Below are 144,179 nucleotides of genomic sequence, written 5' to 3'. Positions count from 1 at the left end.
ACTACTCTGTTATCTACCTATCTATCATCTATCTATCTAGCTATCCTATCTTTCTATCTATTTATTTATGACTATCCCAAGATAATTTATTGACTTGCAAGTAGGATAATATCTCAGCTCTTCATGTTTTTAACATAACATTCATATCATTTTGTCATCAAGCGTTCCAGTGAAATTTTCAGAGAAGGAAATACATTTTATTTAAATTAGTTATATTCCTTGTTGATTACTTAGCATTCCAAATACCTAAAGCCCCCTTTATCCTTCTGTTTTTAACAATCTTAACCAGTATCATGTTTTTATTGTTTTATTAAGGTTAAAATGGTTTATTAAAATGGCACACACCTAAGGTTTGTATTAATTTAATGAGTTTGGACATATGCATATCCCCATGAAACTATCATCACCACCAAGGTAATAAACACATCTATTGCCTCCAAAAGCTTCCTTATGCTTTCCTTTGTGGTAAGAACACTTAACATGCGATCTGCTTCCTTGGCAAATGTTTAAGTGCACAATTCAGTGTTTTTAACTATAGGTACAGACACAGTCTTGTACAGCCAAGCTCTGGAACTTATTCATTTGGTGTATCAATAACTGAAACTTTATACCCGTTGAAAAACAACTCCCCAGTTTTCCCTCCCCCGAGTCCCTGACGACCACCCTTCTACTCTGTTTCTATCTGTTTTATTTATTTCATATAAGTAGAATCATGCAGTATTTGTCCTTTGGCAAGATTAATGAATGCACATTAATGAATGTTTGAAAATGGCAAATTGACTTATACATCCTCTATGATGGCTTTATTTGGTGTCAAAAATGATAGATTTACGAAACTATACCTCTAATAAATTTGGGCAGATGTAATGAGTGTGTGTATACTTGTATACATACAGGTATAATTGGGAAAATCTGAATAACATTGGTTCACTAAGTAAATGTCAATATCCGGATTGCGAAATTCTATATAGTTTTGTAAAATTACATTTGGGAAGTCAGGCAACTTGTTCAAGAGATTGTATCATTTCTTCTGATTTCATGTACTCTACAATGATCTTAATAAAAGTTTTAATTAAAAATGAATGAAACTACTTTAGGTGAGGCCAATGAATTTAAAGAAAGAACAAGCTTCATTACCCTAAGATTACCACCTTCCTCAGTCTTTACATAATTTCTACTTTAAAAATCCAGAAAATAGGATCTGTTAGCATAGTCCCAGAGATGTCGCTCTAAAAGGCATTTGTTCTGGTTCTAAAGGTTTAAGTTCAGTATATACACGAACAAGGTTTGTCAGCATGAGTTAATGACAGCAAACAATGGGGGTGACGTCTGAATACTATGGCCCGAATGTTTGTTTCCCTACCCACATTCACCCCCAACGTGATAGTATTTGGAGGTAGAATCTTTGGGAGGTAATTATGGTTAGATCAAGTCACGAGGGTGAGGCCGTCATGATGGGATTAATGTCCTTATAAGGAAGGAAGAGATACAAGGTATTTTCTCACCACCGTATGAGGACGCAGCAAGAAAGCTCTCTGCCTGAAAACCAGGAAGGGCATCCGTCCTCACCAGGGACTGAATCAGCTGGAACCTTGATCTTCAACTTCCCGGTCTCCAAAATTGTGATCAAGCCCCCCAGTCTATGGTATTCTGTTACACTGTCCAAAGCTAACTAAATTGCAGCCAGAACTTGCTGAAATGCGGGGTCCTCAAGATTAATAGTGTCCTCAGCAAATATCCAGGTTAAGCTAAATGAGGAATTATTCCAAATTTCTTTATACGGAGTAGGACTTGCTGTGTCATTGGTGCAGCTGCGCTCCAGTAAGTTTTATGTGACTTTCAGTCACTTAGAATTATTCATCCCCAGCTACTCTAGTGAATGCGGGAGCAGGACCAAAACTCACATCTTCTTCTGCTAGGGACCGTTCAGTCGTTAGTTGTGTATCCTTGTTGGATTTAGGTAAGTGGTTTCTGTATTCTGCTTTTTTTTTTTTTTTTTGCGGTACGCGGGCCTCTCACTGTTGTGGCCTCTTCCTTTGCGGAGCACAGGCTCCGGACGCGCAGGCTCAGCGGCCATGGCTCACGGGCCCAGCCCCTCCGCGGCATGTGGGATCTTCCCGGACCGGGGCACGAACCCTCATCCCCTGCATCGGCAGGCGGATTCCCAACCACTGCGCCACCAGGGAAGCCCTGCATTCTGCTTTGGAATCAAACTTAGCCTTCTTCTGACAACTGACCATGTGGTGTCCACACATTTTTATAAATGAATCTTTATAACTATGGTAACATGTTGATCTCTAAAGTATATGGTATAAAATCTTAGGGCAATGGAAATTGTGTTATTTCTCTGAAACAGAGAACTCATCTGATAACAAGGTATGTCCTATTCTCTCCAGTAGAGGTCTCTCTTATACTTTCTCAAGAATCTAGAAAATAAAACAGGCAATGGTCTTTTAAAGATTTTCCTGTAGATGTTCAGTGATACTTTCCACTCTCTCAGCTTTGAGTGTTTTTGGAAAATCAATTTCAAGTCATTTCATCATTAGAGAAATATTTTCCTGCCGCTTATACATAATTTTAAGTAAAACTGGAGAGTGATTCTAACAATTAAAAAGGCTGGAGGAGCTTCCAGTTATTATTGATGCTGACCAAAAGTTTAGGAAAGAGATGCTCTACATGCCTGGATATTTATAATCTCTATACTTCACTGAAGATACAAGAGTAGATCCATCACTGTTCTGGAAATGCAGAATACACTGTTTACACCTGCAGCAAGACTCAGCCTGTCAGATCTTAGTTTAACTTCCGGAGGCTGCTTTACTTAGTGGAGGGCATGGGGCAGCAGCTGGATAACAGCAGGATAACAGCTATGATATTCTTTTAATTGAGTAAAATGGGTCTTGTACAGGGTAGGAAGTTGTTCACTTGAAATACTGTTTCCTTTACATTTGTTTCCATTCAATGTTGAACAAGACTATGTGGGAGGCAGGGGAGCGGAGGGGGGGAGTAGGGTTTTGAAATACTCTTCCCCAAAGGAAGGTTATTTCTCATCACTCAAATATGTAAAATTAATAATTCCCCCCCCCCCCATTTTGCAGGAGAAGCAACAAACTTGATGAAAGTTTAGTAAGAGAACTGAAATTAAACGTCTGTGACTAGAAATTCAGAATCAAGTCTGTATGACTCCCAAGTCAAACTCTTTCCGTTATGGAAAGAAACTCTGCTCTCAAACCTAAATGTAGCTCGTTGCCATATCTGAGTGTTTTACAGCTTTCGTATCAGTATTCATCATGTCTAAATGGGCTCAGAGATCAAATAATAAACTATATGACAATCACTTAAATACCTTGAATTTAATAAACTTTTTTTTTTACTGCTAACTTTTTGAACTACTCTCAGGAAGTGAATATAAAAATAGGAATTGACAATCTACTTTATCTTAGAGAAAGAGCTTGGATCCCATAAGAGCCCCTCAGCTCTGAAAGATAAAAGGTTTTATGATTTTACTTACCAAATGTCTTTCAAGTCAGGTAAATAGGGTAACATTTCTTTGAAAGCCTTCTTCAGTTGTCAATCTGCCCACTGAAGTGCCTTTATAAACAGTGATAAAAAGGAACAACAGGCACCAAAGCGAACCACATGTCTCTAGATAATAGTTATTGAATGATAAGGCACAAAAACTAAATATTCACTTACTTTGTATGGAGCCAACTTTCCTCTAGTATAAAATAACATTGATGCTAGCTGGCTACTTCAATGTTGAAGATTCCAAATTATATTATACTTTCTTCAGGAAAGGAAGCGAGCTCAAATTTTTGTGGTAAACAAATTGTACATTTCTGCTTTAAAGTATGAAACAACATGCATTAAATCATTATCTCCACGAGAAAAGCACAACGGAGTGTGATTCAGAGCGACTGTGAAATTTGGATGGGTCATATGTAGAGATACAATTTTTGTTTGGTGCTGATAATTGAAGTTACTCGAAGCATTTTCAGAGACAAGCGGGAAATGGTCACAATGTAATAATCACGATCATGTCTTGGTCAAAAAAGAATCACCTTCTATGCACACTTTTAAATTTTACATCGGTCGTGTATGAAAGGTTAGAGTGAGTATTTGCAGGGGTGATATGAGCTTATTATTCTACACGTAACAGGTCCCCAGCTCATTCCCTCTGTGACTTAATTCCTCTAAACCCTTGCTATCTCTTAGCAGCAATGAGACCCAGGCTCTGAAGGGCCTCATCACCCTTCTCCACTGCTGGCTATGGGAGGGTGGCTCCATGATGTTTTTTGAATTGTCAATGGATAGGACACTTTATCTTTCTAATAAGTTAATGGGATGCCATACCTTGTAGACATACTTTTTAATGAATCATATAGAGCACTCCTGTTTTGGTAAAGATGGAGGAGAGGTACTTTTCCCTGCTTTTCTTCCTGCTAAGCACTGATGAAACTCTGAACATTACATGTAAAGCAAACATAAGAGGATTCTTAAAGGTGGAAAGAAGAAGGCAACTAAATGAAACTCAAGAAGGGAATTGATGGCATTCCTGGGTTTTATTTTGTCTCATTCAGCCCAGACTTAGAGTTGAATAATTCTACTAGGAACCCAGAAACATGAATGAGCACAGACAAAAAAAAAACCCTGACAAAGGACTGCTCTCTCTGGCTAAAAGACCTAGAAAGGGGTATCCTGGGAAAACAGAATATTTTAGACAATAATCTCTCTACTCCAGCAAATACCACACGAAAACACTCAGCTCCATCCCACCACTGCCATCAAAGGGAGGAGGGAGCTTAGATTCCTGATCTTACCGGGCTCCAGGCTCCCCACTGGACAGTGTCATCCTGGTGGGGCAAGGTCGCCTGGAGAACCTGCACTTCCAACCCCACCACCAGTAATGAGATGTTCCCCTTTCTGCCTGTTGGGTTCTATCATCACTGGACAACTGCCTGGCAGTAATGAGGCCAACTCTTCTACCCCATCAATGTCAGCAGAGACCAACTGGGGAGCAGTAACAAGGCACTCCTGCCCCTCCAAGCCACTGAGGGGCAAATAGGGAACCAGAGCAAGGAGCAGCCCTATGCCCCTTCCCGGTGTCAAGAGAGATTGATTAGGGAACCTGGACCTCCAACCCCACCTGGCGGCAAGGAGGTGATGCTCCCTGCTCCTGTCTGAGGAGTGTAAGGGGAGGTCAGCCCAAAGAGAAGATTAAAATAAGCCCCAGCGTGTTTATAATACCCAGCACACCCTGGTCTACTTAAAAGTCATCGATCATGCCAAGAACTAAGAAAAACCCAATTTAAATGAGAAAATTCAACCAACAGACTTCACACACCAAAATGATACAGACGCTAGAATTATCCAATAAGGGATTTAAAGAAGCCACAATAAAAATGCTTCAACATTACAAGCACAAATGAAAAAAAAAAGAAAGAAAGTTTCAGGAAAGAAAAAGAAGATACAAAGAACCAAATGGAAATTTTAGAACTATGAAATATCATAATTGAAATGAAAAACTCATTGGATGGGGTCAATAATAGAATGGAAAAAGAAAAAGAGAAGAAAATCAGTGACCTTGAAGATAGAATATGTATCACCTAATGTGTAAAAAAGAGAGAAATGGACTGGAAAAGATGCATAGATTAACAGGGGCGTATGTGATTATAAGACAAGATCTAAAATATGTGCCATCAGAGTCCTGGGTGGAGCTGAGAAAGAAAGCAAGACTGAAAAAGTAGTTAAAAAATAATGGTTAAGTAGTTCCCAAATTTGGCAAAAGACATGAATTCTTTTCAAGTGCTGGTGGCACGTTTACCAAGATAGACCATACGCTGGCTCAGTAAACAAACCTCCGTAAATTTAAAACAATTGAAGTCATATAGAATGTGTTCCTTGGCCACAGTGGAAGTGAACTAGAAATCAATAACAGAAAGATAGGAAAATTTCCAAGCACTTGGAGACGAAAAAATATACATCCAAATAATCCTTAGGTGAAAGAGGAAGTCTCAAGGGAAATAAAAGAAACGTTTTGAACTGAATGAAAATACACTGAACTGAATATATTCGTAGAATTTAGAGGATAATTCCTAGAGGATTAAACAAAAGCCAGTAAACTAAGATTTATAACAACAAGCTAAGGTTGAATTAGCATCTCAGTCACAGAATATCGGTTTCTTAAAATTCTGATGTGATCGCACAATGTTTTAAATAATATTTTTTTAGTAATTAGTCATAATAATTGCCATTAAGTCCTAGTTTTTGTGGTGACATAAATTATTATCTGCATAAAGAAGAATGTAAATGGAAAGTCAGTAAATATCTACTGTATTTAGAGAAGTAATTCAAACTATAAAGTGCTTGTTAGACATTCTTGGTACCTAAGCTATTAAATGTGCTTACTCTCCTGTGATTTCAGAAATGGCTTGCTTTTGTGAGGGGCTTTATTGTTTAGAGAAACAACAGCGATTTAATTCCACAGCCCTGATTTCAGTAAGGACAATTTAGCTGCAAAGAGGAAAGCAAGACAGTTGATACACTTTCTCAACATCTGGCAAACCATTTTAAAGCACTGAGTTAACAGGTTGGGAGGGATTTATAGAAGGTGTCTTTTTTGCATTTTATATCAGAGGGAATTATGAGGTTGGCATTTTTTTTTTTTTTTTTTGCCGTACGCGGGCCTCTCACTGTTGCGGCCTCTCCCGTTGCGGAGCACAGGCTCCGGATGCGCAGGCCCAGCGGCCATGGCTCACGGGCCCAGCCGCTCCGCGGCATGTGGGATCCTCCCGGACCGGGGCACGAACCCGTGTCTCCTGCAGCGGCAGGCGGACTGTCAACCGCTGCGCCACCAGGGAAGCCCGAGGTTGTCATTTTAAAGACAAAGTTCTGGCAAATTGCTGTGATGGTATATGCTCCAAATAACTGCCAATGACCCACTGTAATGTATTAGCTGGTACTTGTGATGGGTACTAAAACCCTGCTAATAATTGTTAGTAAAGAAAATAGAAGTAAAATGCCATCTGCTATTTCAGATGGCAGATGTACACCATGAGCTCTACTTAATGCTATTGATGTAAAATGCAAGGGAGATGTTATAAAACTCGCTGACAGGTATAAACGCACTTCAAAATATGTCCAAGATCAATCAACGCAACGCACAGCTTTCACCAGCCAGGGCTCCATGCAGAGGATCCCTCTGCAGGGGGGTGACAGCTGCTTCTCTTGCCTATATCCACAGTCCACCGGTGAAAGTGCACCTTAATTCAGGTGAGAAAATGGGGTATGCAGAGAATGATTTTGAGTTATGTGACCAATGAAGTCAGAAGTCAGTGCAAACAGATAGGCTGATAAGTGTATACTTCATATATCATTCATCCAAAAGGAGGAAATGGGAGAGAGAAGGAAAGGGACAGACGGGGAGAGAAAGGGACTATTATTCAAATTGCCTTAGACAGTTTATTTATTGAAAAGCTGTTTATTGGAAAACTGTAAACAATGTGTTAATGCCTTCAGGCAGATATTTTCAATTTGAAATATAAACTGAATTTTAGAGCTAGAAGGGGCCTTGGATATCATTTCGTTCTGTGTTTTACACATGGGGAAATCACAGAATTCAGTGATTGACTCAAAGTCACAGGAAGTCAGTAGCAGAGCTGATAATAGAACATGCTGTTACTAACTCTTGATTTATTTCTGATCAGATTGTTTATCATTCTCCCAAATTGCAAGTGTCAATCAGAGCTTCAATTTTTTTTTTCTCAATTTTTACGCACAAGGCTACACTTCCTGAGGCTGACACGCAAGCCAGTTCAGGATGTGCTGAGAAGTGGATGCCATAGGCCAGCCTGTGAGAAGGCAGGTGGTGGTTGCCTGACCATAGACCCAGGAGTCCCCACGTCCACAGAGAAAACACACTATTGTTTTGGAGACAGAAGGTGCACCGGGCCTTTACTTTTCCATCAGCAGGTGTGGCGAGAGACAAAAACCGCATAATGACGTAGGCAGATACTAAAATATAAACATAAAAATTCTGGCATCCCTTTTTTTTTTTTCCTCTTTTTTGCATGTCCTTAATCTTCTGAAAACTAAGTTTTAGGCTTAGTATGGTCACGAATTAGGCAAGTCATAGTAACAGGTAGATTCTTAGTTTCTTAGTCTTTAAAATGAGTTTGATAGATTTATTTATGCTTATGTATTTGATTTCTAAATTTGCAAAATCGGGATTCATTTACCTTTCTACAACTCTGGACAGGAAATGATACAGTACACAGAAAGTGTCCGACCCGATAGAACCATGGCAGAGAGCAGCAGAAAAAAACACAGCCTCCGTGGGCGGATGAGGGCCATGCGTTATTCATCCTGGTTATTCAGAGACACATAGTAGGGCTTCATGATTGTACGTCTAATGCCCTCGATCCATATCCAGATTAAAGTTAAAAACTTTAAAGTTGTATGTGATTATTCTACAGTTATTATTTGAGAGTCCAGTCTGTGCCAGGCACTGTCCTCTCCCCTGGGAACAGAGTAGTGAGTGAGACAGAAAGCAGCCCTGCTGGGAAGGGGCGTCCTTCCTACTGGGGAGAGACAGACAGATCACAGGAACAAACCAGCCCATTCCAGGCAGGTAAAGAGCTACAAAAAGCAAAGATCTTAGATGGAGACGGGGATGTGAAAAGTTTACTCTGAGAAGAAACTGTGATTGAGATCTGAATGTTAGGACGGAGACCAGGGGTAAGAAATTTCCAGGCAGCATGTATGTGTCAAACAAAGTTCCATTTATGGAGTTAAAATTATCTCCACAATCCATTATAAATAATTACTATACTAACATATTCGTCTGTAGTGTAGGTATTTTGGGTTGAATTGTGTTCCCCAGCTTTGCGTTGAAGTCCTTCCTAACCCCCTTCCTCGGAGTGTGACCTGACCTGGAGACAGGGGTCTTTAAGAACTAATCCAATTAAAATGAGCTCACTAGGGTGGGCTCTGATGCAGTGTGCCTGGTGTGCTTATAAAAATGTGCGATTTGGTCACAGAGACAGACACACACAGAGGGGAGACAATGAGAATGGACTTGGAAGACAGCCACCTGCAAACCCAAGAGAGGCGTGGAACAGATTCTCCCTCACAGCCCTCGGAAGGAACAACCCAGCCAAACCTTGATCTTGGACTTCTAGCCTCCAGAACTGTGAGAAAATCAATTTCTGTTGTTAAACCACCCAGTGAGTGGTACTTTGTTACAGCAACACTTAGCAAACTGATATAATAGGTATGACATCTAGGAAAATTGAACGTCCCCCCCCCAATATTTTTAAAACCAATAATAGTAAATTACACAAGTGTCAAAATGTTTTGAACTAGAAACTGAAACGATGGAAAATGAACTTGAAGACGATTTTAGAAAAGTATGGCTCCCCATTACCTTACATACACAGTGATTTCATTATTAAAAATTGGCCCATTAGGATTATGGGCTTGAGGAAAGCCAAGTCAGAATACACTACTTTATGAAACTAAAAAATTTGTAGGTTCTATCTACAGACAGACGTGTGTGTACGTTGTATATATGCACACACACCTTAAGCTCTAACCAGCTAAACTTAAAAGAAAGTTAGATTGCTACTTATCAGTTAAGTTCTTGTAAATGGGGTCATTCAGAACTGTCTTTCGCTATAAGCTCTCTCCAACTTCGCTTCCACATTCTGCCATCAAATCAAGTGGACGTGCTCTGTAGGGTTTAGAGCTCTGTCACCGACTGTAACAACAATTATCTAGCAGGAAAAACAAACTACCGAGTAGCATTATGTGCTCTGATTCACAGGCCGGTATTCTAATACCAGAGCAGCCACTTACTAACTCTGCTGCCTCTTGTGTTTTAAACTTCTCTGGTCCTTTGTTTTCTCAGTGGTAAGATACTATAAGGATTTAACTTTATATGATGTGAAAACGTATTCTAAATAACTAAGCATGAAAACTCAGAGCGGGTGTTATTCTCATAGCACTTTCCGCTTGGTTCCCACACGCCCAGACTTTTCCAGTTCTGGACAATACAACAAATAGTTTGCAGAAACACCCTCATAGGTCCACAGCCCTGCTGCTCTGATGTCCTGTCCGCATTACTTCTCTTGCACAATCTTCCTTTATCCTCTCTTTGTCCACAAATAAAGTCTAAATCCCTTAGCAGGGCTGCCAAGACCCTCTCCCGTCTGGCATATGACAGGTGTGGTGGCCGAAACACCCTTCCCACCTAATCAATTTCCTACACGTTCTTTCACTGATCAGATCCACTTCTCCGTTCAGCTGCGAAAACCTCCACTTTTTAGAGTGTCAACCCAAAGGTTTGTTCCCTGAAGCCTTGCTGGGCCTTATTGCAGAAGAAACATTGAACATGGACATAGAAGCATCACGACAACATCACACCCAGGGATCACGTTTATGGAACTACCTTGTAATTAAAATACATTTAACACAGCGATTTTTCACCATTTAAAAAATAGTCTAATATAGTTTGCAATATGGTTTCATTGAAGAAAATGAAACCAGTCTCCAGAATAATATCGTTAAGTGTTTTCAGTAACTGTGATAGGAAACTCAAGACTTAACAAAATCTAACTTTCACTGAAGACATAACTCAGAGAACAGTTAGTCATATGAAAATTCATCCTTCGGTTCTTACACAAACTATTTCCCTGAATACCTTTAAAATACTGTTTGATGTATATTGAATATTTCAGGAGAACGGCATTGCATAAAGCCGGGTACAGAGGGTTGATTTAACTTTTCGTCAGGAGAGGTTCAGTTTTTGAAGCTGTCATGACATAACTAAATTTCTTAGAAACTACAGTGATCATATTGAATGGATATTTCAGGGCAAAACTACACTTTTCCAAAACTTTGGTACAGCTTTTATCTTTGAAAGAGAAGGTCTTACTTTTGCCTTGTGGGTAGCTCAACTACGTTAACATAACCCCAAGAATTCTCTTAAATGTTATAGTAGTATTTGTACTTAACAAAATGTTAAATTTAAAAGAATTAGTAAATATATCTGGAATAATGAGAATTATGGCTCTAGCTCTCATGGATTATAAAGAATATATAGATATAGATAGATATATCCCAATGTCTTAAGTGTACAATATCATTCTAGTGAAAATATAAAGGACTGGATAGCACCAGACATCATATATTATTGGTTATCGGCTGGAATTTCTTGGAGTCAAGGCACAGTATCCTCATGCCCATTGGAGGCCAGTAATCAATTAATAAATCAATTGACTTGACTGTAGTAATAGTAACACACTGCATTTATAGCATGAGTTACAGTAAATGTAGCAGTGCAGCTTTCTTAAATATTATTCAGCAGAATCTCCCAAATATTCTGTGCAATAGGTAAGAAGGACTCATATAAACAAAAGCAGGCTGAGACATGAGTAAACTAGAAAAGCATGTTAAGAATATGCCAGTGGCTAGATGGCCATACTTATATTTGAACTTGAGGGGCCACTATTATTATTATTGTCGTTGTTGTTGTTGTTGTTTGCGGTACGCGGGCCTCTCACTGTTGTGGCCTCTCCCGTTGCGGAGCACAGGCTCCGGACGCGCAGGCTCAGTGGCCATAGCTCACGGGCCCAGCCGCTCCGCGGCATGTGGGATCTTCCCGGACCGGGGCACGAACCCGTGTCCCCTGCATCGGCAGGCGGACTCTCAACCACTGCGCCACCAGGCTAGCCCACCGCCAGCATTATTTTGAGAGACCAGTTGATACCGGGGCCATCAAGCCACTGAGAGCAGAACACAGACCATAAATGGAAGGAAGTGTGCCCACTGAGTGTGTGTTCCTTGAAAATTAATGAGTCCTGAGAGTCAGCCCCACCGGGTGAGACCATGGAAAGGAGGTCTACAACTTGCATTGCACATTTTCCACACAAAATTGTAAGATATATTTTCTTCAACCACAGAAACATCTGCTATGAAATAAATTTTGTGATTCTGATTTCATATTTACTATAGTAATAGGAATTTTAATACAAAGTAGTAATAGAAATCTAATAAAACAATAAATGATATAATGAGATTGCTTGAGAGTTAAAAGATTCATGGAAAAAAGAATGTATCTAAACACACTATCATTATTTTGAGCTTATTTATGGCCATCAGCTGATGTTGCAAGTTATTAAGACCAAAAAATTCATAAAATATAGATAATGTTTAAAAGAGAAATGGGGTATTAGTGATAGGTAGACATAAAATACAACTTTTATAATTTTATTTGTTAATGTTTATTTCACATTATTATCCTTATTTTTATTCTTCTCTTCCCAAAGGTAGGACAGGTAAATATAAGTTAATAAACACATATTCTAAAATAAAAATATTTGATTACTATAAATGTCTCCATCCAGAGATGATCAGTTTTAACATTTTGGTGTATATGTTTCTCCTTTCTTTCTATGCAAATTATACACACACATGCATACACATATATATATAATGTAAATTATATACCTCCTTAGTCATTTGTCATTTCATTTGGGTAAGTTTCTAAAAGTAGAATTTTTTTTGTTCAGAGTATGAATTATTGGAGCCATATTGCATGCATATTTTCTCTCCATTAAGACCTTTCCAACCAACCTGCCTAACATCAGTCTAAAAAGAACCCATTTCTTTACCCCAAACATCAATAATAGATAACAAAATTGAAAGGAAAATAATTGACTTATCTGATATGTGAAAATACTTCAATGTTTTATTTATTTTTTGAATATTAATGAAGTTGATATTGGCCATTGGAATTCTTCTTTGGTGAAGTGCCCATTCATAACAAAATAAGAATTCTTAATTTTTCTCCCAAAATTGTGTATCCATCTTCTCCATAGAAATAAATGATACCACTAAGCCCTTGCTGAAGTTAAAGGTTAAAACCTTATTAAGTCATTCTTGATTTCTCTCTTTTCCTCACTCTCTGTATCAAATCTTTCAGCCTGTTCTATCCAGTTAACCTCTAAAATATATCTGGAGGTCATCTGCTCCTAAAGCCATTTATCCCCTGTTTTGTGGAGAGCTGCTATAGTTTCCCATCTGGTTCCTGGGTTTCCCAGAGATTCTCCATATAGTCACGCACTTTGAGAGGTTGGCCTGGAACAATGTCAGCTTGGAAAATGGGCTGCCTGCCATTTTTCAATTCATCCCCCAGGAGGGGAACCTTACTGTATTTCCCCCCAAGGGATAGTACATGCCCAAAGTCTAACAATCCCTTCATTTTCCCACTTCCCAAATCTGCTTCCCAGGGAGCAGCAGAGTGACCTTTCAAAGACATCCATCTGATTATGTCGCCATACAGCTTATGTCTTTCAATAGTTGTATAGCAATGAGCAAATTTCTAACCATTTTTTTAGTAATTATTTTTATTTTGAGACAATCTCCAACTTGCAGGGAAAAACCTGCAAGTACACTACAAAGGACTTTCTTTCCCACAAGCCATTTCAGAAAAAATTGTCAATGTGTTGCCCACCATCCCAAATATTAGTGTATATTTCCTATAAACAAGCACCTTCTCCTATGCAATCACAATAAGACCAACAAACGTAAAAAATAAAAATGGATACGTTTCCACAACATCATCCTCGGACCCCATTCAAGTTGTGCCAGTTTTCTAATAGCATGTTTTATAGCACAATTACCCAGATCAAAATCATGCCTTAAAATTAGTTATGTCTTTTCTCATTCCTTCCTCGACTTCATGACCTTGACGCTTTTGATTACAAGATTACAAGCCAGTTGTTTTCAAGAATATCCTTTCATTTTGGTTTACCCAAAGTTATTTTTATTTATTTATTTATTTTTTGCGGTACGCGGGCCTCTCACTGCCGTGGCCTCTCCCGTTGCGGAGCACAGGCTCCGGACGCGTAGGCTCAGTGGCCATGGCTCACGGGCCCAGCCGCTCGGCGGCATGTGGGATCTTCCCGGACCGGGGCACGAAGCCGTGTCCCCTGCATCGGCAGGCAGACTCTCAACCACTGCGCCACCAGGGTAGCCCCTTACCTAAAGTTTTTATAGAATGTGGTTCAGGTTACACATCTTTGAAGCAAATATCACAAAAGTGATAGGCTGTTCTTTTCATTGCATCCTATTTGTCTCATCTTTGTGGATGTTAACTTTGATTCCTTGATTAAAGTAGCATCTGCCAGGCTTCTCCAGAAAGTTACACATCTGTGTAACCAATACCACACTTGAGGGTGAGGACTTTTCTGTCACCCTATTCTTTCCCTCAGTTGTTGCTACCATGTTATCTAGAAACCAGACATCTTGCCATCCAGTCATCAAAAAATACAGCAAGAAGAACAATTTCATTTGAGGGAAATGATAGTTTCCTCTTCAATATTATTAGAAGCACTGAATTGGAGCCAGCAGGGCATTGATTGAGTATAAGATCCTGAATCTTAGAGGACAGGGCTGGCTAGAGGGCCATTAGCATATAGGTCATAATAAAAAGACTAGAATGAATAAAACCACTTGGGAGAAAGCTTATGGGATAAAGAGAGTGATGGGACAGGAACAGAATCCTTAGAAACACTAATACAGATGAGACTGTAGGAGGACAGGAAACTCAAGAGCAAATAAAGAAATTGTAAGTGAAGAGGTACAGAGGGAGATGCAAGAGTGAGAAGGTAAGTAGAAGAAACATCCTTTCAGAGCCTGACCGACAGCAGATGTACCCGTGAAGCATCTAGAGGTGACTTAGCCAGTCTCTGAAAGGAGAAAAATTAGACACATATTCCTGGTTTATTAGGTAAATAAAAATTTATGTGTTTTGCTTTGATAAAAAGGAAAACTAACACATACTGGATGCCCAACATACATCAGTCATTTTGCTAGATGTCTTAAAAGGATCTTATTTAATAAACTCGTGAGGAAAAATATAAATAGGTATTATTATCCCCCAATCTACAGTTCAAGCAACACTCAGTTGGCAAATGGCTTATTCAGATTGAAATCCAGTCTACCTGAACCTCAAATCTACACGAGACCATGTATGCCAAAGGGAGTTTAAAATAAGTTCAGATGTATATGTATGTGATAAAACTCATACTAGATCAGAGACACATATTTCTATTACCCTCTCTTCAGAGGTTTACACAGCAAATTAAAATTTGATTTTTGTGAGTTATAATTGTTTTGTAAGACTTTCTGAAGGGCAAGATTTTTCTGTACCTTATTAATGCCAAAAATCGAATGTAGACCACATCCATGATAATTGGAAACAGACACTAAAGAAGGAAGGATGTATAATGCAGAAGTATTACATTTAGTCAGCATACATTCAGTGAATGCCTAAATTGTTCTAAGCCCCCTTTGGGTCCTGAGAATACAACAACGAGTAAGATGTACAAACTCCCTGATCTCACAAAGCTTCCCCTTATAGAGTGGGATGATCGATAACAGACAACCAAACACCATGATCACTCTGGAAAAATACAGCAGGATAAAGGGATAAAGGGTGACAGTGTGGGCAGAAGAGGACAGACTGCTGCTCCTTTACATAGAGAGGTGGTGGAAGTCGTCGTCTCTGTTAGGATGACAACTGAGCAGAAACCTGAAATCTCTGAGCCAACCATGTGGATATAACAGGGAAGAGGAGACCAGGAAAAATAAAAGTGCTTTGCTCTTTGAGCAACAGCCAGAAGCCCATTCAGAGATGGATTGCTAGGAAGCTGGGGAAAGATTGAGTAGGAACTACTACAGTGATGACAACATATACGTAAATGATATTCAAGAGTGAATGGCCTCTTTTGAACCAATCAGCCCATTTTCTTTTGGTAATGTGTTTCACTCCACTTGATGTCCACTAGCAAGTTCACCTAAGTGCAGACGTTCAAACTCTGTAAAGATCATGTGCTTACAGTGGAAGAGAAGAGACTCATTAGCTCATGTCCTCTATCTCTCTGGCAGAGCAGAAGAGAGGTTAAAAGGATCCTTAGTAATTTTCTACAACTTCAATAAGCTAAATCCATATAATTAATCATTCACAACCTCCCACTGCAGTACATCTAAGCATTATAATTTCCATTTTCTAGATGGAGAACTGGAATAATAAAGGAATAGTCAGTAATAAAGTGGAGGACTCCTGAGGAAGTTATTTTCAAGCCTAGTTTAAATTTTAGGCTCACTAACTTCACCATATGTTATTAGACTGGAAAACCCCAAATCATACCTTGGAAGAGACGCGAAACCCACATGGCTTTTTATGCACCAAGGCACTTAACAGCTTTTAAGTCAGTGGAGGAGAGGCGCTACTGAGCCCCTCTCCTGAGATCTTCTAGTCAACCAGATATGCATGGATTTAAGGCAGAAAGGTCAGCCTCACCATGTCAAGAATTCTGCAGTGGCATTTCTACAAAGCATGTCATTTTGAGCACAAAGTCAACAAGGTGTCTCTGTTAGGATTACATTATCCGACTCAAGAAGAAGTATTTTAAAATGTCATGCTCTTATCATATACATTTCAGAAACCATTTGAAATATCATAAAGAAGAGTATTAGCCAGAGGCACTAAGATAAAAGTCTTGTATTACAAAAGAAATAAGGAAATAAAACATTGCAGGAGAGCACCCATACTGTTAAGAATACGAGCTTTTCGGGGTTAAACAGATGTGAGTCTAATCCCAGCTGAGTAATCTTTGGCAAGATTCTCCATCTTTCTAGGTCTCAGAACTCTTATGTTTAAAATGGGCAAAATAAGTATTACTATTGGGTTGCTGTGGGTGTTAGAGAGGATAACACCTATAACTTGTTGAGCACAATTCCTGGCGTATTAGTAGGCAGTTAATAAACAGTAGCTATTGGAAAAATATTTAAATGATTATATTATTTTGTACATATAAGGAATAAATTGTATTAGACTCAGTTTCAACCCTATTTAAAATTCTAAGATCTATGAAAGTCTCACATCTAATTCTTTAACGAGATCAATAAAATCATTCAACCTATTTTTTATGGTAACATACAATGTCAGTTTTATATACAATAAAAGTATTTTTAGTACAACTTCTTTTGTGAGGAATTCCTGGTTCCAAAGGTGGTCTATTATATCTGCACAATTCTGAATTATTTGCTTCCACCTAACATTTGACCATAAGATATGCTTTTAAGAAATGTCATGAAATAAATGGTTTTCATATTTTAAGCAATTTTTTTCTGTGTGTCGTTTCACCATTTTTCACTGGGATGAGAAAAAGATATTCTGCACAGTGAGAGGACATTGATTTAACCACAGAGACACGTGTTACACATAAAGGAATTTTAAATTCAAAATGGTTCCTAAGACATATATACCCTTCAAATAAAGGTAATTCTGTATTTCATGCCAAAATAATTGGGTAGTAAAGGAAAAAAATGAACTTACCTAATCAGAGGAATATATAAGAATTTCAGGATGAATTGGAGTTTTCTTTCTTGCAAAAATTAAAAGGCATGAGAAACACCTATTTTTTTCTATTTATGTGACTTTATTATTTCTGGAAATTAAACAGAATAATGCAAATGCATTTCTCCCTTCTGGATTATAAACATAATCTTGATACTGATTCTAAAATATAAAAGCTCAGCTTTCCAGAGGGATCAAGTGACTGGTACTCACATCCCATGGTTGTATATGCTTTGAAATCTAAGTAGGAAACCTTCCTGGTTTTATTCTGCTGGGGTGTTTGTGGGCTGGTTGGTGCTAATTTGGGTTAATTGTTGTCAGCTCCATTCCAAACTCTATCCCTTACGACCTCTTTTCACTTGTTTTCTCTCACTTTACCTACAAATGATTTCACTTGCCAAAAAAAAAAAAAAGGAGTCTTTTAAAATGAGTCACCCTGAATCCTCACTCTAGCAGGGGTGCTGGTGGCAGTGTATTAGATAAGGAGTTTCCCACATAAGAAAACACTGTGGAGTCTGTTTGGGAGTCCTCCTTGCCTTTTGTTTTATAGTTTAGCAGTAACCATCATATAGGAACGTGCTACTTCAGGGTGTAATTACCACTGCCTAGGGAAACAAGCTCATTTCCTGAATTAATTCTCAATAGAGTACATACTGAGAGTTGAATTTAAGGCAAACCACAATTATCAAAAGTCAGATCTAGTTTGGGCTTGAAAAAAGGATGGACTTGACGAACCTAAAAACTGAGATTTATCATCATTCTCGAAAGAAAATCAACTCTAGCATTTTACGGCATTTCCTTGTTGTCTCGGGCAGCCTACAATTGAAGCCATATAATGACTGGAGTGTTATTTCTGTTTAATAGATTACGAAGTCAGAGAGAGGCAGAGATGTCAAATGGTTACATAACAACGAAGAGCCTACGAGGGTGGTCCGATATCCCACTTGCTGCCTTTTCAAAATCTTCTGAGATTCTATTGATATTTTAGGAGCCATCTATAAAGACTGTATCTGCCCTTTGAAGTAGAAATTTAACTACTAAGGTCCACAAAAATTGACATTTTTAGAAATGTAAAACTAGACATAAATCCATACTAATATGTGTACATAAATTGCTCCTTTACTTATAAAAAAGTGAAACAATCCTCAAGTTTCAGTAACAAAATCCTTATGTTTTGATACCAGTAGTCTTCTGAGCAAAACAATAAAAAGTTTTCTAAAAAATATAAACAAAGAAACACATGATACTTTAAGACACAGTTGAGGTAGAAAGCCAGGTTTTGTGTTGGTAGGATGGCTTCAACAAAGAAAGTCAAACTACTGATCATGAGATAAAGAGTAGGAATTGCTTTTCAAAGAGACACAAAAGTGAAAGCTGAGGGATGCAGAAAAGATCCAGAGTAGGATAGGACCCTGGTCATTATTCGGAAAAATTCTCAAGAAAATCTTCATTTTGTGGGATCCAAAAAGACAGACACTAAAATCTCTGCTATGTGATTTTGAAGGCATATTGGAGTTCGACAGTATGAAACACGTGATCCTTAACTGACACGTCTTCGTTCAGTACATTCTTTCTTACTCACAAATGCTTTGTGTGAGTTGATCTTGGATGTGCTGATAGAAAAGTGAGAGGCTGATTTCTTCACCTGCGTTTTCACAACAATGGGCAAACTCATTATCACAGGCGAGAAAAAGTGACCAATAAAATGTAAGACTTCTTTTTACTTAATTCACAAGAATATTCCAGGGAGAGCTTAGACGCCCATGGGGTTTGGGGTAAAAATGAGGAGTTAATTTGCCAAAAGGGGAATTTGGTCTATAGACACAGTGCCAGCCCGGTGAGGGGCATGGACGCAGGAGGCCATCCTGTCTTGGACTCTGTCCATTTTTCTCCCCTGCCACTCTCTTCGTAGGGATTTTTGTCCTTATGAAATCAAGATAACTACTTCAATTCATGTACCATGTCTACAATCCAAGTGGGAAGAGGATAAGGTAAAATTTATGGGTCACCTGAGTTCTATTCTTTTGTGTCAAAAAACAATCCATTTGCAGAATCCCCACTCAGAAGACTTTTACTTACATGTCACTGACTAGAACTGGTTCACATGGCCATGCCTGGCTGGGGAGGCGACCACTTAAATGGGCACATCACTGCTCCAAACACTAAGGAACAGGGCAAGAAAGGGGTAACACTCCAGAGGCTGAGGAACTCTAGATGGTATTGGGATATCAGCCCTCTCTTGAAGAACAATTCTTATAGAGCCAAAAGGTTCAGAGAACTGAGAATGTGACATTCTCGTCGCCGTTTTAACAACCCTCTAAATGCTCCCCCTATTTCTATCATAGAGTTAATTAATGCACATGGTAGTTTCCTGGAATAGACTCACTCGTTTAGGTAAACCCCAAATGGATCTCAGGCAGCCAGTTAGGAATAAAAAGAAGTGGGTTGTGTACAGCTCCTGCATTAATTAGAACCCATCTGGTTTCATGAACGGACTCCAAAATCTCCACAAGCCAAAAGGATGCATTTTATCTGTGGTGACAATAGCAACACCTAAGGCTCTGTGTCATCCAACCTGATAATTAGGAGGCCAGCCTGGCTGCAGGATCCATTTCCTGCGGGCCTCCCCAGGTTCCCCAATTCCTCCGTGTCTCAAGAAATCACTGAATTCCCTAACATGACTACAGAGACCTAGTACATGTTTTTCCTTGTTTAAAGAGACAATGTTGGGGCTTCCCTGGTGGCGCAGTGGTTGAGAATCTGCCTGCTAATGCAGGGGACACGGGTTCGAGCCCTGGTCTGGGAGGATCCCACATGCCGCGGAGCAGCTGGGCCTGTGAGCCACGACTACTGAGCCTGCGCGTCTGCAGCCTGTGCTCCACAACGAGAGGCTGCGATAGTGAGAGGCCCACGCACCGCGATGAAGAGTGGCCCCCGCTTGCCACAACTAGAGAAAGCCCTCGCACAGAAACGAAGACCCCAACACAGCCAAAATAAATAAATAAAAATTAATAAACTCCTACCCCCAACATCTTCTTGAAAAAAAAAAAAAAATCTCCTCTGTGAAGCCCTTCCTGACTCCTGACACTTACTACACCTTGTCTCGTCCTGTTAAAAAAAAAAAAAAAAAAAAAAAGAGACAATGTTTTCGCTTTTGAGATTTTGTTAGCGTCGAATAAAAGATGGTCTTGGAAAATGGAGTCGGCTTTGCAGACGCCTCGGGATCTATCTTGTTTCTTCCTGACATAGTTTAACTCTTAGAAGGTGTGGGCATCGCGCTGGCAGCACCCACGGGCAGTGAGGACAGCGGGACTGTATTCTCTGAACTGTCGGGAGACCTCGGGGAAGTCACTCGACCTCTCTGGTCCTCAGTTTATCGTCTGTGGAGCCAGCGGTTCACCCTGGATTACTCTGAGGCCTCTCTGCTCGCACCCTCTCCCCTCCCCCCCTCCCCAAGGCCAGACCTCGACTATCTATTCTTCAGTGTATCTTCTAAAAACCTCACGTGTATGCTGTGTAGATCAGTTGATATAGTTTCCTTTTCTTAAGAAGGCAAAGTACCGCTTGCCCATCACTTTCTATCATTGTCATTCGCAAAGAAGACTGAGAAGGTAGAGAGACGGTCTCAGCAAAGCCTGATAACAATTCCCAGCAGATGAAAACAGAACCTGGGTAAACAAAGTCTCAACTTTTTCTATTCCTTTGTGCTGAGTCTAGCTTCACGGCCTCACGGTGGGCCACGGGCAGAGGCCTCACGCAGGGCCCTTGTACCCAGAGCTCCAGGCGTGAAATTGCTGCCGACACCCCAGCTCGCCACCCATACACCTGTGCACGGACGCTGCGCCCTCCCCGCCCCCCCCCCCCCGAACTCCGTCCCCTCCCCAATGACAGGATCCCTGCAAAGCAGCCCCGCCCACCGCCTGTGGGGAGGGCGTGTGCTCTAGAGCTCGAGCTCACCCCTGTCCATTCTCTGATCAGAGCGTAAAGCTTTCCTCGGCTTTTGAAGCAAACTCGCTCTCCTTCTATTGGCTGGAGCAGCACCAGGCAGGAGGACCCTTGTTGGGAACAAACTGGGGAGGGTCGGCAACAAGATTTTGGCAAAGGCTAAAAGGCGAGAGTCATGTAAAAATGTTAGTTTACGTGTAGGCTTGATACTGAGTACAATCTTGATGATAATTAATTATAGTCACTCATCTGCAGTTTTATCTTTTCAGTTTTACCAATTAGTTCGTGACAATTATTTATAAATGCATATGAATAGTTAAATATTCCTCATAAGGGATGGAAATGCACTATATACAAAAGTGCATTCTATGCAAAATTTCTATATACAAAATACGTGTAATAGTAGATGTGGAAACCCTGACGGTGGTTCCTAGAGCACAGGAATCTTTCTTGGTGGGGGGCATAGAAATGAAAAGTATAAAAAGCAAATGATAAGCAATGATCAATGTTAGTAATATAAATTAACAGACTGATCACTATCTTTCTTTTTTCTGAAAAGAAATACCCTTTATATCTATTACTGTTCCATTTGTTCCATGAACAAGTTGCTAAAAAAAATCAATGTTAATAATTTGAGTTGAAGAAAATAGAAATTAATATGAAAATGTGACTTAAATATGCTAACTTCTATATTAAAATTTTACACTCTGCCCTATTTTGTCCCCTTAAATCTGAATTCTCTAAAACCACATATTTTTATTATTACCTCCAAGACGCTACTCATCTTTATATAAGGAAATTTATAATTAAATTTATAATTACGATAATTAATATTACTTAACAATTTAGTTATTTAGGGAAGCATTTTTCATTTAAATTCACTCTGCTACTCCTCCTGAAGTGTCTGCTTCAGTCCCCAAATTCCAAAAGGGATAAAAGCCTCAGGGCATCCACCTGAACCTTGGGGAACGCTGATGACAGAAAAACCAACAGTCCCCACTGCTTCCTCCCTCACAGTAATGCAGTTCAGGTGGGTTAATTGACTTTTTAAAAGTCTACTCATACAAAATCCACACTAATTATTAATAAATGAAGAGTAATGTTTGAAGAAAAATATAGGAAATCATGACTAGAATACTTAGTAAAAATTTTTTTAAGACTGGAGTGAAGAAAGTTTTCTCCCCCATAATATATATTCATTCACTCGTGAATTCTATAAACACTTGTAGGATATACTCTACATCAGAAGTTTTGCTGGGGTCTCGTGATAAAATATAAATAGGACCATCCCTTGTCTCAAATATTCAAATACAATGGCGAGAAATGATCAAGAAAATCCATCATTGCGAGGACAGGCTATTGTAGATTAATTCAAGCCTATTGGAGAAGAATAGAGAGGCCACAGCACCAGACTGGGAAAGTCAGGTGATTTCTGGAATGCAGGAAAGACACGGAATCTCTTTATGGTTGCCAAAGAGTCAATCTGGAAGGAGAAGAAGGTAAGAGGACACGGAAGCCCTCAGGTTAAAATAGAAGTTATTATAATGCAGACGGGTTCGCCAAAATGCCAGTTTGGCACCAGAAGATACTTAGGCCAGAAAGTTCTTCATCAAAAGGAAGGTGAATTAATCTAGCATGTCCGATTGGAAAACTTAGATGTCTTAAGGTCAGTAATGGTGATAGATGGGAAATAATATATGTGGTGACTGAGACAGGAAAGACCAAACTTCAAAGATACTTAAAGAGGAACTTATTTGGTTGAAAGTTGATCAACTGTAGTCTGAACTGATTGAAGCTGAAAGAAACATTAGGAAACCCTTGAAGCTTGTTGCAGAACAAGAGATGGGAGGGTGATGGTTAGCGTTAAGAGCAACGGGCAACTTTAAAGTGGATGCAGAAAACTCTGCCTAGCGAAAGTGACAGACATTTAGGTAATTTCCTGATTCACAGGCCAAGAGCATCGCTGATATTCGATAGGTTCAGATTAACTAGACCTCTGCTTCCTGCTCTTACTGGATAGTTTCTGCCAAGCATCTGATCCTGTCCTTCCCGCGCTCTTGCGGTGGCTTGTGTGAATATACTCGATGACTTGCTTCTCCTCAGCAAGTGACTATAAGCCTCTCAGAGTCAGAGAACCATAGTCTTTTTGTTCATCACTGTCTCTCTCGAGATCTGGCATGGTGTTCAGCAAAGGTTGGATTGCAAGAGTGAATGGTGAACTTCCCTGGCGGTCCAGTGGATAAGACTCCGCGCTTCCAAGGTAGGGGGCGTGGGATCGATCCCTGGTCAGGGAACGAGGATCCCACATGCCATGCAGCATGGCCAAAAAAAAAAAAAAAAAAGAGTGAATGGTGAGTGGTTATATTCATTTACAAGAAGGTAAGCTGAGCAAGTCCACCACCGTGGAAATTAGACAACCTGGCTTCTGCTCACGGGCTGGTCTCACCTCTCAGGCACAGTATCTGGAACTCTGTTCTCTTTTTCAACCAGCAGCAGCAGGCCCTCCTTCTTGGAAAACCCTTGACAAGCCTGCTTACCTGGAAAACTAATTTTCCTTTGGCTGCCAATTTAAGAGTCATTTAAGTGGCACAGGCCTCATGGCCAGGAAAACTGCATTGGATCCCTGCCTCTGCTGGAGAACAGGGTTGCCACTGCGAGTTCATAAGAAGGCGATGTATATAAAGCAAACAGGCCAATATCAGGCATGTAGGAAATATCTTTAAAATTTTCTTACGGAATTAGCTGCTTTCACAATACTCAATTATATTGTACAAGTATAAATACACTTTATATCTCTACATAGCTTGAATCTATGGTGCTGTAATTATCTATTTACTTGTCTTCCTCATGAGAACACGAATGTCCATATTTAAATTTCTAGGTCACAAGATAGGTGTCTGGCACAGAGTCTGCACTTTATAAATATTAATTTAATGTATGAAGCCATGATTGAAAGATTAAGTAGACATGTAAATGTTTTTTTAAATATAAAACTGAGAAAATTTTTACATAAACACAATCAAATGACTTTACTGCAAAGCTTTATTATATATGTATAACATGTACATATATAATTCCACATACATTATAATACTTCAGATATTTACCGTATTTATGTTTTTGTTGCTAGTCAAAAGTCAAACTAATAAACACTTAATTTTTACCAAGAGTCTGAGAAGCAGTACAGCAAAGTGTCGAACTGTCACGAAGCTGTGAAATCTATGGGTACAGCATTACTTCTATGTGTTAAAGGTTTAGACTTTAAGTTTAGATTCATTTCAGAAGCAATATGTCAAATTATTTCAGGTTGGAAGACAGTACAAACAGTCACCTTATTCTGCAATGCTTTGGAAGAATGTGGGCAGGAGAGAAGGGATTTTTCTTCAGGAACGAAATTGAAAAGTTGAGTTTCTTGCTGCCAGTGACTGTATTCTCATATGTTTCTGAATACCTTCCTTATGAGGGAGGATCCAGGAAAAGACGGAAGGAATGACAGTGACCTAGCAGATCTCTAGAGTTAGAGGGAAAAAGCAAAACCACTGCTTGGTTTTCATCTAATAGTGTAGCTTGAGAGAATATATTGCCTGCAGGAAGATATGAAAATCAGCTGAAGCCTCAGGACCACGAGGTGGAGAACAAATCCCAGCTTTCAATGTCAAAGGTAGTTGGTGACAAGTAGCTGAGGAATTAAAAAATGTTAAGGGAAGACAGATTTCAGGAAGCCAAAAGTTACTGAACAAAGCAATAAAATTAAAACTAAATGTTTCTCCCAGCCTAAAGATAATTTAGAGAAAGCAGGAAGGAGGAGGGAGCAAAAAAGATATTTTAGAGAAAGGAGAAGGGGCTGGAAAGAGGGAGAGAGACAGAGGAGGGTAGTATGTGCTACTCTAAGTCTGGAGCTGTCACTGGTACTTTTAAACATGTTATTATATAATTTGCACAAAAACTCTATAAGGTGGGTATTTTTGTTCATTTTTCTTTTTTTTTTCCCCATATACTGACATTAAGATTCAGAGAAGGCAAGTAACCAGGAGACCTATAAAGTTCACAGATATTTTGATCGTAAAGCTCGAATTCAATGTGTTGGATGACAAAAACCTTTCCGATTTCTATGATTTTTTTTTTTTTTTTTTTTTTTTTTGCCGTACGTGGGCCTCTCACTGCTGCGGCCTCTCCGGTTGCGGAGCACAGGCTCCGGAAGCGCAGGCTCAGCGGCCATGGCTCACGGGCCCAGCCGCTCCACGGTATGTGGAATCTTCCCGGACCGGGGCACGAACCTGTGTCCCCTGCATCGGCAGGCGGACTCCCAACCACTGCGCCACCAGGGAAGCCCCTATGATTTTAATTAAACATTTTGAATAACACATTCCGGTCCTTGAATGTCATTCTTAAAATGGGGATAACTTTCTGAAACATTCCTCCTTTACAGGATCAATTTTATAGAGAGGAGAGGAGGATTATGTCATTATCTCCAGCTGTTTGCTCCCTCTTTCTTTGTGAGATGATTTTACATCCCTCCCCACTGATTCTGGGTCTGGCCATGTGACAGGCTTGGCTGATGGAATGCAAGTGCCTGTGGCCTAAGCCAAGACCAAGCAGAAGCATCAGAAACAGCCTCCAGCTCTCTTGTTTTTTCCTCTCCCATGAGAATAGTATATCTTCAAAAAGGATTCCTCCTCCAGACTAGCTTCCGGAATGAGAACGATGCGGAACGAAAGTGTAGGAGCCGACCCACCGCCTCTGACATGAAAGGAGAGCGAAAAATAAGTTTGTTTGCGTGAGCCATTGAGTTCATGGGTCATAACTTAGTGCTGCTAAGCTATTGCAGAAGAAAAATGCCCTGGTGCTGGAAATCACATGGATAAAGTTAACCATCTTGATGTCAGTCTAGAATATTTTAAATGCTCATTGGCCCCTTGATATGAAAAGAGAGAAGAAATTAAAACTAAGCATAGGGCTTCCCTGGTGGCGCAGTGATTGAGAGCCCCCCTGCCGATTCAGGGGACACGGGTTCGTGCCCCGGTCCGGGAAGATCCCACGTGCCGCTGAGCGGCTGGGCCCGTGAGCCATGGCCGCTGAGCCTGCGCGTCCGGAGCCTGTGCTCCACAACGGGAGAGGCCACAGCAGTGAGAGGCCCGCGTACCGCAAAAAAAAAAAAAAACAACAAACAAAAAAAAAACTAAGCATAACTTCTTATTTAAAATATGTATCTACATCATTTGATGAATAATATCATGAATATATATTTATTCACCAAATATACGTTGTTAGCCTGCTATGTCCCTGGAGCTATGTTAGAGACTGTATGTATACAGAGAGGTAATCAAAACATACCATAAACAGTGCCTGCCTTCTATGTTGTTTTCAATCTATAGGAATGACTGTTTTCTATACTAATTTTTGGCATATTGGAGCAATGTTTATCTCAGTAGGGAGGCGAGTCAAGGGATGTGGGCGTGAACACCACCCGATAGAAACACAAGGAACTGAGCACTGAAGACCAGTAACAGTGTTTTAGCCAAAATCAAGGTTAAACAACAGGGGTAAAGAGGAAAAGTGGATCTTATAGAAGTTACAGCGTTAAGTAAACAGGAAAAGTGGATCTTATAGAAGCTATAGCGTTAAGTAATCGAGATATAATTCTCCCAAGAACACAATAACAACTTCCTTTTTTTTTCTGAGATAATTGTTTTATTCTTTAGCTTTATACATTAACACTTGGCATGACCTTGTTGAACATATGTGAAGGCAAACACCACCAGGTAGGTTTTCTCTTGGGCATTCGTGCAATTCATCACAGTCATTGTGATGACTGCAAAGGATTCAGCATTTCAAGTAAAAGTGGCAGAAACTAGGTGTTTTTGGCGTCATTTTAAGTGATATTCTTAAAAGCAAGCGTGCCGCTGATACGTTCTCCATGACACCGTGTGGGAAACGTTCACTACACATTTGCCGTATTATAGACCTAGTTCTTTTTCATGCCATCTTTGGAAATACTGTACTCAATATGTTGTATTTTGAATTCACGAGTCAGTATTCACTTACATGTAACAAAACATTGTCTATAATCTGTTTTAGTCACAAAGAGGCAGCATGGTATATAACTATTTGATTAGATTATTAAGAGTCAAATTATATATTTCTGTATACATTGATAGTAACTCCATTCAATAATAACTTTGCAGCAGTATTATGGATAAAGATTCTTTTATTCCTCAGAGACATAGATAGAATGGGAATAAGTAACACCGGCAATAGAGAGAAGGCTGTTAATCTTTATTTAGTGGATACTGAGAGATGGACCTGAATCTCATCATGGTAACTGCATTGAGCATTTAATAGCAGGTTTTGATTTCAAAAAACTTCCTCTGCATTAATCTTCATGACAGCATCAGTGACAGTGCTATCATTTTATATGTTTAGGTTTGTATACTCTGCACACAAGAAGGTGTGTTTTTTTCCATCATATATAGTTCAATATGCTTCTACTTGGTACATAGTAAGACCTTAGCTTTACAACCTATAGATTTTAAAAATCCAGGCTTTTTAAATATGTGCTAACCTGAAAGTGTTATTTTCATGTTCTCGTACTACATTATCTATCACAAAAATTATATGTAATTTCTTATAAACTCAGTGGGCTCAAATGTTGTATGTTCTCAATAAATGGTAGCTGTGTTAATAATAAAAAGTGAAATACATTCTCTAGAGTGCAAACTTTAAAAATATAGTCATATGTAATATACCAGCGTTACTGTCAGCATATTTAAATCCTTAGTCTCATTCCTAGATATTGATAAGAATATTGTTACTATTTCGGTTTTTATGACGTCAAAATCCTTTTGCATATGTGTGCACAATTCATCTCATGTCAAAGCCAAAGGCACTACTTGATCAGAAAAAGCAATTAGGGAAACTTGTTCATTTTAGATAACACAGGCTTCCTTGAACACGTTGAATATTTCTCTGATGCTTTCTATTTTTTTTTCCCTACAGTTAACTGGGTTGCATTAAGCAAACCTATTGGAATATATATAATTTAAAAAATTTCAAGTGTATTCCACCCAATGAACATTCTTTTTCTTTCAGAAAAGAATCACTGCCCCTCTACTGGCAATACCAGTACACAGTACAAATCTTCCACTTGTATTTAGTCTGGGTTGAGTCGGGAAAGTAGAATTTCTATAGCATTATGAGAATAAGGCATTTACTATAGGAATTGGGGATTCCACAGATGTGAGAGGAGATGAGGAGTACAGATCAGGAAGGCAGCAGCTGAAGGACTGAGGACATGTTCTGTAAGGACTTAGGACTGAAGCACAGGGGTCAGAGAGAAGGCAGAGCTCAGGAGATTTTGGAGCCTCCATGTCTGGTCACCACCGCGGAGAACTGGGAGCTTGTAGACATGGCCCAGAAGCCGCTGCATCTGCCCACCGGGACCTCCTGAGACGAATGACGCCCACTCCATTCCTCCTTCCAAATCCTATGTGAGTTCCTCTCATTGACAAACCCTAACCCTGAGCCAAAGAGGGAAAGAGTACTGTGAAACCTAGCTTCCAGTCCTAGTAGAGAGTGTTGGTGGTGCTTCATTAAAAACAGACAATCCAACTTAATTCCTATAAAGAGAAACCAAATAACTAACTCACTGTTGATGGGACAGTTAGTTTTCATAGAGATGAAGATGCATGCATATTATTTTGTTTTGCTTTGTTATTCTTTTTAACCCTCCCAATGGTTTTAAATCCTTTCCTTGACATTAGTCATATAGTGTCAATGAGCATCAATTCCCCAAGGAAAAGCATGGGGGTTACTTATATCCACCTTATAGTGAGGTTCTGAGAATTGAACTAGATAATGTATATCAAACAGTAGCACATCTCCGGGCCCGATACATGAAGTCATCATTTTGGTAGAAATGAGTTTGTCAGTGAGAAACGTCTGGGAGTCCCTGTATTTCTTGGCTCTGTGAACTGGATAAATCAGTTGACTTCTTTAAGACTCGGTTTGCTTACCTGTAAAATGGAGAATATAATAATATCTTCCTTCAGAATTACAGTCAGGATACCATTAAAGAAAACAATGTGTGTCCAAGAATCACTTTATAGTTAACCGTATCTTATTTCATAGTAACTTGTCATTTTCAGGAATAATACTCACTCTGACATGAGAAAACTAGGTGTCTATTGTTGAGAAATCAGATCCTCCTAACAGATGCACATGTTGTTTTGCCTTTGCTGTGACCAAGCCCCAGCTCCTGCCATAATCTAATCTGAGCACGGCCATCAGGTAAATTGAGAATACTCTATGGAAAGCAATGAATCCAGTCTGGTTCTAAAAGGGTTTTGTTGTCATTGCATTGTTGTTTTTTAAAAAGCACAATTTCTAAAATAACTTCTTAGATAATCTTTAGATACATCCTTTCAGAGCTTGACAAGATTGAGCCGTCTCTTTGCAAAGAATTGCACCAAGAAATGTAATGGTATCTGAAAAAAAATACAAGCATATGAATTCAATCATTCTTGGTAAACTTTGAGAAGAATGTAAATCTCTAATCTTTTTTTTTCCAAGCCCATCATGAATAGTTGAAAGATTTCCCTGATTAAAAAAAAAAACTAATAAAAAAAATGAAATAGTATACTCAAAATGTTTTGCAGCTCCTTTAAGCCTGGCTGTGCCCTGCATGCACTTTTAAAATTCTGCTTCTTATATATTTTTCTTTTCTTCACACTACACCCTTTTGGTCCAACACTTCCTTCACAAACTCACTCAAATTTGAATCATAATTGCATATGGATACTTTCTCTCAGTGTATGTTGCTTTTTTCAAAATTTTTTAAATTAAGTTTTTCTCAGTGTACATCACCCTAATATACACTCTCTACTTGTTCATCTTGATTCTCTTAGCCTACTAGCATTAGCTTGCCCTACGATTATTCCTCTTATTATGGAAAAGTTTTTCATTCCACCAAAAAGTGTTAATTATGCATCCAGCATATTCCAGGAATGATGCTATCTTCTGGGGTTACAAAAAGTGAAAAAAGTTTCTTCTTTCCCTCAAAAAGCTGGTACACCAGTAGGAAGAGAAAATATAAAAATAAACAATTTAATTATTTGTTTAATTAAATATGTTAAGGTAGACTTCTACTTCCAGAGAGAGAGTAAGACCAAATATTTATCTTCCCTCTCTACCCATCCACTGAATAATGAATGGCATAGGAAAAGAAGTTTACACTGAAAGCAAGACTATAAACAGGTAATAATTCCTATTTAAGGAATATTAGAAAGTGTAAGTTAATGATAGGATTTGTCAGCGATGGGCACTCATGTGAGATTTGCCAAATGGGAGAGACTCCTCCAAAGACATATACAGCCGGAGGCGTGGGTGTGTAATGATAGTCCATATGTGCAGGCATGTTTTTCAGAACTCCCCTCCTCAGTCTGCTTCTGTAGACGCCAATGGTTTTGTAGGGTTTTCCAGAGAGTCTTGAGAGTTGCAGAATCTTTTAGACATCAGAGCTCCTTTGGTGCTTCAGGCTGAGACCTTTGGTGAAACTTCTCTGAACTCTGCTCCTTCGAGTTTTTCCACAGCTTATTTAAGACCTTAATTCCTAGCTATGTCTCTCATGGCTTGGATATTTCAAGTGGCTTTGATTCTCCTGACTGCTCCCTGACAGGTCACCACACTCCGTCCTCTCTCACCTGCACTGTCGATGCACTAATGCCTTCTAGCTCTTCTCACGGACCTCAACACTGACGCTTGTATAAACTATTCTCAGCACGGCAACAGAGGAGACCAGGTAGAGCTTAGCCATATTCGGCTCTCTTAAAACCCTTCAGCCCCTTCCCATTTCTGTCCGAATAAACTTTAATTTCTTAAGGTTTGTTTGATCATCCCTATCTGATCTCATGCCCACCTGCTTCTCCCTTTATCTCCTACTGCTGCCACTCTCTCACTCCATTCCTCCCACACCGTCCTCTCAAACATTATCAGGCAAACTTTTTCTGAACTCCAGGAAACATCCTCCCTCAGATATTCACAGCTCACTATTTTGTTTCTTTAAGACTTTGGTCAAACATTACACTACCAGAGACGCTCATGTCTTTCCCTCATAAAATACCAATTCTGTATCTCAACACTCTCTGTCCCCCCAGTATGCCTAACTCTTTGGGCAAGACACATTCATAACATGACAAATGGTTTTTTATCATTATTGTTTGTTCTTTACTGTATGTTTCCTTTAACTAGATTGCATGACACAAAAGAGTGAATATTTTTATCTGTTTTGCGACTAAAACAGTTTCATGCACCTAGTTGCTTGCAATTCATATTTAGTAAATGAGTTGCTATTGTTTATGTTATGTTTGTTGAATAAATTAACAATCCCCCCGATAACTGCCAAGACGAGCCAAAGGAGCATACAGCTTAGGCACTGAGCTTCTTGGAACTCCAAAAAGTTCCAAGAAGGAACTGCAGGAAACGCCTTGATACAGCAAAAAGGGTCAGACTCTCAAATCAGACATACAAGAATCACGTGTTACACAGGATCAAAATTCACTAATACTTCAAAGGATACAGGTAAAATTATGAGTTCAAGGTAAAGCGTGCGGAAGTACCGTGATGCAAACCCAAGACTCTCGGTCCTTTATAGCTGCTGTGGGACGACCCAACACAGTTTAAGCATAGGACCGCTCTAAGGGGGCCATGTAGGGCATCGCTTACTGAGAGAGAGATTTCAGTTAGGAAACACTGCCATTTATTACTTAGATAAGCACATGCTGACTCTGTCAGTGTTTAGCAGGTTTTGTACCATAAATCCATAAACTGTAAATACATTTATCACAAGCAACCTAGACAGTGCAATGCATCATGCTACAGTCATTCCACAGATGAAGATTATTCCCCATTACTTTTCTGCAGTGATTCTCATCAGGAATTCCTAAAGCATGTTTTCAAGGAGAATTGGCTGTTATTTCTATCTTTTATTCCTTGTCTCTCCTCTGTCTGTGCTCACTAGGTTAGGAAGAGCGGTTTTAAGTTAGTGGCTAACATTTCATTTCCCATTTCTTAAAATTAAGAAGTGGGTAATCAATGAGAAGCAAAGTGATGCGTGGTTAAGCCTATAGTTTCTGTATCTAGACCCCCAAAGTTTAAATCCAGGCCTTACAATTTATTAGTTACATGAGATTGGGTATTTTATGTAACTTCTTGGGATTGCATGTTCACATCTATAAAATAAAGCTACTTTATAAGGTTGTTATGAGGATTGACTGGATAAATACCTGTAAAATATTTAGAACAGTGTTTCACACAAGTTGAACACTCAACCATGGTTTCTTATTTTTAGTACTTTAACACAGAGCTACACTTTCGCTGGTCATTGCTCTTTTGAGACAAAGCTCTTTCTCTTTGCACCTTCAGAAATGGCTAAGTTGGCTAGACTCACTAAGAAAACCGGAATATGTACAGGTGGGTGTTCTGGGAAAAATCCAAATTTAAGTAGTATTGAGAATATTCTTTTGTATGAAAGGAGTTTATCATAGCAAGCTCTAGTTTCATCCAATTAAGCCAGAAAAATGGATCTTTCCTTCTGTATAGTCACAAACTGCAGGGACTCAAAATTTAACAGACCCCAGACTGAGTCAAATTACTCAATGCACCTGTCAGCCACATTTATTTGTCTCTCTGTTCCCTTGAGATAAAAGTTTGATGGTGGTTGACTTTACAAAGATTAAAATTCTTATCACTAGGTGATTAGATTTGAAGTCATTCCCTGTGAAAAACTGAAGTTAGAAAATTTTAACTTTCTAAGTTCTGCGGCTGATTAGTTAGAATTTAAGTTATTAACCCTCCTAGAAAATGTTCTGAAACGTCTAATAGACCAGGGTAGGGTCTCCAGGCTCTCCTGAAGGCACTGGCCAACCACTTTAAAAAGGGCTTTACTCCCAGAGAATAAAGAAAAAATTTAAAGATCCATAGGAATTGATTTTGGTCCACATAAATAAATTAAGAGGAGTTGACTAGAGCTGTTTAGGTCAGGAATATAAATTAGAAAGAGGACCCATGATGCTTTTTCATTTCATTTCATTTTAATATAGCTGTTATTCTCCCTTTTAAATCCCCATGAGAACTGAGGAATACCCACCCCATGAAAGGGAACACTTGCTCGTCATAAACATGTGTATCTGTTCTCATATAGAATTGAATGTCTCATGCGATAGAACTAATATTCCAGAAATAATTTAGCCAAACACTTCATTCTTGTGTGAAATTTAATTAGGCAAAGTTGTCATAAGTTAAGTAAAAGAATCTCAGGGAAGAATTTTAAAAAGGCCTCAGCAAGGAAAAACATTCCAGTTAAAATCAATCATAATCCTTGGGTCAGGAAAACAGAAGACATGGTAGATATATCAACAGAGAGACTGTGATCCTGGGAATCTGTTACACAGGTTTGGAAGACTGGAAAAATGAAGAGGGAATAAGGACGTAGCCGATATTAAGCCATACAGAGCCTGGCTTGCTCTAGGACTGAGGAAACAACGGAAATGAATGGAAGTTTTCAGAATCTAGAGTCCAGAAGGAGTCCTTCCATGGCAGGGCTCAGAGCTCTGAGGAGGACACGCCAAGCTGGTGCAGATGCTTCTGAGGGGGAGCTTGGAGGCTTGGTCTCCGAGAGCTGAAGGAGGCTGGAGGCTGCCGGTGAATCCAAGTTCTGTTTCTTAGAGGATGCTGACAGGAACAGGAGGCAAACATAAAAGTGTTTCAGGTCCTCATCTGCCTTCGCATCTTCCTCTACTGCCCTCTGTTAGGAGACCTGAACAGGGATCAGCTGGCAGAGGGAATGATTCCTTTGCAGAGTCCCAGCCCTACCAATTCAGAGCAGAGTCGATTTGAAGATGAGATGTAACTTCTTACCAACCAGCACAGTCCTTCAAAAAATGATGCCTGTTTACAAGCGACTAAAGGATGAGCACAGGCTCAGGAAATATCTATATGTATCGTATAAAAGTCTCAACATAGCTGGGAGAAAAACCTTAGCTATAAAAAAGGAGTACTTGTAGAGAGAGAAGGCGTTTTCTCACAAGTGCATTAATATTTTATAAAATACTTCAATATTCTCAATTAACAAGAGTTCATTACTCTTTTTTTTTAACACAGAAAGACTGTCCTTTCAGAAAGTTGGGCAAGTATATTGTATGAAACTATGTTCATAGTATCCATCTTAACAAGAATGATCTACTTGGAAAAGCTGCCACTTAAAGAGTGATTTTTTAAAAAGACGGTTTTATTCATAAAGTTAGCATATGTAAGAATATAAAAATCTAGAGAGACCCATGGTTTGTAAGTACACTGAATTGATATGTATGTCAAGCAATTCTGCTTAAATGTTATTCTAAATTTGTGTGTTCTAAAACTTACCATTCTTGTATTTTGTGTATGTTTATTTTGAAAACGCAACCTGCAAATTAAACTTTTTTTAAAAAAGGAGAAAGATAATGTGTCCATAACAATGGTTATTAAACCACACTTCTTTAAGTTTACTTTTGAATCTGGCCTAATTCTGTAGTTTCCAGAAGGAAAGGCTAACGAACATAAGCCACGAGTCAGGTCAGGACAGCGCTTCTCTGCGACAAGTAGAATGTATTTATTTATTTAAATGTAACTTTTGTACTCATTTGCTCACCTGAGCAGAGCCGTATTGACTATGCCCTTAACAGTTATTTTGAAGGATCCCCAAATTGCTCGTTCCTGATGCCTACTTTCAAATCCTTAAATTCTAGAAATGAGCAGTTCTCAATTACACATCATTAATAGCATATCTGTGTTGATGTCTTTTCCAGTGTCAACCTCATTTATGCCAGATGGTGGCACACTAAGAGCTAAGAGGCAAAGGCTAACCTCATTCTCTCCCACCTACTAACCCCTACGCTCCTTCCATCTGGTCCTGTCCCAAGAATCCATCCTAAACTGATGTCACCTTTGAAAGGTGAGGGCTTTTCCCGAGTTGTCTAAACCCAGGGTTGATCACGGAGGTAGAGAAGTCCATGTTTGTCAGCAATGACTGGTTCACAGATGGACAAGAGTCAGGCACAAAGGAGACATTCTGCCCACTCTGGAGTACAAACTAGTAAGACGCAAATGTGAAAACTAGAGCCCCTATACTGGTACCACCAATTTCATGTTGTTTGTTTATGGATGGTGTCATCTCTGATTTTCAGAGCAACTTTCATTATTGGGTATAGACTCTCTATTTTAAGGATAAAGGAAGCGAAGCTCAAAGGATTCCAACAACGTCCTTAAGAGCAAGTGAGAAGTATGAAGTGAAACGAAAATTTGAAATTGTCCTGTTGAAAAGCTATTTTCACTGCATTACACCGCATTTTTATACCATAATTATGGTTATGAGACCGCAGTTATCTACCTACCTATCTATTTGCTTGCCTATCCCACTATTAGGCTATCATGAGAATGTATACCAAACAATCGTCTGGGATTGAAAAACAGAATTTTCTGTCAAGTGTTAGTATTTCTGTTTGACTAGGGCTTTTGGGATCACTTAGGAGCTCTGGAGTTCAATATTGTTCAGTAAGATGATGCAAGAAAATAAGCACTGGGGAAGAATGTCATTCAAGTGAAATAAGAATCAGTGGACCCTGGAAGTCATCCATTTCACTGTGGACAAGAGGAGGCTGGAAGTTATTTTTCGTTACTGCTCTGTATAGGTGATACATTTGTCCCATGTCCATTATAAAATGAAGTTTACACATGACTTAGGAAAAATGATTTATTTATAATGTATCATAGGGTATAAAAAGTATCTTCCAATGCATTGTCATTTGGTCCTCAAAAGCTATAGGGTGGAGAGAAGTTGCTGTAATACATATTTTTACAGATGAGAAAACACAGAAGTATGGAGTTTCTATGAATACGTATCAACTTATTTCAGTGAAGCATACTATATTGAATATTAAAGGGCTGTATTCATATCAGTAGGATTGCTGGCTGATTCTGGGGTTAATCAGCCTGAGTTCAGACCTGGATGTATCATTTTTTATTGTGCAATCTTAGAAAAGCTACCAAAACTCTCTTCAGTTTCCTTACAGGTACAATGGAAAAACAATAAAACAACCATAACAACAAGTATTATTATTATTCATAATAATAATAATTGCTAAGCTGACTAAAGGAATACTTACATGAAAAACTCTCAGAATGGTGTTTACCATACAACACTCAGTATTTTGGCTAGTTACCCAACCATGATCTTGAAATAATAAAAAAATGGTAGAAAATAAATAGAAAGTAAGATATTTCTGGATATCTAACAATCCATCGGTTATTCTTTTCTAATATCTTGTGTCTGTATTGTTTTGATTTCCTTTATTTATTCCAGTTTCACTCAGTTTAGCAAATACATTGCTGTCAGAGGATTCTACTTAGAGTATAGTTTTTCAGCCCAACTTTGCTAAGAGACATTAAAATTCTTTTTTGACTAAAACGTGAAGTCTTTTGGATGGCATTACCTGCACTCAGAGATCATGATGTAAATGCCAACCTGCTCTTCCAACTATATTGACTATTATTCCTTTTGTCTAATCCTATGCTCCAGCCATCTCAAATATTTACATGGCCTTGGGAGACTACTCTCTGCTCTAACTTCTCTAGGTGGAAATCTGTCCCTGCTCCACCATTGACAATGTTTCTCAATCTTCAAGACCTGCTTAGAAGAACAACTATTCATCAAGCATCTCTTGATCTCTCTGAGAATATATTTTACCCCCTTATCTATGCTACTGACTTCTTTATTATAAAACATTCTCGGTATTGTATTCTCTTGACAGTTGAATATATTTCATCTTCCATGCCAGATTAGCAGGAAGCAACTAATTAGCTTTTCAAGATGGGAAGCTTAGCAAATAATTTTGAGCTTCATTTTCCTTATTGAGCTCCGCTAAGAACACTTCCTTCTATAAGGCTCCATAATTATGCTTCCCACTAGCTCGTCACCTTTTATTTTCATCCCCAAAGCACTTAGGAAGAATCCTGGTGTATAGATTGTACAGGCTCAAGAAAAACGCTGGCTCTATTGATATTAAACTTAACTCAGGAGAAAGCGAATAAAGAGCACAAATTTTACAATGTGATGTAATAAGGAAAATTTTATTTTAAATACTTTATATGCTATGTTTTCTGACCACTTTTACATTTTGTGTCTAGATATGTGTCTATTAAGAAGAGGGCCAAAAAAAATTTTTTTTCCAAAGAATGAACCAATGTAAAACGACATGCTTCAGAGTTTGGGGAGGTGATAGAAGTTGGGGATAAACAGGAACACGTTGGCTGCACAATTATGGACGCAAAGAAGTGGTTTAACCTTATGATCATACTAGTGCAGGAATAAGAACCTTCTGGAAACCAGCCCTAGTAAGTTTGAAGTCTGAGGAATTAAAGGCATACTAAGAAGGCATTTACTTCTTTAATAACACATAAGAAAGTACAGACCCAGAGGCCATAATAAAAAAAAAAAAGCTGAGATGTTACAAGTGCCTGACGTCAGTCACCTAGATTTGTTATTTCTATCACACTGTTGGGTTTACCTGAATAATAAAATTCAGTTAGGAAATCCGTAGTACAATTTAAACAAACTCATTAATAAAATTAATCAGGATAATTCTATATTAGCAAAGGGCTCTGATTTGTTGAACAAGATTATTTATAAAAACACATCTCTGGCTATTTTAATAATATATTTTATTCTGCTACTTAATTCCACCTTTAAGAGAGAAACGGGAATTATTAATTAAATGGATAAGAAACTGATAATTAATTCAAGTCTGATTTTAAAAATTATTTTATCTATTTGACAATTTTTTGGATGGACCCTCTGGGCCATTAGTATGATCCCAAAAATGAGCCAAAGGAAGAAGAATGCACAGGTAGGCATGATACAGAAACTAACTCGCTTCAGCGAAGTTGGACAAAACTGAGACTCACTTTTCAAATCATATGCATTTCGCATTCAGAATATTTTCATGATTTTATTTATTTAACCTCCCTCCAGAGTTGGAATCTGACAGGATTCATTTTCATCACTGAAATATACAAATTTCAAAAGAAGATAAAATGCTATTATTTATTTTACCACCAAAAGATAAATAATTTGTCATTACTTTAATTAAGGAATAGGAATCAGTATCATATTTTGTTATTTATTAAGATATTCTTAGGTTGAGGAAAATCCATTTGTGGAATTTTTAAAATGCTATCAAATTTGAGGAAAAGCCAAATTCCTAAAGGAAAAATACAGAAAAAGTTGATTCAATATTAAGTGAATATTTAAGAAATGTCAAAGACCTAACTTTATTAAATGCTAAGAATAATGGTTTATGGAGTCATTGAAATAATTTTGGTGAAAAAATAATGCAAAACAGAAAAGCCAGCATCTTCACAATGTGGACTGTTCTCCTTTAAAAGCCCAAAGACATTGATCTCCAATTAAGTTTACAGCCACATTTTAATTATCTAATCAAATGGAATTGAATTATGGTAAATCAAATATTACATATGTCTATCTTCCAATATGATGCATAAAAATGGCTTGTGTATATAATCAGGTACACAAAAATCATAATTCCAAATCAACACGCCAACCTTGAATTAGGCGACTAAAATGCACTTGGACAGAAGTAAAAAGCTTAATTCAGGGTTTCATAGGTGTTGCATATAATCATGATATGCCTCCCAGATTTTGAAAGTGAATTCAAACATAGGGAAATGAAACAAAAACAGCTATTTTCAAATTAACTAACATGGTGTGTAATTGCGCTATCAGGAAGCATCTTATGAGATTAATAAAGCACTCGTGCAAGTAATATTTGAATTCACTTTATCAAAAAATATAACTATTTATTAAAATAACTTGATTTGAAACATCTTGAAAGTCTTGAAATGTCCCATGCCATATCTACACGTGTCTCTCCACTTGAATAGAAACCAAAGGTTGATATGCAGGTGACAGGGTCTGATGTAGCCAGTAAACAGGAATTTTTAATGTGTTGGTAGATTTCAATACTGGCTTTTAAAGACCTTCCTTCAGGAAACCCCCAGGCATCATGGAGCCCCTACACACTCAAGATCCAGCATCTAGGGTTGAGGCAGGGACAAGAGGACGCTTCCAGGCCCCTGCCTCAGAGCCATCACTATCTTGTTTTCTGATTACGCAATGCCCAATTATACGTTGAGTTATACATTCTCAGTATTACCACTGAAGAGGCCTATTCTTCATTTCAATATTTTTGTTTTCCTATGGAGCTGTTGTGTATTAAATATGTGTAAGCAATCTGTCTTTATCATTATACTTAATGTAGTTGGATTTATTTTTTTAAGTCCTTGATTTCTGGTGCAAATAGCCTTTCAGCAGTGAACCAGCAGGGCAGAAGCATCCTGCTTATTTAAGAAGAACTGCAAAGATGAAAGTCCTGTGGACAGTTGAAAGGACAGTGGATAGTAAGTGGTTCACATGTATATCATCCTTTTTGAGATTATTCATTCAAAGTGTACAGGGTCTTATGAAGATTTCTAAATAGAGACAGTAATATAAAACATGGCTAATCACTTAAAAAAGTCTCTGGATGCATCAACTTTGAAGTAAAAGGAATGAAAGTAGGCATGATAATAAAAGAATTAGTCAAGTCAAACTAAAAAGGTTAAATTCAACATAATGTATATAAAATATATAGCAAAACAACAGAAAATAATCTTTCTTTATAATGTTCGATATACTTTTTCTATTTACCAGTTTATCAAATTCTGTGGATTGACATTTTTTCAATACAGACTATTCAGAATTGCTATGATAATTAATTTTTCTATCAGAAAATTTTTTCTTTCCCATTTATTTGTTTCTGTAACGCATGTGAAGTTGAATTCCTATCAGGGATGTATGTGAATAACTCATCTATTGGCTTTGTGGAGCTTGCTTGAGTTACCAGGTTGGCATTGTGATAGACCAGATGGCTTTGTGTTTGTAGGACAAAATTCTGTAGAATTCAGCCGTTTGGGAAATGCTGGTAAGCCGATTTACAGTAATCTGAGTTTAGAAATTATTTTCTGAGAATACACATTCAATATTTTAAAAGTACCCACTCACTAAATCAAACTTTATAGAGTATGTAATTCAACAGCAATTAATTATAATATTATTTTCCTTTATTTATATTAAACACACCATGATTAGTAAGCTTTCAGGAATCATATATGTGCCTGAGTATAAGGACAACTCAGAACTGTGTTATTTGGGTCATAAAAGGGCTTGTGATTTTAAAGCATTTAAAAAAGACTTTCCTATTCTAAAAGGAGAATATATTCCATAAAGTTTTTTTTTTTCTGTTATACTCACAGTTATGGTTTATTACAGTCTGTACCACATTAACTGATTGCCTTCGGGAATGGAAGTAGGACAGAGAAGAGCTCCCCTGGCACTCTTAAAGGAATTTAGTTACTGGCTTCACAAGCCCACATTTTAAAGATGATCTTAGCTTTCTGGATCTGCTACTGTTTGCTTCCAATTGTGGATTTTTAGTTCTGAAGGGGAAAAATTAAAAACTCAATTTGTATGTTAGCTGGTTAATGGTCTCCTAAAGCATCCTTATAAAAAAAAATAGAACATTGATTGATGATAAAATCATCTTGATTCCCTGCCCCCACGCATCTGACATCTTGTGACTGTCTGTTTTACAGGAATGGCAGGTTTTGCAGCAATCGTTACATATGGTTTATATAAATTGAAGAGCAGGGGCAATACTAAAGTGTCTATTCACCTGATCCACATGCGCGTGGCAGCCCAAGGCTTTGCTGTGGGAGCAATGACTCTGGGTGTGTTCCTACAGGATATCTCAGATCTGTGGTTCCCCATTAATGGATTTCTTTGTAAATAAAACAAGATAGATACTTTTAGCTGACTCTGAAGCAGTTTGCAAATATCACTTATATTCATTTTCACATAAAAAATGAATTAACAAAAATAGTTCAAGTAGTGACATAGTTTTACTGTCTATGGTAAAATCTTACTAAGGTTTTAAAGAAAGAAAGAAAAGATACTACTGCCCTTCACTGAGTTTATAATTTTGTTGAAGAGTCTAGATATGTAAATAGGATTGGTAATAAGATCCATCATCTGGGAGAGACATGATGCCTGTTTTATTGAGTTTTTGAAGGTGGAAAAGATATTACATGCTTTTATAGGTTTTATAATTAATTGACTTTATCTGGTATTATACAGCAAGAGTAACTCCTTTTAAAGTTGCCAGATAAATATTGATATTTTAACAGTCTGAGCTAGTCATTCTGGCCTTGAGATACTTGGGAAATTGTGTAAAAAGAATTTTAGAAATTTGAATTGTTTAAGAAAGCAAGAGTGAGGGCCTTGGTCCCCTTGTAAGTATTGTACGCTAGCAAGGGTGCTACTTTTAGCTACTTTATGAACTGCTGTTAATTTTCTAATTAACTGAAAAAAATATTTAAATGCTTAACTAGCATTCTTTTTCTTTAGGTATGGGCTATTCCATGTATCGAGAATTCTGGGCCAAACCTAAACCTTAGAAGAGGAGATGCTGTCTTGGTCTTGGTGGTGCTTGCTTTAGTTAGACATCTCATATTGAGGTTATATGTTTATGTTGAAAATAAATTCTGTGGGTCAGACAATAACATGGTAATTTGAATATTGGCTCCCTTTCTTGCAGGCTTGATTTGCCTGGTGACCAAGTTACTGGTGACTAACTAGTTCACTAGCTACGTCAGTCAGATTAGCACAAAAACATGGCACTTTTAAATGCGCTTGATAGTGGTACAATGTCCACTTTCTTAAACTCTTCTGATAAAATTAGTTGTAAAGAGGACAACATGCCAATCCTGAAAATGCTCCCAGTTGCTGCAGTATATCATATGCTTTTGATGCAACGTAGAAATCCTATTTACCCCAGGTAATTTAACTCTTTCTGACTGCCTTGTGGACTGAGTACTCCATAGTTTTAGAAATCAAATTTTGAAGAAGTATGTCTTAATACTAAAGGACATCCTGTAGCCTAAAGTGTGGAAAGAGTAGATATAAAGTGTGTACTTATGTAAGTCAGTTTTTATCACTCTAATAGAAGAAAGCATTTCTCTTAACTCAAGTTAGGAAATTATTATACATTTTTATATATCTTTATATCAAAAGTTACAAGTAGCAAGCATATGACACAAGGCAATGGAAGAGTAACAGCAGTATTGGAGAATGCATGCTTTTTACAATGTGTCTAATAAAAAGGATATCTTTCCAATTCAAATATCCAGAGCTGACATGCAGGGTATTTTCTCAAACTGTCAATCAATCATATTGCTAAGTGCTTAATCAAAAATCATTTCTACTGAAGGGTATGAACGGTAAAATACCTGATTTCAAAACTATCTCTGAAACTCGGTATCTTCCTTTGATTTTCTTTTAAAAAGAAAGGAAATGGGGGTATATAGGAAAGACGAAAAATGAGATTTTTCTTATTGCAATCCAGTAATTTTACTCGGTACTTTGGGCTGCATTTAATCTTAATACAACAGATGTTTATAGTCCATAAAACCTCTAGCTGGTGTTTCCATGGTCCATATTCTCACTTTTCACTGTAGCATGTTCAAAATCACTCAGGAACGCACTATTCTCAAGCAGTCTACATAATGAAAACAATGTACATGTAACACAAAGTTCATCCAAAATCGTGTTTTTGCACATATCACACAATGTACAGTTATCTAACAAAGACATAAAACAACATAGAAACAAAGTGAAACTGACAGTAAAAATAAAGTTGGGATAGTCTTAATCAGGAATTAATTTCTTCAAGTTTCCAGTAAATCTCAAAATGTAATTAAAAACTAAGGAGCACTTGGTGGCCAGCAACCAAATTACGAAATGAACATATCATTGGGCAGCGGGTATGTCTTGCTGAAGGGATAACAAATGTCTGTAATTCTTAAGTTTGGATAAAGGCAGTGGAATGAGTTTAGAAATATGTCCACTTTTCACAATTCACTATAGAATTTTCTTTTCACAGTCCCCATGTTTGTATAAATAGTTCTTGTCTGAAAATAAAACACAGTTAAAACATTTTCTCCCGATGAAGTATGCACACAACTACACCAACTTATCAAAGTAGTATAGAGCATGGAAATGCATTCACCTAATTCAAGAATAATTGATAGGTCTGAAGAGTTTTGAAGAGATTAACCGTCAAGCAAATTTAATTGGAGACAAATTAGTCTAATAGAGATATAGACTCTAAGTGCTAAATATAAAGCCATTATGGTACCCGATGACAAAATAGATGCACACAAAGACAACTGATATTTATGGAACATTTTACATTATCAAGCATTCAAATTTTATATTATAAAATTTGACATAACATGCTGCATTTAATTTTGATGAAATAAGCTGCATATTCATGCAAAAATAAGGGGCACAAACTATATAAGTACCACAGAATACTTAGTGTATGAGTTTTGAGTAGAATGTTGCCAAATTCAATCAATACCATTATTACCAGTCTTTACTGAATACTGACTTCAGTTATATTGAGACAGTATTCAATTTTTTTAAATTATGAAAACCTTGGGTTTCTTCTGGTATTTCTTTTAAGACTTCACCAATTTTTGTATCTTTACCTTAAAATAGATAAAATTTAACTTATTAACTTAACATCCTTTTCAATAACATTGTAGTACAATGCTTGATGGTAAGAATATTAACATTTATTTTAAAGATACGTATACTAAGAATCATCCTTCCATCAGCATTGAATCCCGTATATTTCTAATTGTGAAATGCTATGAAACACATATCTCAAGAAAGAATGAATAAATAGCACAGTCCCTAAAAAACTACAAGACAAGTTCAACAGAACAAAACAAAACAGAGTACAACAAAGTCGGAGAAGGAACCAAGGGCATTTGCTTACCTTGAATTTTCTTTTTAGACCCTAGTTGTGTTGTATTCAGATTCATGTTTGCTTAGAGACCCAATGAGGCAGAACCTGGAATGTTATGGCTATTTCATTCAACAAAGTAATATTTTCACAAAAAATAAATAAGCACACAAATATTTACTTAAAAGCATTCCTAAAAATTCATAAATCTGTGGAAATAAAATTTTTTCCATCAGCATGCAAAAATATTAAATCAACTAAAAGTAGTTTAGGTTTTGAGAATATATATTGAATTGAGGAATTACGTACATTTACAAAATAAACTGAATGCTAGTGAGCATGCAAAACAAAACACAGGAAGATTGGATTTGGGAATTTGAAATAATATTTTTCTCAATTTAAATCCTCTTTCCTTTACTAATTTTAGGCCTAATAATACAATATAGATAATATTGTCTCCATATTAAAAGAAAACCGTTTCTACTAATCCTCGCTACATTTAAATATCAATGTTTACTTGTTTTAGCGTACCATGCTATCATATGCAATTTGTAATGTAAGTATTATGTGATATGTGGAAAAAAGTGTTTTAACTTTCATACCAAAAATATAATACACTATATTGCAAAATATGTTATTTTTACATTAAAATTATTCAACAAGATGGGTTAACCATCTCGGTAAGGCAATTATTTCCAAATATCATCTCGTATCTTAAAATCTATAAATATTGATTGGAGCAACATTTATGACCACATGGAAGCAAATTAGCCATATAAATTAGAGCCATAATTTTTATAGAAATAAATATTATCTCTGTATAGAAATAAATGAAATCTCTTTGGTCTGTGTGTGCTCACACACATACACGTATGTACACAGACGGGATTTAGGAAAAGTATGGAGAGCACGGAAAAAGGAAAAGAAGAGGCAAAAGTTGAAATACTATGCTTTAAGTCATTAATAAAAAGAGAAACTGAAAAATGAAGACAAAATAGAACACAACATTCTGGAAGCATTTCAGTCTTCAGGTTATAGTTTTCATCAAAAAATCTATAGATACTGACCGCTGGACGGCTTTATCGTGTCGGGACAGCCTGTGACTCGTGGTCGGCACCTCGTCAAGCTCGTCGATGTCACAGGGATCTGCGGCATCTTGGGAGTAGTTGTGTTTCATGACGAGGATACTTCTTCTGTTCACAGGTGGGATGAGGGGTTTGACGGGCTGCGGGGACATCTCTGTCAAGACAGAAGCATCTCTTGTGCTGAGGTTGCTGCGGCTGCCTTTCGTACTGGACAGTTGTGATCCACAGTGATGGTCATGAATGCATTTGGAAGAGGACCTCCTCAGTTTATGGTAGTTTTCAAAGTCATCGGCCACATCTGCAAAGTCAGCTGTAGCTCCTGTCCCTCTGAGGGTGCATACCTCGTAATGAGGAGGTTCCAACACCTCCTGGAAAACTGTCTGGTCAAAGTCCGATTTCCTTTGGACATATTTTTTACGAGGCTGTTTGATCTGCACAATGACAGAAATGATAATAAGGATGATCACAATGCAGGAAGTCACGCCAATGACAGTCCCACTGGTGTTGGTCAGCTGGTCCAGCAGACTGGCTTTCCTCTTTTCTACACGTTGAGGAGAGTGAAAACAACAAACAAAACAAGAAACAACCCACCACGCGTTAATATGGTAGTCAGACGTACGTGGAGAACTTTAAATGAAACAGGCTGAGCATAAAACTTTCACTGTCTTAAACATAAACAAGTCTTTAAAAAGAAACAGAATGTTTCACTTTTCACAAGAACCCTATCTTCTAGCCTTAGAAACGGCTCTCCCGTTGCACAGCATCCCTACTTTAAATGTAAATATATGTTTTGAAGAAGGTCTTATAAAACCTTTAGGATGTCATTTGCGAATCAGTTGGTAATGGTAAAAACATTTCTCTTGGTATAAGAAACCCCACAAACTCCGCTAATGGGAACATGGATATACCTAAATTGTTTTGAACTTATTCCTGATGTGGATAACTGAAGTCTAAGTAACAGTATTCTGATACCAGAAGGTGATTACACTTTAAGACAGACACTTCCGGGATGTTGGCATGAGGGCTTCTGTGGGTCTTTCCCCATCATCGTAAAAGTTAAAAAAGTAACATTTAAGGTTTCTGGAAATTGTCTTAAGGGAGGTACATTTATTCAAGAAAATCTACTGAATTTCTTTATGAACAGGGATGGTCTGTGGCCTTTGAGCTCCTCCACCCAATAGAAGCTATCCCAATAGAAGCTTCTATCCCATTAGAAGCTCTACTCAGGGTGGTTTCAGGCAACACAAGGCTCCTCTCCCTACAGGCCCCCAGTCTGGAGCTACGGTACCTCCCCAGGAAGGGCGAGCCACCTGCATTTCTCAATGCCCCTTCCACCCCCAGATCCATACTGCAGATGTTCGATTCCAGGCAGGAGTGGCTGGAATGTGGGGTCTCCCCTCCTCCTCCCAGGCCCCACTGGTAGGAAAGAAGGTCTACACCAGGCACAGCAGGTTGAGAATACAGGGCCCCGGTCACACTGGCTGCAGCTCACTCACAACGTCGAGCTCCCTGAAGAGACAAGCAGAAGACCAGATGGCCCCTTTCTCCATCCTCACCGAGTGCCTTCTTCATAAAGCAGGGGTGTTCCTCTCAGAGAAGTGAGCCACTGTCCCTGCCCCACCCTACCATCCAGAGCAGTGGCGCAGAGGTTTTGTCCATGGAGAAAGGTGGGCCACCAAGAACCATGGAAACAGACCCACTTTAGGCAAGTAAAACGAATCCCTAACAGTGCTGTATAAGGTTCTTCACAAAATGCTTCATTTCCCATCCATTCCAAAGTGGTTCCTTGGACACAACATGCATCATTGCCCATCTCCTCAAAATAGGTGATACTGGATTGGCTTCTCTTATTGACCCTGCGAACCACGGGTACTGTGGCAACGTCTCTCTGCTTCTATCCACAGAGGGCATTTTAATAGAAGATATTGGACATCAAGCATGGAGCGTTATTTGCCCGTTTCTTTTCCTTTGCAAACTGGTTAATATTGGATCTGAACAAAAGAGGATATGTGGCACTTTGAACTTAACCAAAACTTGCAACCTTCATAACCAAGCCGAGGGATGCTCTCTATGTAAACAAACCTTTGCGTACAGGCTAGAGAAGGAAGCCGGAACATTGGAAGCGATTCTCATTGGAAAGGAAGAAGAGCGTTTTGGTAGGAAAATTGAAGTCGAGGTAAGTGGCTTTAGGTACCTGAAAGCCCTAATGTTCCTTCGATACACTTTTATCTCTAGAGTATGTGCACTATGTCTGGTAAAGACGGACTGGATAAGTGAGAGGTGCAGCCACAGATGAAGGAGCTTCTGATAGGAAACGCTGCTTTGCATGAAAAGCTCCAATGCCCTGCTACAGGCTCCAAAAAGGAGATTTGCCAATGAACATCAAGTGCTAAGGACAGTCCACTGTGCATTAGGGAATGTGAAAACTTCTGGTTACAGCGCGAGTAAAAGCAAAGGAAAAGGCTAACAAATCAATTATAAAACCTACAGGAGTTCATAAAGCCAATATACAATATATTTTTAAGGCTGTCTGATACATATAAACATTGGATAAACTTCTTCCCACGCTACAGGTAGAGGGATTTTGCAGATTCCAGGGACGAATGATTACCTTTACAATGATTTTCGTCCCAAGGGTACACACAGTTCTGGAGTCCATTGCAAACCAACGTATTGTTAATACACATGTTACTGTGGCAGAAGAACGTATTGCCTTCGCAGGGAGCTAAAAAGGAGAAGAAAAAGGCAAGAAAAAAGTTTTAACTGATGCTCAGTTGTAAATCACTCACGTTGCAAATCTAAAAACAAAAAGATTAGTGTGATAATAAGCCGTCAAATTGAGAAAAATGGTAGAACTGACATTCCATTCTCAGAAGTGTCGCCATAGCGGTAATTATTCCTTGCGTTACTAACAGAGCTAGAGTTCTTCTAGATGTGCTCAGCTTATAAAACTGGCACGGGAGGTTTTCCATCATAAAAATGACGTACATTATCCGTATGGGTTCTTCTGTTTTTTATTTAACTTGGTGCATTCATTTAGCAAAACTTAAGTGCCGACCACATGCATAACATTATTTTTTACACTGAAATTCTGTATGTATCAATTTGGTTGTCCTGTGCAAAAAAGATTTAGTTTAATGGAAATATTGAAATATTTTGGAAAGTATATGCTTACAAAATACTAATTAAGAAAGTATAATATTATTTAAGCATATGAAAGAAGCAAAGAATATCATGGAGATTCAGAACAAGGGAAAATTTATTCTGAACATAAGAAAAATGTACATTATTCTTATCAACGTTTAAAATATATACGGTGATGAAATTACCCTACTTTGCATATATATCACACGTTCTACTAACTTTAGGTACAATGGTCCACGCACTCCAGACTACAATGCACATTTAGGGCATTGGGAGGTAAAATAAGAATTCCAAGAAGTATACAATTTGGCTATAGAAATAAGAGAATTAGTGACAAGTCTAATATCGCAAAGTCTAATGTTAGCTATGACTTCAATATTACAAAAAAATACACTTCTTTCATTGTCAGAGTAATTGGTCATTTATAATAACGCATCTCTAGAGTAATGCTACACTATGAATTATAGCTTAGATGCCATTATAGCTTGATGTAGACAGTCCTTTAAAGTAGCTTTTGTTTTTATCTTTGTAATCATCCCACATATCTCATAAAATGTAATTTTAGCACTGATTTTTTTCGGTTATAGTTTTGTGGCCCTTTTAAGGATAGGTATTCTAGAAAAATATATTAGACACAAAACACATAATTTTCAGCGGTTCATCAATCAGTAAAGTTTTATCAATGATCAATATTATCTAAACAGTGCAGTCATGTTATAATTAATTTTCACCTTCAAAACCGCATATTGCAGGGTTGTTTTTTTTTTAAGAAAGTTGTCTCCCTTAAATGTATTTTCCATATTAATGAAAATTGTTAAGAAAATGCCTTGCGTAAGGTAATTTAATATATTTTAACATTCCTAGAGGAATTATTAAAAAACAAATGATCGAGGGCTTCCCTGGTGGCGCAGTGGTTAAGAATCTGCGTGCCAATGCAGGGGACACGGGTTCCAGCCCTGGTCTGGGAAGACCCCACATGCCACGGAGCAACTAAGCCCGTGAGCCACAACTACTGAGCCTGCGGGTCTAGAGCCTGTGCTCCGCAACAAGAGAAGCCACAACAATAAGCCCGAGCACCGCGATGAAGAGTAGCCCCCACTCGCCGCAACTAGAGAAAGCCTGCGCACAGAAACGAAGACCCAACACGGCCAAAAATAAATAAATTTATTAAAATAAATAAATGATCAAGTCTTGAAAATCAAAAGTGTGGCAAAGACAAGGGTAACTTGAGCCAAGCATTCCCCTGACTCTCCAAGCCCTTACCCCTACCCACCCCACCCAGTCCCAATTCCCAGGAGAGTTTCTTCTTCCTTCTGCTTGGTTTGCCTTCAAGTCCCTGGATAAAGAATAAAAAAGATGTAATCGTCGTTTTGAAAAACAAAGTATTAAAGAGCAGAAAAGACGCAGATGCAGTAGTCATTTTGAAACGTATCATGCTGAACATTTTATTGCGCTCCTGCTTTCAACATGGTATAAAGCTTTTACAGTGTAAAATGTAATGATCCAATCTATTACTGCAAAAACCTGCTTTTCAGTAAGGAACTAAATTTGAATTTCTGTAGTCAACCATTTTGCAGAACTGATATGGTCTGTTTAGCAGGTAATGAATGTTGTCAAAATGTGTACACAGAACAAAAAAGTAGTTTTCTGCAAATAGATCAGAGCAGCTGCAAATTGCTTTAGTAGAAAATGTAAAAAAAATCCACTTACTACCTGATAAATTGCAGTGGTTTTGAAAGTACAGTTAATCCATCAAGTAAAGAATACCCCGAAAAGAGCATAAATATTTATTGACCTTCCAGAATGAGCTGGAAAATTTATTACAATTACTATTAAATAGGATGGGTTTGTTTTTATTTTTTTTGTGTGTGTATGTGTGGTACCTGGGCCTCTCACTGTTGTGGCCTCTCCCGTTGCGGAGCACAGGCTCCGGACGCGCAGGCTCAGCGGCCACGGCTCACGGGCCCAGCCGTTCAGCGGCATGTGGGATCTTCCCGGACCGGGGCACGAACCCGCGTCCCCTGCATCAGCAGGCGGACTCTCAACCACTGCGCCACCAGAGAAGCCCTAAATTTTTAAACATATAGATAAAAATGGCATTGCATTCTGCAACAGTGAAGTATGTTAGTACTAACAGTATGTTAGTAAATACACTAGAGATTTGGCTTCCAAATTCTCCAAATGTAATTTTGTTTCTGTTTCTGCTGCTGTTGCAAAAGTCTTACAAAACACCAATCAATGTGCCAGTATCAGTTATCATTAAATATTGGTGGTTTGACTGGGAATGGAACAGATCATCCGGTACTGTCAATGAATCACATTCTTGACACACTACTTTACATCAATTATACAAATGTGCCAGTTAACTGAAATCATTCTCCCTTAAAAAAATCACTATTATTCCAAGTACTACTCCATCTTTTCTTCCTTACTTTTGCTACATTTATAGAACTGCTGTGCAAACAATAAACAAACAAAAACAGACAAGGAAATCTTAGCAGTGGCTAAGAAACCAATGTATCACAACATACCCCTTGAACAAAAATTAATTTTGTCTCATAGACACCAAAAATAAAATCGATTGGATTCTGAATTTTCTTTATATTGCATACCTGAATATTTCTCTCATATAAAGGCAGACACACAATAGTTCAATAAAGATTCTTAGTTCTACCTCCTGCTAAAAGCATAAAATGGCACCTTCCTGCCTCCCAAATCAAGCCATGTCCTCACTGCTCCTTCAAGGGTGTCTGAGTACATACACTCTGCACATAAGCATTTCCCACTGCTCCCCACACGTTCCTGAGATCTTTGGTTCATTGGCCATGTAGTTCCCTCCCTCTCTCTGTCCTGGAATACCTATTCTCCACTCTGCTATGCAAATCATATCAGAACTGTGCGATCTTTACAGTTTTAAAATATCATTCCAATCTATCAGAAAATTATCTTTTCCTTAAATCCTATTCTACTTACAATTTTTAAAAGAGTTTAGCACTTAGTATATGCTTATCATCCTTCCCCATGAGTTCTTTGAGGCTAGGGACATGCTTTCAAAAAAATTACTTGTAATCTCTTATGTAGCTTAATATCTCTAGGCTTAAAGAGTCAACAGATATTTTTAATTGATTAATATCACTGAGCAAATGTTTAGCTCTGGCCAGGCTGCCGACCTGAGTATCCTAGAGAACAGAAGATTCTCACAGGTGTGTTTACTGTGGAGAATTAGCCCTCAAATACAATACAAATTGTGACATTCTCAGAAACTAAATCGCATTCATTTATTTGGTTCTCTTACTATTGCTGGAAAAGCACATATTCTACCAATTTTTAGAGAACGTATTCTACTTAGAAATTCAGTATAATTGTCAAAAGCTATTGGCTCTTAAAAACCAGCCCCCTTATTCCCTAAAATTATCTGGAAGAAACTCAAAATTAAGGTTTACCAATAATAAAGGGCAGCCAATAACGGAATCCTCAAAATTCAGAGTAACTCACACAGGCAGTTTCCATGATCAGATGAATCTACTTATTTCTGGGACTAGGTCTTCTGTTGCTTTCAGAATAGCAAACATAGCCTCACATTGATGTTAAAAACTAAGTACACAGAAGAAAGTATTCGCATTGCTTTTTGACTCTGAATTATTTAAAAGCATATTTAGACATAATGACTGCAGCTATTGCAAACTCACTTCTCTGGAAGGGTTTATTGAACATCACCATTTTATCATCCGCATCTAATGCTAAGTGTTTCTTTTTGAGAAAAGCCAGAAATGGAATGTAGTGAAACATGCTAGTCAGCCAAAAGAATGTCATACGTGTAAGCACAGCATTGTTATTGGTTTAAATCATTCGGGTAACATAGAAAATGGATATTTTAACACTGCGAAGTGAGTCTTTCCCAACTTTCCCCTCTTCTCGCATATACTAACACATATGCAATTGTGCAAAGCATCCCTTTTGGACCAGGTTAACTGTCCATGAACTTGAAGCTTAGAGAATGCTTCTCCAGGCACTTCATCCTGGGGTAGAGTCCCGACAACACTACAGAGGGTAGGGCTGCGTCTCAGGCCGTAGGGAGTGATAATTCCTAAGGAGAGATCTCGTCTTCCATGAGCACTTACTCAGTTACCACATCTATAAAATAGGGAGACAGATAATGCTTCCCTACGTGATTTAACTATGCAAAGAATGTAGGACAGTGCCGGCCATATGGACGCAAGCACTGTAGCTGTCATAGTAAGCTGTTCTAAAAGGCAAGTATTGTACAGAGGCTGTGAATTCAAAACGTCTGAGATTGAATCCTGGGTTCACCACTTCTAAGTTGTGTGATCTTGAGCAAATATTCCTTAAATTTTTCCACTTTTCAGTTTACATCTATATAGTGGGATAAGTTGAAGGAGATACAGGATATAAAAGTTAAGTGATTTATATTCAAGTTCCTAATTTGTAAAGTGACGACAGCTGTTCACAGACCTCTTGTTAAGACTAAATGAGAATGCAAATTTGAAAGAACAGAGCACAACCCTTTATGCAGAAGAGCACGTAATAAATGCTGTTTAAAAAGATGAGTTATACATAGAACTGTTTGTTTTCTCATGTGACAAAACAGCAGATCGTTATTCTTTAGACAGTAAAATACTGTAATAAAATTAATATAATTAAATGGATTATGCTAGATCAATAAGATGTTATATTGGGAGTAATATTTAAAATATTTAACAATCATTACTTCATGGGGACTGACCAATCAGAGTTAAAGGGATGCTGATGGACTAGACCACACCAGTGCCTTCCACCCTACCTGTGAGTACCAGTTCTACAACACCCCAGTTTACAGTCACTTGTAAGAAACTGAAAAATAAACTAATGCATAATGAAACATCCTTTTCTCAAAAACGACAGGGGAATGCTTATTTTAATAATTTTCCTACTATATCTACTTCCAAGTCCTTATTCTAGCACACTATGTATTTCACAAAAATTCGATCCCAAGGGCTAAGTGGACAACTCCCTTCTATGATTCAAAAAGTGGTTTTAAATTAATTCTGATAGTACATGAAGTAGCACAATGACAGGTAATACAAACAATTAACTTTACAATGTGCAGAAGGTTCTTACCCTCTGGCTCTCCTAAAAGTCATTATATGAGCTTAGTATATACTTGAATGTGAAAACAAAGCGAACAATACACCAGAGCCCTTCAGCTTCAAGGTCTTTGATTCTGTGTTACTGTACTATTTACATGTAAAAAGAAAAAAATAGTCTATAACCAGTCTCCATTTTTTATATCCAAGTACACAATAAACACACCTTTCTAAGACATGCCCAGGACTTTCCTAAAACTATGACTTCCTGACTGAGATATAAATCCAGGAGTGTTCTGAAGTTTTTAGTGATCCTATGAAACTGAGGCTTGGATAAAAGTGACATTTGTCCTACAATTGTATTAACAGAATTTTCAGTACAGAGAAACACAATACACAGATGCAGACTGTGAAATTATCTAAAGGTCCTTTAAGCCCAATTTTAAAATTCCAATTTAAAATACCTTAAGTGAACAGTTATCTAAATATTTCAAAACAAATTCTTTGGAAACATGAAATGTAACTCAACAGTTTGTTCTGGCAAGGAAGATGTGTACTGCAGAGTAGGAAGACTGAGAAATACAGTGTATTCCTGTGTGTCACCCTTCTCAGCACCTTGTTTCGAGAAGTCATACGCCCAAAAGTGTATGTTTAACCTTGTTTAATCCAAATATCTCCAATTCTATTTGTATGCCACTTAACAGACAACACAAAACCAAAATCAAAAACAAAAGCTTGTGTTTCGCCCCAGTGTTCAAAAATCATTATAGTGGTAGGATTCTTAATTCTTAAGGGGTCAGAGAATAGTATGGAAATTATTGAGGTATAAAGTTGCGTGAAAAATAAGGTTACAAATTGTTTCAAATTATAAAGCCTCACATGCAAACAAACATACAAAAAATTTTACTGGAAATACTAAGCTGAAATGTTAGCAATGACTATTTCTAGGATATTTACAAGTTATATTTAATTTTCGTTGGGAAATTTTTTCATATATGCATATACATATGTGTGTATATACACAAACATATACACATATAGGTACTTCTTATGATTGGGAAAAATCTGATAACTTTTCATGAAAAGAAAGCCAAATATTAATCCAAACAAGTCTATCTTATGTTTCAAATTTTAACCAGTAAAAGAATAGACTTCACATAATATTTATACTTTATTATTTTTAAAGACACTTAATGAACTCAATATTTCACTGAATTCATTGTTTTCTTTTGGACGTTTTTTCTAGTTTTAAATCCTCATATGTTCCCATTCGTCCCACTAGGTGGGGAACATTTACCATTCTTCAGTGAAATAGCATTTCAGTCCTTCAAGATGCTTAAATCATGATGGCATCTGAGACAAACAACCTTTATACCTACATATTGCTGATTCTTAAGGAGTAAAAACGTTATCAGGAGACAAACAAATGAATTTGGGGCATATTTTAATTAGGTTAAGGAGGACAGGAGGAAGAAGGGCAGTCACACACTCAAAATAAAAGAGATTTTATTTTAAAGTATAATAAAGAATCACCAAACATATATTTTATAATGTTAAAGGTCTAATCATGGATATATCATTTTTCAGTATCATGTCACATGCTTATAAATACTGTTCCAATTCTGTAATTAAAAGCCACGTAATTCATAATCGCTATTTAATGCTACCAGCACTAACGCTCATTCTATTAGAGTCATTTCTTTCCTCACCCCCTACCTTGCTTTTCAAGTCCAGAAATGCCACTCAGGGAAAATTAAAACAAAATGGAAATAAAAACTGTCAGATTTCTCTCTGAAACCTTGATATTTCAAATACCTCTGCTTTCTTGTTAATGAAACTATCATCTGGTAGATCTGTTCAAAGTCAAGTTACATCATATTTCATCAAGAAAATTTGGAAATAGAAGAGCTGCTCGATCCTATTTTTCTTTAAAAACCATTATACCATTTAAAAACTGCTTGGGGCTTCAGATCAGATGCTCCTGCCGCACACCCCCCCCACCCCCGTCTCCCAGCCCCCAACCCATATCTTGTTTCATTCCACAGGCATTCTCCTTGCTTCTTGCTTCTCTCAAATTCTTATCTTTTAACCGCTTTAATTTGAGGTTTGTCGAAAGCTCACGCCTCTATGTGCTGGCCTGTGTGAGAACAGACCACACACACACACACACACACACACACACACACACACACACCCATGTCTTTGAGCTTTCTACTTCTGCTCTTTTTTATTCTTATTTTCCCAATCATAACTTGGAGTGGAAATGGTCACAAAAATGCATGGAGAAGCATCAGAACGAGGAAAGAGCTGGGAGTACGTTTACATGTCCTTGCTTCATTTCCTGAATTCACCTTGTATCACCCTTGAAGATATTGATTTATTAAAATTTTCTGACAGTCTAGAGGCTCTACAGTCTATCACTTTCTTTGCCTGAGAGATGGGAACAAAGCTTAAAATTATTATAATTATGTAAATGTGATAGGTACCTGCATTATATATTTAGGTAATTAATTTTTACTAAATAGCAAAATCTGGCACACTGAAAAACTCAGTTACTTTTATTCAATAATCGTTTTGATCTTTCAGGTGCAAAGGTGATTTTCCCTGCCCTCTGAGGCCTTTTGGCTGACCCCTGCAGTCAGGCTCCTGGTGATACCGAGCAGGACCCTCTGGGGCTCCTGGGCACAAAAGTCTTTCTGTGTCCCCCATTTCTGGATTACAGGAAATAGGCTTCATTCAGCCTCCGTGACCTTCCCTGAGTTCCAAGGAGCAGGTTTAAATAGATGTTAATTAGGGAAGCCAGGACCAGTCAAAAGAAACAATAGAGCTGCCTAGGGGCAGGGTCTGGGTCCCCCCCTCAAGGCATATACTTAATATTTCTGAGCTGTTTTACAGATACTGAAACCGCCAGCAGGTGGGAGAAATTAAAGGTATGCTGCCCACGAGCATGTAGCCCCCCGACTGGATGGAACCAGAAGGTTGATTACGCTGACTCCCCATTACCTCACCACCAACCAATCGGAAGAAAGTCCACGAGCCGATCACGCCCTCTTTGAACCATGACTATAAAACTTCTCACTACCCGCTCCAGGTCCACACACATTTTGAGGGCATTAGCCCACTGTGGTCCTCTTTGCCTGGCAAAGCAATAAAGTGATTCTTTTCCACTTCACCCAAGACTCTGTCTCTGAGATTTAATTTGGTGTCAGAGTACAGAGGCTGCATTTGGCTTCATTCTCATGGGCTCACACTTCCGGCTCTGACTCCTATCTGAGACCCAGATTCGTTCGGTGCATCCAAATCCCTAAGTAACATCCCCACTTGGCCTTCTAATTACCATCTCAAATGGAATATGGCTGGATGGGTTCAGATAACGGTGATCATCCTATAGTCCTCTTCCCTGCCTCAATTCCCCCCTCACACACCCTCCCGACATTATTAAGGGGCATCTCCTCGCTCCAGACTAAAGGCTCAGGTCATCATTGAGTCCTCTCTGCCCTGGCACCCACATCAAACTGTCCTGTAGGTCTGTCAGCTCTCTCTCAACTCCAGGCTCTTGGTAACGTCTCCACTGGTACTTCTGAGTGGTCTTTCACCAAATGGTCTCTTACACGGATCCACGGACACAGTGGCCAGAGAAGCCTTGGATATTTAAGTGTAAATCAGATGGAGTTTCATTCATCCCCTTTTAAAACACTCCAAAACCTTCCCAATAAAGTGAAATCAAATCTCAAACTCCTTAGTACCCCTTTGCTTACCCCAAATCTTTGCCCAACTTACTTCTGAGCACAAGGATCGCCCAACACAACCCAGGGCACTCATGCCCACATCTTTCTCCAGCACGTTACCCCGTGTTGTGTTTTTCCACAACACTTATTAGGATTTGAGTTCATCTTTTTAAAGTTACTCTCTTGTACATCATTAGCTTCCTTTAATAAGAATGAGAGGCAAAGGCGTTGTTCTGTTTACTAATTTATCACTGCGCTCAGAACATCAGGTGCCGTATCATAGGTCCTTAATAAATACTCGTCCACGAGACACTGGAACAAAACTTCTTTAAGCAGTAAAATGGATATGCCATATTCTCATTAAATTCTAACAATGTTTCTAAGGAATAGCTAAACTTTTCTTCATGAACTTGATGGAAGAAAATATCTAAAACATCAGAGATCCCAATTATGAGTGAGCCTCTACGTCAGCTTTCAAAGACTTCAAAAACTGGATTAAAACAATGTAGAGCTTGCTGCTACATACCATTTTTAACCGTGAGATTCTAATCACAGAAAAAGAAAATGTAAAAAAAAATTTTAATATATTTGGCCATTAGAATTGCCTCCCAAAACAATTGTTTTGTTTTGTTTTTCCCAAAATGAATGGAATAATTTCCCTGCCACCATACTTTAAACATGCAATGGCCCTTGGGCTATGCAATTAGAGGAAATGTCATTTTACTTGAAAAATGCTGACCAGATTTGAGGCCAGAAATAGGTTTGTGCATCTTCTCATCACCTCTTTCATCAGCTTCATATTTTTTTTTGAAAAATCAATATCTGCTTCCAAAACTCTATGTTCCAATATGACTTAGTTATCAGTCAAGATATCCAGTGTTATTGTTAAGCTATAGCTTAATCTTTTTTCTAATACAAGAAATTCTATTCACAACCTAATCCCACTCACATTTATTAGATCCCCCCAATCTCTCTGCTAAAATTGCATATTCCTACTGTTCCAAAAGACACGCTATTATGAAAAGAGAAGCACCTTCAGGAGAAAATTATATTCCATAGATAGAGGCCATTTCATTACTCACAAAGGGCAAGGACCACGTCACGATCTATCCATTCCAGTTGATGCCAAGAAATTATTATACATTTTTATACTACGATTATGTCTGCACTGGGTCAGCTACCCCATGATTTATTCATCGTGTGCAATTAGATGTGACTCTAGTTACAGTAACTAGGATATTATATTTCTTTGGGGTCTGCACTCTATTATTAGGACTTGGACATGGGGTCCAGGGTTTGCTTCCATAGCTGATGCACACATATATGCAACAGTTGTTAGGGTGGACTCATCGTTTTGTTAAAGGTATTAATGTATATTTGGTTTCATTATGGAACATGCCAACTCCCCAAAGGAGGGCTTGCAGTAAATAAGGATTAAAGCCAAGCATCAACAGAGCACCATAGCTCAGGCTTGTGATTCTGTTAGTTCAAAGACTAACAATTTGGAATAATAATTTCCTTTCTCCATAGCAAACATACATTGTTTATTTTCATTGATAGACGTAAACTATGTAGCTGTGAAGCCAGAATCAAAGAGATCAATAGGGCTTCCCTGGTGGAGCAGTGGTTGAGAGTCCGCCTGCCCATGCAGGGCACACGGGTTCGTGCCCTGGTCCGGGAAGATCCCACATGCCTCGGAGCGGCTGGGCCCATGAGTCATGGCCGCTGAGCCTGCGCATCCGGAGCCTGTGCTCTGCAACGGGAGAGGCCACAACAGCGAGAGGCCCGCGTACCGCAAAAAAAAAAAAAAAAAAAAAATAGATCAATATATATTATCCCCAAGGATCCTACCAAAAATTACAAGGAATTTGCTGCCTTTATTCTTGTCCCAGGATCCCTGGCAGACACTTAACTAAAGACAATGTTGATCTAAAAAAGTTCAATGAAAATTCTACGAAATTTTCTAAGTAATTCAACATATAAATATGGTAGCCAAAATTATTTAATATTTTTAGTCTAAAAAGTAGTTGAGGAAATTGATTTTAAATTTTAATTATATCACTAAACTATATATCTATATGTATAACTTTTCTTCAGTGATTTGAGTTAAATAACCAAATAATTTAATATCCAGTAATAAATGTCCATCGAGAATTAACTTCAAATAAGAAGATATGTCTGACAGTTGTTGTTGTTGTTTTTTAATGGTACAACAGGACTCAACTAAACACTCAAAAAGAAAGAGAGAAGGGTGAGTCTCTGGCAGACTATACAATTTTACATCATTTTCCTTTGCTCAAAAGCCTCATTATATTTGAAACTAAGAAACTACTGACTCTAAAAAGTTTCAGTACACTGTTATCCCATTAACAGACAGAATAGTAGAACCATCTATTGACTACTTGCTCCGCTCTAGACACATACATTTAAAACTTACAGCTGTCCTGTAATGATTCCTCATTTTCTGGAGAGTTCACGTTTAATGTCAAGGTGTTACAGGTAGGAAAATGGAAAAATTAGTTGACCAGCACCAAATTCATGTTTTTACACATTTTCTCATCCTATTTCATATTTTTTAAACAACAAAAATTATTTTTTCAAATGACAGATTTGTGATTTTCTTTCTAAAATATTAACATTAATCTTAAAATCTCCAAACACATGTATACTTGCCAAAAAGTATATATTGATATCTTCACGATACATTCCTTTTTTGTATTTTTCTGTAGTGAAAAGATATTTAATTTTTAAATAATTTCTTTATATAGAAGAATATTTATTCAGTGGTAGGGAATGAAGGGAACACGTGTTTAGATATACGATTACCATTTGGCATTATGAACCATTGGTCTTCAAGTCAACTAAGTTATGTTTTCATAATCTCAGACAAGAGTTTGTCAGTTTAATAATAATAAAAAAAATCTAACCTATTGTGTTTAGTTGAATAATGGCTCCCAAGTTTGTCCACACCCTAATTCCTAGAACCTGTGAATGTTACTTATTATGGCAAAGGGATTTTGCAGATGTGATAAAGTTAAGGATTTCAAAATGGGGAGATTAGCCTGGATTATCCAGGAGGGGCCTGTGTAATCAAAGGCATCCTCACGAGAGGAATTTAGAAGCTCCAAGGGACAGAACATGATTTAACAACGTAGCAAAAAGAGATAAGATGATACCTTGCTGGCTTTGAAGAAGGAATAGAAGGAATCCAGAGACTGGGACAGGTGAGGGAATGTATTCTTCCCTAGAGCTCCCCTAGAAGGTGGCCTTGTTGACACCATGGTTTCAGCCCAGGGAAACCTATTTCAAATAATACATTTGTGTGGTTTTAGGCACTAAGTTAGTGGTAAACTGTTACAGCAGCAATAGGAAAACTCGTAGCTGATTTCTCAGGGTAATCAGAGACCTGCCCCACTAGGTTCCACAGATGTAGCTATGGCTGCACAATATCAAAATGGGGAAGGAAAGGTCAGAAGTGGGAAAAGGGAGGAAAGAGATCTCTGAGGTGGAAGAGCAAAAATTTGGAACCAGGACACCCTGACAATTTGTGAGTCACAATTAGCTGGGAACTGTGTTAAGAGCAACATTTTCTAATTATTTACATAGTTTAAAATATCAGAGCAAACATTTATTCATATCACCTGCGAGAGAAAGGGCTGATGCTACTCTACCTCTACTGTTCTAAGGACGCTGCAGAAATGTGGGCTTGGCCATCAGCATTTGCCACGCAGTAAATCAGCCCTCAGTTAAGTGTGTCTTTAAGGTAAATGGTGGAGAAATTCTACCGTAGGCTGTAGTGACTCTTAAGTCTAAAAGAGTATGTTATGAGACAGAAATGTGGTATCCTCAGCTGTTGCATAATTATCACCCCTCCAACAAAACCTCCAATGATCAATTATTATTTTCTGAAATCATAAATGAATCTTAATTTTCCCAATAAAGAAAATAATGTATAACTTGATATCTTGTAATAAGCTACAGTGGAAAATAATCTGATAAAAAAATGTATATACATAACTGAATCACTTTGCTGTACACCTGAAACTAACACGATATTATAAATCAAATATATTTAAATTTAAAAACAGAAAAAATGTATATATCTTGTTTTCCTAGATTTAATAAATCCCTTCAGAAAGTCGTACCAAATTATATTTATTGCTTTTAAAATGTTTACTAAAACAACAGCTTTTTGTTGTAGAAAAATCATAAAATACTGATAATAAGCCTCACCCTAAAAATAATGAGTTAATTGCACTGCCTTCTACACATATGTATTACATATATAATAGATACTGTATATTAAATATTCATCGCACATGCTTACAAGAATATATTTGTAATGTACATGTGTTCTGCTTGCCACTTGTTTTTAGAATTTTATTTTTTAATATAGTTTATTGGCAGTATCCATCTAACACATCATCGTAGCAGTTACAAGAATATAGGCATGTTTCAAGAACCATTTAACCAAGCCATTTAGGAAATTTTCATTTTTTAAATGATTCTAAACATTCTCATCACTAGTATCTATTCTTAGATTCATTTTTTAGATCAACAGGTAAGACCCTATTTTTGTTTTTTACCTGTTTCAGAATCTTGATATATAGTGCTAAATTAAGAACACTTTTATTTTCCTGCCAGCATACATAAATTTTCATTTCACCACACCATCTCCAAAACTGGGTATTTCATCATTGCTAATTTTTTAAAACAATTTGATACCTGAAAATGATGTCTCATTCTTATTGAAATTTATGTCTTTTTGTTTACTAATATGAATAGGTGTTTGTTTCCTATACCAGTAGGCCATTTACGCTTCTCTATGAATTAACTGTTTACTTTATTTGCCCCATTTTCTATTGCTATATAACATTTTCTTATTGTCTTATATAATCTGTATTCTTTTTTTGTTTATTGTTGCTTATTTATTATTTATTTTTTTGAAGTATAGTTGACTTACAATATTGTATTAGTTATAGGTGTACAACATAGTGATTCAGTGGTTTTATAGATTACACACCATACAATCTGTACTCTTTTTTTTTTTTTTTTTTTTTTTGCGGTACGCGGGCCTCTCACTGTTGTGGCCTCTCCCGTTGCGGAGCACAGGCTCCGGATGCGTGGGCTCAGCAGTCATGGCTCACGGGCCCAGCCTCTCCGTGGCATGTGGGATCTTCCCGGGCCGGGGCATGAACCTGTGTCCCCTGCATCGGCAGGCGGACTCTCAACCAGTGTGCCACCAGGGAAGCCCACAATCTGTACTCTTTACAGGATAATAATATTTGCCCACTGCCTATCCTTTATGTTGCTAATTGTCCTCCAGCTCAGCTTTTCCCTTTTATTTAAATTTAATTTAAATTAAATGTAAAAATTTAAATAATAATACATCTTGAATTTTGTATATTTGTATATAGTGATATGTTCCCTTACCCATGGTGTGTTTCATGTCTACTTTATTGAGATATGCCCAAACCTGACACATAGTCAGCAATTTCCCCATCATATTTTGTGTATTGTTGGCATTTAAATCTATGCCATCTGGTATTTACACTGCTATAAGACATATATAAGTAAATAATTCCTGTATTAATAAAGTCACCTTAATCTTTTAAAAATACAGCAATTCATAATGATGAGGCTTGGAGATCTATACCCATAAAATGTTAATTTACATTTAAATCTATGTTGTAATTGGTCACCTTGCTCCCTCTAGCACTTACAATTTTCTTTTCTTGCTGAAATCCATACAGAATATAATGCCTTTTGATCTTAGCATTTACCCCAAACTTGTAAATGTGTTTTGCCTAGATTTTTCTAGAGGGAAAATTAAATATTATTGTTGAGAGTTGATTATTATCCACCTTTTTTTTGGTGTATTTTCTCAGAGTGTTACTGACCTCTGGGCACTTTTACAGTAATAATCAAATTAAAATCTCTATATATTTTTCCCTCTAGGAGCCACTAAATTTAGTTTATTGAGGTGATATGGTAATTTTACTGGTGCATTACAAAATGGGGAATTTGCACTACCTAGGACAGAATGCAAATTGGCTATACAAGAGGCAGATGGCAGGCCAAACCGTGTTCCAGACAAGAAAGGATAAGATAATAAAACTGAAGAGTGAAATAATAAACAATTATGGTGACAGAAGAGTAAGGATCCTACTAGTATGAACAAATGATGGAGAAAAACAACTATACAGGCGGCTTCCCTGGTGGCGCAGTGGTTGAGAATCTGCCTGCCAATGCAGGGAACATGGGTTCGAGCCCTGGTCTGGGAAGATCCCCCATGCGGCGGAGCAACTAGGCCCGTGAGCCACAACTACTGAGTCTGCGCATCTGGAGCCTGTGCTCTGCAACAAGAGAGGCCTCGACAGTGAGAGGCCCGCGCACCGTGATGAAGAGTGGCCCCCGCTCGCCGCAACTAGAGAAAGCCCTCGCACGGAAACGAAGACCCAACACACCCAAAAATAAATAAATAAATAAATACATGTATTTATTTAAATGTATTTAAAAAAAAACTATACAAGAAGAGAATTTGGCTTCTTAGAATACAGTGTTTTAGTGGGTAATTTACTGAAGTACATGAGAAAGTGTGTGGCGGGAGGGACAGAGTACCAGATACAAGGGAACGTTTGCTGAAGTGAGTTACACACTTGAATTCAATTTGAATGAGTGCGGTTGTACCTCAAGAGGAGCCACCTTCTTACTCATCTTCATGCCATCAGTGCCTGGGCACTTCCTTGTTTACTGAAGGAACGACAGAATGAATGGAGGAACACAGAGAAGTATAAAAATGAAAACTTATCAATGACTAGGTAAAACAGTAGTAGTTGCTCAATTTTTAGGGTCAAGCTGATGTTGGAGTGATTATTTTTCTTATGCTGCCTACAGTTCTAGCTTGTCACATGTCTTGAACTACCAAATTTAGGAACAGTAATACATTACTAAATAATAATATATTTATTAATATATTTAATCAATATATTAAGTAACGTATATAGATTGCATTTGGGTTATCCATTCTATTAAAAATTACCCATCATTACAACAAATATGCTCCAGCCTTCTATTGCTGAGCAATAAATTATTACAAACTTTTGGGCTGAAAACAATACCCACTTAATATCTCCAGCTATGCAGGTCAGAAGTCTGGGTTGGGTAAGGTCTCTCTTTATGATCTCACAAGGTTAAATCAAGGAGGCAGCTGTACTGGGTTCTCGTCTGGAGCATGGAGGCCTCTTTTGAGCTCATTCAGGCTGTTGGAAGAATTCAGTCTCTTGTGGCTGTAGAACTGAGGTTCCTGCTTTCTTGCTGGCTGCCAAATGGGGGACACTTTTAGCCCCTAAAGGCCACCATCATTCTCTTGTCACATGGCCCTTTCTGTAACATGGCAGTGTGTTCCTTTAAGGCCAGGAGGAGTACTGGCTGCTGCTTATAATGTCTCTGACTTCTTCCATCCCTGACCTTCAGAATTTCTTTTAAAAGGGCATAAAGATTATTATCAATATTTGTTGAGTATTGTCAGACCAACCAGGATATCTGGTACACTTCTATATATCAATAACAACCTATCCGAAAGAGAAATTAAGAAAACAATCCCATTTATAATTACATCAAAGTGAATAAAGTACCTAGGAATGAATTTAACCAAGGAGGTGAAAGACCTGTACTTGGAAAACTAGAAGACATTGGTGAAGGAAATTGAAGATGACACAAATGGAAAGCTACACTGTGTTCAAGGATTGAAAGAATTAATATGGTTAAAATGTCCATCCTACCCAAAGCAATATACACGTTCAGTGCAATTCCTGTCAAAATACCCATGGCATTTTTCACAGAACTAGAACAAATGATTCTAAAATTTGTATGGAACCACAAAAGACCCCAAATATTCGAAGCATTCTTGCAAAGAAGAATATACCTGGGGGTATCACATTCCCTGACTTCAGACTATACTACAAACTACAGTAATAGAAACAGTATGGCACAAAAACAGACACATAGATCAATGAAACAGAACAGAGAGCCCAGAAATGAACCCATACTTTCATACTTTCCCAAGACTCCCAAGAGTATTGTTTTATTACAGCATCAACTCAAAGTCCTAAATCTCATCTAAATCTCACCAGCTCAAAGTCTGAAATCTCACCATCTAAGTCACCTAAATATTGTGCAGACAAGCCTCCTGGGGGCAGTCATTGAAGGAGTCTGGACTTCAGTTCCTGAGGTAAAGTTCCTCTCCATGTAGACCCATGAAACCAAAGAGACAAGCCACCTTCCCCAAACTCCCAACACAATGGTTAGACAGGCATCAGAAAATAGTTACAGAGATTCTGGTTCAAAGGAGAATGAAGAGTAAATAGGAGTCACTGGTCCACAACCAGTCTTGAAATCCAGCAGGGTAAATGCTGGATTTTTCTTGATTATATTTCCAGTTCTAGGACTATGCCTCTGTAGCTGTGGACTTTGCTCTCCAGGCTCTCAGTTCTGCTCCCTGAGTCATCCTTCTTTTCTCATGAAAAGTAACATGTATATCATGTTAAAAGTAACAGTATCAGATTGCTTCAGGCCACTAGAGCTTTAGGGTTCTGATAACTGTTTTCATTCGGTTCTCTCCTTTCCTTTCAGTCCAAGCCGACAGTGTTTCTGCTGAAATAATTTTCTCAAGAGCCTTGTGGGTCTTGCTTGAAATCCACTGGGCTCTGTTCTCTTAGACAAATGCCCCACCCATAAATCTATTTGAGAGAATCCTTTCGCTCCCTTGGTTACCACTGTAATGGCTGAGGGTCATTGCCCTTCCCCTCCTGGAGACCCTCTAGCTTGACTTAGAGGATCTATAAGGTCCAAATTTAACCTCTTCTTTGAAGGGCCTTTTAGTTACTAAACACTGAGATCTTTTGATGTTTCTGATGGTTGAGCAAAGGTTATACAGTCATATTCAGCCTTTTCTCTCTGCCATATTTTCAGCGTCATTTCTAACTTTTAACATCTTTGTCATCTGGAGAAGCTGGGGCTTTAAAAACCATCTAGTCCTGATTCCTTTTCGTTTAATAATTCTTTAGATTTATTTCTCCCCTTCCTCATGTTACTATAAGCAGCAAGAGAAACCAGGCTATACTTCCACCACTTTTCTCAGTAATCTACTTGGTTATAGAGCCAATGCTTGTCACTTACAAGTCTGCCTTCTGACATCGCTGCAGGACACAATTTTGCTACACTTTCTGCCACTACAAAACAAGGATCGCCCTTCCTCCAGTTTCTAATAAATACTCCTCACTTCTATCTGAGCCCCACTGGCAGCCCTCCAAGTCCAGGTATATTTTAACCACCTGTCTGAGGCAATTTAGGCTTTTTCTATCATTATTCTCAAAATTCAACCAACCTATGATCACTGCTTGATCCCAAACCTGTTTCCACCTATTAGGTATTTGTTACAGCAGCATCTCACATACAGTACCAAAATCTGCAATAGTTTTCTATTGCTGTGTAACAATCACCCCAATTTTAATATCTTAAAACGACACCCAATTTTTATCACACAATTTCAGAAGCCCAAGTACTGGATCCTTTGCTAGAATCTTACAAGGTGAAATCAAGGCATCGGTTGGGGCTGTGGTTTTCATCTGATTCTCAGGGTTGTCTTCCTAGCTTATTCGGGTTGTTGGTAGAATTCAGTTCCTTGTAGTTATACAACTGGGGTCCCCATTTACTTGCTAGTCAATGGCTAGGGATGTTCTCAGCTCCTAGAGTTCACCCTTGTAACAGGCAGGCAGTTCACAACATACCTGTTTGCTATCTTCTTCCAGGCCAGCAGTCTTTCTGACTCATGTTTCACCTTATTTTGGGGAGCTCACCTGATGAGGTCAGGTCCACCCAAGATAATCTCCCTTTTGATGAACTCAAAATCAATTGAATAAGACCTTATTTACATCTGCAAAATAACTTTTGCCATAGAATGTAATTTAATTACAAAATGATATTGTAGGATTCTGTGCCTTCCACAGAATCCTTCAATTCAACTTCTCTTTGAAATTAAATATTACTGTATGTATATTTCTTTACTGTAAATAAATCTGTAGTTTAGACTCTGTGGCCTTTTGCCATAAATTGATATGAAATGAAATACAAAGTCTCATTTTAGCAAGTTATTGTAAACACTATTCCCACATCTTTAAAATGAACAATTTTCTTTTCATCTCTTTTTAGTTGCATATCTGTTTTTAACAGAAATATGCTGCCCATTAATCAAGCATTAAGTGACTGAGATTTTATCATGGTGTAAATAAGAGCTGAAGAGCAGCCGAAGGTAGAACTTCAGAAGTCACAATGAGATATCACTATTGTATTCATTCATTCTAGTTACTGCAAATTCACGGTGTGTTCAGGAAAAGGCAGGATCAGAAAATCTGGCTTGTGACTCAATGTGAAGAGGTACATTTCACTAATGTCTCCATTATACGTATACAATACTTAAATATACAGTTCTATCATAATTGATCATGCGTTTTCATGTATAAGCATGCTCAACATTGAAATTACACTAACCATAATCAATTCAAAAAATTTTAGATGATTTTTTAGAGCAAGACCAATGTCTTTATAAAAAGTGATGCAAATGTGTAAAACTCTATTCTTATAGGCAATCTTAAATTGAGTCACTAAAATAAAATATAGCATACTTTCAAGATCAATGTGAGAATTATTCAAACTATTCCGTCTTTATCTCAAGTTGGATTCATTCTTCTTTATCCTCAGCTGTGTTTCTAACCTGATTCTCATAATTGTTGATTTTTGACCCAAGAAAGCAAATTAGTCACAGTGGTTAATACGTTTTCCTCTTCATTTCAGACTATATTTGAAGTTTGAATAAGTCATCTTTCGTAGAGAATACTATCCAAAATTAATACCTAAAAATTTGAGGTCTTTTTCGGGTGCCCATATATGTGTTCACCTCCACTGTATAGATTATTTAAGAGTGGACTGAGTATTCTGAGTACAAGATGCCATTTGAAGTATTAAAAAGACTATAACCTAATGAAGTAAGACAGTGCCTATTTGGTGATAACACTGATTGTTTGTTCTCTAGTTGATAGGTTTCAAAGTTGTTCTGAACATTTTTTTAACAGCAGCCAACAGCACTGTGATACCATTAATCAGGGCAGCCATCTCAGGCAGAGCTGAGAGAAGGCTGAGGTGAAGAGTTAGCAAGACAGTAGGGGCAGGAGTATGATATTTATAGGACCTATCTAGGGAAGATGTTATTTCTCGTGACACAGTTGAAGGTAAATACTTCTCAATTCAGTGATCTTCTATTCCTCCCGTTATATGAGAGGATAGTTTTCATTGTTGCAAATGTTGGCATTTAATCCAGACTTTTAAAATTCTTCTAAGGTGCCTGTGAAACCTCAAAGTGGGATGACTCATAGTAAGAATTTCTACGCCTCTCTCTTATACACTCATCCTTTCCCTTTACTGTAATTTATTCAGATACAAATGTAAAAATAAAATGAGTTGAAAATATATTCCCACTTGCATCCATTAGTCAGGTCTTACATTCTTGCCTCCGTGCTGTTTTCAAATCATTAAGCATGGTGTCGAGGGTGTTCAGGGAAAGTCAGTTGACTTCCCTGGGTCTTTTCTTTTTCTGTTTGAATTCATAAAATGTTTGAGATGGAAATAGATGGCTTCTAAGCTCTTATCTAACTCCTAAAAATATCCTATGGTCCTAATATAAGATGCTTTGACAGATATTAGAATAGTGTTGATTATGCCCTAAGCACTTTTCAACACTGCACTTGGGGATACCACCTAATAAACATCGGAACCAAGAAAAATATCAAGGTGGTTTCTCATTATTTGAGTAAGAAAAAGCTGGTCATTGATTCACATCTCTAATCTTTATTCCATATGTGTGTGTATGTGGAATAAAGATTAGAATCACTCATTTCTGAATAAAAGAATTGATTGAAGTCTACCTCCTGTTGTTCTGAAACTTTTCATCTTTTACCGGGAATACCTTGATTTCAAAGCAAAAATACTTAGTCTATATCCATATACTCCATCCCATGCTGACTTTGATCGTAGGCATGTAATAGTAGAATTCTGCACAGTTTTAGTCAAGGCAGAAAAAACAGAATATCATAACAAAACTGCATAGGCAACATGACACAGAGGATAAATTTGTTTCAATCAAAGCTTCCTGTAAATTTATGAGATAATCATGGAAACTACTACGTAATACTCACTCAGATGAGCTTGATCATCCGTCCACTGTGTAGGAACATTAAGTGGCTTTCTTAGGGAGAATACCCTGTTTCTTCTGGATTAGTCACTGAAAGTTCACCCACTTGAATGACTTCCAGAGATCATTTAATTACAGAATGAAAACTCTGTCTTTTAGCTCAAAAATATCTCTAATGATATAATTTACCATTTCTTATATAAGCAGAATGTTACCAGTATGATATAATTCACCATTTCTTATATAAGCAGAATTTTAAAGGCTCACAGGTCTTAGTCTTCGAGATGAAAGGGATCTTAGACGTTAGCTAGTCTTCCTTTTCCCCTATCCAACCTAGACACTTCCCCTACACCATTCACGCCCGATGAGAACCCATTTCTCAAATAGCCTTCTGTGGAATATCCTCTGTGGGGACCCATTCAATTTTGGAATATTGCAGCTCCTACGATCTAGACATTTCTTCTTCCTAAATTACACTCAAATAGTTTCCTATAATTAATTTAACAAACATTAATCTTACCTCTCAAACATTAATCCATATCACCCACCTAAGTCTAAGGTAGTTACCACATTTTGAAAAAAAGAAAGCTGTAAGATAAACATTCCTTCTCCTTTGCCCTTTTCCCATGATTCTAGATGCTTCTGCATCCTGGTCAGCCTCTTCTAACTGATGACTCTGCTCCTCAGTAAGAACACGCAGAAGAGAACAGGCTATGCACTTTGCATTTTGACCCGTGCAGCTTCCTACAGGAGTATCTTCTTGGAGCTGCTTACTGCATTTTCCTTAATATAAGCTAATACTGCATTAGATATTTTTTGTCAATTATTTAAAAAATTATTGGCTTATGTTGAGTCTGAATGCAATAAAACCTTAGGAAGTCCTAGGAGTCAGAGTTTCTTTACTTGATATATGAAACGTAAGAATACATATTTTAATTTATCCTTACTACATTTTATGGCATAGCTTTGATAAAAATTGCATATTTTTGTGATAGTTTTAAAAACTTGACTATATCAACTAACATATTAACTAGAACTTCCACATGTGTTAAATTAGAAAGTTCTCAATCTGTGATTATCCAAGACAGACAAAAATATTGAATAAGGTACACTCTGAGCCTCACCAAAGGCACAATTGACTGGATATGGTAAAGCAATCATCGGTGAAAACACCAAATGTGCTATCTTACAGCCTGAATTTCTTCAAATTCCAAACAAGAAAATGATGAGGGTTTTTTGGCCAGATACCTTGCTGAAATAAAGACGCACTCGTTCTAACATTTTGATCAACTCCTGAAATGAAGACATAGATAGCAACGTGCTGTTGAAATCTGCAATAATCTTGGGTGGGAGATTTAACACACTCTGTGATGGTATCAAGACATAGAAAGACTGACATTCAGTACTTCTGGGGCCCTAGAATTCTCCAACTGGGTAATTAAAGAGCAACTTAAAGCCCAAACTATTCATTTATGATACAAAGTAATCGTCTAATACATTTAACATTTATGCATTGAAAAAACAGTGACTGCTCTGCCTATCACTGAGAAATCCTTGACATTTCAAAAACATTCTGTCTTTTCTGTTTTAAAAAAATGTATAGTTTCAAATGGTAAAGGACTGATTCCTTAAAGCTGAATTTCTTAGGTTTATTTTTCATTTGTATAAATTTATTAAACATGAATTATTCAAAGCTTCTAAAGAACAGTTCAAACATATATTAATATAATTCAGTATTTGTTAGAACATGATTTTCTAAAATTTCTGCGCTTTGCCCATAACTCTGGGTGTCATCCATTGAGCCGTTTAAACTATTTTCTGGAACTTTTTCTATTTACTCTCTTCCCAAGCAATTCTCCCTCTTTGCCTACTTTAATAGGAGCTCTGTAGTCACAGACCCATTTGAAATCAATGGGATGGCAAGAGAAGCTTACTAAAGAGAACCTACCAAATATTTCTATGCAGGTTTTTAAGACTTAAACTTCACTGGAAGCTGCTGCCTCAGTTCCATAGGTGGTAAGAGCTAAACAAAAGACAAACAAAATTCATCATTTCCCAATTGAATAGTGTGAAGTGTCTTAAGCAAGGCTATGATGCATATGCCGATATAGGTAATCAAAAGGTAATATGTAACTCTCCTGTCCCTGGACCAAACTGAAGGAAAGGGAATCTCAGCGATGTGAACAACTTACTAAGGCTCAGCCCGCTGTGCTCAAACTGCATGAAGAAAACACCATCAACGGTTTATGAGATTTGCATCATCTGAGAAACAGTGGAAGGATAAACAGTGAAGTGCAGAGATTCTTACGTTCTTGAAAGGATGTGAAGAGCATCTGAAACCGGCTGTTGCGACTGCCCTCGTCCGCCCACATGCGGATGACCCCGAGACCTGTACGGAGCATGACGTCATTGGCCACGGTGCTGCAGAACTTGGCTTTCAGATCCTCCACGGAGCTGCTTCCATCATACACCGCCACAAAATTCCTTTTGCATTCATTTGAATTCTGCATCTCATAGTCCAAGAATCGTAAGTAGATCTGTAAAACAACAAAGATAGGATAATTTCCCAGAATGAATATAGGAAAGTAGTTCACGAAGCACCAGAACTTCCTTTCTCTTTCTGTCTCACAAGACAGTCTTGATTGCAATCAATCTTATTATTTTTTCCCTGTGGAAAGTAAAGACGTATGACTCAGATCAGTCAACTTGTGTTTAAAATTGTTTTCAAATGTTATTGTCCTTTCTTTAGGTAAATGTACCATTTCCCATAGCTGAGTAGTTTTACACAAATGATCCTTATTTCTTCTCATAACTTATCTGGAATCAGTTATTAGTTTTCATACTTACACACTGTTTTATTTTAACCAGCACAAATGTGTTTTAAATATTCCTGATACATTTTTGTTACAGATCCCGTGGCTTCAATTCACCTCCGAAAATTCAGGGAAATAAATAATTTGTACGAATATCAAACAAAACCAGAAATGGTTTCAAAAGACCATCTCTGATTTTACTTTGTTTAGATTATTTCACGTAACTATGCTGCTTCATTTTTGAGGTTCAGAATATTTTAAAAAGCACAGCTAATCTATGATCATTCTCACCGTAACAGGGTCAAGGCATTTTAAGTCCACGTAAATAAAAATTAAATTAACACTTAATGAGTAAAAAGTACCGTATGTATAACCTACTTTATAGATTACTGTTAAATACTCCCAGCAGCTCTATAAAGTGGCCCATTTTATTGTCATGTTCAGGAAATGCAGACTCGGATGGTATAAGTTGCAAATTAGACACAAGTTCCTTCCAACTCTCTAGTCCATAATCCTTCCACAATATTATACTGCTTCAGACATAGTGTTTTAAGAGCATCAGATATTATTTGACTCTGCACAAATGTGCATTAAGCATCACAAACAATTAATTCAACCAATGATAAATATTTATGTATAATGGACTACTACTCAGCCATAAAAAAGAACAAGATCCTGCCAGTTGTGACAACATGGATGGACCTTGAAGGTATTATGCCTACATGAAGTAAGTCAGGTGGAGAAAGACAAACGCTATGATTTCACACATATGTGGAAGCTATAAAACAAACAAACAAAATCAGACTCTTAGATAGAAAAAACAGATTAGTTGTTACCAGAGGGGAAGTGAGTTGAAGGTGGGCAAAACAGGTGAAAGGGGTCAGCTGTATGGGAATGGATGGTAACTAGACCTGTGGTGGTGACCACTCTGTAGAGTACACAGGTGGTAAATTATAATGCTGTACACCTGTAACTTATATAATAATAATATTAAAAAAAGAATGTTCATCCCTCCCCCTCCCCAACCAGGCGGCATGATTCTCCCTTTGTGCTAAAGTATTTTGAACATATTTTAAGCTTTAGTTACAGGTTATATGTACCTTTTGCTAAACTGTGTATTCCTGAAAAGCTGGGGTGGCGGTGTACTTATCTGATTCTCAGTGATACACCATGTGCTATGTATGTTAATCACTCACTCCATAAAATTTGCACGGATGTACATTTAATGACCTACTGATTGGAAATTCTGTTTTCTTTATTAACTTCATTTTTTCAGCATCTGTCTCACATGTATTGGGCACCTATACACCAGACTTTGTTTTGAGTGCCATAAATCATGATAATTACATAGAATAATTGACATTTTATTATTTGCAGTAGAAAATGACATGCAATAATTTTCAAAACAAGGTATTTATAACTCTAAACTATGACATAAAAGCGTATACGTCATATGTTGCAGACTTATGAGGAATTGAGTGTAAATAAAATGTGAGTCCCATAGCAGGAAATCCTCATATAACTCTCAGGAGGAAGAACAAAAAGAGAAAAATAGGGGGAAATGGACAAAACTAAGAAATAATGGAAAGCACTGTAGTTCCATTATGCTTTGCATGGTGAGCAGGTTTTCATGTATATGCAATCTATAACATCTCAGTTGGAAGCTATCCCAAAATTCCCAAATACTTTGATACTGACTTTAAATTAACTGCCATTACTGCAATCTTATAAAACATACAGCCTAGGAAAGCCTGCCTGTTCTTCATTCCTCCGTCATTGCTTTGTTTTATTCTATGAAAAGTTCAAATATTACTCATGTAGCCCATCTTGGATGCACTCTTCTCAACCAAATGTTACATTCCTGAAAATTATCCAGAAAATTCCAAATTGTCCACCCTAGGAAGGCATATCTGAAAATGTTAAACCTTCCAAGTTTCTATTAACTGGTTTGTTTTTCAAATTTTCACAAGGATTTGTAAAAAGGAACTGGGTCTGTAGTTAGATGACCTTTACCAGGAAGCTGGAGCACAGGAGACAAAATAGCTTTTGCTCAAGGAAAATAAGTAAATCAACGTGAAAGCCTTAAGTAGTATTAAAATCCTAAACTTTTGTTTTAAAGAGCTCTTCACTAGCCCCATCCTGAATAAAAGTAAACAAATTGAAAACACTATAAAAATATAAAAAATGTAAATACCTATAAAATCTAGGTATTCTTAGAAGGTAAAAAAGTTGTTAAATGCAACAAAAATCAAATATATATCTATATTCTCAAATACTATACAATGACTCCAACACAGTTTATTACACCTCAAAAGAATATGCAATTACAATTGTAAACGTACATAGTTACTAACAGGAGAAAACACTGAGTAGGGTAACTGAAAACCCCTCCCTCCAATGCTCTTACAAAGCTATAAAAAGCAAACACCATCCCCACAGAAAGAAAAATAAAGTAATCATTTGACTAATTCAAGAAAGAAAGATATTTGATCCTCTGACATTTTCAGGTTGAGTGATTCAGTGGCCGAACGTGTCTGAACAATTATTTCAGAAACACAACTTAACATACTAACTTAGTATTTGCGTCGTGTACTGGCAATAACTTAAGACATTGAGTTAGCACATTATTTCACTCAAATCTCTCAACAGTAATACACACCATTATAATAACTATTTTAAAATGAAAAAACACACCAAGGTTTAGAAAAGCTAAGTAACTTTCTCAAAGTGACACAGGCCCTTTAGTAATAGATTGGTATTGAACTCAGATATGCCTGACACTTTTCTCCTTAGTATCACACTTTGCAGCCGCATATAATTTTTTTGAAAATTTTCAAAGACTGATATTCCAGAAAGAATGTTACAGTCTTGAATAAAAACAAACTCCAACAAAATCGACAAATAAGCAAGCAAAGCAAAACCATTTCTACTTTTCTAAAGGGGCTAAGAAACATATTGACGATTGAGATATGAATAACATTCACAGAAAATAAATGTGTCTCTCTGAAGTAAATGGCTGTCTTAAATTTTCTTTAAAAATATGATTATCTTATAGAAGAATACTGCTGTAGTTAGAAAGACAATTTGCATATTCGGCCCATGTTTTCTCATTTGACAGTTCTAGAGAGTGTGAACTTCCACGGGAGGTGGATGGTTTGCATTCTTACGTGAAGGGCAATGGCTGAAGTCTAAGAACCTTCTGTATCTAAAGACTATTCTTATTAGACAGAATACTATTCATAGAGGAAGTGAACGATTACAGTCACTAGATTTTATATATTCACTTCTGAAGCAGTCAATCATTAAAAAAATTTTTTAATAGTTTAAAAAAAGAAATAAAATATTCCAGTGAGTATTAGCTTTACTGGGTACAGAGCTGTTGCTTCAAAAGCCAAATGCCATTAGCCAGAAAAGTGCTCAAGTTTTCCCACACTAGCTATAGTATATATCACATAAAAACCCTCCCTACATTAGGATTTAGATGATATCTCATCAGCTTAAACCTTGTGCCATAATATCACTAAGGGGAAGAATGCCATATGACAATGTTTTCACTTCAGGTAGAAAACCACAGAAAGCTCCTTAGTCTCTATGCTGAAGAAAAGAGAAAGTGATAAACAGAATCATATATAACTCCAGTAAAATAGTCAGATTACAATCTCCTCTCCGTGAATCATTTTGATGCATTCTTCTTTCTAATCAATCACAAAGAGTTTGAGCTGACAAAATGATTTATTGAACAGGACGTGGGAGGCTTCAGAACACATCAACAATTTCTAGTAATATCTGTCTTCCAAATCACACTAATGTAGACAGCAGAATCCCTTTCGTATACTTAAAGCAAGTAAATCTAGCTAACGATTTACTAAGTTAATATACTTGCAAACGTGTAATACCAACCATTCAACCGGCTCTCTCCTCTCATGTCACAATGATATGCAAAATACAAACATTGTTTGGCGCAATTATTTAAGATTTGCCAGAAACGTTTTCTCCATGATAAATACAAATTAAATACACCACAGTCCGAAAAACACTAACCACGGTTTCCATGTTGCTTTACACTTTGATAAATAAAGCTACATTCTAAAGAGCGTGTAACCCAGGACTTCTGTGGTTGCTTTTTATTTGTGGCTGGACTTGCCAGGCCTTATAATTTTAGGTAGGATATCCCATGAATTTAGAGGGTAGCACTTTATTTGGAGGAAAAAACCAGAACATCGTACTATTGAAAAAACACACACCCCACAAAACAAACCCAGATGCAGCCATATTAAAATGGTTTTCTGGCACGCACAGACAAGTATCAAAATATTTCAGGTCCATCTGAGTAACCCTCCAAAATCTGATGCTACAAAACTGAGATTTCATTTAAAAACAAAGTTGAACCAAAGCACTGGTAGTTATCTAACCAGTTAAGATTTTCAATCTGTTTACCCAAGTTTAATTTTCATTTTGGAGATGCTAAGAGCAGACTCAATCTTTAGAATCCCTAAACTTATCATTGCCAACAATTATTGTTGCTACCCTTCGCCTGTTGCGTTAATTTTCTCCTTGATCCCATAACAAATTACCACAAATTGAGCAGCTTCAAACAATGCCCATATATTATCTATAGGTTAGAAGTATTGGTGAGCTGGACTGTGTTTTTTTGCTAAGGTCATATGAGGCTGAAAACTCAACTTCACTATAAAAGATTGATTTATTGTATTTGTCAAGTTTTTCTGTTTTTTATCCTAATTTTAATCAAAGTATTTTGAATTAAGTAACATTTAAAAATTAATTTGAAGTTTTAAATGATGGGTAATTAATAAAAGCTAGTTTTATTCTCCCAAGACCTTAATCATTAAATTAATTATCTTCATGCATACACTTTTAAAAGTCTTTTGATTTATTTATTTTCTTGTCTTAACAAATTTGACAGTTTCCCCAAATAGTGTGGTTTTGTGACATCACACTGGACTTCGAGTCAGGACATGGAGAACTGGCTTCAGCCCTTTTACTAACTAATCAAATATTTAAGCAGTTACTTATCATAGATTCATCAAGTTTTGGTCTTAAAAGGAGTTTAATATTATCTATGCCAAAAAATTACTTGACTTTTTAATTATTATACAAAATCCCTGCCAAATTTTACTTGGATTCCTCCCATGGACTCTCATTTGATCTTTGGGCATCTCCATTATTAAAATAAAAAACAAAAACCTTCTTTATATTGAATATTTCTCTAGATTCAAGCATACAAATAAATTGCAGTACTTGAAAACATGCAGATTAAACCTTATCCTCTTATTTCTGTCTCCTAACAGTTCTTCATATGCTTGAAGATTGTCACCATGTCCATTTTACTGGATATGTATACATCAGTTTATTTTTTCCACGAGTTTTAACTGAATGACAGATTTTTCTTGGTATTGGGTATCTAGAGAGAAATAAGTCTCAGCCTTCATGAAATTAACATTGTTACCACGATGGGCTCATCCACCATTCTTCTCTAATGATTCTTTACTGGACCAGATCCAGAACTAGACACCATAATACTCTCCTACTACCCTTGCTCTAGAATCTGTATGAAAACCAAAGCGTTGCTTACAGAGGCATATTTCGACATCCCATCGTTAACCAACTTCACTATCCTGACTCAACGTATTCATCTGTTAAAGGACACATCAGTAACGTATTTCCAACTTTCTTTCCGGCTCTGGTATTCCAATTTCTAAGAAATCTGGGTTAATCGCATTCTAATTAAAGGCGATCGTCTGTATTACAATTCTCAAACAAAGGAAATATCAGATATTGTATTTTATGTTTGTGAAGAGGCTGAGAAGCAACATACACTTGATGTAAATTTTAATAGAACCCCAGTAAGCTATTTTGCACTTTCATTGTGTAATATGTTTCCGTCACTAGTTATCATTCAAATATTCACATGAGCCATTTCAGGTTTAACTTGTGCTTTGATAGTCTGTTCTCCGAGGCTGCTAGGAGCTCCATATAAATAGAAAGCCCACATAGGCCGTCATCTCCAGTTCTTGCTTTTCTCGACAGTTATTCAAAGCCACTTCCTATCCCCCAACCTTTAATTTAACAGAGAAAGTCTGTCACAATAGAGCCAGCTCCGCAGGCGGCTTCCCCTTTGGGTCACAGAATGCCAAATTCTGTAACAGGGAGGTACACTGGGTATTGTTGTTCTGCAATTGTACAGAAGACAGTCTATTTACCAGCTGGAAGGAAATGGTTGTGTGTTTGCAATTCCATAGAAACTGTCTCTTTGACACTGAGGTGACAAAGGTGCTAGTTATGACCATGAGGTGGGACTCAAATATTCCCTGTTGAAAAAAAATCTAAAAAATCTTTCACTCATAGAGTTTAAGGAAAATAAATAGCACATGTGAACCCACAGATTATGTAAGGGAGCATAATCAGCTGTAATCTAGCTCTCACGTTATCTCTGTAGTGGGTTGGGTTTCATGTCACCAGTAGCCTTGGATTTTTTTTTTTTGAAGGAGGAATCACTGTGTCTTTCTTCATAATGCAATTAACTTTTTAAAGACTTGTTCAGATGCAAAGAGACCTGCAGTGGCAAAGCTGGAACTTGGACCATGATCTGAATCTCCATAACCAGAAGCTTGGGGAAAGTGTTCCACACTTGCAAATTATATGCGAACCCCAAAGACATATTCATGGGTAATCAAGTGAAGGAGGACAAAAATACTTCCTGAAATACCAACTCCCTCAGAGATGAGTTTTATTTTTCCCTCATCCTAAATATCCAGCCACCAAATTCTTTTGTATCTAGCTTGAGGTGTTAACACCTCTGTCTTTTCTAGACAGGGAAAATCTGTTCTTCAAAAATGCAGATCTGATCACATCACTTTCCTGTTTCACACTCTTCCATGTATCACTAATGCACTCAGGATAAATCTGGGCTCTTTAGGGGAATGGACAGAGCCCTTCGGCTTAACCACTCACCTCCATAGCTCTGCTTTCATTTGGTCACATGCAGTTCCTTTAATTCCTGAAAAAGCATGCTCTCTTATGATCCTATGACCTTCCAGATGCTATTCACTCTACATGGAGAGTCTTTCCCACCTTGTCTACCTGACAGCACCATTTCTCATTAAGATTCAGAGGACACCCTGCAATGCAATTTGATTCCACCCTTGATTTTCCTCACCAGCTATATGTGGTCCTTTCCCTCACTCTACTACACCTTATAAATACCATAACGATCTTGTCATATTCCACGGATTATTGTGATACATAGTTGTCTAAGGATTAAACTGGAAACAGGAGGACAGCATAATTTTTCATTTCCTCAGCCCAGTGCTTCAGAGTTTATAGCACCACTAAGTCAATTAATTAAATAACAAACTGTTTCAACCTCAATAAATGGGCAACTCCAAATCTAATAAATCAGTAAAGCTTGGTTGTAACTATATTCTATAAATGAAGGATGACAATAAAGGGAGAAGAAGCAAATAATAGACACTCTGAACCTGTGACAGCTACTGGCACAAAATTACTCATCCCAATATTTCTTAAGATACATCTGTAATAGAATGAATGGGGTTGTTCTAAACAAGTGTTTCCAAAACAGTGATCTGAGTCTGAATCTGGCCCACAATATATTTAGTTTAATACGTCTAATGTTTCCCACTTTTAAAATTTATCGTCAACATTTAAAAACCAAGGTAATCAGGGACTTCCCTGGCAGTCCAGTGGTTAAGACTCCACGCTTCCACTGCAGGGGATGCGCGTTTGATCACTGGTCGGGGATCTAAGATCCCACACGTTGTGCAGCATGGCCAAAAAATAAAATTAAAAAGAATCAAGGTAATCAACATAAAATCTAGATTTGGGGCATATTATGAAGAAAATGGAGGACTTGGTGATGCTGGGCCAACATTTTCTCATGGTGATCATCAAGGAGTTTAATAGGCAGTTAAGGACCTGTTGTCTCTTTTTCATGGTCCTGATCACCACTGTCTGTCCCTCAGCCCTATTGCAGGTTTATTTTATATTCCAGAGACACATGACTTTGTGAGCCCTGGACAATTTCTTCCATAGATATGATTTTAGGTTAAAAAGCAAGTAAACTACAGATACTGACAATAAGGACGTAAGTTATGCTCAGAACCATAGCTTATATATGACATTTCAATGCACTTTTCAGAGAGGTAGATTTACCCCAGAGTCTCTTATCCAGGTTATCCAATGAGCTCTCCAACATCCTCTCCATATTATTTATGACCTTGAAAGTTACATTAAACAGAGGAAGGCGATTTGCAATTCAAAACTAAAAGAAAATGATAGCTTATGATCGCACTCTGAAATGAACGAAGCATGTCCAGTTGGTTCAAAGCAGTGCACGCTGGAGACACTTTGCAGGCCAACTGTCAAACCTGAATTTCACCTTGAGACTGACCTTGGATCGTGGAGGTGCTCGGATGTACCACTTGCAATCAACGGCCTCGCTAGCAGAAGCTTTGCCTTCCTTCATAATTTGTATAGACTCCACAATGCCTTCAGGGCCGCCCATCTCAAACTCACACACTAAATAACAAAATGCCAAACAAACATACAAAAATGGAGCTTGAGTAATAAACCGAAAGTATATGTCATAGCAGAAAACAAAGGCCTCTGAACGGTATTAAATATCTCTTTTACCAACCTGGTAATGGTTTCAAAACTCCAAGGTCCTTAAAGTCAGGATCTTAAAAATTGAGAAAAAGACAATTAGTCTTATTCTGCATTTATGACTTAAAATGAGGTTGAGTAAGATACCATTAAATTATTCAGGAATGTGCCTTATAAAATATACTAGGGGAAATTAAATGATTAAATAAAAAGTGCAGGATAATGTTAAGACTGAAATGTTAATTTACATAATGTAACATTATTACTACAGGATTTTTATCAAGAAGCCATTTTAAAAAACCTCCCCATGTCATTACTTCATCTAATAACCAAGTAAAAATCTTACTCATTTTCTTTATAATCAGACAACAGATGTTTTTGTAAAATGTATCCATAGATAATTCAAGGTTTGGGTAAACTTCCATCTCTTCTAGATACAATTATTTTGTCTGATTACAGCCGGCGTAACATAAAGGTGAGCCTACTGGAGGGCTTCTGAGAACGTTTTCCTTGATAATAAATAGACATAAGGCATACAGTTTTCCCAGATCAAGTTGTGGTCATGTTTGTGTTGGCGCCTTTGGGATCATGTGTGGTGGGCAACTTGTGATGTTGACAGATGCTGAGGTAAGAAAATGCTGACTCTTATGATGAGCAGAATAGAACCATGGAGAACCGTGAGTCCTTAAGAATATCACTGGGGCACTGGACTCACCTCGCCTGGAGTTGCACTTCTCTGGGCTTCTTGCTCTTTTGAAACAATACACATCCCTATAATCTCAGTTACTTTGAATTGATTTTCTCTTGTTTATGGGTGAGAGCATCAGAGGCTATGATTTATCTTGGAGACACATGGTATTCAATATAAAAGATGATTGTGAATTTTAATTACTTTTCGCTGCTAGGGTATTAGTGATAAATCAAAAATCTTACAAAGTTAGAAATGTTTCATAAGACACCACTCAGTAATGGTCTGGGGCTGAAATATGAAAGGGTAGCACTCTTTCTGGGTAGAATTAGTCCTGGATATTAAGGCCATGTGTGCGTGCATGTCCGTGTGTACCTAAGTGTGCTTCCTAGTGCATCTGTACGTGTGAACGCACCAAATCCGTAACCGCAGGCTGATTTTACTAGGGTACTCATCGTCACTACAGGTTTTTTTGTTTTTTCTACTAAGTAAAGAAAATATTTAATTTTTTTGTGTGTTTGTTTTTAAACGGCAATGTGCACTGATCTGTTGAATCTGAAAGTCCTGGATTGGCCCCCCTACAATTTAGTTATATCACCTATTTAGACTCACTTTATTGCAGGACACTATTAGAATACCAGTGGTAATAAATGTTGAATCGAGATACAAATTCCTTTGTATAACTGTTTTGAAAACAGTTCTTCTGCTTTTTTGGAAAAGAAAGACAGAAAGAAATACCCGTATGCCACATCCATGAAAGAAATAGAAATGAGGACAACATAGTCTACTTGGGTCAGGCCTCCTCCTGGCAGAGATCTTTTTCCTTCATCTAAATCAATGGATATTTGGTTATTCTTTCAAGAAATGTATATGTAATACCTACTATGTACAAGAAAAGAACAGTTTTGTATAGAATTACTCAGATTGGCTGCCACGGATAAGCATTTTTATTGGTATTGAAGAGACCCACCCACCAAGCTTGCCTACCCCAGTTATCTGGATTCTTTATTATATCCTTTTTCTACTTTTCATAATGGTCAGTATCGCTACTCACTATCTCCTTTTTGATGAGAATGCTTCAGCCGTGCATGGCTGTTGCTATGATTCCTGTGAGAATGTAGTTAGCATTCTCTCCTCTAGCTTGAAGGCGAAGTTTTGTCATTTTTATAACTCATGCTAGACAACGTTGAGAGAAATTCCAGTTCTGAGAATTGAAAATGTATTTTTGTCATTGTGTTAACGGTGAGAGCACTGATTGTTTAAAAAACAATCTTTAGGAAAAAATCATTTCTGCAATTCCATTTGAACTAGGCACCAGTAATATCACAATCACGGTAACACATGGCCCCTACGAGCTGCAAAATAAACGACAGAAGATAATTGACACAATTTTTAAAAACAGCCTACACTGAATTTAAGAACATTGAGATTGACTTATTGCTTCAGGGTGTCCAGGGCAATGACATAAATTATTATGCAGAAGCATAATGACCTTGGACTTAATAGTCATCTACTACTCTACAGCTCCCCAAATCTATTCTCCACTAAGCAGCCTGAATAAACTTTTAGAAATACAAATCAAATCATGAAATGCACCTGGCTTTCCATTGCCCTTAAGTTAAAGCCACAACTCTCTGTAATGGACTATAAAGTCCTGTGTGTTCTTGCCCCAGACCCACCTGGGCCAACATACCCTAGACGCTAATCTCTGCTCTTTCCTCTCAAAACACATGGACCCATTCTATTTCTACAACATTCTAGGCTGTTCTCATCCTCAGCAATTTGACCTTGCTCTTTTCTCCGTCTTCAGTATCTCTCCCCAGGGCTCTGCACCTGTGAATCTTTCTCATCCTTCAGTTCTTGGCTCAAATATCTCTGAGGAAAGGTCTTCTGGATGACCTCTCCAAGGGTCATTGACTCCCATTTTCTTTGACTCCCACTTTCTTTTCTCCCTTCATGGTTTCTTTTATCACAATTATTTTGCCAGTTGTTAGCTTTTTATTGACCACCTACTCCCACTAGACTATAAGGAAGTACGCTCTACAAGGGCCTTTACGTCTATTCTTCCTCCCTTTATCCAGAACCAAGGACACTGCTTGGACATAGTACATGCACAATAAATGTTATTGAATGTTATTGAAATTACATTACACCGACTTGATTTTCTTATATTGTTGACATATGTACACTGCTTTATACCTAAACTTTTCCAATTCAGAGGCTCTCACAGGAAATCTATCAAATTAGGTGCTATATTCAAGACTGACCTATTTACTAAACCTGCATCACAGCTGACCATGTTTCCAGCCTCCCTTGCAACTGGGGATACCATGTCTAATGAAATGTGGACAAAGCGTTGAAGTTTACTTGAAGGCTGGGCTCATAAAAACTTCTTGAAAAAATTATCCACTCCCACTTTCTCCCCTGGTCAACCTCAGAAGGCAGACATTGACGACATAGAACCCCATCAGCTCCAATTCCTAAATGAATGTGTGGAGTACAGCCTTTTCCTGATTAGGCTAAATGAGCAAGCAGTAGTAAACTTTAATAATGTGAAATTACTGAGGTTTTCGATTGTTTGTTGTTATTACAGCTATTATTCCCCTAACCCAGCGTTGTTCAAGGCTGAAGTTGTGGTCAAGGGCCCCTAGGGTCCATGAGACCCTTTCATGAGACCCAAAGGCTAAAGTGTTTCATAATCCTACTAAAATGACATGTTATCTTTAATTTTCCCTGCTATAATCCCTGTAACCCCATTTTTGCCCAATACATTCTAATTTTGAAATCTTGAATTTTGTCTTGAGCCTACATGGAAGCACAGCTAGAATTAGTAGAAATTAGAATTTCTCTGTCCTATTTTATAAATACACACACATAGATAAAAGTGTAAGTATTATGAAATTTAACAGTATTTCCCCTGAAATAAAATATATTTATCGTATAGGTTGCTTACTGTGAAGGATGGACACTTGTCAGAGATGGAGGAGACTAAGCTTCACTTTCTCCATCACCATTACACTGTCTATATCCAAAGTTGGAGAAAAGAATGAAACTCATATTTCAAAGCGGTCTCTTATTTATGGAAAGGAGAAATCTACTCTGAATCAAATGAAAAGGCTTCGCATAAGAAATGAAAAGAAGACAAAAGCTACCTTTCCTTCAGCCTCATTGATGTCAATAATTTGCCCTATTGTGATTTAGGAAGAAAAATACTTTCTGGTAGTTTTATTGTGACAGTTTGATCGCAACATTATTTTGAGACAAATAATTGTTTGGGAAGTATTGAATATTTTAAATGTAGACGTTAATATGCTCTTTAAAAGCTAAAACTCTCTCAGTATTGTGTGTCCTCTCCAGCCACTGTGACAATTTACCTTGTAAGATGCTTTGGTGGCTTTTGCACATCTAGTTGGAAAGCTATAACAGCTAATTTTCGGATTTTAAAGAGTTCATCACATTTATGGTTGAAAAATTCAGTTCTTTTTCTTTAATGATCGACCTCAAAATTATGCCACAACTGAACAAATGCAATAATACCATTCAAAAATGTCCTATTGCATAACAGTCAGTTAAATGTTAACATCTCTGAAGCCTGGGAAAGAACAGATTTCATTACACTTTTGTTTCTTATTTAGAGTTTAGTTCATTTTCTTTGGAGTAGACCCTTCACTTCCATGAGTCAGAGAACTCTGTTATTCCAATTTCTTTTTCAGCATCGTTAGATGTTAAACGGTGCAGTTGGGTTGAGAAAGCAAGTCTTCTAATTTTCCTAATAAAGGTCTACAATGAGTCTTTAAATATTAAAAAAATAATAATATTTTTTCATTTTATGGTGAAATAACACGTGTTAATATAATAGTTGTAAAAGTATATGAGATAATGTTATATAATTATATGGTTATTACATATAACTTTTTATGTGGGAAAATTTTCAATAAACAAAAAATAATATTGCAAAACAAAACAAAATCAAAAGCTAAAAGTCATTTGTTACACTTTTCAAATTAAAAATGACAGTCACTGAAACATGTTACAAAGTAGGTTATTGTATTGTATTGGCTGGAGAAGCACACATAAGACCTGAGAAACTAATAAAACAATGCCTTTAGTCAGCTGCCATTGCTGGATGTCTACTGGTTGAAAAGTAGTTAAAAAAAAAAAAAAAGACAAACCCAGGACGCCGTTGCTTTCCAACCATATAGTAACTTGCTGATAGAAAGTTTCAGCTTTAAACAAGGAAACAGAGTTGATATCTTTCTACAGAACCTCACTTTTGTCTAACAGATAGACAGATGTACAGACATGGCTAAGCTTGCTTATTTTCCTTGAATTTGTTCAGTGTCAGCATGGACCAATCATCACAGATCTTCTTTCATGCGAATGCTTGGCAACAAATGCAAGAAGTACTGAAATATCCAAATGTTGGATGACTTTTAAATCTTATGACACACTGAAACATCTGTGTTGACAGTTGCATTGATAGTGCAAAGGCAGTGGTGAATAAAAGTGCTGATGCTTTATCCCGAATCAAGACAATGGCACCAAACCTCAGCTGTGAGTAGTCATTGTATAATTCATCTCCATGCATTCTCGGGGGGTAAAAAAACCAATTTTACTTTAAAGTCTCCTTGATGAGGCACTCAAAATTGCTAATTTTTAAAAATGTAACATTTTGAATACATATCTTTTCTGCAAGAAGAACGCAGTGAATCTGCTGACTTTTCTGCAGGAAGAACATAGTGAATCTTTTGACTTTAAGGAAAACAAATTGAAAATATTTGCTGCCAAAGATAAAATTCCACCTCCGATCAAACAAAAATGTATCCATCACTGTGTATCTGACAGTTCCTCATACTTAAATAATTTTTCAATGTGATTGTTGTTTATGTGAACAAGTGTGCTTTTTGACATTGAATAATGAAATATGTCCGCATTTGGAAGAGCGGCATAAACCCGTGATCCAATAACTGTCATCTAGTGATGTTTGGTGTTAAATAACTATGCATGGGTAAAAGAGGCATTTGAAGAGAAAAATACATTAATTGATGTTAATGTTAACAGAATACAAAAACTCCATTGATATAGTTTCACATTCCCCATTGCAACTAACCTTTAAGAAACTATCACTTTTTGAGGTTTGCGCTAGTATCCATCTGAAAAGGCTATGAAAACACTCTTCCCTTTTCCATCTACATTTCTCTGTGAGGCTGAATTTTCTTCATATACTTCAACCATAAGAACACACTGCAAAGATGTAATGCAGAGGCACATGTGAGAATCTAGCTGTCCCCTAATAAACTAGACATCAGATTTACAAAAATGTGAAACAGTGTAATTCCCCTAATTATTATTTTAATATTTATTAATAGATATGTTCACTTTAATCAGTTTTTTAAAATATGCTTTATGTTAACACATAATTGGTTTTCAGGGTAATTTTTCTATGAATTAATAAATAGCTATTTAAAATTTTATCAGTTTAAATGTCTAATATGATAAATATTGAATGATATAGCTAAATAAGCTGAAGCATTTTGAAGTCTTCAGTATTTTTTTAAAAGAAGATAGGGGTGGGCTTCCCTGGTGGCGCAGTGGTTGAGAGTCTGCCTGCCGATGCAGAGGACGCGGGTTCGTGCCCCGGTCCGGGAAGATCCCACATGCCGCGGAGCGGCTGGGCCCGTGAGCCATGGCTGCTGAGCCTGCGCGTCCGGAGCCTGTGCTCCGCAACGGGAGAGGCCACAACAGTGAGAGGCCCGCGTACAGCAAAAAAAAAAAAAAAAAGAAGAAGAAGAAGATAGGGCTTTTGAGACCAAAATATTTCAGAACTTCTGCCTGAATGAACGCCATCTTTGAATTATGGGTAAATGCCTTCTCCCAACAAAAATCTAACTTACAATTTATTAACTCAGGACTATGCAATTCATTTATTTTATATTCCAAGGAAATTTCCACAATGTCAGCCACATTGTAGTTGGACTTTTAGTAAATCATTGTTTATCTGATTAGATTATGACTAAATCAAAATCAGAGGCATCTTCATTTTACAAATGAACAAGACGGGGGTTCAACAACTTTAGAAAAATAAACTTGTTCTGATCCTAAACCTAAAACTTTGAACAAATTACTAAGTAGTTCTGAAACATTTTTCTTAGCTAAAATCAAGATGCTGGTTTAGGCTTTTTTTTTTTTTTTTTTTTTTGCGGTACGCGGGCCTCTCACTGTTGTGGCCTCTCCCGTTGCGGAGCACAGGCTCCGGACGCGCAGGCTCAGCGGCCATGGCTCACGGGCCCAGCCGCTCCGCGGCATGTGGGATCTTCCGCGACCGGGGCACGAACCCATGTCCCCTGCATCGGCAGGCGGACCCTCAACCACTGCACCACCAGGGAAGCCCCCTGGTTTAGGCTTTTATAGCACAAGTGTGCCGTTATACCACAGAGCACAGTAGCGTTGCTAGAACAGTTACGGGAAAATGTAATTAATTGCCTGACGTGGCCATGTAACTATACCTGCAAAACCCTCTGATTATAGAAATCAACTTTGATACTTTAATATGTTTGCAATGCACAGCTCAACCACCTGACGGGCTAGTCTTAGAGAAAGATAATCAATATTTTCATCAAATTTCCACCATCTCACACATCCTGAATTATGTCATGAGCTCCTAACGTCTCCACTTCTCATCTCTGCTTACTTTTGAAAGCCTGTAATGTCTGTACGCGTATCTTTATTAAATCAGCTTTTGCATCAAAACTAACTGTCCACTTCAATGGGTACTTTCCTGTTCTGTTTTACCTCCCTTCAGTCCATCACTGTCGACACCTTGCTTCCTAGTCAAGATTGAAAAGCACTGTTTGTGGTTTTGGAAATCGGTTAACTGAATTTAAGATGCTGTTTGAAAAATCGACTGCAAAAAAATAAAAACAAAGACTTGACAGCGCAGTACTAAGATAGCTTGCATCATCATAGTATGTTACTAATCCAATTTATTTCACTCTTCTCTAGAAGAAACATCTTTCTAGTACAAAATTCATAGCACAATTATTTTAAGCCTCTTTTAAAGGATTACTGTTATCTATGACAATTACAGCTTCATACTGAGTTTGCCTCCCTAAGGGTCTTAATGTTGGCATAGAGTTTACATACCATGACTTCTTTTTTCTAGTTTAACATAAAATTTATTCATATATGAGTTTTAGAAATCAAAACTTATGAGAATTTTAGGAGGGAAGCTTGCAAGCCCCATAAAATATTATTGACATTTGCATGGCCTGTAGAGATGTATTGCTTCCTTATTTTATTTACTTAGCTGAAATATATTATGTTTCCTCAAGATACTTGTATTCATAATTCTAAATATATTGAGAAAATATATTCTTTCTTATGAAATGAATGCACAGATGCTCGTGCTGGACTTTGCTTGTGTTCATATTAAATAGGCTTTTACAATGTTTGCTCTTGATAGTCACAAGGCAATAATATTATTCTATGCAGAAAATATGTATCTACTATACAGAATAGAGAAAAACCTTGAGGGAAGGAGGGAAGAAGAAATCATCAGAAGACCAAAAGAATAATAAAGACAATTTTTAAAAAACTAGATCATCCAAAACTGGTGTTTGTATATTTGAATTAGCTATCAGAGAATATATTCAATTTTCTGTTCAAAGGAAACCAGGGAAGTTCTTGATTGATTATTAGAAAACCGCTCCCCTGCCACCAAATTCTCTCAGAATGCCCTTATTCATTCATCCAGTAAGTGATACTGAGCGGGATCTCCTGGGCACAAAAGCCTTTCTGTGTCCCCCATTTCTGGATTACAGGAAATGGGCTTCATTCAGCCTCCCTGACCTTCCCTGAATTCCAAGGAGCAGGTCCAAACAGTTGCTAATTAAGGAAGGGAGGGGATACAGAGACCAGGGAGGAACAGTCAAAGAAAAAATAGTGCAGCCTTGGGGCAGGGTCCTGGTTCCCCCTAAAAAGGGATACACAGACCAATATCTTTGAGCTGTTTTGCAGATACAGAAACCCCTGCCAGGTGGGAGGAGTTAACGGCATGCTGCCCACAAGCCTGTAGAGCCCAGACAGTTGGAAGCACAAGGCTGATGATGCTGACTCCCCATTACCTCACCACCAACCAATCAGAACAGTGTCCACGAGCTGACCACGCCCTCTTTGAACCATTCCTCTAAAGCTTCTCACTACCCCCTCCAGGTCGGGACACACAGTTTGGAGGGCGTGAGCCTGTTGTGGCCCCCTTTGCCTGGCAAAGCAATAAAGCTATTCTTTTCTATTTCACCCAAAACTCTGTCTCCAAGATTTAATTCGGTGTCATGGTACAGAGGCCAGATTCAGCTTCATAAGGACTTCCTAAATCACGTGAAACCACAAATAAATGAGTCCATCTTCTGAACCACCTTCTTCGCTAGAACTGATTTAATGGACATTTCTTGCCGGCAAAACTGTGGTGCCAGCACTGTTAGTGACTAAAACACCTCCAATGTCCTCCTCTCTCTATCCATTACTTCCCATTTACTCCCTTCTCAATGACCTAGTCACGTTTTTTGACATGCACAGCAAGTATTGTCTGGTAATCAGGAGGAAGGGTGGAACATTGACCATAGAAGAGCTTAGGGTAAATATTTTGGCAGGTAGTATGAAACTGGATCTGAGGTTTTATGCCTAGAAAAGTCAGAACAGGAAATTACTTCATGAGAGCAATTTGAGAGTCTGGGAATAACTAATTGTTTTGGAACCTGAGCCAGCACGTGTAGCACATGGCTGCAGAGGAACAGAATCCTCCTGGCTCTAATATGCCAAGAATTGAAAGCAGGGGTGGCACCACAAGTTGTGTGTGTGCGTGGTGAGGAATGGCATTATCCTACATCGGTATCTTTCATCCCACTTAAGTCACTGTATGCTAAATAATTACATCACTGAAAATGAAAAAATGAAAATATTTTATTAAAATATTACATTCTCTCAATTTTATTTACAAATATAAATGCAAATATCCTGAAAAAGCCTTATAAGTTACAGCTAAGTAAATATACTACGGACACATAAAGTGGCACAAGCCAAGCAAATTTAGCTTCAAGGCAAGATTTTTTTTGTGTTTCCAGTCAATTTGATGAGCCTCAGCCCCTTCTAAATAGAACTGGAAGAGCCTCTAACTGGAAACTTTGGGAGTGTCCTCTGTTGGTGCCCCTGGCAAGGACACTAGAGTGTTTATACTAGGCACTAGCAGCGCCCATGGGCAGGTAGAGCCATAATGGGACTAGAATAAAAGAGCAAATGCGAAAAGCCAAGAGCTGGCGTTGGCAATCGATTGGCGTGGGAGCACGCAGGAGGTCCCTCCTGATAAATCCCGGAGAAGCGCATGGAAAGACTTGAACTGGCTGAATTTCTGCCAGTCTGGACAAGGCGCTGAAGTTACCTTGTTGTGTCTTTAAATGTAAGTGTGTTCTTATTTTTAAGTCACAACCCTCATCTCCTTTCACCAAGGTCAGTATCTTTGAGTTCTAGCTATCCTTCTGCTCTTCAAATCCCCAAACCCGGCCACACACTTTTATATAAAAGCCATGGGCAATGCATGGTGATGTGGAAAGATTGAGATTAGAAGGGCACAAAATGATATGCCAGTCAAATAATAAAAAAATGGAAAACGATAATGATATTCTATTAAACAAAATGGACTTAAAAGAAAACCCAAAATCAAAAGGTAGGGTAAATATTAATTTCATCAAGAAGAATTCACCAGAAAGTTTGATGATGTTGAACTTGTATTATGTAACAACAATAAGGCTTCTTTCTAAGAGATTAGGATAGAAATATCAACTGGGCTTGGTACAAAGCAGAGGACTCACAAATATCAGCTAGATAATGGATAGGATACAGATTTCCTAAAGTATAAAGCGATGTGTAAATATAAGTTATCTTGTCCATGTACAGTTCAGAATTTTAGCTCCTGGGTGAAAGATGGATGAGAAATACCTGAAATATTATTTGTATATACCTAAAATATTATTGTGGTTCTAAAATGTGGTTCCATTATTTACAAATTAAATACCATTGCTGTAGCTTCATTGTATATTCTTCACACTGCAATTATTTCTATTAGAAAGTATTTAACTTTGGGAAGTTCATCTCAAATGCCTGAGATCAGCTGGAGAATTTCTGCAGAAAAGTCATAGCATAATTCTTACTGAATTTTTATAAACATCCAAATAATGCTGGATACCTGGTAAATTTCCAGATATCCATTTTTCCCTTAATATATAACAACATAGACTAGGTACAAAAAGCCCTTGTATGTCAATTTAGCTCAAAAATTATACCCAAATTTTAGATAACAGTAAAATTGAGCTGATCTAAATATATATGAAGCCATGTAAGAAAGCAGTGTGTCTAATACCGCAAGTGGCAGTTTCAGAGGTCTACTCCTAGGTGTATGCAACTATCTGGAAACTGAAAAGATCATCCCTTTTTTGCATTCTCCACTAGCAAGTAACACGGTCCATTTTAAGTCTAGGGGAATTAAACAGTTACAAAAAATTCATAATCTTTCCATCTCCATTTCTCACATCTCTTTTCATCCCCCTGGTACACATGTCCCCAATATCACAGTGATTCTGCAGGTTTCAATGAGTGTCTGAAACCAGTGTTTTTAATGAGTTTTTCACTTGAGAATACAGGTGATCAGAGTTCGGTACTTAGTTTTGAACCACTTGTTAAGAAAGTTAGACTAGCGCTCCCTAAACCCCTCCATCTCTGAGAAAGAGTTATTTCTCAAAAGTGTAACCTCCATCTTGGGGAGAATTATAGATGCTAGAGCCCCAGGCAGAGCTGGACTCTCAGGGTCCATTCGGCCCCCAAATCTATCATTTCCTAAAGATTGTGAGAATCAAGTTCATTTTCAGCCTATATCAAGCACAATTTAAAGTGTTCATTGAAATATGTCTTAGAATTTTTAATAATGCTATACTGATATTTCTTTCCACTGGTATTTAAAAAACGTTTGTGTAATTGTGAAAATAGTGTTGCATTATAAAAACTGAAATAGTTTGTTTGCCTTTAGACTACAGTTTAAGACCCAGCTCTTTATTGAGACAGTTGCTAAATCTGCATTCCCTTTGCTCATTTTTCTTTCAAGTATAAGGGCACCTAAAGTTATTTCATTAGGAGGTGTGAAAATAATCCATGGTTTTCCCAAAGTAATGGTCTATAGCAATATAAATCAATATCATAAATTTTAGGTTGGAAAGAGAGAATTAGGTCTCTCCTGTTTAGTCAGAGAGTACGATTGATGAGATCCCATTAGCTTTATTCCCTTAGACTTTTCATTTTATCAATCATTAGCCTTCTCATGATTCTCTGAGCTGAAAACTTCAAAAACAAAATTAACTTGACTCTTTTACACTGTTCTTTCATCAGCAAGATACCAAGAGCTTTCAATTATTTTTGTAAAATCTCTCACTACCAACCTCCTTTTCTAGCCTGCTATGATCTCAGTCCCAACTCTTGTCACCTTAGCCCTAAGGCTTTAGGGCATCAGAATCTCAGCCTGCCTCTGCCTTGGTCCCTCCTTTATCCAGTGCTTTGCATATAATTTTTGAGTTGAACTTATGTAAAATGCAGAAGTCCACCTATATGTGGTCAAATGATTTTTGACAAGAGTGCCGAGACATTTGAAGGCGAAAGGACCACCTTTTCAACAAACAGTGCTGGGAAAACTGTATATCCACATGCAAAATAATACAGTCTGACCCTTAACCTAACAACATATACAAAAATCAACTCAAAATGGATCAAAGACCTAATGTAAGACCTGAAATTAGCAGTGTATAGTACTCTTCAGGACAAACTGCCCACAGTGAGTTAATCTGAAGAAAATCACTCCTGCTATAATTAATTCCCATTATTTGTTATAAACTTTATGGCCCAGGAGAACTTGAATTTAGAGATGAGGAGAATAAAATGAGAGTGGGCTAAGGATCCACTTAACACGTGGCCCTCACCAGGAGGTCCTACACCATGGGGTATGAAGTAAATGTAGGTTTACCACTCTGAGAAGCCCCACTTCTCCCACAGAGCCCTAGAATTCCCATTCTACAATACCAGGAACCACCAGGAATGCCACCAATCGAGACTTATCAAGACTTCCTCCTCTGGGGGACCCATGCATAGCTAAGTCACTGCTGGCCACTTGGTTACCACAGCACAGGGACAAATGAAAGGCACTAGGAAAAATTCAAAGAAAGTACAAAAAAGAAAAACAAATGAGCACGGGAAGATTTCTTTATGAAGATATACCAAGAAAAGGTTCGAGAAAAGTTTGAGAAAAATGATGAAAATGAAGGGATATCTTGCCAAAGTCTGTGGCAAAAGGAACAGCACACAGGTAATAAATATATTCTTCTGTAACAATTATCAGGATATAAGAACTAGAGCATGTCCCTGGAAAATAAGAGGCAGGAATATAGCTGGAGAATTTACCAATGTTCAATAACAAGAAATTCAGGAAGTGTGTAGATAAAACCATGAAAATATATTGTAAAGAAATTATTAACAAGATTGAAAATACCTGCAGGGACTAGTTATCAAAAAGAGCCCAACATTTTTGAAAAACAACCAAATCGATTTAGAAAAGAAAATCACAATAACTGAAATTAAAAACCCCATAAACAGACTTACTATGAACTACCCAATGGAGAAACGCACAGAGAAACCCACACGGCCAGTGAGGAGTGAGCCTTGTTAAGAGCTGTGTGGATGAGCTAGTGCATCCTCATCCAGCTGAGCCTTGAGATAACTGCGGTTATCTTGTACACAGACCTGTCGATTTTTTTTTTTGTCTTAAATAATATTAGTCTTCAGTTGCCATAGAGTGGAAAATGTGTAGAAGCTTCTCATGTAGTTCTTCCTCAAAATAAGAATATATAGTTTTGCTTTCAGAACAAAATATTCCCTTTACCATTTTAAGACTATTCTTTAGAAAAGAAGACTTTAAGTAGCCTAGTATTCTCAGATTTTAGAATTAAACACGAGGCATCAAAATAAATAAGTAAATACCCTCCCCCCCACACACACACACGCATGAGGCATTTTTTTATCCTAGAGGATCCATTGCTTATTGAGATATGACTGACTTGATAAAAATATATATTACAGTGTTACTATCTATATTACAATATTTCTTTGGGAAAATTTTATACCATAAAATATTATGCTAATTAGAACTTTATGAAAAGAGTTTCTCATGTATCTATTAGTCAAATAAAACCAACAAGTAATACATTCTCTTGAAACTCCCATCATAGTCATTGCAATTTTATTATGTGTATAAATTTCCAATATTAACAGCACAGGAAAATTAAAATAAGCTAAAAATATAAAAATGGAAGGGCAGTTATGTATGTATACATAGTCTATTCCTAAAACACACACACATACACCTCTGTAATGAGTTCTGTTTTTCCACTGATTTGGATGGAATTTCTTTTGCATAAATTCCATAGAGTTCTCTTTTCTTTTTTATCTGCCATTGGCTTGTAAAGCCATGCAAATCTAAACCATGGCTCCCTTTACTCCCTTCTTCCTTCTCACCTTCTTTCTCCCTTTATTTTTGTCTCTCGACTTTCTTTTCAAATTATGTTGAGAATTGTCCTGGAGTGCTTGGATGTAAGGTCACAGCAATCATGTGGTAATCATGTCCAATGCAACAAGGATAAGAGATGTCTGCCATATAAAATTGTGACATGGGAAGACTGTGACACATTTCATTCCAATGATGTATACGCATTTCTAACAAACCTTAGTTTATTTATATATTTGATACTGTTTGCTTTACAGAAAATGAGGAGCTTCTAAAACATTGTATAATTGCTGAAATTTTGAGAATTGATTAACACTTCACGATTAAGTAGTGCTATGATTACAAAAATATTTGACCTCAATACAGGGTTTATTTCGCAATGAGATATTTTCATAACATTTCTAAGTTTTGTTCTAGCAATAAAGCCTTTAATCAATCTTAAGACTACCAACACTAAAATATATAAATCTGGATTTAAAAAACTAACTTGAAATATTAAAAACATTAAAACTTTTGATATAATTATCATTTCACTTCTTAATTTGCATGTTTAAAATTTCTATCCTCATACATTGAAATTTCTGATAGTTGTCAACTATCATGAAACTTTCCTCATAGTGAAACAAACAACAGTAATAAAATAATATTAAGCATAAAAAGCAGTGTTAAATGTAGGGAAATTTCTAAATAAAATATACTAAAAGTAAAAAAGGTTATTTTTTAATTGAAGTATAGCTGACTTACAATATTATATTAATTTCAGTTGTACAACATAATGACTCAATAGTTTTATAGATTATACCCCATAATGGCTGTATTTCCCTATTCTGTACAATATATCCTTGTTGCTAATTTATTTTATACATAGTAGATTGCATCTCTTAATCCTATACCCCTATCTTGCCCCTCCCCCCTACTTTTTCTTTAAATACATAAAATTAATCTTGAATTATACTTGATATAAAAAAGACTGTAAGTTCAAGATACTGAATTTATATATCAGGGGTACTAATGCTCTCAGCTCATTCTATTTAATGAAACCATTCCCAGTCTCTATTTCAAAATTTATTTTGCTGATGTGAAATGCAGGCAATAAAAACTCAAACATATAGATGCTACTCTCTGGCACCAGAAAAATTAACAGGGTTCTGTTTCTGCTTTCCTACCAGAAGGAAGTAAAGAATATGCTTCACGTTAAAGCTACATAAGTGAGAACATTCAAATTTATAAGCTACTCTAAACAATTCAGAAAGGCCTTTTGACATATGGACAGTCCACTGATGCTCATCTAATTTATACAGAGACAATGAGAGAAGGATAAGTGATTTTTACTTTTCATGTTTCAGGAAAGATCAACAATAAACGTGTGAGGATTAAATTTTATAAGCTCCTGTTTCTAAAATTTCAACTCGTTACAATGTACCTCCAGGTAGAGCAATTAAACAAAGAGATTAACATGTTGGAAACCACCCAGATTGGAAGGCAAAAATCAATGAAAGAATATGCAGGCTGCATTATCCTTTCCCATCTCTACCTAAGTAGGCAACAGAACTCTGCCCCTCTTCATCCCAGCCCACTTGCTCTTACTAGTGGTGCCATTTGTTCAGTAGACTTCTGTCCTCCTTTGGAAACACACAGGATGTGGCAACCATTACTTGTCAACTTGACTGGGCCATGGGGTGTCCAGACATGGGGCCAAACGTTATTCTGGGTGTGTCTGTGAGCATGTTTCTGGATGAGGTTAATCTTTGAATTGGTAAAGAGAGTAAAGAAGATTGCCCTCCCTGATGTGGATGGACCTTATCCATGGAATAGCTGAAGACCGGAACAGAACAAAAACGGAACTAGAGTGAGAGGAAAGACCTCCTGCCTGCCTGCTTGAACTAAAACATTAGTCTTTTCCTGCCTTTGGACTCAAACTGAAAAACTGGCTCTTGGTTCTGGAGCCTGTCCACTTATACTGTAACTAGACCATTGGCTGTCCTGGTTCTCAGACTTTTGGATACAAACTGGAAATAAACCATCAGCTTTCCTGGGTCTCCAGCTGTAGAACTTTGGATTTCTAAGCCTCCATAATCATATGAGCCAATTCCTTATAATAAATCTCATATATATGCCTGTATCTCTGATTCCATTTTTCTGAAGAACGCTGACCAATACAGATGACACACAGGTCCCCATAATCTGCCCTGCATCTCTCTCCTGCCTGTCTCTTGCCTAGGAAACAGCCCTAAGTCTAGCTGACACATTACATATTGTCTATTCCTTAGCACCTATATTTCGTCTCCTGGAGCCGAGCTTTCTTTGCACTTTCTTTCTATTTATATAAATAAATAAAAGTATAGGAATCATCTCAGAAGAATCATGCCATGGTTAGTGAGCCCTCACAATATGCCAGGCCCTGTGCATTGATGATCTCATTAATCTTCAAAGTAATACTTATCTCACAGAGAGGTTATCATCCCAATTTTTAAAGTTGAAGAAAGTAAGACTTCAGGTGACTGAGAAAATTGGTGAAGGTTATGCCTCAAAAAAGTGGCAAAACTGGAATTTGAATGCAGGTAATCTCACCCTAGAGTCCACACTCTTCCCTGCTATGGGGTTAAAGTGCCCTTCTAAGATTTAATATAATGGAACTGCAAGGAGAAAGGTGTAGGGCTGGAATGGGACATGGGGCTCATGGCTCACCTAGGTTACATACTGGACCTTCACCTGCTGGCTTCCTGTGAGTTTTCTAAATTGTCCCAATGTCCTATAAATTGAAGAGCAGAGAAACTGATTAATTTACTCTCCTGCTGGGGTCTGGTGAGTGAGGGACGTTCCCTAGACACCTGGCTGACCACAGATACCTAATACCAGATCCAGCAGGGGAAGATTCTATGAGGAGAGCAGCAGAGGTCTTGTACCATCTCTGACTTCTCACAGCTAGAGGGGAACGCGTGTGTAGCTCACAGATACAGAGGGGATGTCAGAAGTTCTGTGGGAGCTTGACTGGGGCTCAAGTCTCACGAGGCCGGAGCGGGCGGGGAGAGATGGGCCCCAGAGGGAGAGCTGATCATGAGGCAGGCAGGGGGATCGGGTAAGAGTCAGCCACGTGGGCTTGTGATGCCAGGTAGCTGCAGACTGACGAGTGAGCCACGTAGGAGCGTAAGCAGTGGCACAACCCAAGCCACAGATCAGACGGCAAGGATGGCAGCTACAGTGCCCTGACACCAGCAACAAAACACCAACAGTGTCAGGAACACTGCCCCTCTTGTGTCTCCTTGCAGGACTTGGGAAGTGGAGCAGAGAGCAAGAGCCAGTTACAGAGGAGGCATCAAAAGAATTGAAGTGAATTTTGACTACGACTTTAAAAAAAAGAGAAAATTTATTGGATAAGATTAAGTTGTTTACTGCCAAGCAAAACTATGATCTCAGAGTCAAGAACATAACTTTAGTTATGAAATAGAGTGACACTTTTCTATCCCCGAGTTTTGTGCATCTTTTAAGTGTAAAATAGATAATAATTGTGCTACTATTATCAAAACAACATGGGTTGTCATAGGAATAAAAGCTGAAGACTTAACTCTTGGCAGACACTGTTCTCTAAGCTTTTTAAAAAAGAAATGATTAAAAGTGCATATACAATCAAACTTCTGGAAAAACAAGAAAAACAAAAGCAGCAGTAGCAATAAATTCTTCAACCGCCCTCCTTCCTGCTCCCCCTCAAAAAAAGATATTCAAAGAAATCTTATTTTCCACAATAAGATTTATTGGAATACATTCACGCCCACTCTTTTATGCATTGTCTGGGACTGCTTTCCCCCCACAATGGCAGAGCTGAGTAAATGCCACAGAAGCTGTGTAGACCCCAAATATTTACTTTCTAGCCCTTTACTAAAGGGCATCTTGGCAATGGAAGGACTCTGATGGAAAAGAAACACTGTGGGTGTTTGTGTGGAGGAATGGCTTTGACTATATTTTTAAGAGATCACGTTGGCTGCCATGTGGAAAATATTCTGTTGGGAATAAGGCTTGACTTTATTATACAATCTTATGTCTGTATTACAGCATTTTATTCTATGGCAATAATGTATACTCATCCAAAACTCCTAATGGAGTAGATACGTATTTTAAGAGTAGGTAGAGTTTTTTTTTTTTGGTTTGTTTTAATCTCAGTAAACATAGTTCTCAAAATTCCTAACATTTAGTGCGTACTCATGAAATAACTGTTAAAGAAGTAATGCACTCAAATCACATGCTGGGTCTTGTCTGAAGGTAACTTTATTTCTAATTATATTTCCATGGTGTTCTACTCTTAGTATGTTTCTCTTCTCATAAAATTTTTGTGAGCCTCAATCTTAGAAATATGATCTCAAATTGAACTTACCATTATCTGGCTCTGTACACTTGGTACAGATGAATTAGTGTCCCCTTTGAACAATGGGACATGTTGTCATGAGGACATCATTGCATGAGAATAGTTCCCAAATATTCATTTCATTTCTTGAGACTAGAAAAGTGACTTAAAGTGCCATAAGAGAGATTTGGATTAAATACAAAATTACATCTTGCTTTTAGAATAATAGAACAGAAAAAGTTGTCACATATTCTTGTGAAAGTTCCAATAAATTAAGAAATCTCCAGCCATGAACTCTTAAGCTAATCATGGTAGATGTGGAAAGAGATCAGAAACCAGTGGCTTTCTTTTCATTAATGCCTCTCTATCTATCTTCTTATATTCCTTAATTTTCTATCTTCCTGTATGTGTGTATGTATATTTTAATCAATTTCAGGTGTGTTTCTTATAAGTGTTATATAGCTGACATTTTCCTTAATCTAATCCACTTCTCAGTTTTTTTTAATTGGTGAACTTACTCTGTTTATATTTATATTGATTAGTAACATATGTGGCTTTATCTTTGCCACCAAATTTTGTGTTTTCTTAAACCTCCTTTTTCTTCACATTTCCTTTTTCCAATCTTCCTGCCTTCCATTTGCTTTCTGTATTCCCTTCTAATTCTTTGCTGGCTTGGAAACCATAGACAGTATTTCTAAACACCTAGAGGCTGTTCTCAAATTTTCAAGTTACCTGCTTAATGGTAAACTTCCAACATTCGTAAAGGCTCAGAAGTGGGTTTGCAGAATTTTATATTTAGTCTATTTTTTCTTGATGTTCAATATATTCATAGTAAAATAACCGTTTGAAAATGACTCTGAGGACTTCTGTTTCTTGTCATATTAATTGAGTAGAGGTTCTGAGGAGCACCACACTCATACACCCACACTCCTCCCCAAAGATAGTCCCATGACCATCACGCTCCTGGAGGTCTCACGGGTCCACTAGCCACAGGACGACCCTCAGGCTCAAACAATCCTACAGTCCTGAGCTGAGCCCTTGCTGCACTGATGGAGCCTGGGCTGAAGTGACCTGCAGTAGCTGACAGACAAACACCTGGAATCCAGGGCAAGTAGACAGGCCCATAGGAGAAGGGAATTTGGGGAGTAGAAGTTCAAACATAAATTGGTCTGAATGTTTGAGCATGCTGTAAAGGAGGGTTTTGCTGATGCGTGATTCCTATATAGACACTTCTAGGGGAGGTCTGAACTTTGGAAACCAACACTTTCGAGGGTGCTGAAGTGGTCCTGGTCAGGTGTTACCATTTGCTACTGGCAGAAAAAAATCAGAAGCAGAACAAGCCATCTTAAGAGGAAAGTTTCCATAAATTGGTCCACACGTGGCAACAGATTAAAAGAGAATACAGAAAGCTCACAAAAGGAGAAGGGTCATCATTCTACATGACAGCCAGCAGAAACAACATGCAATAGATCTTAGAGTCTGGAATCATCAGATACAGAATATACTTTCTGTAGATATATATGTGATGATTTGAAAAGAGACAGTTGCAGAAAGAAGTATACAATAAGAAATTATTTAAAAAGAAAACAAAGAGATTGAAAATGGAATTTCCATATATAAATTTGTTAAAGAACACAACTGAAAACTGTCAATATCTTAAAACATAATAGCTAAACATTTTTCAGAGCTGAGGAAAATATGAAGCCGCTGATCTAGAAGGTATAATATCTTCCAGGAAAATAAATTAATAAAAGGAAATCCACGTAGACACGTGGCAGTAGAATCAGTAAATGGAAGATGAAGATAAAACCTTGAAGGAGCAGAAAGAAAGGCCATGTCAATTAAAGGCAATGACAGTTAGAGTGATGGCAGACTTTTCAACAGCAGAAACACAAGCCAAGGGACCGTCAAATAATATCTAGTAAGAGCTGGCAGAAAATACCTGTCAACGTAGAATTGTCAGTCAGCCAAAGGATCCTTCAAGGATGAAGGGGAAGTAAAGACATTTAGACAGCAAGTAAACATGGGAAGATTCTTACCTCCAAGAGACTGGTTCTAAAGGAAATTCTGAGGTTGTAATTCCCGAAGAAAAATGATCCGAGAACAGGAAAGGTCAGAAAACAAAGGAAATGGTAACGAGGAACACTCCACAAATTCTGATCACAATACAACTTAAATTAGAAGTTAATAACAAAAATAAATTAACTTCATTTAGAAATTGAAAACCACAATCATTGCAAAAAAAAGAATGGACCAAGGAAGAAATTTTAAAAGACTTAGATCTGAATGGCAGTGAAAGAGATTAGATAAGACCTATATAGGAGGAAAGTTACACCATGCACCATGGTCATGAAATACAAGACTCAACATATTAAAAATGCTGGCTTTCCTCGAGCTGATCTACAGACCAACCAAAATCCCAACAGTGATCTTTTTTGGTGGAACGTGACAAGCTGATTCTCAGTTTCTCTGATGGAAGAATAAAGATGTAGAAATATCCAAGACACTCCGACTAGTTATTAAATCTTATTATAATACAATTTATTATTATTATTATTCTTGTATTCTCACAGTCCTAGCACTTTCCTGACACACCTGACATTATTCAAACCTGTGAAATTTAAATGCGTATTTTAACATCCAGCTTCTACTTTAGCTGTTAAAGTAAATTTATGTTTGTTTTACTCTAACATATGTTTACTTTTAGGAATTCAAGCAAATGATGTCCTCCTTTGCCAAAAGGAGGAATGAAAAATAAATGGAATAATAAGGGCAGAAAAACCCTAGGGAACAAAACAATGTTTGGCCAGCTTCTCTGAAACTGAGGGAGCACACGTACTGTTATTTAGTCAGGAGCATAAGATAGCCCTGGCTCTTGGTGTACCATTCTGTCACATTTGTGTAGCTCTAAAGACAACATGCCCCTGTGTAGGGATGAGCACTTCCTTATAGTTTGAGGCTAAAATGCATTACCCCAGGATTGAGCCAGGCAGGTTAAGATACATCTGAATATATTTGGAGTGTATCCACAGACGGGAAAGTTAACCTCAGCCCAAGAAAAGAGAGACTCCTGGTTGTACAAATAAAGAAGAAGGGGCGATTTGGAAGAGTTCATAGTGTACGCCTCTGAGATGGTCTCAGTCCAGTCCCCAGAGCTACATATGTGGCTGAAATCAAAGAGGAAGTACTAAAATATCTATTGCTTTATCATCCTATCGTATGGAGTATATAAGTCATCCACAGATTTGGGGAAGCAGCAGCATGGGTGAGGAAGCAGCCTCCACATGAGAGAGGAACAGCAGGGCTGTATTGGCTCGGGCTTGAGAGAGTGGGAACGGTGCTGCTGAAATTGGCAAAAGCTGTGGCATCTGCGTCCACATGTTCAGCACCATGGACAGTATCCAAACACCGGAAACTGAGGCTGGCATCTAGGTGTGAACTTCAGCAAAGTCGGTAACACCACATATGTCTTCAGAAAACCATTGTCATCTCACTTATATTGGGCACTGAAAGGGAACGGGATATCTAAACAAGGATCCCAAGGAAGAAGTAGAAAAAGGACCCCAAAAACAAAGGCCATAGGGGCTGTTGCTTGGCTTGAGATTCCCCAATGAGCAGATATAATAAAGAAGACTGCTAGAATTCTGGGGGAGCAGACTTCGTTTGCGGGGTAGGATGGGCAGAGAGGAGGTGGATTTCACCAGGTAGAAGAAAGGCATAAGAAAAACCTGTCTTAAAGCTAATTCCTAGTGATGCCAAGTTTTGCATGAAGAAGAAACAAAAGATGAACTTTAACCGCCCCCTCCCTTACCACTGCATTGTGCCTCAGATTCAAACACCTACTCTTTCTTCATCCTCCCATCACATTATTCCTTTCACAGACTAGGTCCCTGAAGATTATTCTACACTTATAAACTCTGGTTGCCCAGATTTATTCACCACTTAATCCTCTGCAGTCTGAATTCTACCTTAACCGCTCAGGAAAATTGTATTTGATAGAAATATCAATTACCTCTTCTAAATGCAAAAAATTGGATTGATAATTGTATTCCATCTTATACATCACAAACCAGCTTACTTGAAAAGGTCTCTTTCTCTTGGTTTCTGGTAGCCCCACTCCACCACTTGAAGCTCTGACACTAGTTAGCCACCCATCAGAGTACTTATTTTAGGCGTCTCAAACAGCAACACGTCTGTTTTCTTGCCAACACGCCTACTCAAATGTTTTCTTTATCTTTCTTGATATATTTTTTGCCAAGCAATATGATCTACACCCATGATTTCCACTACCACCCCCATGTCAATGACTAACACAATTGACTCCACTGATCAGACCTCTCCTATAACTTAAAATTCCATTCAACAAGTGGAGCTATGACAACGAATTAAAAATGGTTTATTTCTGCACAGAATTACAGTCTGGTGCATCAGATAATTAATAAAAACACTGGGTTACTTCACTTCTGTATTTCAAAGATACCTCAAACCAAAGATGTTCCCATGTAACTCACTGTCTTTTCTCCTGACACATAATCAGAGAACATACGCTATAAATTTTAACATCTCCATAACTCTTGAAGCTATATCTTCCTATCCATCTCTGGTGCTGCCACTAGAACTCATGTTAATTCACCTGGACATCTTTTACAGCTTCCCGATTCATAAACAAGTCCGCCTTCTCCCAATTTACTTTCTATCTATCTTGTGATCCAACAATATTTCTGTGTTTCAACTATGATCATCTCCATACATAAAATCTTTTGGTGGTTTCTACTGTTTCAAGACTGAACTCAAATACGCTAGCATAGCAAATACTGACTTTCATCTTGGATAACTCTTCCAAACACATCATTCATTATACTTTTGTGCACAGCCTTTTTGTCAACCAAGCCAAATCGTTTGCAGTTTTTCGTTTTCTTTTTGCTTGTTTGTTTGTTTTGATGGAAAAGCAATAGCAATATTTCTGTCTTTGGGCATTGTGGCCCAAGAGTCTGGAAGGCCTGTTCTACCTTCCTCCTAGGGCTTCCTCTTCTAAGTGCTTCGAGGTAGGATTTGGATTTACCCCTTGAGAAGGTTTCTCTGTTACCTAGCCTCGTCTGAGTTCAGGCAGCTCTCTTTCTTAAACCATATGTTATCTTTATTATGACATATATCACATTGTACCTTCTATCTCCTAAGGTAGGATATAAGCACTGTGAGTTTCATTTATTTGTTACCTCCAGTGCCTAGCACATGAATAAATAACTGATAGAAGAACTAGTTGATGTCTTTATGATTCCTGCTAGCTCTACCATGTGCTTACTCTTAAATTTTGGTGCGACATAAAATGTTTTATAATTCCTAGAAAATAAAATACAAATGTAGTCCCTGAACTTTACTTACAAAAGTATTTCATGACATCCTACACATTTCAGTAGGACTCAAAATATTTTTAGGAAAACCATTATTGCTTGCAATAGTTAATGTCTCAGGTTTGAAATAAGAGTCGTTTGCATCACTCTCATAAAGATCAAATTTCTTTCAGGGAAATATAAACACTTCGGATTTTATTTACTTACATTTATTCTTTAGGAAGAGCCACTTCTAAATTATACTGCATACGAATTAAGAAAGCACCAAGTCATCTGCTTTAGGCTTTGATTAACCCATATACTGCCAGGCTTATAATTCTGTCTCTTGAGCTCATAGGTAACATCTGACAGTTGATGTTTATAATCTCTGTTACACAACATCTTCTGGTTTATTAGCATGATCCAAGGGACTGATATGTGACTAGACTAGCCTAATACACTCCACTGGCTGCCCTCACGTTTATATAGGTTGCTAGTACTGAACAGACTGAATATCACTTATTGTAATTTAGCTTTCTGCTTAAAATTGTACAGCTTTGGTGTTTATATGTATATTTCACTTATATAGGAGTGTAATAAAAAGCTGTTTTTAATAATGGTATATTTTTACTAGCAAGTGATACTATTTTATTCAACTTTTTAATGTGTGGTTTATTATGCCGATAACTTGAAACAAATACAATGAGCAAAAGTTAGAAATACTTTTGGACAGTTTGAACATTGTTCATTTGAAACGTGTTGTTAATTTAAAGATTTTAAAAGTATTTACTGTACTTTCTTTTCGCTGGTCATCAATCTATAAGCATTATGTATACATTGATTTCAAAAGAACTACAGTAGAATCAGATCAAGGGAAGTAAAACCTACCTAGGAATATTTAAATATCAACACGAAACTTACAGAATAACACACAACAATAAAAAGTAACTACCCCAGATTACCGCCAAATCTGGGGATATAGTCTAGGAAGGGTATGCTATAGGAATTGAAAGAAAAGTCAACAAGGTAGGAAGATTCAAGGGAGAAACATTTTATGAAAGAAGAACATTATCTCTCAACAGGGTAAAATGCAGGAAGAGCTGTACTTTTAATAATTAATGATGAGTAATCTAAAAAGAACATGGCAAAGGGTGATAAAGAGCTTTTCAGAGAAAACAAAAAGTTACTATCTTATCACTTCCCTTCCCTAGTTTTTTCTCTTTGATGGCCCTGACAACCAGCAAGTAGATTTTGATATGTAAAATTAAAAGAGGGAAAAATAAGACAAAACAATCATTTAATTAAAGAATTCATTCAGTCAAAACAGGAAATTTGCAGGTTGCATTTAGCATATGACTAAAAGTGTCCACTGGAAAATTTTTTTCCTGCCCTGGAGACAGATCTAACCATGTTTCTTGCTCAAATGTTCACCAAAGATTCAAGTGTTTATGTGTAATCTAGAGAAAAATAATAAATGCAATAAATGCTTATTATGCAATCTATTCAATATAGTGTACCCAAAACTCGGCATGCCTTATAATTTAGATAGTCTCAGTAACCCGATAAGTTCGGTGTTGCTGTTCCCACTTTATAGGTGAGAGATCTGAAGGGCACCAAAGGCCAAATGACTACAGAGTGATGCAGCGGGATTTTAACCAACCTCTCCGAAGTGAGTTACTTCCCTTTGAACCACAGGTTATATTTTGCTGTAGCAAAATCCTTAGAATGGCAGTTAAAAGGATCTGTAACTTTATGGCAGATCTCTAGTATTTAATGCAAACCATTCCCACAGAAATACAGTCTATACTAGACAATATAACACAGAAAAAATCATTTGGGCCCCAGCTCCGATTCCGCTTTTAAGTTATATGACATTTTGAAAAGTTAATCAACTATTCTAAACAATATTAATTTCTTTATGAGAAACACAGAAGTAATGAAAATAATTTAGTTGTCAATTTCATAACTTTTTTATTCAGATAATGAGGTTGGAGCTAGAGAAAATTCATGTTTTGTAATTCATTAATTTATTTCTGTATTTATTTTGGGCCTTGAAATCATCTCCAAATCTCTCATTGCTTGGAGAAATAAAATACTATCTTGAGTTTTTATTGGAACATTGTTTGGGCAAAAATAAGTTAAATATATGATAATTCCCCGGCACTGGTGATTTTTTTAAATCCTAGGGCACGATTTCTGGGCTGAAGAACTCACAGTATGCTAGTCAGGGAGGATGGAGTGACTACTAAGATTGTAATAGAAAGACCATGAACGCCAGAGTAGGGATACGCACAAGAGGTACCTCACAGAGGAGGGTGGTCTTCATCTGACATTTGCTGACTGGAGGAGCCATCTAGATGGACAGCGTTTTCGGTGGCACAGTGGTGCATTGGGTGCTCTCAGTGTGGTTCAAGATGCTTTAGATCAGAGTTCTGAGCACTGGAGCATCTAGACATCAGACTAGAGAAGCAAGATCACAAAATACCCTGTGTGTCCTGCTAGAGTTTAGATTTTATTCTGGAGGCAAAGAGCCACCACTAAAGGAGATTAATTAGGCCAGTATCCTGAGCAGCTGTGAATTTTAGAAAGCCTGCTCCAGTAGATGTTTGGGTATTATGGGAGGGACAATTCTGAAGTAGGAACACAAGTTAAAACTCTGTTGTAGCAACTCAGATAAGAAATTAGGAGGGCCTGAAGTCAGTGCTGAGGTAGGAAGGTACGGCAAAGATTCAAGAAATATTTAGAAAGCATTTCTGAAGCACGTGGAGGTTAAATAAGAGGGAAGAATGGTGAATAACTGCACAGCTTGTTGTTTGGAGGACAAGGGACTGGGGACACCATTACCCCAAACATGAAATACGAAAGGAAAACATAATTTTCTGGGAAGGAAATATTGATATTCTTGAATTTGAAGAGGACACTGGGACATGCAAGTAAAAATAGGAGTGGGTTGAGAAATAAATGGGTGAGAAAAAGGAAATACTCGAAGCATATTCTTCCATATGTCGATACTATGGCTAATGTTTGGAACACAAGTATGACTCACAGTTACTTCCTTAGGAATCTCACAGTTCAGTGAGAGAAAAACTACGTAAATAGTTAATTACAATGCAATGCGAAAGAGCAATAAGAGAGGGATATACATAGAGTCATCCCCAGGTATCCATGGAGGATTGGTTCCAGGACTTGTTGTAACTAATTAATCATTTAAAATATGTTATTTAAAATCTATAACCAGATATTTAATATCTTTAAGACGAAGATGTGTACTTGTCTGGATCATCAGTGGATCTCAGTGCCCAGTACGGTGGAAACTGACTCAGAACAAGTACACAATACATACTTGATTACTAAGTGCCATACATAAATGAATGAGTTGAGAAAGACATTCTAGGCAGGAGAAACGTGCAAAAGCACAGAAGAGTGTAACTGCAAATAGTTTTTTGTGAATGGAGGACTTGAGTCACAAAGAATGGTGGAGGAAACCTGGACAGACGTCAGATTGTTAAGGCCCATGAATGTCATGATAAGAAATGGTGTACTGAGCTGCTGAATGGTTTTAATCAGGAGATGGCTACAATTAGAATTCTCTCATATAACTCTGGCAAGAGTGGGTTAGAGAGACGGGGGAAATGTGTCTGAATAAAAGGACACAGGATATTACACTTGGCCAGATGAGGCATACTGAGGGCCAGAACAAACATAATGTGAGTGGGAATGGAGGAGATGAAAAGCATAGAACTTTTAGGATATAGATTCATAAGAACTTGGTGAGTGATGAGAACTTAGGGAGTAGGAAAAAGAAAACTGAACATGGTTCATATAATTTGGATTTGAATTTCTGGGTGAACCACAGTACTCTTGAATAACGACAAATAGAACAAAGGAAAAGACATAAGCTTGGGAGAATTTTCAGTGTGTGGTGTTCATTTGGAGTGCGGAATTAATAAGTTCAAGTTTGAACATCATAAATATAAGAGCTAGTGTACAGCTGGGGGATCCCTGGTAAGTAGCTCTCTATGGAATTGGATTTCCAGAGAAAGTGCAGTAAGGTAAATGAAGGAATATCCATGGCTTGAGTTTAAGATTAAACAATCTTTGCATTAGTCAGCAAAGTAGAAATTGTCAAAATATTGTTCTTCCTTACTGTGAAGACATCTATGACTGCATTTAGTTTTCTTAGGAAGTACTGCATTGGACCTGCAACCTCCAGAACTGTGAGAAATAAAGGTCTGTTGTTTATAAGCCACTCAGTCTATGATATTTTGTTACAGCAGCCCAAACTGACTAAAACGTGCTCCAAAGTTCAAACTGCTCATCTATAAAACAGGGGAACACGGAAAACAACACAAATTTGTTTTGAAAAATCAAGTGATCATTGTTTCTAAAACCACTTTTAACGAGATAGTGAATGATTCTACAATTTTCGCATGCTAGAGCTCCAACAGTACTGGATGACAGCAAGTTCTACACACCACTTTTATGAATGAGCAAATGGAAACCTGAAGGGGTGAAGGACTTGCCCAAGGTCACGTGGCCCCGTTCTGAATCCAGGGTCATGTAACACGGTGCTGTGTTTAAGTGTCTTGAAGGTGAAAATAACTTTCTCTCAGTTTGGTAGAACACCCCAAATGCCTTTAAAATGCCTAGTTCTTTTAATTCTTGTCACAAAAAAAGTATAGACTCTCCCTAAGATATAGAGACAGTGTACATAGAGAGATCCTATCCACATTGAAAGAATAGAAAAGAGGGAAAAGGCTCATTTTTGTCTGAGGCTCTAATAGTCAAGCAAGAAAAGCTATTATTAAGTTGCTCCTGTTTTTAATTCAGCCCTTTATATTACCACAGTTACATTTGTCTGTTAGTCTCCTGCCCCCGGAGGACAGGAACAGTCTCTGTGTCTGTGTTTGCAGTGCCTACACATAGCGGTGCTCAGTGAACATGCGGTTAATGAACACATGGAGTCCAGGGGTAAGGATTCTGCAATGCTCTCACAGTCAGAAGCTGTTTCTATCTCTCCATACTCTGTCCCATTGCCTAGAAGTATAATCTCCATGTTTCATTCCTTCGAGACCAGCATATTTTTTCAGTCCTTGTAAATCACCATTTAAAATGCAGATTGCTCTGGCTGGGGTGAATAAAATTCCTCATCAGATAATATTCCTCATCAGTAGAGATTGGTTTATAGGGCCAATCTCCAGCCAGGACACTAACTCAGAATAAATATCTGCGTGAAAGAGACAGCAGATAAGATTCTAAGGTGAACACTGAAAACAGATGAGGGGAAGGAAGCACGGTAAGAAGAAGTAGGAAAGTACAAAAAGGGAAGATATGAATGGACTACACACAATTCCCCGTCTCCAGTTTAGCCTAGACCAATGCGACTTTCATCCCCACAGGAAGCTAGAATAACTCTGAAGTATGAAGCTTTGGTTTAGTAACATCCAATTACTACATGTAGCAGTTATTGGCCCTACATCTAGAAGCCATCATACATCTTATCAGAGTGCTAATTAAAAGAAAACAAACAGCCCAACAAACAAACGTTGCATGCCAAACATTTCATATTTCAAGCATTATTCTTTCAGTGATACGAGCAATAGACACATGATTATTGAAGATGATGTATAAAGATCTCAGAAAGTCTGTTAGTGACCTAGAGAACATGTCCACAAATATACATTATATAACTCCATAAAAAAATTGAGTTTTCTCCAGCAGCATATTCAGGGGTAAAGGAAAAAAAAAAGAGTTTTTTTTTGGAGATCATGCTCTGGGATTTAACAAATAATCTAGGCATAAGATTATGGCTAATGTAAATTTAAGGGAAGGTAAAATTTCTAGTGAGATCAGTGTTTGTTCTAGGGATTCAAGGTAGAATGATTGACAGTAGAAATGACCACAGCAGGAGACTAATGAAAAGCTTGGTAGTCACTAAGTAGAGCAGATGAATGGTGACTAGCATAATAGTTGAATATAAAGCCATTAGCTACCTTTTGTAGAGTGCCCACTAACCCCTATAGTCCCAGGCACCGTACTAAATATCTTCCAAAGGAGGGAGCCCCTTCCTCACCACTACCAGCAGCATAAATTTGGGGAAGAGTTCTTGGCAGGCTTCTCTTTTGGTGACAGCTCTTCTTCTAGCTGGTGCTTGGTCATCAAGGAGCTGGAGAAGAGGGATTTGGGAGCCCAAGGTTGAAGCCAGGCTTATGGAAAGACTGAGAAGCATTTGAGGTTAGGGGAGGAAGAGAATATTTGGAGGGAAAGCAAATATTTAAAATAAATACTTAAAAAATGTGCTTTTTTGATATTTGAAATAATTACCTAACCCAGCTCCCCAAGAAACCTTCAGTAAAATCTGCAGTATGGATCCATGACTTTGTTATTATATTTGTGGTTCTAGTATGGTGGGACAAAATGTTTTCTAACCATCCATGAACAGGCCCAAGGTGGGAGAAGATGGTGCAAAGGATCCTACCAAACAGGTTACACACATTATGATCTTACTCAATCCTTGCAAAACTGGATCAAACAGTGAATGTAAAAATCACTTGGCAGATGGCAAATGAGATCAAAAAGGCTGATTGTTACGTTTTAGTTAATAGCTGGACAGTATCCTAAGTGCAGCTTGACTAAGGCTCACCTTACTTCCCAAATCTGTGTCTTTTTGGCCACTATGTTGCCAGAGTTCCCAGATGCAAAGTCTTAGCTTCAGCCTGGCTGACTCCAAAGCTGTGTTCTTTATACTGTGTCGCATGGCACTCTCACCTGTCACCACCAATTAAAACAAGGGGTTGTATCATGTTGACATTCATGGTCAAGAAAGTGTGGTGGAAATATATTAAGTTATTTCTGAAATTTAGTGAACAGGTAAGCTAATTGATACTATTTTTTAACTAAAACAAAATGCATTCTGAAAAGGTTTGTAAGAGGGTGGGAAGATATGCTCATTGTACTTGCAACTTTTCTGTAAGTTTGAAATTGTTTAAAAATTAGTTTTTAAAAAAAGGACACAGAAATATAACGTAGTACACCTATGGGGGGAAATATTCAAAATGAAGTCGTCCATTATTATTTCAGCATCTGAAACTGTTATTCACCTTTTTAAAACTAGTTGACAACATATATTGAATGGACTAATTATTTTCTATGGCAAGTGCATATTATAATGTACTTCACAAATATAAGTATCAGTTGTATGGGTTTAAAGTTGATTCATAAGATATAAATGATGTCATATTATTTTTATTATTGGTTACTAATATTGATGATATACATGATGGTGAAGCCAATGATAAAAGTAATATATTGTAATTATGGTTTTAAAAATCCAAGGAAAATGTTTTTTTTTTTTTTTTTTTGCTTAATTATTACAGGGACAAATGTTGTTGTTGTCTCAAAGATGGAAAATATACAGAAAGGATAAATTCTAGGATCACTGAAAACACCTCAATGCCCCACAGTAAAATCACAAAGGGTGAAAAATGGTCAATGTTTTTGAGAAGTTTAGCCCTGAAGCAAATAGACATTTGGTGACAGCGGGGCATAACACCTAAATATATACATTTCTTGTGTTCAAACCTCAGCTTTGCTAGAGAGATGACCTTGAGCACAATATTTAAACATTTTAAACATTTCTTTTCAAAAATTCAAAACAAGAATGGCAATGATACAATACCTCATAGGTGGGCTATAAAAATCAAATGAGATAACGTTTAGAACAACCCCTGGCATATAATAAGAACTCAACAATTCATTAGTTTTATTACGATGAATATCTTATAATCAGATTGTAGAAAGCAAGAATCACTGCCTAATCATACTATTATTTCATTTAAATTAATTTTGAATGACTGCATTTATCACGCATTTTTCTGCTGGACAATTTCATTAAGAAAATTGGGAGATGTTTTATCTAATAAACAATCCAAATACTTTTGATAAGTAATTATTTTTTATAAATATGTAGGGTATATTTAATTTTTATTTTCCAAAATTATTTCCCCTTTCGTATCCCTGCCATCTTAACTGTAGCCAAGAGTGAATACCATTGCTGTTTTACAGTATCGTAGCTTGCAATTGCAATTAGCATAAATCCAATAGAATCAAGCAACAGATAAAGTAGTAAATACGGTCTGAATGACAAGGAAATAATGAATAGAGAAAAGTAACTCTTTTCTTTTCTCCCTTCCACCCCTGGCCTATTCATTAAATTAAACAGAATGTATTTCTTCAAATCTTGCGGGACACTTGAAATCATCCTGATAATTGAGATATTATGTATTCAAAAGTAAGTATAAATAAATGACATCATTCCTAAAAGGGAGTATGGCAAAGTCCTACAGAAAGAAAATGAAAATATTATTAAATGATCTGTCATTTAATATGCAGTACAGCTCACATCTACCCTTGCACCTTTCAAAATATCCCAGGGAAGCTCATCTTTTGTAACCAGTCTCAGGGAAGTAGGTCTCTCCATAATTCAGGAAAAGGCCCCTAATCATTGGAAGACTCCAAGCATGACACAGAAGAAATATTCTTCCCTTATTTCAAAAAACAAAATGCATTGCTAAAGTTCACCTATACTCAAAGAAAAACTGAAGCCAATTGATTACTGGCTAAAATTGTCCAAAAAGAAGCAGCTAAGACCAAATAAAATGTAAAATTCCAAAATATATAATTTTGTATTCTAACTTACTTAGACAAGAGTATTAGCTCAAACTCATATAATGTTCTATTTTAATTTTTGGATGTCATAATTAGTTGGGGTTTTGTGCTTAGTCCTCTAATTAGCTCACTTCTTAACCTTCCCGGGCTGCTCTTCTGTACGTCAGCTCTAAGTTGCTAACAGCCTTTCCAATGTGCCCACAAAGATACCACACTGGTATTTCTCTTTTGACATCTTTAAAAACAAACACAGCATTTTCTATCCTTTTATTCTCCAACAGAAGTTATGACATAATCACCAAACCATTAAGGATGGAAACTTCCGTCACTTCTACTTTTCTTTCCCAACATGCACATCTAATAGGTCACTAAATCTCACTGATTCCAAATTTTTTCTTTCACCACACTGATGTACATGCTACTCTCATCTTGATTCTTACAGTTTCTTGCCTGCATTGTTTTCATTGTTTATCTTTGTTTCCTGTGCTTCTATTCTCTCTTGACTCAATCCTTCCTCCACATTCTGATAAATCACAGGCCTGCAATAAAGGTCTCAAAAATTGCAATTCAATTTAAAATATTAGTATATTTCCCACTTCACCTAAAATTATGTATGTATCATCACCATGGCTTACAAAACCATTCATTATCTGAATCAGTCTCACCTCAACTCCTCTCCTTTCAAAGCCACACATCTACTTTCCAAATGGTCTTGACTACCTGCTATACATTTTACCAACTTCTCCATACCTGGTATCTCACTCGTCCTACCTTCTTTGGTTACTTAACTCCAGTCATTCATTCATTAACTCATTTAGATATTCATTCATATAAATTTCAGTAAATACCAGCTAATGCTAGACACTGAAGAGGCTCTAGAAATTTTAAAGGTATAAACCAAAGCTCCTTCCCCTTGAGAAGTTTGGTATGACGTGTTATAATGCATGTCACAGGGCATGATGGAGCTATGGCTGGGTGAGCACAGGAGGACACATAATCCATCCAGAGGATGCGGTGAGAGGTGTGCAAGCAAATGCCACTGAGGTACACATCTCACGCCACATCTGGTGATGCCTCCACTTATCCTTTAGGTGCCAGCACTCTGTGTACTTGCCATGGCACTCACTATATTGGGTATAAGTATTCATGTCCTCAAATACACGATAAGTTCCTCAAGAGTAGATTCTGCATCTCAATCATTTTCATATCTCAGCATTTAGTGTACAGTCTGGACCAATTATGGGGCAATAATCTTTTACTTGTTGTTGAATGAATCTACGAAATAATGAATCAGAGGCTTAGATGTGATCTCAGGGAGTATCACGTCACATGGGAAGTAATATTAACATTTTGACTTTATCATTAGGTAGCAAAATCCATAATGATAATGTGTCGAATGCTGGTCTCATGAGGAAACTGAAACGCTAAGACATTAAGGAAACTGCTGTTGCCACAAGTCACATGATGAGAAGGTTTCCAAGCCAAAACTTAGACAATCTAGCACTATGGCCCATATTTGACCATGTTTAATATATGTGTATATATATATATATGATGTACACATACATATAATATGGAACTATTAGAAAACCATGAAACTGAGAAAAATAGGTTTATGCAGAAATGAAAAACTGAAGACCCATACAGGTAGACTATAACAAAGATTTAGCACAGTGCCAATATTCTCTGAAAGGAAATGATCATTCTCCTATACATTTCAAAGGAAATACCAAAATTAAACTCTTTTCAGTTAAATATGTATTGTAAATTATGGCCTCAAATTATTAATTTTCTCCCTGATGAGGAAAGATAGGTTACATTGAAAATAACTTGAAAACATGAGGAACTTTTCTAGAACATGGGTACCTCACAGGCATAAAAGAACACTCCATCCATAGACAATGAGAACACATACCAAATCACATCCTTAGAACCAATTTGCCTTAAGTTAACAAAAAGTTGGGCTTTATTGTGGATTACTTTATGATCTAAAACGGAGCATGTAAGTATTGTTAGAAGAAAAACCGATATCCAATGCAAGCTAGACGTGAAAAGTGTAGCCCGAAGACCATAAATACCAACACTGACATTTTGAACAGGAAACGGAACACCCTATTCATTCGTGTAATCACTACATTTCTCCTATATCAGGGGCTCAAAAATAGTTAAGATGGAAATGATATCTGAATTTTTTTCTAGAAAGTGTGGGAGCAGACCAAAAAAATGGGGCTGGCAGAGTCAGGAGGCATAATGTAGAACCTGGGGACTCAGCAGCCTGTGAATAGAAGGTGGTAAGCAGTAGGTAGAAGCTAGTGGGAGACACATGGCCTACGAGTTGTCAAGGAAAGAGGGATGTAGCCACTGCTCCGGGTGCCGAGAGGAGCTGAGAAGGGATGGGTGGCCACAGAAACACAAGAAGAGCCAAGAGGATAACGAGTGAAATGGACAGAATGGAAATGATACAAATGGTACAACAGTTGTCAACAAAAAATAAGCATGGTTTGTATTATTTTTAAATGATAATCTTCTTTTAATATAAAATTGAGACGTAAATATTATTTGAAAATGCTTATTAAAGGAAAGTAATTTACACATGAAAAATAGCTAAGAATAATTGTTTCACCAGTTAAACAATTATCTACGACAGCAGATCTCTGCAAGCCTGGTTCATTTTCATGCCCAGGGAAACCCTCTATTTCAGACTTTACCTACAATTCCCATACAACCCCCATCTCTGCTTTCCTAGTTCATCAGCACAGCCACTGACCATTCTACAAATTCTACTTTGTTTGCCTGCCAAATCCGCTAAAGGAAATACACTTTCCTTTCAGACTGCACCAGCAAGCGTAACAGAGTCTGGGAATGTTTTAAGGTAGTTCTGATCTCTGTACCTCATTTCTCTTTGAATCACTTAGAGAAATTCCTTGGGGCTTTGAAGTGCAAATTTCAGAAGAAAAGTTCCAAGGGAATAGAACCGCCTTCTGATTTGGGTTATGATCAATAGACAACAGAATATAAGTGACATATGTATGACTAATAGGTCCTTCCACTTAAAAGAGTCAAGTTTAGTTCTTTTGTGGCACTTGCCTTGCTGAATGTGAATAGTCCTACTATATTATAATCACTCTGTAATTCTTGTGGTAGTCTGGTTGAAGTGAGGTGTCTGAAATTAGTTGGAAAGGGAAAATGCCATAAGGATGTACTGAAGCAGAATTTCAAGCAAGTCAGCATAGCTGTGGAACGGTGGGAAGCTAGCCAAGTGAGCAAGCAGGAACAGACAGCATAGCTCTTTTGAAGCAAAGGCATCAGGCAGATATGCCATGAAGAGGCAGAGGTTTGAAGAGTGCCAGGTTCTACAAATAGCTATTATTGCCACAAACAAAAATACCAGCATCCCATGCACATCTTTGGAAAGAATCGCAAGTTGCTATTTTGTTGGGGTTTCTGCCATATTTATGCATAAAGATGGCATTTACATAAAATCAAAAGATATATATATATATATATATATATATATATATATATATATATAGAGAGGGAGAGAGAGAGAGAGAGAGAGAGAGAGAGAGAGATACATACATACATATAGAAATAGAGTATCAATTTATGTATAGGAAAGTCCAGCTCAGAGAATTGGATATTTTATATCTGGAACAAAACTACTTTAAAATTTTGAATTGATAGACTCAAATTGTTATACTCTCTGTCTCAATGGTGAATTCTTACATCATTTGTTTACTTTTTACATCACTTCTCATATCTTAACACATATTTTAAACATGACTTACTTGCTATACTAATTTCCTTTTGCTCCTACAAGAAATCATCACAAGTTTATCCAAACAACACAAATATATTATCTTACAGTTCTGGATGTCAAATCTGAAATGGGTCTCGCTGAGTTAAAATCAAGGTGTCCCGTTAAGTGTGGTTCCTTTTCTGGAGGCCCCGGGAGAGCATCCGCTCCTCACCTTTCCAGCTTCTAGAGGCTCTGCCCACATCCCTTGGCTCATGGGCCCTTCCATCTTCAAAGCCAACAATGGCCACATGAGTACTGGTCGCATTGCATCACTCCAACACTGACTTTTTTGGCCTCCCTCTTCCACACAGAAGGACTTTCGTGAGTACCTTGGGTCCTCCCAGATAATCCAAAATTGTTGTCTTAAAGCAAGTTGATTAGCATCCTTAACCCAACGTACTATCTTCAATTCCCATTGTCGTGTAGCCAAATATATTCACAGATTCCAGGGATTAGATCATAGACATTTTTTTTTGAAGGAGGAAGGGCATTAGTCTGTCTACTACACATGGTTTTTCTCTTCTTATAGAAATTGAACTCATTATAGGGAGGATAATGTCTTGTACATACTGTGTTTTTACAGTATCAGCATAGTAAGTCAATAAATATTTGTTGAATACATGTAAGTGGCATATACAGCCTAGTGAAAATTAAGTTATTCTGTGAATTCACTTTAAGAATAGTTACATGAGCTATACTTAAATAGCTATAATGGCATACAAGTTATAAAATATAAAAAAACATTTTTGGTCAAGAAACTAACACTGTGGGTTGTTTTCCTGATAATTGTTTGATTTATTTTGCACAGAAATAAAATAATAAGCCTCAAACTATCAGCAAATTATTGTGAAAAAATGTTAAAAAAGGAAAACCTAGATTATAATATTTTCTTAGGCAAAATACATAGGATGTTATCATTTGAAAAACATACTTCTTGAATATGCAATAATAAGTTAAATGTTAAGAGTTTTCTAGGAGAAGATTTTACCAAAAAGCCTGATAACTACGGACACCTAGAAAAAACATGAGAATGCAAAATGGAGATAGAACATACGCATTATTTCTTCATTTTGTTTCTTGGCTCAAATGATACCATTTCTCTTTAGGACAATTTTAGTGAAGGGTGGACGCTGGTCCTTGGATGTTGGCACAACTGTGTGACTGGGTCCAGAGGTGATGTTCTGATTGCTCACTGCGTGATCAGGGCTAGTCCGTAAGACCCCCTTGTGGCAATTAGTAAATGGTACCCATTTCTGGATATGGGTCTGTTCCTGGGCATCTGACTATGAAAGGAATCAGCCCTTCTCTCTCCCTCAACCTAGTGTCCTGTATGACAGCTGTACGCAGCCGCCCTGGGGAGAGGGATGCTGTTGGTGACTGGAAGCAAGTGGCCACAGAAGAAGTCAAAGAGACACGTGTGTTAGGAAGCAGGAATAATTGTGGGAGATCGAGGAGAAAGAAATTAGTTTTTCCCTTGAGTACTCAGCAAGTAAGTCACAGGTTCCAAGTCATGAGAGCTTTCTACATACAACTGACCAGGTCAGTAACAGCAGATATTTGAGAACAGGAAATGAATCATACACTTCCAGCTCAGGAGGACTGAAAAGGCAGATTTTTTATAACAGAGGTAGAGGGAGGGAAGACAAATCATTGTCTTTTTCATCACTGTGAATTAATAGGCATTTCAGGCAACACGGGAAAGGTGAATTTTAAAATTCATACACCAGTAATGGTGAAATATGGGTGATACAGTATTATCCCTTAATTAAATTTCTTAAGATAACTAAACTGAAAGTACTTGCAATATGTGATGTGATTAAAGTCATGATCTCTATCCTTTGTAGAAGGTGTATCAGCACAGTGGTTATATAACTGATAAACAAGCAGTAACTTAACTTCTGCACAGAGCTCGTGAACCTGGGCAACACATTTTCTCTAGATCATTGGCTCCTTTATCTTTAAAATAAAAAGGCTGAATGAGATGAACTCCAAGGTCTCTTTCAGATCAAAAGAAAATACACACGTACAATAGAAATATACCTGAGATTCCATGTGGTCCAGTCTCAAATGTACCATATTCAAAAACATGCAGTCCAACAATTAACCACTAAATAAATATAAACACACCTAAAAACTTTGCTCCACCTTTCCAGGAAACAAGAAGATAAGGAAGGCATTCTTTCCATACAGGAAACTTCTTTAAAAATCTTCCTTCTCCTTTGCCACTGCTTTCAATATTCTCTGTACAGATGGGAGCTAATCCTGGAAATTTTCTCTCCCACTCTCAACTTCTCTCCTGAACACCCACCTAGACCAAACAGCATTCTCTCCCTCCCTCCCTCCCTCTCTCTCTCTCTCTCTCTCTCTCTCTGTTCCTCAGCCCTCCCCTTAAGCCCTCTTTTCTACACATCAGATCAACCGAGTCACAGGCTGAGCAGAAGAGAGTAAGGATAGACGGATGAAATTGCTCTCACACGATACACGTTGATAATTTTGTCCCTACCGGGACTCTCAAGTTTTTAATTTCATTTCTTGAAAAATAAGCCTCAATGAGAAATGTGAATTTGTTTCATCCATTTTCCATTTGACAGCCGTTAGAATATTTTGGGTCTACAGTGTAAATACAATAGAAAGACAATACAATACTACCTGACCTAAATGTATTCAACCTTTTATTTCTATGTTAAAAATAAAGTAATCAGACAAAGTCCTTAACTTAACATTAACCTCTTTGACTTCTTTCATCTTTTAGTGCAAAATTCAAATTAAAGTTTAGTTGTTGAAAAACTGATATCAATAGACAGGTAAAATATTTCTTTTCTTTCTCACCGAAGCATATATCTGAAGTCTGATTTTCTAGACAAGAAAATTTAGGAATTTTCAACATGGTTAATACTCACACATGCATTCACATTTCAGACAGAAAGAAAAGCACTGCATTAGGTAATTAAAGTAACATCGAGTCCATGACAATATTTTACCTACATAATATATTTCATTTAATATGCATGGAAATCTTTTTAAAACACTCCATTTAAATCACTGTACTGCAGTGTATCCTTTTCATTGCCTTTGAAGTCAATCAGCGTGGAGTTTTTCAGGAGGCTAGCAGTTGGGCAGAACGTCCCTAAAACACCTCGGGCTGCTCAGATGAAAGGTGCTAAGTACAAAGGTCCTAGTAATTTCAACAGAGTTAACAACTCCACTCACGCCCCAGCCAATACCTGACTCGACCTCACCTATTTGGTACTTTGAGGCATAATCCTTAAATTAAATTTCTCCAGTAGGGTGTGTGTAACCTTGTTTCATAAAACTAGTTCAGAAAAAATAACATCAAAAGAGGAAGATTCGAAAAACATCACATTCTAGGTCTGCAAAGCGGGGAAAATCTCTCCATTAGGAAGGAAAGCACAAGACTAACAAGAGATATTTGTTCCTACAGAGATTGAAAGGGTTACTTTCCCCCAGAGTAGAACATCCTGGATGTTCTTCTTTCTTCGTATCTAATAAAGTCCTTGATAATATGCCTCTGGACTGGGGATACAGCGAATACAGTTACATGTTTTCTCCTTAGTTCATATTTTCAATCAACAAAGATAACTGAGGCATGGGGGCAGCTGGATACGGGGAAGAGTTAATCTCTACTGAAAAGGCATTCTCAGTGTAAGTAAAAAAAAAAAAAAAAAAGTAGATTGTGGAGAAATGGTATTCCCTCTTCTAAACTTCCATTCAAATTTAAAAATTCATTTAAAATACATTTTAAATTCTAATAGCAATTCATTTAAAAATTACCAACTATGGTATGTTCTCTTTTTTTGATTTATCTTAAATACCTTTATTTACATTAGTAGTAACAAAAACAATGTTGTATCCTTTTCAAAAATTTAAGCATTACTGATAATGCTGATAGACGTTCACCGTATCTCTCTCTCGGTCCCTTCAGTTCCTTCTCATCCACCCACATCATCTAAGGTAATCATCGTTATGAGTTTGGTGAATGTTATTTCAGTATTATTAAGGTAATTTCATTATAAAATATTTTCTCATGATTCATTTTTCTATAACACATTTGGTTTAAATGTTTTTAAGAAAAACATTATTAAGATGAGAAAACAGTATCAGTTTAGTGCAATGAACACTTCTATATGTTTTCTCGTTAAATTATCTGTGGGTTATCAAATTTTGCATCATGTAACTTTTAACATTTTCAGTGATTCTGACATTTCTCTTCACGGAAGTAGGAGAGTGTATGTTGAGGAGACCTCACAACACAACTGCGCTTGCACAGGAAGAAGAGAGGTTTTCCCAACGGGCATCACCTGGAGGCTCCCACCAGGGCTCTTGGGTTCCTTGGCCCTTTTTCGAACCTCACACTGTCCTTCATTTCTGCAGGCCCTGGGGGTTTGACAGGCTGACTTCTCTCTGACTGTTACTCAGTCTCACGATCCTTCTTGTGCATGCTAGACTATACTCCTAGGTGATTCATCGTTGCACTGTGGACCCAGGTAACGGCACAGTATCTACAGACAACCACATCCATAACATAAAGTCATCAAAATGTGCCCGAAGATGAAAACCCCTTTAAGTGTGTATCTGTGGCATCTTCTCTGGCTCTGCCTTCCTGCCCTCCAAGTCCACACATGATCTCCAGCTGGCTAGTTCTCAGCGACCACCAGTTCAGAAGTAGCTCCTAGGAACGCAGGAGCGAGGGATTAAAAGGCTATGTTTTAAAGTTGACTCAGAAAGGAAGTCAAAGATATTCAGCTATTAAGAGATAGAAACAAGTTTTGAGATAAGAGTTGACACAAATTACTGTCCCAGTCAGGCATGGCCGAAGCTGAAGACTGGACAGGGGTACTGACCCATGGCAATTTGGGACCTAGAGCATCATTGGGAAAAATGGTCCGTGTTATCAAGATGAATCATCATGTACCTTCGCTGGATGCTAGTAAACATGCTTCAATATTTGGATTTCACACTCACTGTACAATGTTCTGATTCTAATCTGGATGCCCATGTATGGTCGCTTACAAGAAACACTGAGCTGTGTGATTCTAAGAATTCTTACTAAAAACGCATATATGGGCTTCCCTGGTGGTGCAGTGGTTGAGAGCCCGCCTGCCGATGCAGAGGACGCGGGTTCGTGCCCCGGTCTGGGAAGATCCCACATGCCGCGGAGCGGCTGGGCCTGTGAGCCATGGCCGCTGAGCCTGCGCGTCCGGAACCTGTGCTCCGCAACGGGAGAGGCCACAACAGTGAGAGGCCCGCGTACCGCAAAAAAAAAAAAAAAAAAAAAGTATGTATGTTTATATGCGTGTACATATATGTACATGTATATATGTATATTCATATGTATGTATATTTGTGTACATTCACATGTATGTATGTATGTATATTTAGCTTGGTTAATGTGATTCGTTCCTAAGAGTGGCTACACTCTCACTGTGCTGACATCAAGTTTCTGGGACTGTAAATTAAGATCCAGATCCCAGATTATGGTAAATTCTCAAAAATAACAAAGACCACCTAGCCTTCCTACTGCTATTTCTGCTCTATCATATTTTATGACTGCTATCAGAAATAACTATAACCCTCACGTGGAGACTTAGGCCCACTTAAACCTAATAAGGAGAAGTGACATCGTGTGGTATTAGTTTTTCATATCCATCCCAAAAAATCAGGGAAAGAGAAGTTGTAATTTAAAAAGTCTGGGACACTTGCTCTCCCAATAAACTACGCCAAGCCTCCTTTACTTTTAAAGAAAACGTGATCAAATTAATACAATAATAGCTATCAACAGTTGAGATCTCATAGGAAGTGAAGAAATCCATAAATATGCATTGGTCGATAATCAAACAATCTTCAAACAATCTTGTGAGTAATCAATATTATCCCTACTTTACAAATAAAAATATTGAAGCATAGAACATGAAGGATCATGTCCAGAGTTTACAGCAAGCAAGAAATAAGAAATCTAGAATTGGAAGCCCAACCTGCTTCCAAAACCAGTGTTCCTCACAGCTGTGCTGGAGTCCAGTTCTCGGGGTGGCTGGGTGGGAAGATCTCTCCTCCACTGTGCATCCCACCCTGGGGCCCTCGAGATTTCAGCAATGCTTTATCACGTAAATGATTAAGTTGACTTGAGGAGCTCTCTCAGTTCCCACAGGTCACCGCTTGAAGCACACCACCAAGTAAAAATGAAGCCCAAACTAAACTAAAGCCCGCCTGACTCCTTATTCCCTAAATGCTGTCTAAATGATCACTAATCCCTACCCCCTTCCGTCTACATTAACTAAGTGGCTTCCTCAATATTGCCTCTTTATGGAATGAGCTGTAGATTACTGTGTCACTCAGGCAATGTCCTTGGGCCATAGCGTGTCAACTTGTGCAGTCATGGAAGTTTTACACAACTCCTTTTTATGGTCCTACTTTCCCCTCAGATGCCAAGTGTAGGTTTCCCGGCACACTTCACTCAAGCTTATCTGAGTGACAGCAGAAGCCTCAGTCTATCCTTAACTCATTCTTAATTACATGGAATCATCTCCTCACATTCCCCTCTGATTCAGATGTTCCTGGTAATAAAATCTTCTCCTTCTACAGATGAAGCAAGGTGGATCTAAAGAAACAAGGAGCAAAGAACAATGCTGGGGAACAAAGAAGCTTTGGAAAACCTAGGATATCAGATTGAACGCCACCATTTATGTATCTCAAGTAGAGCTAGAAACGTGGATAGAATTGCTTAAGTTGATATAGTATGTTAGTTGACCCTACATTTCTAATGAAACTACAGTTTTAGATCCTCACGTTGTTCCCATGATCACCAGTCTCAAGGTGAAAATATAACTTACAAAAGCCTAGATCATACCATGTGCCATTATTTTTAGATCCTAGTTATACTCAAAATTAGCAGTTAAGAAAAAATATATATATATTTCCATTGAAAACTCTAGCACTAATAAAGTAATCTCAGTGTTTACACCTTTCTGGAACACATCAAATCGGTTTGATTGCCACATGTGAAATACCCATGACTTTTGTGACCAATCCAATATTATTAGCAAAGCGTAATGAAAACCACAATCTCTTAGAGATATTATAAAAATATTCCTAATGTTTAAGGCTAAGGCATATGGTAGGGTTAATATCTTACTTATTTTAATTATTATATTATTAAACCATAATATCACAATAAAAGTCATCATTAATCTTATATTAATTATTTCAAAAATGTTAGTGCTTGAACTGAGCATCATAGCCCTGCTCTGATGTTACCTCTGTAACATGGAATGGAAACTTGAACAAATTTTACATATATTCCAATTTAATTTATTGTCTTTTATAACCTGAGTAAAACAATATGTACAAACTTAAAAAAATGTAATTATAAATAAATAATGTCCTTTATATAAGTTGAGTCATTTTTCCATCAAAAAAAAGTGACTTCATCAAATCTCAAATTGCTTCAGCCTGATGTTCTTGCAGTTTAAAAATATAACCAATTTTTATTATATTAAATGATAACTCATCATAAAGTGAGCCAGTCAACATCACAGACCCTTTTGAATATCAACAGGTTAAAAGGAAAACTGACATAGAATAGATAATTATATAATAACAGCTAATGGGTACCAGACCTTGCAAATGGGTATTTGGCTGCTATGGGGCTCACTTTTCCTTTTACCACAACTCTTAGGAATTTGCATTTCTAAAAAGAGATTAGACTGACTGCTTTATACGAAGACCCATTTGCTTTAAAAATTATAATTTTCACAAAAAAAAATTATAATTTTCAGAGCAAATGAATTTTTTATTTGAGTTCTCCAAAGATCATTTTGATGGATACATTTTACAATATTGCAATCACCTTTTCAAGTTTATTAGAATTCAATGCATAATTAGTTTCTCTATTACAGACGGCCTCTCAAATTACACGTTTCAGCATAACGGAAGTCCAGCTAATTAACTGTGTTGCTGATGACCATGTAAGACCCCTGAGTCACTATGCTGTACCTCTAGTGTAGGCTAAATTTTAAAGAAAAATTATTTTCCTTTCAGAATTAATGAAATGAAAAGAGAAAGTATTGTAGGTTTGGTTTTAAATAGAACTGGGAAACTCTTTGGAAATTATAAAGTTGTCTTACAAAAGTTCTTATAGTATGAAGATAGAAAATCAAGGAAGGAAAAGATATAGGGAAAAAAACAAGCCCCCACTTACCAGGTGTGAAATTGTATCGAGCTGAAAATCCCATAGATTCCAGCTCTCCATCAGCAAAAAATTTAATCCATAGAAATCTTCCACTGGATTTTATTACAGGTGGATTTTGTTGTCCACAAAAACGTCCAATTATTGGAGAAAATCCAAAAGGTCCATCTCGAACTTCAATATGATCAAATTTGCACTCCCAAGAAGGTTCAATAGAGTACTTTTCATCAAAATAAAGTTCAATGCACTGTCTTGGGGCAGCTGAAAAAAAAAAAAAGAAAGATTATGTCTAGAAGGTCCTTTTTGTTTTGTTGTTTTGCGGTACGCGGGCCTCTCACTGTCGTGGCCTCTCCCGCTGCGGAGCACAGGCTCCTGACGCGCAGGCTCAGAGGCCATGGCTCAGGGGCCCAGCCCCTCTGCGGCATGTGGGATTTTCCCGGACTGGGGCACGAGCCCGTGTCCACTGCATCGGCAGGCGGACTCCCAACCACTGCACCACTAGGGAAGCCCTAGAAGGTTCTTTTTAAATCCGTAGTTTGGTTTCTCTGATTCTACTTCAGATTTTATCTGTATAACTCCTATCAAATTTTGACTGTGATATGCATAGAAACGCTTAGCAACTTTGTTATTCTTAGCATCCTAAGAGATAATACTTCCATAATACTGTCTAAGAGACGCTTCTTAAAACTGATGATGTTGCACAAAATATTATCTGATATAAAATGACCACTTCAATATCTCACACAGAATGAACAAATCACAGTAGTTTTGTGAAAACCTGCTGACTCAGGTTTAAAAAGTAGAGAGGCATCTCTCTGTCACTTTTCCCACATCTTCAGGAGAACCCAGTTTTAAGGTCAGAAACTTGAGAACTGTTCAGCATGGAGTTAAACCATTCAAATAGTCCCAATTAGATGTGTTGATTAGACTGAAGTGTGTGTGGAGGGATATTAAGAGTAATTTTCCTAGAACGCAAATATTATCATGTCATTCTCAGGTTTAAACTTATTCAGCAACTCTCTATCAGCTATAGGAAAATGATCAGTTCACTTGACATATAGGTTTCTTAGAAGTATCCAACAACTCACCCTGCCAGGGTCTTTTCACCTCACATACAGCCCAAGTTCAGGCCACTCCAGGCATATCATGTTTTCTAAGACAGCATGCTCTTTTAGGCTTTCGTGTGTTTTCCCACTTTCTTGAGTACATATACACCTCCAAGCCAACTCCTGTTTATGTGGGAAAATCTTGCTTAAAAAAAAAAACCTCCTCTCTACATCTACTTACTAAAGACAAAACCCATATCTATTCACCACCATTTTTCAGCATTCGTGCACAATACTTGTCATTGAGAATTTCTCCAAAAAAAAACTTTGTTGGGTGAATTATAAATGAATTTATCTTCATAAATGTGTTTACAGCTCTTTAAACAACCATGGAAGAGCCTGATAGGGTGAGCAGCTCCATAAACCTCCACATGGATGCATTTGCTAGTGCCCTTCCATTCTTCCCTTGTCATGGTCAAAACTGTTCAAGATTCTGGCATTCCAGGCTGATACTCAGCCAGAGTACCCCCAGAATAGCCATTACAGTTGTTGAAATATCCACACGTTTATCCTAGTTAGTAAACTGCTGTCTTGAGCCCTTCGGTTGCTTTCTAGCCACTTGATCCTCTTTAAAGACCAATCACCTCCAGAAACTTGAAAGTTAAGTCCTGCCATGGCAGGGCCTGCTTCCCACGTGGTCAGCAATCATTCGGAATGACTACTGTCCCCCCACACCAGTTCTTAAATATATATTGAATATCACCCTTGAATGGCTTTGAAACTAAAGCCTTGCATGCATGGGCATCAAAATGTATATAGAGTTGAGATACATGATTACTTGAAAATTAGAGACTTACAAAAACAATACGATCCTGATATTCTCTGGCTTTTCCTTCACAGTCCGTGTTGACGTTCTCCTTACTCTGCCCTCCCTTACATGTCATTTTCCAGAAATCTATTCTGTTTTCTTTCCTCTCTTTCTAGACCAGGGCTCTGGATGCCACTAGCATCCCAATGGAAAGAGATTATAATATGATAATGTCTGCAGCTCCACCTAAGCCCAATTAAATCAGAATTCCTGGAGGCAGACCCAAGCATCTGGATTTCCCAAAAGAGTTAAAGTGCTCCAAATACACTTTGGGTAATTTTATTCACACTCGCAGCCTCAACAGCAAGCACTATATTTATCACCTATAAATATATATTTTTATCCCAGAGCTATCCACTGAACCGAAGACCACACATCCGATCTCTTCATGAGACACCTCCATAAACACCAAATGGAACACATTATTTTTCCTTTAACCCCCCTTTCTCCACCTCTAGTCCTTATCTGACATGGCAATTCCATGTAACGCATCACCAAGCCAAAACTTTAGAATAGTCCTGAGATTGCCTATTCTCTCATCCCTACATCCGGTCACGCTAGACTCGGTTTCCCAAATACCTCTCATTTGTTCCCTCGACTCCACCATCAATGTCACTTCTGTAGTTCAGGCTTCTCCTACGGTTTACTCCGCCTTTCACAATAGTTTCAGCTTGTGTTCTCTTCCTCTAGTTTCTTCATCGAAATCTCTCCTTATTCTTTTTCTCGAGTTATTTCAATGGCACTCGCTTGTCTATAACATAAAGTCCAAACTTGCCTGGGTGGAAGATGGATGCCAAGTTCTCCTTTATCTGAGGCCACCTCCCATTCAGACTCCTTACTTGCTGCTCTCCTCATCCTCTGCAGACACCCTACGATACTACACGTGTGTAACCAACCTCACCGTGGCTCTGAACCTCTGCACGTGCTATTCTACACAAAGGACAATTACCTCCTGAATGTTCTTTAGAACTGAGTGTAAGCATCTCTTCCTCCTTATAGACTTCTTGTCTTTCTCTCTATTCCAAAACTGCTCATCTCGGGGCCTCTTGAGATTGTTTACTGAAAAAAGCACAGTCCCCAGGCCACATCGTAAGTTCCGTAAGGCAAGTACCATGTCTATTTTGTTCAATACTCTCTAAACAAGAGCGGTTCAGCAAATATTTGTTAAATGAATGTATGAATGGAAAAAAGACAAGTATGAAGTGTTTCAAGATGGGTATAGAAGTATGATTAACAGTGACAGGAGGTGATTTTCTTCCGAATTACAAGAGAATTAGTTGATGTTATTCTTTTTAATAATTTGTAGTTTAGAAATACTGTTGCTTCAAAACACAGATTATGTTATATGAAGTTAAGCAAGACATTTAACCCTTCTGTGCCTCAGTTTCCTTATATGTACAGTAGGGACAACAAAAATACCAAATTTCTATGATTAAGTATCTATGTATATATATATATGTATATGTACACAAGTCGTCCCTAGGTCCCTGCAGGCAGCAGGGGAGAGGGGAGGCGGATGGTTCCAGGACCCTCCTTGGACACCAAAATCCAAGGATGTTCAAGTCTCAAGTCCCTTACTCGGCCCTCTGTATTTGTATCTGTAGGTTTTCACACCCTCAGAGTCAATCAGCCAAGAATCTTAAACTAGTACTACACGATACAATTATACAGTATATGTATTACTACGTGTAACAGATATGTAATATTAACTTGATTGGAAGAGCAGCTAATTTTAACCCAGAATTTCCACATTTCAGTCTCCTTTTCTATCTATCATAAGAGGAAGAAAAACCGCCAGAGCTCAGTTTCTCAACTTTATGCTTTTATTATCAGAGCTTATTTCTCTCTCTTCTTCTTGTAATATGGTGTATCTTTGCTAAAAGTTCAACTTGAAGCATGACAAGAAGAGAGGAAAGATCTTGGTCCAGAAATTACAAAAAAAATCATTTCTAAATGAAATTCTTGAAATCAGTTAACCAGAACATCTTTTAATTTGAAAGATCTATCAAATTAACATGTTCCTTGCTTATAAGTAAACAGTGAGCATAAATACTGTCTTTGTTAAGGTAACTCTGCGTGTGTGTGTGTGTGTGTGTGTGTGTGTGTGTGTGCTGGGGGAACACAGGGGTTGGGGAGGTTGAAAGTTTTGGGCTATTAAGTACTAACACATAATATTGAAAACTTCTATCACTAGATGAAATGTTCATGTATCGGTATCATCCTTAATAGAGACGTGTCTACAAGGGTAATGGAAATGGAAAATGTTCAAAGAGAACTGAATCCCTTTTTCAGCACTTTTTATCCTTCAAGCTGGGGAAAAAATGATGAAAAGAAGCATCATCATTTGGAATCCTGACTTTGGCATGAAAGTACGAAAATATCACTTGTGAGCACAAACTAAGGCAACTGCTATTCAGATTGACATTTGGAAAATATGACCATAGATGTACTTCCGACGAGAATATGTTTTTCGTGCTTCATATTATTTAAGAGAAAAATAACAAATGTATGGGTTATTCTACTAATTATTAAGCCAAAAAAATACTAGTTGCCAAAAATGTTACACATTAGGTACTATTATGCCAACCATGCATCCATTCCATTAATGCAGAATTCCAAATCAATTACATGAACTGCTGTTGATTTCTTTTTATTTCCCAGAATGCACCTGTTTATAAACCATTACTAATAATTTCAATAATTAGCTGGACCCCAGATTTTACAGCTATTTGATTCACTCAGAGATATTTATGTGTATGGTCTCCAAAACCAATTTTTTTAATGTCTATATGCATATTGTCCATCCAAAGCTTAGAGGTGGCCAGATTTGGCTGACTGTTTTCTCCAGCTCTGGCACTGGCTTCCTCACCTTCTATGATGTAGATGCACTCCCGGTCAGGGGGGTACTTGCTGGGATAGTTCGGAGAGGTGAAGGCACCTCCGTCTGCGTGTTTTGTCCAACTTCCACACTGCACAGACTTCGTTTCTGAGGTGCTTTGCTTTTCTGGAAAAAAAAATTGTTTTTTAAAGCCACTATCCAATTTTTTATAAAACTAAAAATAGAGAGGACATTCTTACAATATCCATTAGTAAATTAACTTCTAAATGGTGTCGTAGTCAAAACCAATCAATTATACACACTATAAAATGCTCAGATAGTCTGGAATATTAAGAATGTGGGGAAAATAGGAAAATGCAAGTGACTGGAGGTCTTCCACTTGCATTTTTCCAAAGAAACACACCTGTTCCTTGCTTGGTTGCCCCAGACAAATGGAGGATGATTAAACTTGCTACAACTGAAACAAAAAAAGAAAAATTAGAAAGCTTAATGTACACCGAAATGATCAAATTCTATAACAACATAACAATTTAAAGATAAAATGATATCAAAGAAGATTACTTTACCACTTTTAACTGTTCCAAGTAGACTCAGAACTTGCAAAAACTGATAAAATGTACAAATTTGTACAGATAAATTGTACAAATCAGGACAACTTAGGAATCTCCTCAGGAACTAATGCCAGTTAGGAATGGCTGAGACCCAAACTCCTAAGGCAAATGCAGACTTCAAGACTAAAGAGTTAATATTGTCACCTACTAATGTCCCATTACAGCAGGATTTCAGGAGTATGTCTGAGCTGCTCTTTGTGAATGACCTTGCTAGTATCTCTAAAGGAAGAAAGAGGGACAGCAGGTAAAAGGGTGAAAAGGAAAAGTTGTATTTTCATCAACCATGTTATTGTGTTTTAGAAAATAAATACTTAGGCAAAATCCTATGGCAGGTCGGGGGAGGGGAACAGAAGAAAAACAGACTAATGTGGATTGATGGTATTAAGCAGTATAATTAAAAATATTTCTTATAAAATGATGAACTACCAAGTAACCCCAGTTCTCAGCATTTTCTAAGCTCTGAAATTAATCTCTTCTAGCCTTAACTTTGATTTAATATTTAGTATTATCCAGAAATATTTTATAATTTTGAGAAAGGTTATTTCTATAAGCATTTTATTGAGTCAGTTTTTCCAGTATCAGAAAGAGCCTCTGATCTGTAACTTAACAGTAAATCTACGAAGACCACTGAAACTTGCCCTTCTGTTTTACTTCCATATCCTTGAGTTACTTAATATTTTTGCAAAGCCTAAAACTGAGAAAAGCATGAAAGTCACCTAGTCTTCATAATTTCTGATTTTTCATTCTCTGTTTCTGTTTTTATTATTGACTTTGTTGCTCGATTACCTAAAAGCCCTAAGTTCCATTAGGTGTACAATCACACGTCCACTTAAAAACGCATTTGGAAAAGGGAAGGTATAATTCATAATGCTTTCCTTAACTAAAGCTCACTACAGGATCTTACAAATTTATGCTTAAAGATTATTCCAGGAAAAGTCTGTGGGCCTTGCTATTAGTATTTGAGAAATGATGTCAATCATTGTACTTTGTATTCTAGCCTGGCTCTCTGCTTTTAAATGAAAATATCAGTCGTTGCTATTGTCTGTGCTCAGGTAGGAAAACAAAAGTCTTACTTTAACGTGCCGTGTTTCTACACCTACACACACGCACGCGCACACACCCGGGTGTACAGCCATCAGTATCAAGCTGGAGTTTGGGTGTTTTCACTCAGCTTTTCCCGTTCTGCGGGCATCACGTTGTGGAGCGTGTGCTGTGATTAACACAGCGGCAAAGCCGGTCCTTTGCGTGGCATAGCCACCCTAATCCTTGCTTTATAAAACTGTGAGATTTCCACCATATATTTTCTTACACTGCCGTTTACTCGATGACTTCTGACACTATTTTCCTCCAATTCCCCCCCCCCCGCCCCAATTGCACGCGCACCACACACTCGTGAAGCAACACTAGAGGGCTATCTACTCTCCGGAAGAGTTGAGCTTGGCCCTCGCCCTCCCCTCGGGGGCTGCGTTCAGGTGAACCACAAACTACCCACGGGGGTGGGCAGGCGGGCCGGCCGAGCTCAGAAGCCCCCGAGAGGAACTATCGGCCAGCTCTCTCCCTCTTTCCACAGGCCACCTCGCTCTTGCGCACGTGCCCACCCCCGAACTACTCGCCATGCTCTGCCCCGGGATGTTCCTGCCCACGGAAAGGCTGTTTTCCGCGGCAGATTCTGCGATCCAGTGACCACCGCCTTGCGCAGCCCGCACGCCGGTTCTATGATGCTGCGATACAGAAAGTTTACATCTGCCCCAGACTCGCGGGGCCTGCGCGGTCCGGCGGGAGCGCGGCGGTGGCCAGGCTTTCCCTGCGCGTTCGGCCACGAGGGAGGGCAGGCGGGGAGGACGGCACCCGGAGAGCCCCGGCGCGGCGGGAAAGGTACTCACTGTGAAACAAACTGCGTCCATAGATCATGTCTGTTCGTTACACCCGAGGCTCCGATCTCCACTAATTCCATTTAGAGACAGGGAGACTTCCAGTGGTCGGGGAGAGGTCGGAGTCGAGAGGTGTTTTGGATATGCAAACCAAGAGCAAATGAAGGGGGGTTGGGGTGGGGGGAAGTGAGAGAGGAAAGAAGGAGATCGGAGCCCACACGGCAGCAAGATCCGGACCCGTGCGTCCTCCGCCCCGGGCTCGCGCTCGCCCTCTCAGCGCCGCGAGGCCAGCAGCATCCTCGCCGTGACGCGCGCCTCACACCCGGGCGCCGGGCGCCACCATCAGCGCCGCCGGCGGCAGCACCCTCCTCCTTTGCATCACCGCCGCCGCCGCAGCCGTCAGGAGGGCGCGCGGGCAGTCGGCGCGCGGGCGAGCCCTGGGGTGTCCCGAGCCGGGGCCGGGCGGCGGGCGCGGCGAGAGGAGCGGGGCCCAGTCCGGACCGACGGCAGCCACGGAGCGGACGGCTGCGGCTGGGGCTCGCTCAGTCCCCAGTTTCATACACCACGAGCAGCAGGTCGGAGCAGCCTCCGAGGGAGGATGTCCAGCAGCCCTCCTCTCTCCAGCCCTTGGGGATCTTCCGCTGAGGCATTGAAGACCGGAGGAAGGGGTCGGTCATCGGCTCGCCGGGCTGCGCGCCACCTCTGCGATCTCGCGGAAAGAGGAGCGGGGGGTGGGCGTCTGGGAGGAGGGCCGGAGGGTGGTGGAGGGGAACCGAGGTGGCAAAGGGGGGCGGGGACGGGAGGGCGGTGGGGGTGGGGGGAGAGGGAAAATGACAGTTACCAGGTGGGCGCCTGAGTCATCGCCTGGGGCTGCGCGGCCCTCCGGGAAGCCCGGGGCCGGCGTGAAATCGGGCCGCTCCGCGCGGCCGGCGCCCCCGGGGCTGGTGCGCAGCGGAATGGGGCGGCGACGGCGGCAGCAGCAAGGACAGCACACCAGCTCCGATCCCGGCGCGGGGGAGGGGAGGGGGACGGGGGGAGGACCAGGCTGGGATCCGTCACTCGGCCAGCCTGGGCCGAGGGGGCCAGAAGCGCGCCGGCAAATCCCGAGCTGCATCCTCGTGCGGGATAAAAGGCGTGCAAGGGGGAGGGGCCGCCATGTGCAAATCCCTTTCGGGGTTCAAATTTTCACTTTTTAACGATTAGAATTTCCGGTAGATCTGTCCCCCACCCCTCATATTCCATCTGTCTAGAAGAAACGGGTTCTGTCTCCCTTCGGGGGTGAAAGCTTTGCCATTTACTCCGGTCTCGGGCTGGGAGACGAGGCAGGGGCGCGCCGGAGGCAAAGGCAGCATTAGAAGTTTCGCGTTTTATCACCCCGCCTGATGCGGAGGTCGCCCGCAACAAACTGCTCCTGCAAAGACACGGGCTTCTAGCAATTTTCCTTCACCCTCCCCAAAATATTTAAAACCCCCAAGGCAAACACAGATCGCCTCCTACCCCACCCCTTCATGGACAGACGCGCGCGCGCGCAGCGCGTTCAACTCGGAGAGAAATTGGAAATTAAAAAAAAAGAAAGGAAGGAAGAAAGAAAAAAGAGTTGCTAGGTAAACAGCTCCGAAAAAAACCCGTTTGTAAAATGCAAATAAATGAATATGAAGCACAGTAAACCCGGGGCGGCCCGAGGAGGGCTGGAGCGCGCGGAGCGTGGAGTCCCTCCTGGGCGCTGCAGCGCCACCACCTACCCTCCCGGCTGCGTCCCGCCCTCCAGCCGCTACAGACTCCGCCCGCGCCCACCGGCCGCTAGCCGCACCTCCGGGTCAAGCAGAGGCCGGCGACCCCTGGCCCCCGCCTCGGCGGCGCGGGACCCCGAGGGCGCTCAGCCGCAGCCCCCGCGCCTCCTACTCCGCACACCGGACTGGGACTCCTGTTGGGGATGATGGCGGTGAGGAGGTGGGCGTAGGGTGAATTAAAGGAGGTAGAAAGCGGAGAGGCGCTTTGCTGCGAAGACTAGGGTCACCTCAAAAGGCAGGAGAGAGAGGCAAGGGCCGGGAGAGTGGCCCGGAGACTGGTGGCTGCCGGGCGGCTACCGCCGCCGGGCTCCCGGCCTGACCTCCACCTTCTGGCACCTGCTGCTGCGGCTCGGGGCAGCCCGCGTGGGCGCGTGCGCGCGCGCGGGTGCGGGTGAACGCTCGCTGCTGTCCTGCCCTCATTTTCCCAGCAGAGCCGCTGGGAGAGGGTAGAGGTCTACAGACCAATAATTTGCAATGAGGTCACCCCCAAGGCCGGGGGGATCCCCGAGCCCTGGAAGCAACCTCGAAGACTCCTTCTGTCAAGCTTTTGGCCCTTTGATTCCCGGAAGCTGCAGGCCCTCGACGGTGGGGTAAAGTGATCAAATAGAGAAGGGCGCGCGCCTGGTTGCGTGCGGGCGTGCGTGTGTGCGTGTGTGTGTGTGTTTCCGTCCATTTAATGGAAAGTGGGTAGAAGGGGCAGGATGGAATGGAGAGCTAGAGCGAGAGAAGGAGAACGCCAGACCGCCGGACCAAGAGAAAAGGGGAGGGGAGAGAGAGAGAGAGAGACGCAGAGACAGAGAGAGAACACAGAGAGAGAGAGAGACTGCGCGCCCGCGGAACGCCAACTCCATCTGAACTTGGTGCCTGCAAGGGGAGCTACAGGCTCGAGAAAGGAGCAAGGGGTGAGCTGACGGATGGAGAGCCCGGAGGAGCGTCTCAGAAAATCCGGGTGTACCTGCCCACGTATGTACTTGTAAAAGGATCAAAGGGGAAAATAGCAGAAGGTCCCGAGGGAGTTGTGTGACCCACGTGCGATTCTTGTGCCAGCGTGGGGGTTGTGTGTGTGTGTGTGTGTGTGTGTGTGTGTGTTAGGGCGGGGGGATGAGTGGATGGGAGTGGAGTTGAGAAAGAGTGGCTAGTGCACGGTTAGAGCGGTTAGTAGATGGTGAATAGATGACAAAGGAAACAGGTCACCGATGGGGGAGGGAGGGTCATTGAAAACTGGTCAGTGACGCAAGTTGGCAGTAGAATGTTGACATGTTTAAGAATGGGTAGTAATTATTTTTTGCATCCAAAAATCTTATGTACAAAAATAATTTTTTGGAAAAAAATATCCTTCAATGAAACAGTGGCGACGTTAAAATTTTTCTTAAGGGAAACCACTGTATTTCTCAATAGCAATTTGAAGGTAGAAGAAGGGAAAGTTGGTCTTTGCTAAATCCGTCCACTCAAGTATGTCTAACATGTTTTCCCTTCTCTTTGCTTTCCCAGGACACAGGTCGTTGTAATGTAGCCAAGGAAGTGGCCACTGAAATATTCCTAGACCAATGGGTGGTCCTTGCATCTGAAGGGGGATCCAGAAAATTCAGGAAGGAAATCCCAGGGGAAAAAAAAAGAGGGGCACCCAAACCTTTTGTCCATGTCTTTATTCCTCCCATATCCCATTGGCCAGCATGTCTGTATTTGAGATCAAATTCTCATAAATAGGGGCCTGCCTCCTGGGCTGTGCCTGGGGCTGAAGGGTCGCACTTCTGCTCAAACCTCAGTGCTGATGGAATGAGAGTGCACATCCTGGACCTGGCCCGTGACAGAGGCTCTCAGGTCCTCTGTTCATTTCTTCACTCACCAAGAGACAGAGTCAGGCAGATGCTAAGGTTTTTGCTCTGCTCCCCTAATCCTTCCAGGTTATGGCTGCAACTTTTTCCTTGAAGAGTCCATTCATTTTCACACACACACATGCACAAGGACTTTTAACCATACACCACATCCTGCTTGCTTGGCAAACTCTCTTCTCACTTTTGAGTTCTGAGCTACCGCTTGCTGAGTAATGCTGCCTCCCTGACGGAGACCCACGAGTTTTTACTTTCTGAGAAAAGCCGACATATGGGAAAAGTTCAGCTTCTCCAAGGGAAGGTTTTGCTCACATATGGCCAAATTTCAAGATGTGATTTTGTTGAAAGAGAGAGCTTATAAACTGCTAGCTTTTATAAGTTCAATGTGCTGTCCTAGAAGAGGGTGCTTTGTCACAGTTCTCCAAAGTTAGCATTGCGGTAGAGATTACTTATAGGATATAAGGCAGAATTAATGCCTCTTGAACCCAATTTACACTGTCACTGGTTTCCTTTGAGCCTGCACCCTATAACAATGGGTGATAAGGAGGATTTCCGAAACCCTGTAAAGAATCGGTGTAGGACACTTGCTCTTCTGATTCAAAAGTAAGTAGTATTTAGCTACGTACACGTAGTTCTCTATAGAAAATAATAAAGCTCCAGGCCCACTAGGGATCTTTCATTAATTCATCCACAGTATTGACATCTTCAAGGGATTTTTTTTAATAGCTAAAATAAGTGACATTACCAAAAAAAAAAAGACCAAAATCAATAGTGTTTCTGATACATTCTGTATTATATGAGTTTCTTGAAAATTTCCTACCATATTTTAATTGACATAGTTCTGAGCTGTAAAGTTCTGTTTCTTCCATTTTTTTAACTCACTATACAAGTCATAATATTCGTTTATCAAAGACACCTGATAAATAATTGCCAAATGATGGAATTTTTTTGGAAAATTATCTGCAATATTCTAGTAGGAAACTGGGTTTAAGCAGTACTGATGAAGCCATTTCCTTTCAGTCTGTAAATGTATCCTGACAGAGTAGAAAATCTTCATAAAGTAGAAGACAGATAGGACCTTTGAAATCTCACATTTAAACTAGACAGGATATGTTATGAAAATGGCTAGGGAATATAACATATGATTCTCTTCCTAGTACGAATATATTGTATTATATCACAAGAATATTAGCCTCTTGTGGGCAAGAACTTTCATAGCACATTACTTAACCAATTTTCACCTATACTTGCAGATACGTAGCTGTTGTCTATGTTGTTACATATTTACTGTTAATTGTCCTCCAAGAAAAATGTATTATTATGTCTGGAAAAATATGAGGGGAATAAAAATAACTCCATTATCTACCAATCTATGCCAACATTTTTTTAAAAACCTTTATTTTTCTTCTGGTTCATTTTTAATTGACAGTAGCTTATAAAAATAAGATTGAGATTTTTTTAGTAACCACTGGCTTAATTAAATCACTAGTAATCTGTAAATCAGCATAAACTAAAAGAACATTTCTAAAGATATGTATTGAGATTGAAAAGTGCATTTTTCTGTAAAGGAGCCACCTTTGTACTATATCCACTCACTGTTATTTTGGGGAGAAGGTGAGCTTCCATCAAGAGTTTAAAAAGGGATTTAATCATATTTAGAAAATACATTAAGCTGAAGGATAAATATACATATTCCATGTCAAAACATCCATTAAAGAAAACAGAACTACTTAAAATTGCTAAATTAGATGTGTGAATGATACTTATGGGTTAGGTATAATTTTTTTATCCTTAAGTATATAAATTAATAGCATCACCTACATTTACTTGCTTTGGCTAGTTTAGGACATATCGTATTATTATTATAATAATTTATTGGATATTACATGGATGATTTAGAAAATAAAAGACAAGATTTACTTGTTGAACACAACAATGTAAATCAACTATAATCCAATAAAATTTTTTTTTTTAAAAGGCAAAAAATGGGTTCCCTGGTGGTGCAGTGGTTAAGAATCCACCTGCCAATGCAGGGGACACAGGTTCAAGCCCTGGTCCAGGAAGATCCCACATGCCTCGGAGCAACTAAGCCCGTGTGCCACAGCTACTGAGCCTGTGCTCTAGAGCCCGCAGGCCACAACTACAGAAGCCTGCGTGCCTAGAGCCCATGCTCCGCAACAAGAGAAGCCACTGCAATGAGAAGCCCACTCGCCGCAACTAGAGAAAGCCCGCTCGCAGCAATGGAGACCCAACAGAGCCGAAAATAAAATAAATAAATTTATTTTTTAAGAAAGGCAAAAAAAAAAAAAAAAAGGACTTACTCTAACCCTGAGTGTTAAAGTAGGACAGGACTTACATGTGACTCATGAAATAATTCTGAGGAGAGAAACAAGCTTTGGCAATGGAAATAAATTACCTTTAAAAATATATTTTATATACTTATAATAACAAAGTCATTTATCTATTCTTTTTTTATTTTTAGGTCCTTGCCCCAAATTTCCCAGTATCCAGTAAGTCTTCTCTTAACTCACCTCATATACATAGGTATAACAAGATAATTACACGTACATCAGAATGTTGCCAAAAAGTATATGTAATAAACCCCATTTATCTATTCTCATAACTTTCCAAACTATTCTCGACACTGTAGCCAGAACACCCACAACAACTCTTGTTTAAAGTACTTTAGTGATTTTGAAATTTTCTTAGAATAAACATGAAGCTCATTCAGCGTGCTCTATAAGGAGCTGAATGGTGTGACCTTTTCCTACTTTTCTTGCCTCATTTGGTCCTCTACTCTCCTTTGTTTTTCTTATTTAAGTTTTACTACCTTCTTTCAATTTCTGGAACACACTGACACTCTCCACCACCACCTGCCCCGTCACAGGGCCTTTGCCTATGTTGTTTTCTCCTACTGAAAAGCTCCTTGACCACCCTCCAACTCTTTGCCTAGTTAACTCTTCATCTTCCTGTTAACTTGTTACTTAGGCATAACTTCCCTACACTTGAGCCTCCCAAACTTGGTTAAATCTCCCCCACAAATGTCTGTCCTGTTTATAATTCTTACTTAGTTGTAGATTACATTCATATGTGTGATTACTTGATTAAGGTGAAAGGGAACTCTGCTTTTTCTTGGTATGGTATCCGTATCCTTAGTTCTTTTTTTTTTTTTAAGCAACAAAGATTTACTGCGTAATACAAAGAATTATATTCAATATCTTGTAATAACCTATAATAGACTATAATCTGAAAAAAATATATTACTGAATCACTTTGCTGTACACCTGAAACTAACACAATATTGTAAGTCAACTATATTTCAAAAAAAATGTACCTACCAGATACAAAGCATCGATCTGGTACGACAGGGTCAAGGAGAAGTAGAGATGGTATCTAGATTGATCCTACACTCTTAAGAAGAAATTTTTCTCATGTTTTGTGTCTCTTCAGTCCAGTAATAATTGTTTTTTTTAACATCTTTATTGGAGTACAATTGCTTTACAATGGTGTGTTAGTTTCTGCTTTATAACAAAGTGAATCAGTTATACATATACATATGTTCCCATATCTCTTCCCTCTTGCGTCTCCCTCCCTCCCATCCTCCCTATCCCACCCCTCTAGGTGGTCACAAAGCACCAAGCTGATCTCCCTGTGCTATGCGGCTGCTTCCCACTAGCTATCTATTTTACACTTGGTAGTGTATATATGTCCATGCCACTCTCTCACTTCGTCCCAGCTTACCCTTCCCCCTCGCCATATCCTCAAATCCATTCTCTAGTAGGTCTGTGTCTTTATTCCCGTCTTACCCCTAGGTTCTTCATGACCATTTTTTTTTCTTAGGTTCCATATATATGTGTTAGCATACGGTATTTGTTTTTCTCTTTCTGAATGACTTCACTCTGTATGACAGACTCTAGGTCCATCCATCTCACTACAAATAACTCAATTTCATTTCTTTTTATGGCTGAGTAATATTGCATTGTATATATGTGCCAGATCTTCTTTATCCATTCATCTGTTGATGGACACTTAGGTTGCTTCCATGTCCTGGCTATTGTAAATAGAGGTGCAATGAAAACTTTGGTACAAGACTCTTTTAGAATTATGGTTTTCTCAGGGTATATGCCCAGTAGTGGGATTGCTGGGTTGTATGGTAATTCTATGTTTAGTTTTTTAAGGAACCTCCATACTGTTCTCCATAGTGGCTGTATCAATTTACATTCCCACCAACAGTGCAAGAGGGTTCTGTTTTCTCCACACCCTCTCCAGCATTTATTGTTTGTAGATTTTTTGATGATGGCCTTCTGACTGGTGTGAGATGATATCTCATTGTAGTTTTGATTTTGCATTTCTCTAATGATTAGTGATGTTGAGCATCCTTTCATGTGTTTGTTGGCAGTCTGTATATCTTCTTTGGAGAAAAGTCTATTTAGGTCTTCTGACCATTTTTGGATTGGGTTGTTTGATTTTTTGTTGTTGAGCTGCATGAGCTGCTTGTAAATTTTGGAGATTAATCCTTTGTCAGTTGCTTCATTTGCAAATATTTTCTCCCATTCTGAGGCTTGTCTTTTCATCTTGTTTATGGTTTCCTTTGCTGTGCAAAAGCTTTCAAGTTTCATTAGGTCCCATTTGTTTATTTTTGTTTTTATTTCCATTCCTCTAAGAGGTGGGTCAAAAAGGATCTTGCTGTGATTTATGTCATAGAGTGTTCTGCCTATGTTTTACTCTAAGAGTTTGATAGTGTCTGGCCTTATATTTAGGTCTTTAATCCATTTTGAGTTTATTTTTGTGTATGGTGTTAGGGAGTGTTCTACTTTCATACTTTTACATGTACCTGTCCAGTTTTCACAGCACCACTTACTGAAGAGGCTGTCTTTTCTCCACTGTATACTCTTGCCTCCTTTATAGAAGATAAGGTGTCCATATGTGCGTGGGTTTACCTCTGGGCTTTCTATCCTGATCCATTGATCTATATTTCTGTTTTTGTGCCAGTACCATACTGTCTTGATTACTGTAGCTTTGTAGTATAATCTGATGTCAGGGAGCCTGATTCCTCCAGCTCCATTTTTCATTCTCAAGATTGCTTTGGCTATTTGGGGTCTTTTGTGTTTCCATACAAATTGTGACATTTTTTGTTCTAGTTCTGTGAAAAATGCCAGCGGTAGTTTGATAGGGATTGCACTGAATCTGTAGATTGCTTTGGGTAGTAGAAGCATTTTCACAATGTTGATTCTTCCAATCCAAAAACATGGTATATCTCTCCATCCATTTGAATCATCTTTAATTTCTTTCATCAGTGCCTTATAATTTTCTGCATACAGGTCTTTTGTCTCCTTAGGTAGGTTTATTCCTAGATATTTCATTCTTTTTGTTGCAATGGTAAATGGGAGTGTTTTCTTAATTTCACTTTCAGATTTTCGTCATTAGTGTATAGGAATGCAAGAGATTTCTGTGCATTAATTTTGTATCCTGCTACTTTACCAAATTCATTGATTAGCTCTGGTAGTTTTCTGGTAGCATCTTTAGGATTATCTATGTATAGTCTCATGTCATCTGCCAACAGTGACAGCTTTACTTTTTCTTTTCCGATTAGGATTCCTTTTATTTCTTTTTCTTCTCTGATTGCTGTGGCTAAAACTTCCAAAATTATGTTGAACAGTAGTGGTGAGAGTGGGCAACCTTGTCTTGTTCCTGATCTTAGTGGAAATGGTTTCAGTTTTTCACCATTGAGGACGATGTTGGCTGTGGGTTCGTCATATATGGCCTTTATTATGTTGAGGAAAGCTCCCTCTATGCCTACTTTCTGCAGGGTTTTTATCATAAATGGGTGTTGGATTTTGGTGAAAGCTTTCTCTGCATGTATTGAGGTGATCATATGGTTTTTCTCCTTCAGTTTGTTAATATGGTGTACCACGTTGATTGATTTGCGTATATTGAAGAATCCTTGCATTCCTGGAATAAACCCCACTTGATCATGGTGTATGATCCTCTGAATGTGCTGTTGGATTCTGTTTGCTAGTATTTTGTTGCGGTTTTTTGCATCTATGTTCATCAGTGATACTGGCCTGCAGTATTCTTTCTTTGTGACATCTTTGTCTGGTTTTGGTATCAGGGTGATGGTTGGCTCGTAGAATGAGTTTGGGAGTGTTGCTCCCTGTGATATATTTTGGAAGAATTTGACAAGGATAGGTATTAGCTCTTCTCTAAATGTTTGATAGAATTCACCTGTGAAGCCATCTGGTCCTGGGCTTTTGTTTGTTGGAAGATATTTAATCACAGTCTCAATTTCAGTGCTCATGATTGGTCTATTCATATTTTCTATTTCTTCCTGGTTGAGTCTTGTCAGGTTGTACATTTCTAAGAATTTGTCCATTTCTTCCAGGTTGTCCATTTTATTGGCATAGAGTTGCTTGTAGTATTCTCCCATGATCCTTTGTATTTCTGCAGTGTCAGTTGTTGCTTCTCATTTTTCATTTCTAATTCTCTTGATTTGAGTCTTCTCCCTTTTTCCCTTGATGAGTCTGGTTAATGGTTTATCAATTTGTTTACCTTCTCAAAGAACCAGCTTTTAGTTTTATTGATCTTTGCTATCATTTCCTTCATGTCTTTTTCATTTATTTCTGATCTGATCTTTATGATTTCTTTCCTTCTGCTAACTTTGGGGTTTCTTTTGTTCTTCTTTCTCTAATTGCTTTAGGTGCAAGGTTAGGTTGTTTATTTGAGATGTTTCCTGTTTCTTAAGGTAGGATTGTATTGCTATAAACGTCCCTCTTAAAACTGCTTTTGTGGCATCCCATAGGTTTTGGGTCATTGTGTTTTCACTGTCATTTGTTTCTAGGTATTTTTTGATTTCCTCTTTGATTTCTTTAGTGATCTCTTGGTTATTAAGTAGTGCATTGTTTAGCCTACATGTGTTTGTATTTTTTACAGATCTTTTCCTGTAATTGATATCTAGTCTCATAGCATTGTGGTCGGAAAAGATACTTGATATGATTTCAATTATCTTAAATTTACCAAGGCTTGATTTGTGACCCAAGATATGAGCTATCCTGGAGAATGTTCCATGAGCATGCGAAGGGGCTTCTAGTGTGTGGAAACCTTTCCTCCTTCACAGCTTCCTCCCACTGGTGCAGGTCCCATCCCTATTCTTTTGTCTCTGTTTTTTCTTTTTTATTTTGCCCTACCCAGATACGTGGGGAGTTTCTTGCCTTTTGGGAGGTCTGAGGTCTTCTGCCAACGTTCAGTAGGTGTTCTATAGGAGTTGTTCCATGTGTAGATGTATTTCTGGTGTATCTATGGGGAGGAAGGTGATCTCCGCATCTTACTCTTCTGCCATCTTCTTGTGTGTCCTATCTATTCTTTCTTTGATTGTCCACTTTTTGTTATACTCAGTAGATTGTAAGGAAATGCCCCAAATGTCTCCTTTTGCAAGACAAAAAGAGAAATTTGAAATACCTCTTTTCCCCTAGTTTTATTTAGGGCAGAATAATTTGCAAAAAAATACAATTTCAGAAAGGAGTGATACTGCAGCAGCATTTTTGCCAAATAGTTATGGTTATGATTTTTTTTAATCAAGGAAAAGTGTCATCAATGTTTTTTAGTAAATGTATTATTTAAAATAATAGCCTTCAAAATAGTTTTA

General features: G+C 38.2%; 2 protein-coding genes across 2 annotated transcripts; one reads left to right on the top strand and one right to left on the bottom strand.

Annotated features, from left to right (window-relative positions):
* Positions 1-41,109: 41,109 nt before the first annotated feature.
* Positions 41,110-41,968, top strand: LOC136133225 (HIG1 domain family member 1A, mitochondrial). Its single transcript, XM_065890454.1, has 2 exons — positions 41,110-41,242; positions 41,919-41,968. The coding sequence occupies exons 1-2, from the start codon at positions 41,110-41,112 to the stop codon at positions 41,966-41,968; spliced, it is 183 nt and encodes a 60-aa protein (XP_065746526.1).
* Positions 41,969-42,536: 568 nt separating this feature from the next.
* On the bottom strand, positions 42,537-132,955 carry NETO1 (neuropilin and tolloid like 1). Its single transcript, XM_065889748.1, has 11 exons — positions 132,928-132,955; positions 130,837-130,890; positions 130,464-130,598; positions 125,693-125,941; positions 81,098-81,139; positions 80,852-80,979; positions 71,919-72,147; positions 48,019-48,132; positions 45,390-45,948; positions 44,356-44,430; positions 42,537-43,068 (listed from the first exon to the last, which is right to left on the bottom strand). The coding sequence occupies exons 1-10, from the start codon at positions 132,953-132,955 to the stop codon at positions 44,370-44,372; spliced, it is 1,599 nt and encodes a 532-aa protein (XP_065745820.1). The 3' UTR covers positions 42,537-43,068; positions 44,356-44,369.
* Between the last annotated feature and the right edge of the window lie 11,224 nt (positions 132,956-144,179).

Source organism: Phocoena phocoena, chromosome 13 (genome assembly GCF_963924675.1).
Source record: "Phocoena phocoena chromosome 13, mPhoPho1.1, whole genome shotgun sequence".
Lineage (NCBI taxonomy): Eukaryota > Metazoa > Chordata > Mammalia > Artiodactyla > Phocoenidae > Phocoena > Phocoena phocoena.
This window is presented reverse-complemented; position numbering and strand designations above follow the sequence as displayed.

Excerpts from the sequence above, each read along its gene's own strand:
- LOC136133225 (XM_065890454.1), top strand. The coding sequence starts at position 41,110 with ATGGCAGGTTTTGCAGCAATCGTTACATATGGTTTATATAAATTGAAG. Across the intron at positions 41,243-41,918 it reads TGTGGGAGCAATGACTCTGG|GTATGGGCTATTCCATGTAT; the intron begins GTGTGTTCCTAC and ends CTTTTTCTTTAG.
- NETO1 (XM_065889748.1), bottom strand. The coding sequence starts at position 132,955 with ATGATCTATGGACGCAGTTTGTTTCACA. Across the intron at positions 130,891-132,927 it reads TGGACGCAGTTTGTTTCACA|TTGTAGCAAGTTTAATCATC; the intron begins GTGAGTACCTTT and ends TTTTTGTTTCAG. Across the intron at positions 72,148-80,851 it reads GAGCACCTCCACGATCCAAG|ATCTACTTACGATTCTTGGA; the intron begins GTCAGTCTCAAG and ends GTTGTTTTACAG.